The following is a 144,179-nucleotide window of genomic DNA, read 5'->3' as shown; positions in this document are numbered from 1 at the left end:
CTACAATTGTTGATATCTCCATTGATATGATTTCTCTATAATAATTAGGATAAGTGTTGATAAATTCATTGATATATATCGTTGCTTATTTTGATGCTCTTTCCATATCTTATTCTAAAATGTATACATGTGCACCTAGAACAAAGCTGTTATTAATACTTATTCAGATGGTGGGGCTTGATATTTGGAAATAGTTTTATGCATATTCACATCTTAAATTTTATCATCGTACTAGCCATCTATTATAGTGATTGAAATGTATCAAAGAATGGCCAATACTAACTAATACCACTTCTCTCCCTGGTTTCCTTAGACTTCTATCTTTCTACCAAATGTTTAATAGGCATTATGCAACAATTGCAGCACCTTTAACTAATAGTCTAAAGAAATATGTGCTCTTTTGGAATGTCATAGTTGGTAAAAAATTGAATCAACTCAAAGAATTACTCAAGCCCCTATCTTGATTTGCCCTTACTTCTCAAAGGAGTCCACCAATTAATGCGATGTTAGTGAAAGATGCATATGTGCTATCCTACTTCAAGATCATAGGATTATTGCATTTGAAAGTCACAAGTTGGATCAAAAGGAGATATTAGTAAATGTTTATGATCAAGAGATTCTAATTATTCTTCATGCAATCAAGAAGTGGCACCATTACCTTTATGGAAACTAGTTTAGAGTAAAGAGCGATCATCGGGTCCTCATTTAAAAGCCTCAAGTTGAATAAAAGGAGATAGAGATGTATATTTATGATTAATATATGTTGACTATTCTTCATGCAATCAAGAAGTGGTACCATTATCTTTATGGAAATTTGATGAGAGTTGAGAGACTGTGATCATTGTATCCTTAAATACTTCCTTTCACAATACAACATAACTCCTAAGAAAAGAAGATGAGTGGCTATACTCCAAAATTATGATTTTGACATGTATCATACATGGACCAGAGACCATGTGGTGGCTAATTTGTTATCAAGAATGAGGGCAAGCAAGGTATCCTCAATGATGGATTGGATTAAAGAGCTTTAGGAAGCTTATCTCTTAGATGAAGAATTCAACCATGTATTCCAAAAACTATAGTATGGATGCATGGATAAAAAATCCTATTTTTAGCTCAAGAATAGGATTATGTGGCTTCATGGAAAGATAGTCATACCCTACAATTTCCATTTCCAGCGAAGATCATGAAAGAGAAGCATTCTTTTCCCATAACTAGTCCTCTTTTTGTGTTCAAGACCTATGAAAAAATATCAAAGAGCTTCTATTGGAAGGGTCTATGGATGTCAAACATTTTGTTTCAAGATGTATTTCATGTCGGCAAAGTAAAGACATCACCTAAGAGCCTAATGATTTGCTTTAGTCATTGTTCTTTCCTAAGGGAAAATGGATGCACATTACTATGGACTTCATCACAGGCTTCCCTAGTACCAAGAAGGAGTAGAATAATATTGATGTTGTAGTAGATAGACTCACCAAGGAAACTCACATAATTCCCCATAACTACACAATTTATACATCCTAAGTGGCTAACCAAATTATGGAGCATGTGTTCAAGTTGCATGTATTACCTCGAGTCATATTATATGATAGAGATACCAAATCTATGAGTAACTTTTGGCAAGGATTTTTCAACTGTATGGGGACAAAGTTAGCTCTATCTACAACATATCATCCTCAAATTGATGTCCAATTGGAGAAAGTGAATAAGTGGCTTGAGATGCACTTGCAACTTATTTTTATGATTTGCAATATGCTTGGAACTCATGGCTCCACTTGGTTGAGTTTGCATATAATAACACCACATGTTTCAAGTATTGGAGTCTCTCCTTTTGATGCTATGTATGGATACAAGGTGCCCCTTGCAATGGCCATGTTTAATAAGAAGATTAACCCTCAAGGCAAAGAGGATTTGGAGTGAATGCAAGCCCTAGTTTAGCAATGCAATGTGAATCTTAACATGGCACAAGATCAAATGAGAGTACACAATAATGAGAAAAGATAGCCCATGGAGTTTCAAGAAGAAGAGTAAGTACTATCAAGGGTGCAAAAGTTAAGATATACTACTCTCATAGATAGTTCCAACAATAAACTTACACATAGGAGCTATGACCTTATAAGATTATCAAGCATGTGGGTGATTTGGCCTATTGCATGGAACTCACTTTTTCTACAAAAAGTCATAGTGTTTTCCATGTGATCTAGCTTTCAATTTTTTTTGAATCAGTAGTGGAATACTTGGAAGAGCTACCACACACACTACAAGATATAGACCTTATACCGACATTTAAAGCGATGAAAATGCAAAAAACAAAAATTTCCCCCGTCATTGCAAAAAGAGTCGTTATTGACGACGCCATAGAAACATCGCTATTGGCATCGCTATTAGCGTCACTATTGGCATCGCTATATGCGTCGCTATTTGCGTCGCAAATGCGACGCATATAGCGATGCCAATAGCAACGCAACCACTAAATTTGCGACGCACATAGCAACGCCAATAGTGACGTAAGCAATAAATTTGTGACGCAAATTGCGACGGTAACTGGTGCGCAGATCGGTCGCAGATAGCTCACGTGGTGAATCCCGGAAGGTCCCCAAGAACAAAGAACTCTACCTTTTTGCACAAAAAACCATGTAAAAGCATGCACGACAAGAGGCAAGAGACAAATTGGGTTCAATCTCCCCCATGCCTTGTGTGAGCGCTTCACAAAGCATGTATTTAATGTATATTTCCAATCTTCATGCTCAATAATAGCCCAATTTACAAAAATATGACAAGCTTTTAGCTTTTGAGTTTGCTTTCTACAAAAATAGGAAAATAAAGCTAATGGACGGTGCCCATAGAGTCTGGCACGCCCAATCTCAATGTCCAAATAGAAATAACATATCCGGGCGCATAAGCGCATACAAAATAATAATCGATAATCAATGTCTCAATAGACATAACAAAATATAGGCGTGGCGCCTATCAAAATATAGTCCAAATGTCGAATACCCGCTAGACTCCAATGCTTTCCTCCGCCACTGCTGCTATCTCTACACATCAACTGAAGCATTCACAATCGTTAGTAAAATAATACAATTAAACCGACAAAAGTGAATACCTAGCAGTCTTCAGCTACATAAATAAATCAACTAGTTAGAAATAAATCCTAACCTTAATTTATTACGAGTGCGCACTCTAAACTCATAAACGTTTATTAATTTTATATGCATTTTGTGGAATCACCCGCTATGGAATCACCCATGTACACACTAAATTAATGAAACGCCCGAAAAGGACAAGCGTCCCCATCAACTTCTCGCACAAAGAATCCTCTTTGTGTATGAGCCCTGGTCATCTAAGTAAGTTTACGGAATCCACCGTGGAATATGCCTCCTGGCATCATACCCCCGAGGTGGGATAGCAATTGACCTCAATTGCTATTAGCTCAATGTGGAGCTAACAGAGTGGGGAAAGCATTTAAGTCTCTAGCGTGCATCCATTGTGCTTCCTCTACAGGATGGTTCTTAAATTTTACTAAATATCTAGAATACCTTCGGCCAGTTCTAGTGGTCATGTAGTCAGTGTCTATAATGGCTTCTGGTTCAAGTATTTTAGTCTCTTCTTCTAGTAAAGGTGGGTTTTCATAAATAGGGTGGATAGGTAATTGGCCTCTAAATGGTCTCAATAAACTAATGTGAAATGTATTATGAATTTTTCAATGAGATGGCAATTCTAACTTGAAGGCATTGTCATTAATCTTATGAATGATTCTAAATGGTCCATAGAATCTAGGAGCTAACTTGACAACTGGGTGTCTATCTACACTTTGCAGTCTACGCTTTTCTATTCTAAGCCAAACATAATCATCAACTCTGAAATTCATGGCTTGTCTTTTCTTGTTGGCTTGTTTGGTATATGATTGTTGGGCTTTAGCAATCATATCCTTAACCTCATAAAAAATACTATTATGCATAACAGCAATATCATCAGCACTCTGAATTCTATTAGACAAAGATGCAACAGGTGTAGATAATCTATATCCATAAATAACTTCAAAAGGTGCTTTCTTTGTAGATGTGTGCGGTGTATTGTTGTATGCAAACTGTAATAAATGTAAATGAGTGTCCCATGTGTGAGGTTTAGAGATAGTGTATGCACGTAAAAGATCTAAAATAGTGCTATTTGTGGCTTCTGTTTGTCCATTGGTTTTTGGATGAAATGCAGATGAGAAATCAATCTTTGTGCCTAGATTTGCAAACAGAGTGATCCAAAAATTGTTACAAAATCTAGAATCTCGATCTGAAATAATCACTTTTGGCAATCCATGGTTAGTAAAAACAGTTTTCAAAAATAACTGTGCTGCTTGTGATACTGTTAAAGTTTTCTTACATGCAATGAAATATGCTTGTTTACTAAATCTATCTACAATTGTCCAAATCATGTCATGGTTAGATTTAGTATTTGGTAAACCAATAATGAAATCCATAGATATATGTTCCCAAGGTTTAGATGGAATAGACAAAGGCATTAGTAATCCATACTGTTTACCATGATGTCTCTTTATTCTTTGACAAATCAAACATTCAGAAACGAAATTAGATACATCTGCATCCATATGCGGCCAATAAAAATTTTCAGTTAACATGCGTAATGTAGATATGATACCTCTATGACCTTGATATGGGGGACAATGAATTTCATTCAAAACAAAAGATCGGAATGGAATAGTAACACATAGTCTCTTTTCAAAAAACATAAATCCATCATTATATGACAATGAATCAATAGGAATGAACATATTTTGAACTAATTTTTGCCAATCAGAATGAAAAGTAATATCTTGGTGATATGTGTCTTTCATAGCAATCAAAGAATCAAAAGATATGATAGAAATATTATGAATTGCAGGTCTTCTACTCAATGCATCAGCAACTACATTTTCTTTTCCAGGTTGGTATTGAATGATAGGATGAAAACTTTGAATGAAGGAAGCCCATTTGATATGACGGTCAAAAATTTGGGGTTGGCTAAGTAGATGTCTAATGCTTTGCTGGTCGGTCTTTATCATGAATTCTGAACCCATTAAATAATGCTTCCATTGTTTTAATGCTTGTACAACTGCTAATACTTCTTTGTCATAAGTGGAATATTTGAGCTCAGAGGGTTTCAGCTTAGAACTAGAATATGCTATTGGATGGTTGTCTTGCATTAATACGGCTCCTATTCCTGATCCGCTAGCATCGGTCACAACTAGAAAGAATGGTCTGTTAAAGTCAGGCAATTGTAGAACAGGGGCATTAGTTAATGCACGTTGTCGTATTGCTGCGCATTCGAGGTGTGAAAACCACCCAAAAGTTGTGCATGAGATTTGTTACTTTGTACATACTTTGACGTAGACGTTGTGCTTCGCTTTGCTTGAACATTTTTCTTTCAGTTGGTTCATGTTCAATTTTACAGAAGAAACAAGCGTAAGTTCCTTAAAAGGTAAACTGTTCTTCCTCACAACTGAGAATGGAACGGTGGATATCTTGTTTATCCATCTCTTTTTACATTACACACACTTGATGCTCACACAGCAGGTTGTTATTGATTTGCCATTGATCTGACTGGGAGGTACTTTGCAATGGGGAGTGCAGATGCTCTTGTGAGTCTTTGGGGACTTTCTGAGATGCTTTGTGTTCGTACTTTTACCAAGCTTGAAGCAAAGCAAGAGACCTAGAGTTGAAGGGACATGCAATGTGAAGAGGAAAAGACGCTGCTTTTCTATGTGTGTAAGGGAGGAAAGTGTGGCTAAATAAGTGGGCTTTTTCTGGTTCATAAAAAGAAAACAAAAGGGGAAAAGAAAACACTAATGAAGAAAGCTAAAGAGGGATTTTCAAAAGAGCTAAAGAGGGAGGGAAAAAAGAGGCGTATGTGACAGAAAAAGAAGAGTATTACGCTGAATCTGAATTCTGGAGGAGAACAATTGGCAGGAGAACAGTTGACACCCAGAAGAAAAGCAGAAGATCCGCCTATGGAATATTGATGCAATGCCTCAGCTTTGCAAAACCCTGGAGATTCCCACACGCAGATTTTACTGGTTTATGAGCTTCATGAAGGAAATGCTAAATTGGGGGAAAAAGGCGGCTTTTATGATGGCGTATGGGGAAAAAGCCTGAAAAAGAAAACAGGGAGCGGAGGCTGGGAACTGGGACAAAAAGCAAAGGAGGGAAAGGAGAAGTTGATAATCGAAGCAGCGATGACTGATGAAGACGAGACATCAGACTGACGAGCGACTTGAAGCTGGCAAGCTGAGATTGATGAAGAGGAACGAAGTGATGCAGAGAAGACAAACAGACGATAGATGAAGTTAATGAAAGAGTCGAAGTTAAAGAGTCGAACGAAGCTGAGGAGACTAAAGACGCTATTAAAGACTGCAACAAAGACGAAGAAGCATCATCTGAATTCAATTCAGCCTTCTGCGATAACTCAGAGCAGAGGATTGGGCAGAGGGGAACAGGGCTTATGCTTTAAGCTTTCATCTTTTGTGGTGGAAGCATGTGAGACTGTATTTACTGTAGTTGAGAGAGGCAGAGTTGGAAGAACTCTATAATTGTGACACAACAATATCGATTGTCTGATCAGCAATAATAATTTCATCAATTGCAGCAACTTATTCATCATCAACTTTAATTTCCAAGGCAGTAGCATATTCCGGGACTGTATGTTTATTTATAGGTCTTTGGAACTTCCAAGTAGACCTTCACGTTTTCAAAGCAATCATATCAGCTGCAGCACTAGCAATGGTTTGGTGCTCTAACTCGAGCAGCTGGTTCAGTTCCAGAGGTGCTAAAACAGTGTGATGTTAATTTTCAGTGTGCAACGTCTCAACAAGGTAGCTGTGATGATGGTGTACAACAGCGGCTTGTTCTTGAAGCCTCTCAAGGCTTGTCAAAATCGCAAGCATTGTATTAAATGCATCTACGGGCAAGTGAAATGAAACTATTTGTTCAATCACTTCTACCATAAGCAGTACCATGTACATAGCAAGCCAATTGTAGTGTTACTGGCACGCACTTCCCGCAAAGTGCCTGTTCTACAACTAATTGCTGCAGCAAATGTGTCAAGAGACTTACTTTCCAAAGCACAATTATCCAATATTGAGTCTAACAATCAAAAGCATGCAGGGCAACAGAGCAAGTGAAATCCATCTGTTGGAAATTAGACTTCTGTTGGTACCTTGGACAGTGAACCAATAAGCTTGAACAGCATGACACGACCAGTTGGTGCACTGAATGAGTGCCGGCAAAAATGAAGAAGAATACTTGACTGCTGAAGTCGATTGGGGCAGCTGATATCGATACAAAGGGTTAAATCCTCATGCAGACCAGTGTATGCAGATCAGGGATCTTAATGAATCGATGTACATATGCATAGTCAAGAATCTGAGCTTTGATGTGAAGTCTGGCCTTAAATGTATATCCACAGAATTTAGCATTGGATCATGCTTATGCAAGGTTGTTTCCTTTCCCATTTCCCTATGATTAACAGGATCATATCAGAGCTCTTTCAATCATTGATCACTTTGGGTTCTTTTCTTTCCTAAGAGCAGCTGGAAGTAGCCCATACCCATGGGCTGAGCTTCAGTTAGAATAGAACTGTGAGTAGCAGGAGATGAAAGCTTAGCCTTTGTCATCTCACTTGAAGGGCTTGGATTTGATCACTTGCAAGATCATGTTGAGTTTACCCAATAAAATTCTCTTCGTATTATGCAGTTTGCCTTTGAAGATGAAGTTAGCCTATTGATGTTTTGAAAGGCAGAAAATACATTGATGCAAACTTACAAACTTGCATTAGAAGCTCCTCATATTACTAATGTTGTGCATGAATGTACCCTGGTTATTTACAGATTTAGAGACTAAAAATGATGCAGAAATAGAGCTTTCAAATTGACTTTGATATGCTAAATTGACCTTCTATCCTGAAATTATTCAAAGTCCTCTGTGGACACGACTTTGCTTTCAAAATCCTTCGACAACGTTTCAGTAAATCAAAGGATTTCTGCTGAGTTTCAGTCCATTGATAAACAATTCCTTTCTTAAGAAGTTTTGTTAATGGTAAAGCAAGTAATGAGAAATTACGTACAAACTTCCTATAGAAACTAGCAAGACCAAGGAATGAGCGTAATTCATGTACATTCTTAGGAACAGGCCAATGCAATATTGCGTCAATTTTCTTAGGATCAACTTTAATTCCTTCTTTTGATACAATATGACCTAAATATTCTATTTCTGTCTTAAAGAATTCACTCTTGTCAGGATTTGCAAACAATTGATTTTCTTTCAGTAATTGAAAAACTAATGATAAATGCTCATAATGCTCTTTTTCACTTTGACTAAACACCAAAATATCATCAAAGAAAACAATCACACAATATTGATATTTCAGAAAAATACGGTTCATCATTCTACTGAAAGTAGCAGGTGCATTAGTTAATCCGAATGGCATGACTAAGAATTCGTAATGGCCAAACTGTGTCCTGAATGCAGTCTTAAATATGTCGGATCTATCTAGCCTCACCTGATGATATCCAGACTTAAGGTCAATTTTACTAAATATAGAAGATCCTTGCAGTTTGTCCATAAGGTCATCAACTCTAGGTATAGGATACCTATTCTTTACATTGATCTTATTTAATGCTCGGTAGTCAATACACATACGATAGGTATTATTCTTTTTCTTGACTAGGAGTACAGGTGCACCGAATGGGGAACTGTTAGGTCGAATTAAGCCTCTATTTAGTAATTCTTCAACTTGACTCTGGATTTCTTTTTGCTCTATTTGATTGTGCCTATATGGTGCTTTGCAAGGTGGTTGTGTGCCAGGAATTAAATCAATCTTATGGTCTTCTGGACGTGATGGTGGTAAACCTGGTGGTAGGTCTTCTGCAAAACAGTCCTTAAAATATGCAAGAAATTCCTTATGCCTAGGGTGCATATGATTTTCCTTTGCATGCAATTCATTCACCCAAATGAGATATGATTTAGTATTCTTGCGTAGTGCACGTTTTGCTTGAGTATGCGAAAGCAGTGGAAAAATATGAGATGCATGCATACCATATAATGTAATAGATTTTCCTTGAAAATTAATATTCATTGTGTGCGTGGAATAATCTATATTTGGATTATGCTGGTGTCTCCATGGCATTCCTAAAATAATGTCGCTTGACTGTAATGGGACAACTAAGAAATTTCTTCTTTCAATATATGGACCAATTTGAATTTCTAAATCTTGTACTTCTTGTGTGCCATTGTAACTAGTGCCTAAAAATGCAGCTTTTATGCGATAATGCGTAGGTACAGTATGTAATTTTAATTCCTTTACCAATTTTGCTGAAATAAAGTCATGGGTACTACCGTCATCATGCAAGATAGTTCTTTCTTTTCCATGCACCATACATTTCATAGTCAACAATGAATGTGAAGTAGGCATACCTGGTAAAGTGTCGGAAGTAGTAGAAGGATCATCCTCATCTTCAGTGAAATCCGGCATATCCTCATGCTCGTCTTCATCCATAGCTCCAAGGTAGTTGATATGTGCTGATGGCTTCTTTGAATGACAATTTGCTGCGAGATGCCCTGGCTGGTGACACTTGTAGCATACTATTGGCTTGGCTTTGGTCACATTATTTGTAATGGCTGGGAGTCTGGGTACATTTGGATTTGCTTGTGGAATAGGCTTTGGATTTGGATTGACAGTGGATGGTAATGCAGGTGGTTTAGGCCAATTCTTGCGGAAAGATGGTGATGAGAAACGACCTGGATTAAACCTTCTGAAATTGGAATTGAATTGTTTAGATCCATAATTACCGTTGGCTTGGAATTGCTGTGGTCGTCGATCTCTTCCGCGTAACTTATCTTCAGTGTCATGAGCTAAGGAGATGGCGTCTTCAAGGGTAGTAGGCTTGAACATGTTCACTTCAGCGTAGTAATGTCCAAGAAGTCCAGACATATACTTCCGCTTATGTGTCGTCTCTGGTACGTCTTCAAGCATGCGTAGCTGTAGGAGTGCATTCCAAAAACGCTCTGTATACTGTGGAATAGGCTCACGATCTCGCTGTTGAAGTAAATCCCATTGCTTAATGGCCTTCTCATGAAATTGCGGTGGAAGGAAATTCTGCATGAACTTCTTCTTGAAATCTTCCCAAGTAGCAGGACATTCTATGCTCTTGCGGACTACAGTCCACCAAAGTGATGCTCTGTCTATCAGATGATTAGTAACACACTTGATTTTATCTTTTTCGGGATAAGTTTCCTCATGGAAATAGTAATCAAACTGGCTAATGAATGATAAAACAGTCTTTCCTTCTCTTATGCCATTGAAAGTGCGAAACTTGAAACTTCATTTACTTATCTTGGATTCCTTGCGAATGGTTTGTGCTTCAAGAGTGGCGTCGATGGTACGTCGAATCAAATCTTCAGCTTGAGGTTCTTCTTTGTCAGTGGATGCTCTTTGTAGTTTTGTCAATTGCGCTTGCAATGCTTGCCTAGCCCTTCGCTCTTCTTCCAATTGTAGCATGATTAGATCCAGCTTTTGTTCCATGGTAGGCTCAGGTAAGTCGTCTTCAGTCATAGGATCATCCATATGTGGGGTAGTCATCCTGTAAAACTCAACAAACCTTTCTCTCTCAAAATCAGGTTAGCGGGATGAGAGTAGATCAAATTTGGGGTTACAAGGCTATGTATTTTTTTGGGTATTTCTTTGTATATTTTCTGAAAATCTGCAATATTTCTGTATCCGTTTGCTGAAAGTACTTCAACGAACTTGTAGATAGGTAGAACAGCTTGCTGTGAACAACTTTCCAGTTCAGAGTTTTTGCATACGAACAAGTCTTCTAGGAGTTTTGAGCAGTAGTCAGTTCTGATTTAGTCTGACTTGCAAAGTTGCAGACTTAGCAGACTTGCAAAGTTGTTGACTTGCTGAACTTAGGCCGACTTGCAGAACTTGCAGAACTTGATTACCATCAACTTGCAGAACTTAACTTCAGAAGTGCGGGACCCGGAGTTTGCCAACTTGTCTGCCCTGTGTGACTTGCAGTGGCTTAAGCTTAAGTGATTAAGCTTAAGCTTATGAAGCTTAATGAAGGACTAGCAGGCGGCGTCGATTTCGTGAGGGGGGGTCCGTTTTTTCCACCGAAATTCACGGGTTGAAGCCGTTTTCTCCACGATTTTGAATATTAAGCCTTCCTAAGCTTAGGATTAAGCTTTGATAAAGTAATTAACTTGAATTTGAGAAGAGCTTATCTCTGTAACTCCACGACTTAATGATGGAGATGTATGCGTGGTCCTCCGCCCGCAGAGCCTAGTCCTTCGCGATCTGACAGTGGAAACAGGGGTTCTTGATCGCCAGAAGTCTGCCTGTATCGACGGTTCGTGATGAGATTGACTGTAGAGCCCGTTTGTTCCTGGAGCTCCGCCTTCGCCTGAGATTGGTAGTGATTGGAAGCTCTTGATCTCTGCTCCGCTCTGATACCACTGGTGCGCAGATCGGTCATAGGTAGCTCACGTGGTGAATCCCAGAAGGTCCCCAAGAACAAAGAACTCAACCTTTTTGCACAAAAAACCATGTAAAAGCATGCACGACAAGATGCAAGAGACAAATTGGGTTCAATCTCCCCCATGCCTTGTGTGAGTGCTTCACAAAGCATGTATTTAATGTATATTTCCAATCTTCATGCTCAATAATAGCCCAATTTACAAAAATATGACAAGCTTTTAGCTTTTGAGTTTGCTTTCTACAAAAATAGGAAAATAAAGCTAATGGACGGTGCCCATAGAGTCTGGCACGTCCAATCTCAATGTCCAAATAGAAATAACATATCCGAGCGCATAAGCGTATACAAAATAATAATCGATAATCAATGTCTCAATAGACATAACAAAATATAGGCGTGGCGCCTATCAAAATATAGTCCAAATGTCGAATACCCGCTAGACTCCAATGCTTTCCTCCGCCACTGCTGCTATCTCTACACATCAACTGAAGCATTCACAATCGTTAGTAAAATAATACAATTAAACCGACAAAAGTGAATACCTAGCAGTCTTCAGCTACATAAATAAATCAACTGGTTAGAAATAAATCCTAACCTTAATTTATTATGAGTGCGCACTCTAAACTCATAAACGTTTATTAATTTAATATGCATTTTGCGGAATCACCCGCTATGGAATCACCCATGTACACACTAAATTAATGAAATGCCTGAAAAGGACAGGCGTCCCCATCAACTTCTCGCACAAAGAATCCTCTTTTTGTATGAGCCCCGGTCATCTAAGTAAGTTTACGGAATCCACCGTAAAACCTCACGGAATCCACCGTGGAATATGCCTCCTGGCATCAGTAACATGGATTTTTTTTTTTGGTGGCAGGGCAGCAAGCTGCCCTGCCACACATAGCACTGTGTACTGTATGAGAGCCATACAAAATAGTTTTTGCACTACTGTATACAAAGTGCTTGCAAACAAAAAGAATGTATATTGAAATCATAAAACTGATACATGAAATAAATACATGATCGCATAAAAAGCGATTGGTACAATCATGACAGGATATCATTAATACATAGAAAATATCTACATAGATCAGGCGACTAAAAAATAAAGGTGTGTGAGCTCCAAGGATCCAAGGGTAAGCTAGAAATCCTCGTCCCCCGAAAGCTCATCTTGCCGCAAAGGAGCATCGAACGGATTCTATAGAAAAATAAACAACACATCAATCCACCATACAATAATGGATTCAAATATCTCATGGTAACTTTGGACAAGAAAGATGAGTGACTTACAGGGCCGCTGCGTCTATACAATTGGTCGATCAATGCATTGAGACTGTGCCTCTTTGCATATCGAGTCTCAAGGCCTTGCAGCTCGTGATTTATAATGGAGTGCTGCAAAGAAAACAAAATGCTAATTGTTAGAAACATGATTGTCAGTACAAAGAATATCTCAAAAAAACAAACAAGCAAAACAAAAGAGAAACTTACAAAGTCCTCCAAATATGTCCTATGGCCGCCACTCCCAAGATGATGGACCACTCCGGCCTCGAGTCGTGCCCTTGTCGCCTCACGCTGCTAACTCCAATAACCTGGTGAATCTATAGCCTCCTCCCTCAATCGGCGCCAGTCGTTTGCATCTAACCACTCGAGCTTTGCATCCCCACTCTTGATTGCCTTGCGTGCGTCGGATCGTCTATGTGATATGTATGCATGCATGAAATCCATCATCCAGCCCGTAGAGAATCTATCTACTGCGGTTGGCACTGGAAACTTCTCGTGCAAGGATGCTACTATGTAGTCCTTGCTCCCCTCTGGTATGTTCTTCCAATGATCTAGGACGTTGTTCCGAAAAACTTGTTGGCACAACTCTCTCATGTGAGCCATCACCCTCCTCCCCTCATCATTCATGATGATGGCTCTTGACCTACTATCAACCAGATATCCATAACCCCTAGGAGTCTGCCTAAGATGGGTCCTCTCCCATCTCCGTCCATGCTCCTGGGCATATCCAGGAGATCCCTCTACATCTGGTGTACCGACGGGGGTAACCTCTCTCGGAGTGGCACCCAAAGGGGTGCCACTAAAAGAGGTGCCAGCTGTGCTGACGGCTATGCAAAAGCCGGAGTAACTAGGGTAGACGTTCCGACAGGTGTGACAAATCCTAGAGGTGATGCAGCTCCAGTAGAACGATGAGACGGAGACACCATATCTGTGTCTCCACAGCAGCATCCCCCTGATCCCGATGGAGTCCCTCCCTCTGGCCCAAGTCGTGAGCGTCGAGATCCTCTGCTCGAAGCTGAAGCATCTGATCGCGCTGAAGCTGATCTAGCAGAGCGCCCTGACGAAGAACAAGACAGCTCCTGGTTTGCCATCTCTCTGAATCTTGCGAGCTGGTCTGGAGACATGCGTGCGAAGATGTCTTGCAACTCCGCATCGCTCATCCCTCGACTCATCCTGAAAATGTCACCTGCATAGATAAAAAATGGTGTTAGAATAATCAATTTAAATTATATAAATCACAGTAATATAAATCATTTTTAAAAATCCCTCTTAAAATGCATATCTTATGTACCTTTATAAGAGATCTAAACAACGAATTGAGTAAGTGGATGCACCAAGAATGAAGTATTCTATGGTCCCATGTTAATCTCCTAACACAACTCCGCATACACTAGAAGGTCGATAGACATGTCACCACAAAAGAATGAGTCTGCCTCGTTCTCAAAAAATTCTTGGACTCTTGTATTTTCATAATTGTCAGCCGATGCAGGCCCCAAGCTTGCGGCGGCCTCCACCCGTTGTAATATCAACCCCTCTATTTGCATATTATCTTCATCTATGCTCGGAACATCCTTTGATCATATACTCTCGCACTTCGGGGAGTTGAAGGTATAACATACCACCATCAAGGTTGTCGAGGGTTTGGATAGAAGATTACCTATTCACAAACACGTACAAAGCGAGTTCAAACCATTTTGACATAAACCATGTCGTATTATAATTAGCAAGCAAATGACTCTATGCAGCTGTTCATAATGGGCCGGTAACACAAAGGTGTCGCGCAAATCCGTACATTTTTTTTCGGAATCTATTTCGAGAAATCCAGATGGATCTCGTTGAACTATTGCTCCAGCTCCTCCAAGTACCACTTTGAACCACTACACATCGAATAGTATCATGGAGAAGCTACGGTAATCCACCGTAATAATACTTTGCAAGTTCCCAAAATACTCCATCTCATCCACAACCGTGTTCGGATCCGTTGCTCGTTGCCGGCTCTCTTGCTCGAACCTTGCCATGACACCACAGTCCATTGTGGAGCGCATTTTGTCAATACGCTCCATGCGAAAATGCTGTCTGCGCAACCACGCTGCACTATATATTTTGTACCGTACATTGAAACACTCAAATTAGATGTCACATATAAAATTTAGATACGACATATTCTAAACCCCTCATCAGCTTTGGACTACATCCCCACGAGAATTCCCACTCCTCCATTGAGACCTCTATTCCTTCGCTGGATGCTGTGGTCAAGGCTCCATGAAACCATCGTGTTGACATAAACCGCGGCATCTCCTCCATGCCTTCAGGATATTGAATCGGTCGATGGCGCATACTACGTCAGAATTCAGCTCGTGCTTCCTCTTGATCTTGCCTTGCAATCCGGTACTTGCGAGCCACGTCTCCATGGAGGCATGGTGCAACATACAAAAGCGATTCACCTTCTCTTCCATTGAGGCATCCATTCGTTTTTCTACCCCATTTCCAACCAACACATCTCCAGTTAGTCTATCATCGTCCTTCAGCGTCCATAGCATTTCATTGTTTGGTTCCATTGTTGGTAGCGATGGTGAGATATGCACTAACGCCTCTGACACCAACCAACCTTTGGCCATGCTACCTTCTGGCCGAGCTCATTGTCGCACAAAGCCTTTCAGGGCTTTCATGAAGTGCTCCAGGAAGAACATCCATCGTGTATGGACAGGTTCAACAATCTCCACTTCGTCCACAAGATGCACAAGAAGGTGGAATTGTATCGTGAGCATGCTAGTGGGCATGTATTTCTCAAAGAGACAGACCGTCTCCACTGCTCCCTGCCTCGCAGATTCAATAGAGGACATCTTAATCTCTTTTTGTGAGATCCATTGCACCAAAGTCGACAACTTGTAAATGGCCCCGCGAATTTCTGGAGTAAGGCATCCTGTGATTGCGATCGATAGGACAAACTGCCACAAATGAGAAAGCATTATGAATAATGGCCACTTTTCAAATTGCAAAATACCCATGCTAATTACAATCGATTCTATTCACAAACCTGACATATCTTATATCAATCATGGGATTTTAGCCCTGACAATTGGTCATCTTTAGAAAATGCAGACCTGAGAGAACGCATCATACCCATCGGAGTGCGGATAGACTTGATTACTTGCTTCACAATGCGCTCTTCTTTAGTGGAAAAAACCCAAGGAGCACGAGGAAGCTGCACTCCACCATCAGCACTCGACTGCGGCCAAAGAGCCTCCATCTTACCTACATTCTTCAAATCCATTCGTGCCCCTATAGTGTCTCTCTTTCCTGTGATGTGGTCCCATAGCAAGCTGCCCACTTCTTGAAAATATGCATGGGATCCAACGAGTGGTTGACCTATAAGTGGGTCCAATATGGCAACTCGTAGAAAACTGAGAACCGTCGCATTTCATTTGGATGTGATTTCGGGTTGACCATTTTCAGCTCGTACCAGCTTGCGGCGTTCATACGTGTTGGAGGTCGTCCAAGGAAACCTTCCCTGAGTTCATGATCCTCCGGCAAGAAAGCGACGTGTCCTTGATATACCATCTTCTTCATGATTCGTGACCTTCGGGAGTCTAACTGTGGCCCATGTAATGGATATGCATGATAACTTGAGGTAACCAGACCTATAAGGCGAGCCACGACCTAGTAAATACTTGATTGAATGAGATAAAATATAGATATTACCAGTGAGAACGGAGGTCTGCTCACTTGAGCACTCTCCTAATCGCAGAAAGTCATGCATCGTCCATATGAGAATGGCTTGAATGTTGGCTGATCGCCGACCATCGCGCCTACTCATATTTTGCATAGTGACCCCCTCCTCCCACAAAATCTTAAGCTCATCAACTAATGGACGAAGATACACGTCCATATTTTTTACTTTGTAGTGGCGTGGGACGAGCAAGCTAAGGATGAGATGTCATTTCTTCGTAGAAAGCCATGGAGGGATGTTGTAGTTGACAAGCACTATAGGCCACACACTGTAAGAAGTTGAGCGCAGATCGAATGGGTTCACACCATCCATTGCGAGACCGAGTCGAAGATTCCTTGGCTCTTGCGCAAAGCCTGGGAAGGTAGAGTCAATGTGGCTTCATGCACGCGAATCCCCTGATATTCGTTGAACTCCATCCATTGACCTATTCTGCACATGCCACGTTGTCAAGCTTGCTATGCCGGACGTGCGAAACATGTGGTTTATGCGGGGGATGAGCGGAAAGTGTCTGATAACTTTTTGAGGGATGGTTTGTCCTTGCAAGTCTTATCGATACCTGTGAGCACCACACTTTGGACATGTCTCCATAGTCTCATATTCATCTCGAAATAGTATGCAATCGTTGATACATGCATGGATGTTATTGTAGTCCATGCCAAGCTTCTGTAAAACATGTCGTGCATCATCACGAGACTCAGGCATGGTATTTGTAGGTGGTAATATATGATATTTCAATAACCTGAAAAAAATCATAAAACACATTGAAAAAGCACAAATGTTTGTAATAATAGTGTCAAAAAAAAAATCAATGAAGCCTATGTGCAAGGCACCTAAATAACTCCGTCACACTCGTATCGCTCCACTCGTATTTTGCTTGCATACTTAAGAGTGCATGCAATGTCTTAAACTGAGATACTCGGCACCCATCATATAATGGTATGGACGCTTCCTCTCTAAGCGGATCAGATGTCTTGACATCCATGGCAATCAATGAATCGATCATTGCCTCCATCTCAGGCTCCAAGATTGTAGGTAGGTCGGGAAGGTTGTCTGTCTCCTTTGGCATTGACGGTATAGATTGGCCTTGCGAGTGGTGGATTGGCTCTTGCAATCCATCCATCACACGTCCACGAACTCTTCTAATTGGCCGCAAAGGGTGCACTCCCCCTTGGGACGAGACATCACCCCCCTGGATAGAAAATTTGCCAACAAGACCCAATCTTATTGTGTATGGTTTTCAATTAGCTTGTGAGTACAATGCATGATTAATATTAACTTTAAATTACCGTTTGCTAAAAATCCGCAATCGCCTGATCAATGATCTCAGATTGAAACTCACCAAATCGTCGTACGTGTTCTATAGACAATCAGTGTTTTCGTCTAATTGCCAACTTGCATTGAGAGCAAGGACATGGGACACGCTGATTATGATACGCCTCGCGATCTTGAATAATAAGACCTTCTTCGTTTTCCATCTTATCTACATTACAGCAAACGAGGCTCAAATGGATAGCTTTATGGAGATGTATGTCAAGTTGCAAGTTGACCATAAGCTCTTGCATTGTACATAGTAGTTGAGAGATTTATTGATGTTATATCTTGGCCCTATACCATGCTCAAGGATTTGTTTGTCCCGGTAGATAATTATTCGTTATTGTAAAAAAAAAAAGCATTCGTTGATAAGGTTCATGAGTCGAAGACTAAATGTTTGGACTTGACTAAAAGATTGGATAATGGCTTAGATGCTAAAAGGAAAAGTGATGAATATGTTACTTCATCATTGGAACAAAAAGATTGGTCACAAGGATGCTATGATTAATGAAGTTCTTCACAAGTTGAATATAGAGTTGAAGGGGATGAAACACGATTCTTCTTTGGGATTTAATGGTGATAAGTCAATTATTGAGGTGTCTTCTTGTACAACCATTATACCTTATATACCTAGCTACGGTCTCTAGGTTATGTACTTTGAGTATCTTAGAGGGGCTCTACTAGGATTACTTATACAACTGCACTAGAGGGCTTTGAGTATAAGTAATCCATTTATGAGCATCATTCAGGATCTCTTAGTCTAATAATAAATCAGTCTCAACAAAAAGCATCTTAGAAATGTGGTTTTTTTGTCCTAGGATTGCGTATTAAAATTAATGCCATCTATGAAATTTATCAACTACAGCAATAAAATTTATTTCAATCAATTCTACTCATAGTCATAAGACCTGAGAGAAAATATCCTATGCTCAATTTAAGGGATTCTTCTTCTATAACAATATTTTTGGGTTCATTTTGATGAAGTATCGTAATGACCATTAGCTAGGGTATCATTTTCTTTTAGTCCTTCCGTTGACTAGTTGGCATGATTTCTAATTTGTTATGCCTATAAAGTTAATACAAAAACAATGAATTATGCATATCACAATTAGATCCCCTACTTGGACATTATGAAGGACATGACCAATTTTAAGCCATCTTAAAGAGTCACCAATGTACGTGGCCCATGGCAAAGCACATTGCATACCATTATCGATAAGTCTATTATCGTGCATCTTAAATCTCCTAATTAGACTTTATAAAGTGTATGACTAATTTTTAGCCCTCTTAAGGAGTCGATGTAATGGTACCCATAAAAAAAGCAAAGTGGATACCATTACCATAATCATGGATATGCTATCGTTCCAATATATGTTATCTTTCTCTTTCTCTCCCTCTCTCTCCCTCTCCCTCCCTCTCCCTCTCTTTCTCTCGCATTTCCTCTCCCTCTCACAATATATCTTAACACTCTCCAAAAGCAAAAGGGAGAGGGAGAGAGAGAATGCACTCCCTCTCCCTCTCCCTCTCCCTCTCCCTCTCTTTCTCTTTCTCTCCCTCTGTCATTTCCTCCCTCTCCCTCTCCCTCTTCCTCTCCCTCTCCTGGATCCCTCTCTTTCTCTCTTTCTCCCTCTCTCTCCCTCTCCCTCTCCCTCTCTTTCTCTCCTTCTCTCTCATTTCCTCTCCTAAACAAGCAAAAAAGAAAGTGATTTAAACCTTTAATAAGCAAAAGGAAGAGGGAGAGAGAGAATGCACTCTGCCTCCCTCTCCCTCTCTTTCTCTTTCTCTTTCTCTTTCTCTCCCTCTCTCTCCCTCTCCCTCTCTTTCTCTCTTTCTTTCTCATTTCCTCTCCTAAACAAGCAAAACAGAAAGTGATTTAAACATTAAACAAGCAAATGGGAGAGGGAGAGAGAGAATGCACTCTCCCTCCCTCTCCCTCTCCCTCTCTCATTTCCTCCCCCTCCCTCTCCCTCTCCCTCTCTTTCTCTTTATCTCCCTCTTCCTCTCTTTCTCTCTTTCTCTCACATTTCCTCTTCTAAACAAGCAAAAAAGAAAGTGATTTAAACCTTAAACAAGCAAAAGGGAGAGGGAGAGAGAGAATGCACTCTCCCTCCCTCTCCCTCTCCCTCTCTTTCTCTTTCTCTCCCTCTCTCTCCCACTCCCTCTCTTTCTCTCTCATTTCCTCTCCTAAACAAGAAAAAGAGAAAGTGATTTAAACCTTAAACAAGCAAAAGAAAGAGAGAGGGAGACTCACCGATGAGATATGGCGAGTGTGGGGCGGCTCCTCTTTGCGATGAAGGCTCCTTCTCTCCTTCGTGAACAATGGCGGCGGCGGGCGGCAAGTCTTCTTCCTCTCCTTCTCTCATGACGGTCGCTCTCTCCCTCGCTCTCGCTCTCAAAACACAAAATGTGCAAACGCGAAATGAAACCGTGCTCGGTTTCGGCCCGCTTTTTTCCATGTGGAGCGTCGCTATTGGCATCCCTATTTGCGTCGCAAATAGTGATGCCGCTGCCCTCCGTCGCTAATTGCCATCGCTACTACCTCAAATCCTTGTAGTGACAGACAATTGAAGAGGGTTTGATTTAGTATATATATGAGGGTGACATAGGGCACCATGAAAAGAAGCCTAGATTTGGATCAATTTAGGAATATTTGATAAAGTGGCCACACTTCAGGAAACTTCTTGGAGACCATGGAGGAGTTTTCCTATCTTACCTGCAGAATAAGTCGAAATTGGGCTCTATTTCATTGCAGACAATATACAGATAAGTCATTCCTTTAGAATAGCTTGAATTCTAGCCTAATAATAGAGAAAGAAAACTTACACTTGAAAGTGTTCAAAATGAGCTTTCTTTTGAGCAATAACACGCTCAATTTAGCTCAGTGTACAAAAAGTTATAGTTGATTTAGTGCAATAGGGTCTATAGTAGACAAAAATATATCTATATTTTGAAAGTATTCATTTATAAATATTAATTTGTGGTCAAGTTTTCAGCTTGGTTACTCCATATGGATGGGCATATGTCATACTTGTTCTTGGCTCTGAATAGAATCAATTTCTTTCGAGATTTCTTAAGGTTGTTAGATTCTTAGGATGATCAAAATAGAGTACTTTGTCATCTCCACAATAGTTTGGAGCCAAATGATAAAAACTCCTCTTTTTTAGCTATATAAGATGTAAGAGATGTTATCTGTTTATCATCATTCAACATAATTTGAAGTCAGTTTCATCTTCTACCTTCGTGTTCATAACTTCCATGGCTTCCAACAAATTCTCTCTCATGTAATCTTTTCATCCTAGAAGAAACTTATTTTTAAATTAAATAAAGAAATTTATAATGATAATAACACTTAACATATATTTACAAGAAACTCTTTTGTATTTAAAAATATGTTAAAAAAATACATAGATTAGTTAGTGCAATATTAAATAAACTAGAATTTAATACAATTAATAATTTAATATATAATAATATCATGAATATAAGGTCCAAAAAGTTTTATTTTATTATATAAAATTAAAATACATAATATTAGAGTTAATGATTTTAATACTAATGAACTTAACTAATAATAAATATGAAAACTTAAATCATATTATTTTTTAAATATAAAATAAAATTTTAATAATATTATCTAAGTACAAGCTCATATATTAGGATTTGATCATTATTATTAGTTAAAAAATATAATTTTTAAATATAAAAACTAGATATTTAATAATAATATAATAAATTTAAAATGATAAGAAAAAGGATAATAATATAAAATTAATTTATAAATATTACAAAATATAACATATTAAATTAGATAATAAATTTGATATTGATTCTATTATAGAAACACTCACCTCTATAAAATAATAAATACATATAAGAAGGCAAGCAAAAGTCTATACATATGAATACACATATGCACATATATCCCCACATAGACACATGCACATATATAAACAACTTCATGCTTTTCAAATAGCCATATAAATATAAACACTTTAGTCTTATCTATTTAGTTTATAGTAGATAAAGATGACTGAAAGCTAATTAAAACTATATTTAATCATAAATGCTACATTGATAAGTTTTATTATACTAAATAACCATGATCATAATAATTATTTTATTGAATGAAGAAACTAATTCTATTTTAAAGTTATGGACTTAATCTACATTACCTTATTGTAACACAAACTTTTGACTTACTTACAATAAATATGTTGAATTAATTTCCTCCTATATCAAATAAAATTTGAATTGAAACTTATTGTTCTATTCTATAAACTTAGATAATCACAATCATTGTTCAACACCATTAAGTATATTACCATTTAGAAAAGTTGAGATGTATACTACTTTATAGAAAACAAAAATTTAACTCCTTTGTATGCATACTTAACATCTTAGAATTTTATGTAAAACAAATGACGAAAACCTTTTTATTAGTATCAACTCAAGTTTTCTATAAACACTCCTTAGCAATATGATTTTTATGATTAGCTATTTTATATTTCCTTTCATATGTAACATAACAATGTGAAGGTGCAAAAAAAAGGACCCATTATAGATTTGAACATACCTTGGTTCAAATATTTGAGAAGTATACTTGAACTACATTTAATATTGTAAAGTTCTATGAAAGGTGATCTAAAAACACTTTTCCATTCTCATCAATATAAGTTTTTATAATTAGTTATTAGCAAGAAACTAGTTTTGCTTATAATCATTTTGTTGAGCTATTTCAAGTACTCTCCCTTTATATATAAGAAAACAATATGAAGATGCATAACAAGAGACGCAATATGATAGATTTAAATTGGTGAAATTTATGATCACGTGCAAAAGTAATGAAATCATTAACTGATTGTATGTAGTCCAATAATTCAAAACATTATTATATTAGGTTATTTTGTATATTCTTTCTATGTAAGACAATGATATACACATTCATAATAAAACAATTGTAATGGATTTTAAAGAGGTAAAATTCATGCTTGTTTCAAAAGTGATGGAATCACATACTACCTACATATACAATATTAGTTTGAATAAATATCTTTGCTTATTGATTGTATTAAAAATCATATTGATGAAAATATACGTGAGATAGATAATATAATTAGTGTGTTTGGAAATCTAATAACTAGTACTGCTACATTAATCTAATCAACACAAGCTAGTTTAAAGTCTTAACTCAATATTAAGTTGAATATGTATCAATTTAATTTTCATTTCATATATAACCACCACGAATGGTTTACAACTATCCAAAGTATAACCTCTTTTAAACTTTATTTGAAAATTCCTAAATTTTTAACTTTTGTGGTTTTTGCATGCTACTACCTTCAGCCCTTGTATTGGAGAATGCTAAGATGGCTAAGAGGCTGCATGCAAAGGGGCTCGCCAAGTGGATGGATGTTTGGAATGCCTTAGCTCATGGGTTCAAGGATCCGGAATGGATCAAACAATAGTTCGTGCTCTCTGATAGGGAGTAGTAGCATTGGGTGCCAAGCAATGCATGTCGGCTAAAATCGGTGTGGAATATTGCTTATGAAGCTAATACAATCTACCTTGACAGAGCCTTGGAGGGAGCTCATGGCAAGAAGCTATGACATTGTAAGAAAAAGCGAGATATAGTTGGCCCTTCCCCCAAAGTGTTTATGTAGGTATGGGCAAAACGGAAAAGGTGGTTCCCATATGTTAGGATTAGTTAATGGAAGAGATACCTTCATAGGGTCTAGAAGGCAATGCCCTTCACCAAGGTTAATTTCCTATTGTGGAGAATTGCTAGCCTACTACAAGCTCCCAGTTCATAGTCTTTGCTAAATTTCTCAATGTCTCTCCCTTATGTGTGTTTTGCAAAAGAGAAGAGGAAACCTTGACCCATCTACCTGGGGAATGTGATAAAGTTCCATTGGTGTGAAATTTGGTTAAAAGCCCAATGAAAGTTGCTAAGCTTAGGGATAAAATTAGCATGAGGATTGACCTCTTTGGAAACCTTGATGGCCTAGATGATCATATGTTGAAGCTTGTGAATGTTATAAGAGCTCTCATTGTTTAGATTATTTGGGTACCCCGCAATGAATCCTCCCTAGCTAGGAGCATAACATTGTCTATTTTGGATAGGAAACGAGAGCTAAAGGAGTCTATAAGCACTTTCATCGCTAAACTTGGAAAAGTATAGTGGATCTCGAGAATGCTTACAAAGAAAGTGGCTAGTGCCTTATGCATAGTATTACTATGCTTGTAAATACTTTACCTTTTGATAATTAAATATTATTGCTAAACTTGGAAAAGTGTAGTGGATCTTGAGACGGATGACAAAGAAAGTGGCTAGGGCCTTACACATAGTATTGCTAAAAATTTTACCTTTTGATAAATAAATATTATCATTTCACATTAAAAAAGAAACTTTTATGGTGTTTCTTTTTCCAAGTAACAAGAATTCTCTAAATATTTACTTTTATTGTTTTTGTTAGGAAGCGTAATCGAGGGGGTAAGGGCGACTTAACGTTGGGGTTAAGAGGAAGGACATGTACTAAGGTTTGTAAAGGGGGCCATGGGAGTGGTGAGGTGCAGGTGTGAATGGTATATCGATCGATAGATGGGTGGATAGATTGGGGGAAGGAAACGTAAACAATAGTTCAGCAGCAGCTGCTGACGGCGTCTAATTTGATCAGGCGCCGCTCAGCTTTTTGCAGTCCTTCTCGAAGGCCGCTAAAGTCTTGGTAGTAGCCGTATCTCTACGGCGCCCTCGAGGTCTCATGTATAATTAGTAGCTGCTGATGCCAGCAATATCAGCTCAAGGCTGCGCCAGGCGGCAGCTCTGTATGATGGCCTGCATCGCCGCATGATTGCACATATCCTGCTGCTTAATTTACTTGGCCGATGCCGATCATCTATAACTACCTGCGGATTCGATGACGCCCATATCAGCATGGGTCATTATTCATCCTCTCTTCTAATAATCCCTGCGGATTCGATGACGCCCATATCAGCATGGGTCATTATTCATCCTCTCTTCTAATAATCCCTATTCGTCCTCCTCCTCCGCGCTTCTCTTTAGGGAGCATTAATCCCATGGATTAGGCCATAATCAGGTCACGACCAATGGAATGTGTTGGCGTCACATTGCACAACAAACATGCCCTTTTCTTTCCATAGACAATCCAAAACGCGCTTTCCTCCTCCCTTTCTATTCAAGTTATTGAAAATATGCGTCGAATCTTTACACCAAAGCGTCTTTTAGGCAAGTGGTAGGTTTTCGTTTGTAATCATTTCAATTCTACTAGTGGCGAGTTACATTAATCAATTGAGATTTTCCCTTTGCATGCCAAGAATTTGGCATGTGCCATGGACAATGAGGGAACACACTTATCACATGTCTACATTTGCGAGAAGGAAGGGCCCAACACTCATGCTCCTCTTGTCTTGCAAGCTTACGTGCTCTCGCGCTTTAGCAAATAATTCATTTCCTATCATGAATATGAAACATTTCCCATGGAAGAGACCCAAGAAATGTTGGAGCCATTGCTAGCAATAGATGTCACTCATTCCCTATTGTGAATGTGAATGGTTCCCTAATAGACCCAAGAAATGATGCAAGATGATATGGATGTTTTCATGTGGATGATTCACTTCTACGAACTTGCAAAGGACACGAGTTTCCAAACATGCATCAAACAAATAGGCTTGCCTTTCAATGCAACATGTAAAGGCAAAATTGCTATTTAATCCAAATTTTGCATAGAGAGCTTTCTTTGGTATTGAACAACAAATAAAGATGGACTAACTAGATAAAGGTGTGCTAGTATCAAGGCAATAGGTAAATAAAGGTGTGCTAGTATCAAGTCAATATGTAAATAGTAAGTATAGTGGATGTATTATTATGAAATTTTAAGTGGAATGGTGTTAAGCAACATACAAAGATTTACTAACTAGTTGAGGCTATACTAGCAATAAGAATCAATACGTAAATGTTGAGCATTGGTGGATGCATTATTCCCACATTGTGAGTTTGTAAATAGGTTTAATAACAATGCAAACTCTCTCTCTCTCTCTCTCTCTTTCTCTCTCTCTCTCGCAATAGGACTATCTCTCCCAAAAAACACATACATATAACTACAAGGCTTTCCCAATTAATTGTCTCCTTGGAGGTGGCTTAGTTTCTTTTTCACAAATATGGGTTTACTTTATAAGCCTGTGTAATGCATACCTCTATGCTCTTTTATGTGTCCACAATAACTCTCGTCTTCTCATAATTAATCATGGAGAATCTTAAATTAAGTATTTTGCTACTCGTCCTTAACATGTGCACATTTTATCTCGTGCGTACTTGTTAATGCATTTACCATCAATGAGTGATAATAAAACCATAATTATGATGATGATCCATTGTCATCCCTCCTATCATAATAGGGTTAATCACAATCAATTTTATTAAGGTGCCCCAACAAATATATGAGAAAATGAGTTTTTTAGACATGAAGTCTAAGAAACACTCATCCAAATAAAAAATGGAAAGTATAAGCTCCAAAATCTTGAGTATTTGATGTAACTTTGTCTACGAAAATTGAAGACACACTTTAATATGAAAGCCATATTTGATGGTCATGAAATAAAGAGAGTGATATTTAGTTTGGGCACCTTTGTAGATGCCCAACCTTTGTAGTTTTTTTTGTAGATGCATGGAGATTTTACATTTTCCTACATTTCCTTCCTCTATTCTTGAAAGTTGTGATAGTGCCTCGTGAATGCATATTGAGGCTAGGTTAACGAAGATACATAGAGAAAATTTCATATCATATGGATGCTCTTTATGTTATATAGGTTGCATGACCTTCTTTTGAGCTCCAAGAATAGAATTTGGTAATATCTTAGGGGTTGAAAAATCTATATCTAACTTCATCTTCTCAACATGTGATCTAGGTTCTATTGAGTAGAACTTGAGTTTCACTCAAGCTTGATGAGCACCACTTTATTTCTTAAACTGTTTAGTTTTTCCCCTTTATTGGTAAGAGTGAGAGCAATGTTGATTAGATATAGTTCTTTAAGTGTTTTAGAAGTGTATGACATAATAAGAAAAGACAGTCATTTGACAAGGATATTATTGGTAAGTATGATGGTTATAGTTGAAGCCTCATATAACTTAGTGGTTGTGAGCTTTGCAACTATCATAATTGTTCCGATAGTACAATGGTCACAATTGAAGCCTAGAGACTGTGAGCCTACTAGCTACTACCATTCCAACATTTGGGAAGTTTTTCTTAACTCACTATGGCCTAAAAGGTTGTGGTGTGATAGGCTAGCAAATGTTGCAAAGTGTAAATCTCCTAGGGCTATATTAGGCTACACAAACAATTTACATTTTCTAAAGAAGCCAGCCCAATCAGATGTTAAAAAAAAAAGATGTTAATTGTGAAATCAATTGCAACATTTTCAGTTAAACCTTCAAGCTTTTAAAGAAGATGGTTTAAAAGCTAGAACTTCACAAAAGTTTTAGTTGAAAAAATGGCAAACATAGGTAGCTAGTTCGATTCAAAATCCACACTCATCGAGTAATGTTGACGAAAAACATTTTTACAGCAACCTTCAACTCAAAATTTGGAGGGATTTTTAAATTAAATCACATGTATTTCCTATGTTTATAACTAAATGTTTGTGAGCTTGAAGGTTCCTAAACCTTCTTCTCTAGATTTGGAAGGTTTCTTTCCAAAATTTTACATAAGACCTCGGTTTTTTGATTGAATACTGCCGAATCCCGATTCGGCGAAGGCTGGCTTTTGGAGAATAAATGCAAAAGGTTTTGGGCTTGGGGTTTCGAGAAAGCGGAAAGGCTCACGGCCTCTCTTTGTTCCAAGAGAGAGCTTTAGCCGGCTTGAGGCAGCACGATCTGATCTTGTTGCTGGTGCGTAAGCCTTGAGTGTGTTACACATAACATGGGCGCAAGGAGCATCTTCGAAAGGGCAGGAAGTGAGGTTTCCAATACGCACGTATCAACCAAATACACTTAAAAAAAATGGGCATTGAGAAGAATCATACTTTTGTCTGCGGAAGATCTCGTCGTCTTCACTGGCAGTGTCGTCTTCTCCCTCTTGCTCTGCTCTTGTTGATGACTCTGGTGGTTCTTCTTCTTGTGCTTCCTTCTTCGCAAAGTCTCCAACTGCAGCTGCTGTGTGCGTGACTTCGATAAAGCAAAAGAGCGTGGATTAAAGAGAGGAGAGAGAGAGAGAGAGAGAGAGAGAAAATGTCCGATGATGCTGCAGCAGCTGCGCCTGCAGGCTCGACGCATCTTCTCGGCCTGTGCTGGGGCAGCAGCCGCGGCCGATCGCTTCCACCCGATACCCATCATCATCACCACGTGGACGGATCGGATCTCTCCTTGGGAAGGCCGTCCCCGCCTCCTCCCACCAAGGACGCCAACCTCTGCCAGCCACGTGGCCAGGAGCAAGGTCGCAGCAAGCTGGCGTCAGCGGGAGCGAATAATTTCCTAGGGGAAAGCAACGGCAGCAGCTGCAGCAACAGCAGCAGTTTGTTATACGTCTCCGCAGCAGCTACCGTCGATATTCAATCCCATCAGCACCTTCATGATGTCATTCCTGCAGGCCATCATGGTCAGATCAGACGTCTCAGCTCCACTGGCAGCTTAAGATCAGGTATAATTGACCGAGACCCGCCTCATTTCCACCAGCTCGAGCAGTACCTGCAGGCGCTTGAGCATGAGAGACACAAGATCACTACCTCTTTCCCAGTACACCAGCTTCCCATCTGCATCCACCTTCTCAACGAGGGTACGTTCAATGGCTTGAGAGAGAGAGAGAAAGAGAGAGAGAGAGAGAGAGGGAGAGAGGTTGTTTGACCTATATTACGTTGCGTGCAGCCATACGAGCCTTGAAGCATAAGCTAGCTGGACAGATATTGTACGATGGTTTGCATGCAGCAGCATCTCATAATTACAAACATTCCTTCCCTATGCAAGCTTCATCTACGGACAAGGCATCTGATCTCTCTCTCTCTCTTGCGCGCGCGCACTCTCTTCTGTCACACACACACAGACACACAGACACACACGCAAACACAGAGTGTCACACGACACACAGAAGAAGGGCTCTAATTACACTGCATTTGTATGACAGGGATTATACAGGCAATTTGAAGCTCAGCCTCTGATCCACGGTAATGACCCTAAACAAATTTAGCTTATATATATAATGGGTGAATGAGACACAGGAGCATAATAATATACCGAAATGTCGTTAAACTTGACATGGGTAACTCACCTCGTCAGGCGCTTGCCGTGATAACGATCAAGGTTGCAACGATTCACAAGAAGGCGTGAAGCAGCATGTAAGAACTACTAAGTCAGCTAGTAGTGACACCAATATAAGTCATCAGCCAGTGCAACAGCAGCTGCCAGCTCCCCGGAAAGCCAGAAGGTGCTGGTCTCCCGAGCTCCATCAGTGCTTCCTGCACGCCCTCCATCAGCTAGGAGGCCCCAAGCGTGAGCATATTTCTCTTACAATCAGTCGTACTAGTGTTATATTCCCATTGATAGGTTGCCAGTAGTTGAGAGGGATTTGTCCTAGCTAAGCCTTATGTTGCTTGATCTTATGTGCATGTATACAAAAAAACTATGGCCAATCAATTGCATAGGTAATTAGGCCTCCTCATATGCTTGACCTTCATGAAAATGCAGTAGCCACCCCAAAGCAAATACGAGAGCTCATGAACGTTGAAGGCTTGACCAATGATGAAGTGAAGAGCCATCTTCAGGTATGCTTTACAATCTAGAGTAGAATGCTTCTAGAGCAAAAATTGTTTGTACATTGAGAGTTTCTCCAAAACATTGCTACTAGACCTCAATGTTATACCTACTACTAGTCAACTAGACATTTGATAGTTGTAGTTTACATGAATGAGTTAGTTGACCCCAATGTTGTTAGTTAGTTAATAACAATACAATCATGAACAAAATTTTCTCTTTTGTGAGTGCAGAAGTTTAGACTATACACTGCAAGGAATGTCACCAATTCTTTGGCTCACCAAGTACTACCTCTACATCGCCAAGTATTAAGACCACATTTGTTATTGTTCGGAGGCGTTGCACCATCAACCTCCAAAACTTCTAATCCACAACAAGGTCAACCAAGAATTGCACCATCCTCATTTGAGGACATCACGCTCCAACAACTTAACCACAACTATCTTCCTTGCAAAACAAATTATTCAAGGCTTCTTCATCGACAAACTCTAATGCCAGATCAAAAACTAATTCATTCCCAAGATTTCTCAACAATCATCAAGGAGCAAAATGCATCAATTGATGAAGTTATCAACAACCATGATGAAATGATTCATCAACAACAACATAGCAAAGGCCAGAGAGATCTTGAATGTGTACCTTTTTTATGGAGGACTTCTCACGTTAAAGAAAACGACTTCCATTAGATCTTGCGACACAATCGACCTTAAACCAAGGTATGGTTACTCATTGCCACTCTTGTACTCTATTCTTTGATCACATATTAGGTTCATATTAGGATGCTTCAACAAGTCTATGATTACAATACTAGTGAGAATATTGAATCCTTTCATCCTAACTTCTCAGTTGATCCAAACACAATACTTAGGTCAAAATTTACTCGACCCATTGGTATATCCTATAGTTGTGAACCTAGAAGCCCAAGTATAAAACTATTTTCCATTACATTAATCGACAGAATATACATATCTATTCCAATGACACTCAAAGTTACTCCATCTTACATGACACTCTCTTTTAATAACATATCTTTGACAAAGTAGAAGGCCGATCAATCTCATTACAAAGCTTAACAAGGCTTGTAGGGAAGATTTTTTACCCTCTAAAGAGACCTCTTGATTTGAAAAAGGAAAAACTTTCCTGAGGAGTACATATGCTAATCTTTAGCAACATTGTTTGGAGAGATGATGACTTTGACCATTCTTACACACACTTGGTTAAGTGTATTGGAAAAAGAGGTTAACTACTAAATATAGACACCATAAGTAGATAATTGATTTAGCATGTTACCTTATTTATTACATACACATTTGGAAGTTTGAAACATCACACATTATTGTGTTATAAGTTTAAAGGTTTGGTTGCTAAGAAATGTATTTCACCCTCCTTTCTAGGTTTTGAATTTCCCTATTTCTTATGAATCATACGGCTACTTCTTTTCGCACAATTTCAATCTTGATCGATTTTACATCCAACCATGAATTTGTACAAAACTAGTACTACTATCACATAACCTAGTGCAAGTAAAAAGCATGCATGACATATTAGGAGGAAACTCTAGTGCTATTTAGCATATAATTTTCGAAGAATATTATGGTCCTCCAATTTTTGGAAGAGTGGTAGGTCTAGGAAAAGCAACAATAACTTTTAAATAATGGATATGACTAGAAAAAAAGAGACTATTCTTGAATCAATGTTTATAAAATATTCTCTTTGGAATGAGTATGAGTAGCTTATACCAGTATTAGCTTCTTTCATTAATAGAATAATATTAGAAAAGCTAAAAATCGTAAAAAGTGATCTTTAAGCTAACACTTATTGACTATTTTTATTGATGGTTTTGTAAACAATACCAAAATACTCTAAAACACAATAATCTCCATTGTATAGCCATCAAGAGGCATCGAGACATGTTGCACATATATTTTTTATCTTCATTGAAAATATCTCAAAGATAAGAGATTTACCAAAATAGAGAATGCAATACCAAATAAGAAATTGCTCTTACTAAAAAAAAACATGTTCTAATGTGCATGGAATAAAACAATGCAAATAGGGGGACTTCTAATACAAGTGAAAAGAACTTTATATATGATTCCTATTAGAAGTGGTCATATTACAAATTCATGGGCACCTGTAGCTAATTTATGGGCACTCTCTTTACTCTTTATTTGGTGATTGACTAGCCTATTTTGTAGTAGGACAAATCCTTTATTTTTGTCTATAAAAGGATGGATTGTGGCCACAGTCTATTATCATTTAGGTACTTGTAGATTCTTGGCGTGGAGAGAGCTTGTGGAGTGTGGGAGTTGGCACTCAACCATTGTACTCTTGTCACAATGGATTCCTATTCCTGGGTTACATCTTGTGCATTGTCTTTTTCATCGATCTTTTGTCTTTCATTATTCTGGTGTGGGTTTTGTTCATCTAACATGGTATTAGATCTTTAGGCTTGCTTGAAGGAATTCTTATCATTGGCCTAGATGTGGGACTGGTTGTGTGTGTGATTGTTGGTTGCATATGTTGGATTGGTCTAATTGCATTTTGTGATTGGCATGCTGGCTATTATTCTTCATTGCCTTGGCTAGGTGTTGATTTGACTTGCTCACGGTCGTTTAAGTGTTGCATTGGCTAACTCTTAATGTAGGTGGGATTGTTGACATTGACATCTTTGTGCGTGGTGGAAGTGGTGACAGTTTGTTTACCTATACACTTTCTATTTGAATGGATTGATGTGCCATTGACTTATATGTCTACAAATGTGCCTATCCTACTATTACTCCAGTGAGGTGTTGCTTGCCACATTTGACTTGCATTGGCTTCCACCACTAGTGTTGTATAATAGGCTATCTTTGAAGTGTCTAGTGTTGCATTACCAATTTGTCAATAGTGCTGTGAGCTCTATCCCCCAACACCAAGTTCACTTTTGCTTGGGTTTCCCAAGTGCATGATGACCCGTGATCTACTAGTCTATTTTGCTCTTACATTGACTTGCGTTTTCCATACCTAATGATCATGCTTCCACTACCGTGCTACTAATGGCCGCTTGCAATTATGACACATACGCTAAAGGGTTGGATCATGCGCAATCATTTAATGATGTTTAATGGCTAGTCCTTTGCATACTCATGTCTTTTGATACATTTGTAGATCAGTTCGTTCCTATTTTATCAGTTGAGATATTTTCTTTGTTGTTCACACTCATGCTTTTCATATAAGATGTTGGATTGCTCCAGCCTTAGGTAGAATCTCTACTTCCGTCATGATGCAGCAAAGTGGTGGTCATGCACATGAAGATGAAGGGATGGAATTGTGTGGTGTAGCGTCACATTTGAAGAGAAGGAAGATACGAAAGACATGCTGCTACTTCGTGTTGTGGATATCATGGTCGTGCTTGGTAGAACACGAGACCACATGCATGTCCACATAATCTTGGTTTGCTCAAGGCTTACCGATGGTTTGAGTGGATAGTTATCCTTGACTCTAGTAATAGCCTCATAATAGTGCAGGGCCTCACATGCTCCTAACTAGAAGAAGCTAGTGTGAGAGTGGGGACAAGGCTTGCTAATGCTCTTTTGTTATTGGTTGATTTGATGTGTGGTGTCATGTTTCCATCATCTGGCCATCCAAACCTTGGACTGGTGTATCCACTGCAAAGTTCATGCCGAGATGAGTGATATGATGTGTTCAGGTAGTCTCACATGAGGGTATTTGAAGGGCATGTTGATGCTCTAGTGGAGGAATCTTGGTGCCATAGTGAGCTATCCATGGAGCTTGTGTAGTTGCAAGAGGTATAAGGTGGCTAGCTTGACTACTTTGCTTTGAGAGAGGGCTTATAGCATTTGGACTTCTTCTTCAAGGTGCTTTCTTACCAAGGCACATCTAGTGGAGTGCATGCTATTGGAGTATCCATGGTGCATTTTTTGAGGGGTTTTTGTCGAAAGGTCGAATCCACCAGGGATCAGAAGTAGAAGGAAGTAGAGATAGGAGATGGAAGAGAAGATAGAGAATACATGTGGTAAACACTACAAAGACAAGTCACAATGAATTGAATCAATATGTATTGAAAGAACCTGAAATCTTCACACCACTCAGAAACAATCTCTAGGCATTAGATCTCCTGGAGCTTCTTTGTAGAACAAAATGTGCATCAAAATTACAGTTCCTTCTCTGTTACTCGGAACCCAAATCTGATGACTCTGTTGGCTCCAAAAGGGGGGTAAAGTTCCAAGATGCTTGATCACAGATCTCCTAGATTACTTCTTCTTCTTCTTTCAGTTCAATCTACAGTTTTCAGCCTATTTATAGCAATTGCGATGCATGCGATTTCGTCAATCTATCCCTCTTGTGAAAATCCCCTAATTGGTTGAAAAAGAAACTAGCTTCTTGCATGCCATCCTAATCTAGAAGCTTTTTCTAGCTTTTCTGATTTTTACAAAAAAAAAACAAAAATAGGATAAAATTATAAAAAAATCTAGTATTTTTTGGATAATCCATGCAACTCACAAAAGTACTAATGGCTCATATCACATTGACTCTTTAGATCAATAAAGAAATCGGATGATGATGCATTCCATACTTTTTCACACTGTGTCCTCATAATATCACGACATCCACCCCCTCTGAACCTGCACATCCTCCGGTATGTGCCAAAATCCTAGTTGTTACCAGATTCTGAGTCCTCCTCATCCTCTACAACCATATCCTTTGCTTCTTCATCTTCCATATCTTCCTGGCTAGCCCTGTATCATGACCACTATTTTCTTCAAAGTCTGGCAACTCATAGGTAGTAGATTCTTGCCTTTTGAATAATTTGATTCTTTTCCCTGCTACCGAAAGTTTGATGGCTGTCCTATCTAGCTCAATTAATGCATAAGTAGCATTATCAAACACCTGTCTTACAACAAATCATGAGCTTCATTTGCATCCAACTCACTCGTATCCGCTGTAATTTTTCCCACACAGCCATACCGACAAAAGATCTCTTCTAAGAGAAAAGTACACACAACATTTGTTGTCTTAGTATGTAAGCTTTTCCTTCCACTTGATTAGTCAAGTCTTCATGAGCAAGCACAAGATACCTCATTTGCCAAAGACCTGTAGGCATTGTGACCAAATCCACCACCCACTTAAAATGAAGAGACAATGCATATGTGGGTTGCAATCCATCCCGATGTCTCACAGATGAATACATTTGACATGTCGTACATGTTTCCACAAAGTGAGCAACATCCTTATACATATCCTGCCACCAATATCTTTCTTTGATCTTTGTAAAAGTACTCGAAACACCTCTATGACCAGCCCACAAGTTTTCATGAAATTCTTGCATTACTTTTACTTATGAAGCTATGTCACCCAAAACTCGCAATGGCATACCCTATTTAATTTTAGCATGTTTCCATAAGTATCCATCTTTTAAGAAAAATCCATATGCTTTCCTCTTGATTTTCTTAAACCCCTCATTTGACCATTCATCTCTCTTTGTTAATGTATTGAGGTATTGACCAATTCTCAGCCACTCTCCTGTATATTTGTCTTCCACAAACACTTCTACACAAGATACAAAACATCAAAAGTGTCTCCTCTTTGTTGTCCAAGCTTCTGTTAATGCTGTAGCAACACCTTGCATTGCTAAATTCACTCTTGCAACATCATTTTCAGCCATAAGAAAGTCATATTCTTCCTCCTCATCCATCATCCCATCTTCATTCTCATAACATACTAGAGATAACATGCTTGCCACTGGGTTATGTCTTCTTGCAATATGCTGAAATTCAGGATTCAAAGATTTGATGCATGCAATCCACCGGAGCATAGCAATGTCTGGAGTAGCACAACTAGTAATCATACCCAATACCGGCAAACAATCGGTCTCAATGACTACATGAGCACCCATAAAATACTTTTTGTCACATTTAAGGGCTATCACAATTTCCCATAATTCTCTTTTAACATGTGGATACCTTCTCTATCGTTCAGTCAATACTTTAGCACCAAAGCGAATTGCATATCTTTGCCCTTCCTCATCATCTTTCCCAATTGCCCATCCAATCCCGATTGGGCTTGTATCAATAGTAATAATGATAGTCTTTCCATGTGAATATTTAGTCTTTCTCAATGTAGGAGCAGATTTTAAGAGTTTCTTCAATTTCTTCATTGCTTTCTGATACTTTGTTTCCCAATGAAATTTCTGACCTTTCCTTAGAAGCTGATAAAGAGCATCGGCTACATGTGCAAAGTGAGGAATCCATATCAAATAAAATACACATGCACCCAACAATCTATGCACCTCTGATACATTCATACATACATCTTGCATTTTATCAATCCCATCTATTTTTGCTAGTGATGGCCTTCGCCCATAAGGCCCACACATATGCCCAACAATCTAAACCTCTTCAACTCCAAAGAGAGACTTTTGTCCAGAAAGAGTCAAATGTACCTCTTCTAGACATGTCAAAATCCTCTCACAATCCACAACATGGTCTGCAACAAACTGTTTGCATCCATGTGCATCCATCTCTTTATTCTTTTCATCCATTGCACACGCTTTGATTGGAACGTCATCCAAGAAGGGCATAGTGAATTGCGATATAAAATCCATGAGTACCCTATTCATAGCATTTGTCATGTGTGCCATTGAGTTTGTTACTCCCTATGGGAGAGTACACATCTGTACTAATCCCAAGGGAGTCTTCATGGTTGTGATATCCCTGCTTTCAATTGAAAGCTAAAATTGGTCATAACCCAAGTAAAGATCACCCAAAGAATAGATTGCTCTATCTGAAAAAGCCTCTACAAATTCATCAACCATAGGACCTACACCTAGATTTCATATGGTTACTTTATTGACCGGCTGCATGTCTTGAATAAATCTCAAAGCCCCATTCTTTTTGGGCACAATAAATCAACGATTTGAGTACGGGGCTAAAGAAGGCTCCAAGATCTTCATGCAAATCTTTTCATTTAGTAAATCCATCAGCTTTGGCAAGTAAGCTTTAGGCATTGGAATAGGCCTCAAGTTCCATGGTACATGTGGCACCGTAAATATGACCATAGGAGAGACAATATTTGGATCCACACAACCTATATTCACTTGGCTGAAATGCAAATGCCTTTCCATGTCTAGCCAACATCTGCATAAAATAGTCTCTCTCATAGGCAAAAGAAACCCTTCTCCACAAACTTTCAATTCGTGTAATGTTTCAGATGTAAATTGATGACCTATATCATTAGGATCCCGTAAGCTTGGCTTCCTTGACAGTTTTTCATACATACCCTCACTCTCTAGTGGAAGTGGCAAAGAAATTGGTTTCGCCTTTTTATCAACTGTCTTATACTTTGTCTCCACAAGTGCTTCAACCCATTGTAATCCTTCCTATTGAGCAAACAATGCTATAATATCATACATGTCCAAAGAACATACTGACAACACTCTATTTTCAGCCTCATTTTTTGCGTGTATACTTGCCGAAATTTCAACCATAGTGTTATTAATATTCAGCCCATAAAACATGCTTGAAATGCCTTTATTTTCAACTAACAGTCCCAATATTCTCAGTTCCTTAGTAGCCTGTTTCATATATATGCGTTCAGCCCTGCACATAGCTTCCATAGGCTTAAACCAACATGAACTATTTGTTGTAAACTGAGAATTACCAATAGTAAATACATGCTTCATTTCATCAAGAGGCGAGTACACCCTCTGAACATCACTACTGTAGCCCCATATTACAGTAGTGCTTAATGAAAATCTAGGTCTTTGAATTCCCTTGCATTTGGAACCAAAGGAGACTCTTGAAGCGTATCCCAATTTCTAGGATGATTAACATAAATAGTAAGAAATTGGACTGCTTTTCTCCCATCCTTGCTTCTGACTCTTGCATAAGAAGAACCATCATCAAACACCTTTGTTTCCATACGCACACTTGTAATATAGGGCTGTCCCAAAATCACTGCATATGAGGAATTATCTTGCACAAAGAAGTGTTGCTCTTCCTATACATCACCAACCATCACTTTTACATTAGGACATGCAACATAGAGCTCCCTTGAAGAATTATTTGCAGCCCTCATTTGCCAACCATGATCAGTGTCTACATGCCATGCACCATTTTCATACAATCCACACTCAATGACATTTGCCTCAGACCCATGATCAAGTAAAGAAACACAAGGAGTTTCATGCTCCCCTATTTTCACTACCATTTCAGTGGTAGCTCTAGCCCAATGATTTCTTGTGTAGTGACTTCGAGGAATAAATCCTAGAGTCTTTTCTCCATATTGTTGCATTTGCCTTACTCCACCATGCATATTGCTACAAGACAATGCATTTTTAGCCACTTTCTTCTCTTTTCCACATGCTGTCCATTGATTAGTAGCATCCTACATAGACAATCATGTACTTACTTCATGCTCATATTCAGCTTGAATAAGCAACGAACCGGTTTTCTCTTTAAATTGCAGCAATGCACTAGTGGTATCACCAAGAAAGTGACATTTCCTGTTAATTATGTCAATGATTTCATCATAAAATTCTCGATTGGCAATGCCAAGCACCTCTCCCAAGGTAAATTCCACCCAACTGTTTAAGATCCATTCTTCAAGAACCTTCTTAAGATCTGTTGGCTGTCTCAATGATAGATTGCAACTTATATCTTGGTTGCTTGCCCTTCTTTTTGCCCTCTTGTTTGTTATCCTATTTTTACTCCTCAGTGACCTCTTCCATAACATGCTCGGGAGGTGGCTGATTTGCAGCTTTAGGCTGATCCACACTTCTTCTTGTCATTCTTTTAGATGTCCCTACAATATCTTCATCTCTTTTTCATTTTTCTTCCACAAGTACATCCGTGTTTTGAACCTTTGCTAAATATGCATACACTAAATATGCATCTACCGGTGATTCCCAACTAGTTATGCCATGAATATCTTGCCTTGCATCAGACATTTCACTATCAGTGACCTTTATCTTTTCAGCTACATGTAAAGCATGTGTTCATATTTTAGCGTTTGGACCAACCATCACTTGGCCATGCATTCTATCCAATTTTAGACCAAAAGTAGAAGGATGTACTGCTGCATAAGCATTTCAGACAGCCAAGTCTTCCAACAACTTTTGCATACCTCCCTTTCCAAAATTCAAAGCAAGAGGCAATCCTGTTTCTTGTACATGGATCTTTCCATCTTTCCAAAAGATGAGCTGTCATGCCAAGGTCTCTTGATAGGCAACACAATCCTTTCTCTCGTGTTGCAAACTATCACACCACATACATCTTTTTCCAGGATTAGGGGCTGTTGTCCATTGTCGAAGGGTTTGTGAAAGCAATGTCGCATCCACAGAGGACCTTGATTAATTTCAAGATAGAAGATCAATTAAGTGAATAAGCAAGATGAGAAAATGATGTCAAGTTTCTATTTTTATTTCTACCAATGAGACTGAAGACAAATAGAAATCCAAATTAGCTTGTAGTGGCAACTTCGGGTGAAGATGTAATTACATATGTGGCTCCAATCCGCTTAGCATATAAACCAAGGTTCTTACTATAGGATTGCGAAATAAACAACTCCATCCCACGAGCAGCAAATCGTCTTACGGAACTGGCATCATCATCAAGACTGCCACTTGCAAAGCCCTGTAGGAGCAGCCTAATATCGGATATCATCCCATCAAAATCTAGACCAACTGTCTTTGGATCATAGTATCTCAGCTTCGATAATCAGAGACATAAAATCATCTCCCATCCATGAGAATGCTGAACCATAATGAACACTTCCGCTCCATCAGGGTAGACGGATCATCATATTGCTGATTTAAACAAAGTTGTTTGGTGGGCATCTTCGCTCTAGAGCTTTTCAGATTTTTTTTTTTTCTGTTACAGAGAAAAAGCTACAAAGTGGAGTTCTGTGATTTTTCATTTCAATATTGATGAATCGATGCTGATATGATGGTCATTCACGTAAAATCTGCTATTGAAAAAGAGAGCTAAAAGGTGGAGTCGTGCAATGGTTGGATTGATTGTTACTGGCAGAGGATTTATGAGCAGTAGAAGCGGCAGAAAACGGAGGACATGTTCATACTCCGGATGGGTCTACCACCGTGGACGCCGCCTGTGCACTGCGCTGCGACTGTCAGTCCATAGGCTTTTTTAGATTTGGAAGAAGAAGGGGAGTCTTTGCGATAGTTCTCCTCAACTTGGCGGGCCATGCCGAGGGCTGATTCGTAGAGCTTGGTGATGTTGGGACGTTGTAGTTCTGGGCCATGTACATCCCGACCCCTTCTCTAGTCGACGAGCATAGTAAATTTTCTTAATTCTTTGGAGAGCACAGATGGAAATTCTCCTGCAACGCCCTTATTGCGGCAACCAAACATGCCTGCTCCGATACAATTTAGATGAACTCTAGTGACAATCTACGTAATGAGCATCAGGCAAGGACGAACAGCAAAAAGCTCAAGTCCAAGATGTTGCTCCACTACAGGTAAGGTAAACTCTAGATGTCGACTCAGTGATAAGCATGAGGCAGTATGATATTGTTCGATGATCACAGAAAGCTATCGAGGTCACATCATCCTCGGTGATGGAGCCTTCGCATTAGGAACTTCATATCGGCACCTGGGGGCTTGAGATAAGCACGCTACAGCCTCATTCGACTGTGATTCTTTTTCTTTCTTCATCGATCGTGCCAGCGATAGCACCCCCCGGTCCTCTGTCCTCTGTCATAAATTGTGTGAGGGGGGAAGAGCACAATTGTGCTGAGTGTGGAGGAGGAGGGCGATCGCGAAATTCAAAACTGACTACGATTGGGCGATCAAAGCAAATCTGTGTCCTCCTTTTCTTTCCCCCTTCCAATACTCTGTTTCTCCCTCCTTCCCAGATTGCAGAGAATTCCTAAATTCGCCTTCCGCTCAGAAAAGCGACCTCTATTTTTAAAAAAAAAACCCAGAAAAGCAGCCCTTTTCTTCTATCAGAAAAGCGACCCTTCTCACAATACCCCCATTTCATTACTTCACAGTCCAGCCATTGAACCATGTACTCGAGGTGCTGTAGCAAGTACAGTAAGAGCTTAGTTGATTTTCGTCACGAACTTCCATTATCAATCTTCGCCAACGAAAATGTTGCTAAAGCAGCAGCAACAGCAAGCACAGCAATTAGAGAAAAAACTATGACAGACCAGAAAGTGTTCTCATAAGTTGACAAGATCCAAATTTCTGCATTCGCATCCTCAACATATCCTGATAATGCTTCACCCGATTCTCTAGTCACAAACACAGCATATATATGAATGCCTTGGGAACTTCCAGCCAATGAACAGAAAATTATCAACATGATGTCCATTATGTCTTCAGCATTTATCTAACTTGGATCTTCCTGACTGAGTGACTGGTCATACAGAGCAGGCAATTCCAGAGACAAAGCACTTGTCTCCTTACAAAACACACGAAGTTCATTTACACAAATGTCCAAGTAAAGCTTTCTGGTCTTCTGAATATCAGTATCAAACTTGATAAATGCATATGGTCTTGCATCTGTGTCAACAATGGTCCCCTGTTTGATCTCCCAAACATTCCTGTAAACTGCTTTCAAATCATCACGAATCTGCTGAACTTTCTGTATAGAGCCATCTTCAACTCTAAGTTCCAAAGTCCCATGTCAGTCAGATCATTCAGAAGATGCTTGTTCACAACCACAAATTCGCCACTGAGTACTCTTCGGCTGTATATATTTGAGGTATATGATTCAAAACACTCATTATTGTCAAGTATCTGACTTGAAAACACATCCCAGAAATCATCACAACTAATAATCATAAACTTGTCTTCTTGATCCTGTTCAACATAGACTGAAAGCAATCCTTCATACTCGCTACTATACTCATACGCAGAAAAATATGTACAAAGTACCAAATCCCATGCACAACTTTTGGGTGGTTTACACACCTCGAATGCGCAGCAATACGACATCCACCCCCTCTAATCCTGCGCATCCTCCGGATGGGCCAACTACCCATGATCATTATCATCAAGATCCACAAACAAATCAATCTCTTCGTTTTGCATTTCCGGTAGATCAACAAGATTTTCAGTCATATCATCTGTCCCTTCCAATTCTGTCAGCTCATATGTTGCATTATCAAAGACATGTCTGACTATGTACGGCCCAAACCATCTTTTCATCATCTTCCAAAAAATCTGCAATAACTTCCTCATTTTCCGCATGGTTCTAGTGTGGCTCTCATCCCAAAATAGTTTCTGCCCCTTTCGAAACAGCTGATAAAAACAATCTGCTATGTGTGCAAAATGAGGTATCCAAATCATATAAAACACACAAGCTCCAATGAATCTCTGTATCTCTGAAGTGGTAGAACAATACTCCATAATCTTGCCTATAAAATCCACCTTCTTATCCACAGTCTTGTATTTCGTGTCAACCCTGGCTTCATTATGCTCTTCTGCATTACATAAACCTTGCTGTAAATCAGCAATTCTGCACTCCAATGGCTGAATATTCTCAGCCCTCTGCTCTATGGACTGCATAGGAACAGCCTCAAACTCTGAATGCTGAAATATTTCAGCAGTAAACTCTGTTGGCTGAAAATTTTCAGCCCTCTGTCTCTCTGAAAGCTGATCATAACCAGCTAGAAACTCTGTTTGCTGAATTTCTTCAGCACTCAACACTCTTTGCTGAGTTTCCTCAGCCTCTGACTCAATCTGTGACACAAAATCTGCAATTTCATGAAACATGTCCAGGGATTGCACTAATACATTACCATGACAATTCAGCATTTCAGTTTTCAGCATATCTCCCATCTCTGTCATCGTATCTGCACAAATCACACTGTCATACATACCATCTATGTGCTTATCATCCTCCAAAATTCCTGCATTTTTCAAATTTTTCTCCTTCCTGCATATATACTGCCTGGCAGCTCTAGACATTCTAGAAGTCTTCTGATAACTCATTGAACTGTTTGCTGAAATCCCAACATAATCGGAGGAGAAAACACTGCTGCTGCCAGGAGGCGAGAACTCCAATCTCCTCTCCTCTGTACCACCGTCGTCTCGCGAAACGGCGGTACCTAATGAAAACCCGAATCCCTTACAGTGGGTAAGGGTGCATCTCTGAGAGTATCCCTGTTTCTAACATGGTTCACACATACAGTCATAAACTGAACTGCTCTCATACCATCTTTACTGCGAATCCGTGCATAAGCAGACCCATCATCCATGACCTTTGTCTCCATGCGCATCTCTGTAATGAATGGCTGTCCAAGAATTATGGGATACGAGCATGAATCCTGCACAAAGAAATGAAAATCCTCCTCTACATCACCAATAGAAACCCTGACACTAGGGCAAGCAGCATATAAATCACCTGCAGTGTTATTGGCGGCTCTCATACGCCACCCATGCTCTACATCCATAGGCCATCTGTTACTCTCATAAACTCCACGAACAATGAGATTAATCTCTGAACCATGATCAACCAATGCAACATAAGGCACCTGTTTTTCTCCAACCTTTACCATCGTCTCTGTAGTTGCCCTAGCCCAATGGCTCCGCGAAAAGTGACTACGCGGTATCAAAACAGGCTCATCAATTTCAGCATAATGCATAGGCTGAACCCTCTTCTCTACCTGCGGCAAAACAGAAGCATTAACAACCATAACCTCATCATCATCCTCGTCCAACTCTCCAATCAAAACTCCCTGTGCATCAGTGGTAGACAATGCATGTCTTTTCCTCTTCAGGACCTCCTGAAACTGATCCTGAAACTCTCTTTTTGAGATACCCAAAATCTCAGAAATAGTGAAAGTCACCTCACTGCCAAGTATCTTATCATTAAAGATATTCTTCATGTCCGTAGATGTCTCAATATCGGACATCAATCTGAATCCTGGCTGCTTTCTCTCTCTAGGCTCTTGCCTCTTTTCCCTCTTTTGAGCATCCTCCATCTGTCGATCTGGCCCTGATCTTGAAGACGGTCCTGCAGTAGGTGGAGTAACAAACTCACCCCCTCTAGTCTTCTTAGCTGCACTTGGATTTTCTTCATCCCTCTTACGCTTCTCCTCAACAAATACATCTGCACCATGAGATTTAGCCAAATAAGCATAAATAGAATACCTGTCAACAGGCGAGTCCCATCCTGTCTCTGATCTGATGCTAGAGCCTACGCTAGTCAAAACAGTTTGCTGAATTTTTCCCTTGTTTGCAGCCTCCATAGCATAAGTCCATAGTGCGGACTGAGTCTCCGATCCCTTCTCAATCTGTACTCCATATGCAGAAGCATCACCTCTAGCCGTCACATAAGAAGTACGCGCAGCCATGTCCTCCACTAACTTCTTCATTCCACCTTTACCAAAGTTGGTAGCAAGTGGAGCTCCTGTCTCAGTCAACCAAATCTTACCATCTTGCCCCCAATATACCAAATTCTGCCTCCTTGCATCCTGGAAAGAGTCACAATCCCTGCAATGCTGATGCTCCGTACTATCACACCAAATACATCTCCAATCTCTCCTAGGTGCACTAGGAGCACTAGAAGAAGTAGCAGGCGCAGTCGAAGCAAACTGCTCCTTCAACTTACCCACCAACTCCGCTTTGACTGACTCAAGTGTCAAATCTGTGATACCTTTGATTATGTCATCAAGAGAAGTAGGCACGGATGGAGCGGATGGTTTTGGAGCAGAAGGTGTAGGCATCGGTCGTGGAACAGGAGGAATAGGTGGAGTAGAAACAGTAGGCACTGGCATAGGCCAAGAAACTGGCTGAGGAGGAGAAGAAATAACAGGAATAGAAGTAGGCATAGGAGCTGATGATGGTGTAGGTGTCATGGAACCATTCTGTAGACGAGTCTTCCATATCCTCCTCTTGGTCAAAGTCGAAACTGCATCCTGAGCATCCTGCCAATCAGTTTTAAGACCCATAGGCTTCGTGCGATCTTCAAGAAGCTCACCCAATTCTTCTTGAAGAGCAGGATCTGTAGCTTGCAAGAAAAGCTCAACTTTTTCAACATCCAATGCTCTTTGCTCAATGGCATCAAGCTGACTATATCTCTCTTCGAATTCTCGAATCAACTCTGAAGCAGCAAGACCTTTGTTTGGCATGTAGACCCACTCTCGGAATGACCGTCGAGTAGCCATACCAAAGTCCTCAAGAAAATATTCTTCTTTAAGAGCCTTCTTAAAATCTTGCCAATGTGTATTTTGAATAAACAAATCAGTCACTTTTGTTCTCAAAGCAGGTGTGACAAGACGAAGGAAGTACTTACTCATAAGTCCAGCAGGAACTCCAAAAAATCCCATCTTGATCTCATATGTCTTCAAATATGCTGAAACATTACGCCCGTCAAATAGCTTCATCTCACTCTCAACTGCTTCAATAGCCTTAGTCGCGCTGTTTGCATTCTCCTGCTCCGAATAGAGTTGCCTTTGTTGAGATAACTGTTGTTGATGCAATTGTTGTTGCTGCTGCATATACATTTGTGTTTGCTGATTTTGGAGCTGCATATATATAGACATATTCTGCAAAATCTGTTTTAGATCCTCCGTTGAAGTATTTGACGCAGCAGTCATTGATGGAGCTGAAGTAGAGGCAGCTGGAGTTGTAGAGGAAGCTGAAATAGAGGCTGAAGTGTCTCCCATCCTGAAATTTCTGCGACGCTTTCACGTCGGGTTCACCAAAGATGTCGAAGGGTTTGTGAAAGCAATGTCGCATCCACAGAGGACCTTGATTAATTTCAAGATAGAAGATCAATTAAGTGAATAAGCAAGATGAGAAAATGATGTCAAGTTTCTATTTTTATTTCTACCAATGAGACTGAAGACAAATAGAAATCCAAATTAGCTTGTAGTGGCAACTTCGGGTGAAGATGTAATTACATATGTGGCTCCAATCCGCTTAGCATATAAACCAAGGTTCTTACTATAGGATTGCGAAATAAACAACTCCATCCCACGAGCAGCAAATCGTCTTACGGAACTGGCATCATCATCAAGACTGCCACTTGCAAAGCCCTGTAGGAGCAGCCTAATATCGGATATCATCCCATCAAAATCTAGACCAACTGTCTTTGGATCATAGTATCTCAGCTTCGATAATCAGAGACATAAAATCATCTCCCATCCATGAGAATGCTGAACCATAATGAACACTTCCGCTCCATCAGGGTAGACGGATCATCATATTGCTGATTTAAACAAAGTTGTTTGGTGGGCATCTTCGCTCTAGAGCTTTTCAGATTTTTTTTTTTTCTGTTACAGAGAAAAAGCTACAAAGTGGAGTTCTGTGATTTTTCATTTCAATATTGATGAATCGATGCTGATATGATGGTCATTCACGTAAAATCTGCTATTGAAAAAGAGAGCTAAAAGGTGGAGTCGTGCAATGGTTGGATTGATTGTTACTGGCAGAGGATTTATGAGCAGTAGAAGCGGCAAAAAACGGAGGACATGTTCATACTCCGGATGGGTCTACCACCGTGGACGCCGCCTGTGCACTGCGCTGCGACTGTCAGTCCATAGGCTTTTTTAGATTTGGAAGAAGAAGGGGAGTCTTTGCGATAGTTCTCCTCAACTTGGCGGGCCATGCCGAGGGCTGATTCGTAGAGCTTGGTGATGTTGGGACGTTGTAGTTCTGGGCCATGTACATCCCGACCCCTTCTCTAGTCGACGAGCATAGTAAATTTTCTTAATTCTTTGGAGAGCACAGATGGAAATTCTCCTGCAACGCCCTTATTGCGGCAACCAAACATGCCTGCTCCGATACAATTTAGATGAACTCTAGTGACAATCTACGTAATGAGCATCAGGCAAGGACGAACAACAAAAAGCTCAAGTCCAAGATGTTGCTCCACTACAGGTAAGGTAAACTCTAGATGTCGACTCAGTGATAAGCATGAGGCAGTATGATATTGTTCGATGATCACAGAAAGCTATCGAGGTCACATCATCCTCGGTGATGGAGCCTTCGCATTAGGAACTTCATATCGGCACCTGGGGGCTTGAGATAAGCACGCTACAGCCTCATTCGACTGTGATTCTTTTTCTTTCTTCATCGATCGTGCCAGCGATAGCACCCCCCGGTCCTCTGTCCTCTGTCATAAATTGTGTGAGGGGGGAAGAGCACAATTGTGCTGAGTGTGGAGGAGGAGGGCGATCGCGAAATTCAAAACTGACTACGATTGGGCGATCAAAGCAAATCTGTGTCCTCCTTTTCTTTCCCCCTTCCAATACTCTGTTTCTCCCTCCTTCCCAGATTGCAGAGAATTCCTAAATTCGCCTTCCGCTCAGAAAAGCGACCTCTATTTTTAAAAAAAAAACCCAGAAAAGCAGCCCTTTTCTTCTATCAGAAAAGCGACCCTTCTCACAATACCCCCATTTCATTACTTCACAGTCCAGCCATTGAACCATGTACTCGAGGTGCTGTAGCAAGTACAGTAAGAGCTTAGTTGATTTTCGTCACGAACTTCCATTATCAATCTTCGCCAACGAAAATGTTGCTAAAGCAGCAGCAACAGCAAGCACAGCAATTAGAGAAAAAACTATGACAGACCAGAAAGTGTTCTCATAAGTTGACAAGATCCAAATTTCTGCATTCGCATCCTCAACATATCCTGATAATGCTTCACCCGATTCTCTAGTCACAAACACAGCATATATATGAATGCCTTGGGAACTTCTAGCCAATGAACAGAAAATTATCAACATGATGTCCATTATGTCTTCAGCATTTATCTAACTTGGATCTTCCTGACTGAGTGACTGGTCATACAGAGCAGGCAATTCCAGAGACAAAGCACTTGTCTCCTTACAAAACACACGAAGTTCATTTACACAAATGTCCAAGTAAAGCTTTCTGGTCTTCTGAATATCAGTATCAAACTTGATAAATGCATATGGTCTTGCATCTGTGTCAACAATGGTCCCCTGTTTGATCTCCCAAACATTCCTGTAAACTGCTTTCAAATCATCACGAATCTGCTGAACTTTCTGTATAGAGCCATCTTCAACTCTAAGTTCCAAAGTCCCATGTCAGTCAGATCATTCAGAAGATGCTTGTTCACAACCACAAATTCGCCACTGAGTACTCTTCGGCTGTATATATTTGAGGTATATGATTCAAAACACTCATTATTGTCAAGTATCTGACTTGAAAACACATCCCAGAAATCATCACAACTAATAATCATAAACTTGTCTTCTTGATCCTGTTCAACATAGACTGAAAGCAATCCTTCATACTCGCTACTATACTCATACGCAGAAAAATATGTACAAAGTACCAAATCCCATGCACAACTTTTGGGTGGTTTACACACCTCGAATGCGCAGCAATACGACACCGTCCCCTTTCCTCTTGTCCTTTTTCATCCAAATTTGCAACCTTCAATTGAAGATTCCGCATGCCTTTGACCAATTCATCTAAGACATCTTCCTTGACAGAGGGAACAATAGCAGGTACAACCATATGGTTAGCCACATAAGTAGGTAGCTTACTGGATACATCAACTGTCTTGCTGTAACAGTGGGCAAGCTAGACATGCAATCTTTCTCTTCTTCTATGCTTCTTCACAAGTGTAGTAATAGCTTCCTTGACATGTCTCCACTCTGTTCTTAAACTTGTCTCTATAGTTTGATCCTCTAGCAAATCATCAAGCTTCTCCTGAAGCTCAGGATTAGCTGTGTGTAGAAACAATTCAATTTTTTGGATTGCAAGAGCTTGCTGTTCTACAAGATTCAACTGCTCAAATCGGCTTTCAAATTCTCTTAACAATTCTATAGCCACAAGACTCTTATTGAGTTGTAAAACCCACTCTTGAAAAGTCTTTTGAGTAATCAAACCAGTGTCCTCAATGTAAAATTCTTTCCTGAGTGCCTTCTTGAAGGGTACCCAGTTAGCATCCTGCAAGTATAATTCAGTAATCTGTGCTTTCAGTTCATGAATAGTAACACGTACAAAATACCGACTCCATGTAGATTGAGCCACGCTAAAGAATTCCATCTTCTGAGCATAGGTATGTACATATGCAAATACATTTCTGCCATTGAATAACTTCACCTCATGCTCAGCTGCTTGCAAAGCATTCATCACAACACTTTTTGTTTGAGCTCAAGCTTGCATCACCTGTTGTTGTTGTTGTACCTGCATAAGCATATTCATATTTTGCACCAACTGTTGCAAAACATCATTGGAGATTGTATTCGAAGATTCTCCCATATTGTCTTTCCTTCTTCTAACGACCTTTCACGTCGGGTTCACCAATGTCGGAGGGGTTTTTGTCAAAAGGTCGAATCCTTTGGGGATCAGAAGTAGAAGGAAGTAGAGATAAGAGATGGAAGATAAGATAGAGAATACACAAGTGGTAAACACTACAAAGAAAAAGCACAATGGATTGAATCAATATGTATTGAAAGAACCTGGAATCTTTGCACTACTCAGAAGCAATCTCTAGGCATTAGATCTCTTGGAGCTTCTTTGTAGAACAAAATGTGTATAAAATTTATAGCTCCTTCTCTGCTGTTGGGAACCCAAATTTGATGGCTTCGTTGGCTCCGAAAGGGGGTAAAACTGCAAGACACTTGCTCACGGATCTCCCATATCACTTATTCTTTCAGTCCAATCTGGAGTTTTTAGCGTATTTATGGTGATCGTGACCCGTGCGATTTTGTCAATCTGTCCCTCTTGTGAAAATCCCCTAATTGGCTAAAGAAGCAACTAGATTTTTGCATGCCATCCTAACCTAGAAGCTTTTTAAAACTTTTTCGAATTTTTATAATAAATAATATAAAAAAGGCTAAAATTATCCAAAAATCTAGTGTTTTTGGATAATCCAAGAAACTCACACTAGTACTAATAGCTCAGATCACATTGACTCTATAGATCAATAAAGAAGTTGGATGATGATGCATTCCATACTTTTTCACACTGTGTCCTCATAAGATCACGACAGTGTCCTAGGTATTTTGGCTCATTGCTTGTTCACTTGTGCTCTCAGAGAGATTGTTAGAAGTGGTCATATCATAGGTTCACGTGGCCAGCCTATGTTGTAGGTTTTGTCTATAAAAGAAGGGAGTATGGGCACATTCTATTATCATGTACTTGCTGATTCTTGGTGCAGAGTGAGGGAGCTTGTAGAGTGTGTGAGTTGGCACTTAACCATTGTACGCTTGTCATAGTGCATTCCTATTCTTGCATCTTGTGCATCGTCTCTTTCATCGATATTATGTCTTTCATTATTTCACTATAGGTTTTGCTCTTCTAATGATTCCAAGTTAAATGTTTGATTGTGTGCCATGGTTCAAGGTATGGTGTACATGGATGCCATGTGAGGCATGAGAAATATGATGATGTGAGTAAAAAAGAAAGACCTATCGAAACATACCCTAGATTCTATTCATCTTGTAGTATACCGATGGACGGAAATCATGAAGAAATAAAACAAAAACCCAATGATACCATGTGTTCTTGCTCCTCTAACTTTGTAATGCTAGAGACTAAGTTCTCTATAGAAGGATTTTTTGCCAACCAAATGCATGCAATATTTTTTAGCTAACAAATCAAGTTGAAGCCTAGGATTTCTTTGAAACTTAGTTGGAGATCTTCAATTATAAATTATAAGCCCAAATCTATCCACCCTTGTTGTCATTAGGTAAGGGAATTCGGGTTTTCATTAGGTACCGCCGTTTCGCAATCACAAAAAAAATCATAAAAGCTCTGAGATAAGGGAATGTTGTCACATGGATAAGTGTCCACTATAAGAAAACATAAGGAGAGTTAGCTCTAAGGCAATAATGATAAGTCACATGATTATGAGTTCTTTAAGGATTGTTGGCAAGAATAAAGAGTTAGAATTCTTGCATTAGTCGGGTTTTGATGTTGTCTTTTCTTTTCCCAATAATGTGGCCGCTTCATCACCTAGAAGAATATATGCTTTTGCAAAATCAGCAGCAATGTAGATGATAACAAACACGTGAACATCTTTGCACCCCAATGACATTGGAGGAGGAAATTAATGGATGGGAACGTGGCTGTCTTTGAGATTTAGCGTGGTGAGTCTAATAGGAACTATATCTATGTACCTATTGTCTTATGCATATTAGTAGCATTGTGGCATGGATAGAGGCTACTATGGCTATTTTGGCCTTGTGAGGCTATTCTTGGTTGGAAGGGGAAGATACACAAGAGAAGAAGGTGAAGAGTGGGGAGAGGAGCCTTAGCTTTTAGAAAAGAGAAGAAAAGGGAAATATATGTGATTTTTGTGGAGAGGAGGGCATGCATGGCATGCTTTATGGGATCACCAACTTTGGGATTGCATGGGGAAAGTTGGAGAGCGCAGAAAGAAAGAAAGGATGCTTTTGTGATTGTAATGTAACCTGGGCAGGTGCCTGATTGGAAGGGCATGAGAACTAAAAGCTGAGCTTGCGTTTATTAGGGGAGAACTTTTCCCTTGCTGCTAGCATATTCTAGAGCCGGGTATTTTTCGGGACAACAGTGCTAGTGCTGAGCCTGCAGGATGAGGGTTGTTCATCGTATCAGAGAGGCGGCCAAGTTCTGCATAATATGCTTCCCAACAAGGCTTCACGTCTTGCTAGGGAATTGCAACTTCGCTGATCTGCTTCTCCTGATCATATCTTCAAGGCTTGCTCTAGCTAGTCATCAACTTGTCTGGCCGTTATGTTTCGTGGTACAGTCTACCATCCAATTGATTGGAATACTTCTATTACTATTTGCACCACCCAGATAGCCTCTCGCATGGAGGACTTATGTTTTGGTGATCCGAAATCAAGAAGCCGTGATTGCAATCGATATGTGCCAGAGCTTGCTGCAGTTTGAGCAAGATGCTTAAGTGCTGTCGATTAATCGTGGAGTCTACAATAGGTGTGCTGCTTAACGTTGCCATGCAGGTGGCGGCAATTTTGAGAAGGAATGCCTGCAGTATTGCATGACTTTGAGGTATCGTGTAGAAGAAGGGATGCTGAAACACACACACAGATCAGGATCTGCTGGCACGAATGGAGCCATGGACAGAGCACCTTTCAGCACGTCACCATGCTCATAAACTAGGAGAGGTCGTCATTTAAAGAGAGCGGTGGAAAAGCTGATCAGGAAGGAGCACAGACCATCGCTCAGCAAGGAAGACGCTATCGAGCCGTCTTGAGGGTGATCCGTAACTCTGAAGGAGCTCTCAGCGGACCAGCTTCATCAAATCAGAGTCACACACACCGGAAAGAAAACTGCCAGATCTGGAAATCGCGCTGCGGTCAAAATTGGATGTCATCTGCATATTGGAAACTTGACTTTAACTCTCATGTTGTGAACATCTGTTTGTCTCTCTTGCTGCGATCTTATGCTGGAACAAGCAGTGGCATGTGAGCAATATCATGAGCAATTTCCTTCTCCTACTAAAATTGAGCCTTGTCCTTCATGCATTCCTTAGAAGGAAAGAGCCTTGCACATAGTATTCTTCACCTCAAATAACTTCGACATTCTTAGTGGATTATGGAAAGACCTATGTCATCTTAGGCAAATAATGGTTTCCGATTGAGAGTTTCTTGGGTTTTGATAGTGTTTTTATATCACGAGTTTGGCATCTTCTTTGTACATCCACAAGAGTAGCTGGGTGAAATCCTTACAAGAGTTAGGTTCATGTTTTTGTCTTGAATTAGAGTTAGTGAATTTCAGGAAGAGTATAGGAGTTACAGAGATTGTACTTAGTCTTTAGTAGCGATTACATTGGATTTTTATTTTCTGTCTAGATTGATCAAGTCTACATTGACCATGGAGCTTAAGTATGTGCTAGATTTTATGAGACAGCTTAGACTTAGACCTACATATCTTTCTATTTTGGGTATGTGCTAGATGCTATATTAAGACATATTAGACTTAAACATACATGACATTTTATGTTTAGTATCCATATGGCTAACAATGTCAAGGCTAAGTGTACTAGTGTAGTAGAGGGTTTGAAAATATAGGTCCTTAGCCAAATATCAATCATGCACTTACATACTAAAAATTAGGGGAGCTTTCTTTGTCATTTTTGGATGGCCATGGCTTATTGCTATATGGGCCAAACAAGAGTGGTACCAAGGATAGTTGGATCTCTTTGTTAACAAACTAGTTTCTCAAAGATGATGATACAATATCAAGGCATAAAAATGGGTAGCAATGTGGGCCACCCTTTCTAGGCTAGTTCCCATCACTCTCACTCTCACATCGGTCCTTCTCGGCTAGTTCCAATCACTCTCACACAAATTATCATTCTAATGAGCTTGCTATATTTCAACACCCCCCCTCAAGCTCATGTGTTTATCCACATATTGTTAAAGTAAAATTTCAACACTCACCCTCAAGGTCACGGATTTACCCACACTTGTTTTAAGGTTATTTTTCTTGGTTATTCTTCATTATGATACAATTTAAGTGCTACTTTTCAAAGAAAACAGCTTTGTTATGGTAATTTTGTATTACTTTTGGATAGTTTTTTCTAGATAGATAAGGGCATATACAACCCTCCTTTCCCTCCTACATACCTATTCAAATCACTTATATATTTTCAACAAAAAACATATATTGGTGGTACGTCCTCTACAATTAATGGATTCTAGTTTGTAATATCATCAATGGAAAGTTAAAATTAATGGCTTGCTCTAAGATTTTCCCAAAATCTATCTTGGTGTTATTGTTTTCCTTTCAAGAGTCTAGTTAAAAATACAAATATTTAAATTCAACTCCTCACTCAAATGCCAAAAGAAACATCTATGTTGGTGTTATCATTCCTTCACTCAAGAGTCTAGTTAAAACTACAAAGAATTAAATTCAAATCCTCACTCAAATGCCAAAAGAGACATATATCTTGGTGTTATTCTCCTTTACTCAAGAGTGTAGTTAGGAATACAAAGAATTAGAGCATTTCCAAAATCTATCTTGGTGTTATTATCCTTCATTCAAGAACCAACTTCAGAATAAAAAGGATTACATTCAACTTCTCACTAAAATGCCAAAATAAAGTCATGTATGTCACAAGTATAATTGGGTTTGAGGAGTGGTGCATAAGAGTTTCTTGTGGCCACAGTTAAGTTCAAGGGCATATATCTATGCCCTTGAACTTAGGCGTGCCTTTTCATAAATTTCTTTAAGTGATTTACACCTTGAAGATTGATCCCTTACATCCTCATTTGTTTCTTATTTGGTAACATGTACAAAATCTATAATTTGTTGAATTTCAAAGTCATGATAAGTTCTCGATAAGTTCAAGGTATTGACATAGAGTATTTTGAACTCATTCACTATTTGTAAGCACTTTCACAAATATATACTTGCTCAACATTGTATTTTTAGATGGTGTGCCATTTGAGCTATGAAATTCCTTCCGCTTTAAAGGATTTTAATCTTATTGGTTATGTCTTCTTTGTTAACAAAACTAGTTTCAAGTCTTTTATCAAAGTAGCATGAATAAGTAAACAAGAAGATAATAAGTTTACATGGTTTATATTATATTACCACCCATTTCATAGAAGTGACACTACCTCACGGATTCCAAAGAGATTTTAGGGTGGATCATACATTAGTTAGGGAAATGTATATATCTAGACTGCAACACTCTAATTTAAATTAAAGTGTGTTGGGAGTTTATGATCAACCATACTAATATACTATCCTTGCAAATTTCAATGGATAAGATCTATCATCACTTCTAAAATATCCATGATTTTTTGTCAAAACACTCAAATAATTTTCTTTCTCAAATGCATGCACTTGCACTCCCCCAAAATTTTGGAGAATAGAGAGTACTCAAATATTTATCACTCATAATAGGGGTGATACAAATACCAACTATGAGGGTGGATCAATTAGGAGTTTGAGATCTCAAAACATCAAAGACTCACTTTTACTTTCTAGAATCCAGGGTTTGCATACATTTCTTGCACTCCCTTTTAGGATCTATGGTTTCTATATATTTTATTTGGATATTTATGCCTTTATTTATTTTTCTTGAATGATTTAGATCCACATTATTATTTGTTATTTAGGGTTATTAATCTATATTATTCTATTTCTGTGTAAGAAGGTCACATGTGCAAACAATAGTAAGCACATTGATAAACATGAGCTTATATCATTGCTTAAACATGTTATTTAAGGGCTATCAAAATGTTTTTTAACATGTGAATTTAGATGTTCTATGAGGCCTATATACAAACATTGATTTAATAGCATGATGGATGGTTTGTTGTTAAACTGTATAGCAAGCTCTTTTTTATCTAGTGTGTAGGTGCTTGGGTGTAGATAATAGTTGGATGGGTGACCTCCTAGGAAGTTTTGTCTTCAAAACGAATGCTTCTACCTCGTATGCAATAATGGTGCCAATGAAGCTCATGTAGCCTCATTGCCAAGTATGCCAAGGTCTATGCCTTGATTGTCACCTTGGACATAAGCCACGAATGCCCTATAGAGTTTGGTGCAACAAACATAGATGTTAGGAAAAATTTGGTTAAACTCCAACCATTCAAGATGATGGCCTCTTTTAGATACTAGTGCCTTTGTTCTATCGGTCCATGTAACATTGTGCCGTAATGTAGACTATCTCGTGACCCCTTAACCTCGTTAACACCTTAGCATAGTTATCAATTAAATACTATTAGCACTATGATCAAGATGTCCTTTGGACTATGCTTGCTTAGAACCCTTGTCCTGCCATATACGCTCTATATCATGTGTTAAAGGTTTATTTATAAATACCCTCATTTTTGAAGATTCTAGGAATAAAACAAAGCCCTTTTCTATTCTAGAAACAACCCATTTATATACCACCCTTTTGTATGTAAGAAATGTATAAAAATGATATTTGAAAAATCCCTTATATTGAACCCATATGATGGGCATGTATATTTATGAGTGCTTCTCTCTCCCTTGTCTTGAGGTGGAAATAAATAAAGAAGGCGTTTGATATATTCTTAGATTTATAATAGCATTAACGAGGGTCTATGACACGTCAAGAAACAAATTTGATTTGATACTAATGTTTCTCATCATAAGCTATATACTTGTCACAAAATTGAATCCTGTTAACCATTTAGCACTCCTTTAGCAATGCTATCAAATAAACAAATGTTAGACTTTAATAATGATGCCACAATGATAGCTATGAGCTAGAAAGTTTATTGGCTATTTGAAGCAACAAATAATCATGGCATAAGAGAGAAAGTGTAAAGAAGAAGTAGGCAAAGCACATTGATTTGTAGTAAGACATGATGGAAGTCATAGGTTGACATTTTAATTAATTAGTAATGCTTATGAAAAATCTAGAAACATAGTTTAGAGCCTTGAAAGCCAACCCATAATGAGAAAGATATTTCTATATGTGTACAAGGTGATGCCAACACATCTATATAAAGGAATCCTAAGGTAGAATGAGATCCAATAGTAGAGACATAATTACAGTAAAATGATAGAGTAATGATAGAAACACATATCTTTTATTGATGGGTTAAAATGATGTCAAAGTGAGATCTCTTTGTAAAGAAAGGTCCCTTGGTAAAGAATATTTTTATGAAGTATTTCTTTTTATCACAGGGTTTTTATGCATTGTAAGCATACTAAGAAAAGTGTAGTAGTTCACAATAATGGTAAATGATTGCTTCTTTTAGAATGTCACTTTCTAGATTTGGGGATACAATGAGCACAAAATTGTATACAAGTCTCTTTCTAGGTTTGGGAAAACAATGAACAAAAAATATTATGTAATACATTGCTTTTATAATTAGTTAGTTGGGTACTTGTAATTATGAGCAAGATGAACTAAGCAAATATAGGATTCCTAGAGCATGAGAATGCAAACTAAATTGATGTTTTGGACATTTGTGATGCATTACTAAAATTTTCATGTGAAAATGATGCGGAAGAATTTGAGTAATTAAAAATAATATGTTATTTTTGAGAAAATGAAAAAGTAACTTGATTTATAATGAAGAATTAGATAGAGAGATGCAAGATGCCAATGCACTTGAAAAAGCATTATGTCGGAAGGAAAACACAGCATCTAAACTTGAAAAAGAAGTGATTATATTTGTCGAATGTGTAATGCCCATGGAAGCTAGTTTGGAAGAAAAGAAATGGGAACACCAAGAGCAAGAACTAATTGAGACAACTAGAACTAGTTGATGCCAAAGAAGAAAAAGTGGACGCATTCTACAAATGCTTGAAGATAAATCAAAATGAGCTTGAAAGTCAAGTGGATGCTATCCATAAAAAGAATAAAAGTGAAAGAGAACTCAAAAAGCAACCATTAACTTCCCAAAGAGAAGAAAAGTATAGTAAGGATCGAATTGGAAGCATATTACAAAGCATACATATAACCATTAAGGATAAAAAATCAATTTTTGTAGACGTCACAATCAAGGATGTTAATAGAAATGCAAGGTCATATTCATCTATATATATATATATATATATATATATTGGAAAGATCAAAGAGTGGTCACATATTGATATTGCAAAAAGCCAAGACATCATTGAAAATAGTAGTATACTTAATGTTATAGGTTATAATACTATGATAAACCATGAGGATATTATGCACATCATAATCTCACCATATAGCAACAAAATGTGAATTGTAGATTACATTGAAAGATTTCTCATCAAGGGGGTTACAAATGAGTTACAAATATACACGTGTAGGAAACCAAACCTATAAGATGATTGCCAAAAAGACAATGAGACCATGTGTATTCTATAACCCAATTAATGTATTCAAATCATGACTTTAAGGGGGAGTGTTAAAACTCAATGCATATGGTGGCAAAGGGACAAGATAAACTGAAACATGGAGAAACATGATGCACATAATTGGTGGGGCCATAAAGAAACTTTATTGCATTTTATTGGAATTCAAAGACACTTCCCTCTTTTGGCATGTGGCTACATGACCTCCCATATGCATTAGGGGTTAAGAGAGCTAGTCATGAACCTAACACTTAGAACTCAAGCATGATACAATAGAAGTGAGATCAAGCAATGCGTATCAACTTTAGAGGTTGGAGCTATGCAACTCAAAACCATCAATGAAGCCATTTAGCTCAATGAAAGATATAGCCAATAATATAGCCTAGATTTGCCTACTTTTCAGCCTAAAATGGTAGGACCTTCTCAATCAAATGAATCCACTAGAATAAGAAAATATTTTAGTCAATTTCAAGAGTCATGCAATCATGCAAGAAAATGGGGATTCCAATACCTACGATAAAGTGTTTATTTTCCCATTGCATATTCTTCAAAATAGTGGATCAATTATATATCTAATGCGGATGCAAAATCTAAGTTTAGAAGGGACAAAGTGGGTGCAAAACCTTCATCAAATAGTACCAATAGCAAGCTCCTACCAAGTGATAAGCTAAGAGATATGCATGGGAAAGGTGTTTCTTTTGCATTCATGTGGTATCTTACATGTTTTATAAGGTGCACTTCCTTGCATTAGTACTTGCTCTTAAGCACCATTTGAAAGCTCCCTAATCTTTGCCATTGTTGTAATATATAACACACGTGTTGTATACATATTTGGGACAGTTTGTCCATAGGGTTTGGAGCTCATTTATGCTCTTAAACTATTGATATCTATTCAGTACACCCAAATCATTCATGGATATCATGAGGATGCATTAAGATGTTTATTGGTTTCATTTGAGCTTATGTAGCTTAGTTTATGTAGGGTTTTACTACTATACACTATTTGGGAAGCAAGCATTTAACTCAGAAAGACTTATGCACTAAAGGCTTACATGATTCTTGGGTATAGCATATGCTTATCTGAATGCTTGGCATTGATGTATAGGCTTGGACATGCCTAGGGTGACATTTGAGGCTCTGATTTGAGCTACCTTTACTAATTGATATTATGGTTTTAAAGACTTGGATGAGTTTTATGCCCATGTAATTCACTATATTTATACCCTCTATATCATGTGCATTTAAGGCCTTTTTATAAATATCCTGATCTCTAATTTTTTCCTTAATAAAACATGCCCCCTTTTCTATTCAATTTGTAAGCAACCCCTTTATATGGGACCCTTTTGTATGTAAGAAATGTGTAAAAATGGTATTTTAAGAATCCGTTATGTTGAACCCACATGATACATACGTATATTTATGATTGACCTCCTTGGGGTTTCATGCTCTTGGATCTATTAGCTAATGCCTATGGGCATTGGGATGCCATACACTTGATGCATTGAGTCTTGCATTGCTCTTTCACACTCTAGATATACTTCAATGGATAAACTTATGAGATATTTGTATTTACTTAGATGCATTCCATAAGAGTTTTGGGTTTTCTACATAGTTGAGCTTGGTTTATGGAGACATTGGGACTCTTGCCTTATGTACATACTTTCTTGAATATTCTTGGATACAGTTACATCTAGTAGTGGGCTGATTTGACTTACATGCTTTGGTCTTTGACATTTACCTTTGTCAGCAAGATTTAGTGACATATACATACTTCTTGGTTGTGTATTGAGCTTCATTACTCTTTGCTTAGTCACTTGTATATTTGATGGATCTTTGCATTTTATATTGAGATATCTCACACACACAAAGTCTATGCCTATGGGATGTTTTGGTTACTAACTCCCTTGAGTTTATGATAGATTTGAGTATCTATTGTATGCCTTTTCACTCTACTAGTTTCTCTTATGTATCCTAGTTGTTACCCAAGTATTCCTGGAAGTGGGAGCTTGGTATTCTTTGATTATTCAACATTTTTTTGGAGATCAAACATTGTACTTTGGTAGTCTATTGCTTTTATTTAGTGGAACTCTACTTTGTTACTCCCTCATATTTTTCCCTTGGTTTGGTTAAGCTACATGGTTGTTTTGTAGTCATTAATAGCAGTGCCTTCTCTTGATTTTGCATTGATATACTATCATTATGGCTAGATCTTTGAATGGTAGTACTATCTTGATGGTACTAATTTCACCTATTGAAAGATGTAGATATGGTAGGGATGAGTTGGATGACCTATTTCTTGAGCCATATAAATCCACTCTTATACTATTATTGTCTAAATATGTTTAGTTCATATTATGGCACTTGAGGATAATTCTTGGAAGTTATGGGAAAGGATGTACAATCTTTATGACAAGCAAAGTTCTACCTCACAAATGTATTGGTTTAAACAACTCATGGACATTCGATGAAGGAAGGGACTAGTGTGTCCACACATTTGAATGAATTTCATTGGATTTTTCATTCAGTTGACTTTACAAGCCATTGATTTTAAGGATACCTATCTCTCTTGTTCTTACTTTTGACACTTTTTGAGTCATGGAACATTTTCTATATAGCCATATATACTAATATGCCTACGAATGGCTTGAAACTCTAGGTTGTTGAGGGTCCTTTACTAATAGAGAATAGAAATAAAAAGAATATGGATGTAGAATATACAACTCCTACATTGAATATAGGGGCATGCATGATGGTAAGAGTAGGAATGACCACCATGGTAGAGACTAATAAAGGTCTCAGTGTCATAGGTAGTCTCATAGTGAGTCCCATGGTCATAAGTCCTCTCTTAAATATCATTACTGTAGGAAGTAGGGTCATATTTAGTCATAGAGCCATGAGAAAGGAAAGGGAAAAGTGTAGGAAAATTTTGATGATCACTACATTATCCCTAGTAAGTCCAGTGTAAAGATTGAAGAGATAAATATAATGCAACCTAAGTTAGATGTGATGACTATATCTTAGTAGCTTCCTCTCTCAATACTTCTCAGTTGACATATGCTTTGTCTATATATTCTCAGTATTGACTACTTGTTTTGGGGACTTCTTTTCATATTATCCCACATAGGGATTGGTTTCAATGTTATCCTAGCATGACATGTTATGTTAGATTGGGAAATGGCTTGGTTTCTTTTAGAAAGCTTTTTTACTCTACATAATGTACATCATGTATCAACTTTGACAAAAATCCTTTATTGGGCAATTGGATGATGCAGGCTATTATGTATCTTTCAATGATTTCACATGAAATATTACCTCGTGGAAGTTAAGTTACTATATATATATATCCTCTTCATCACGTGCGTTCAAGGCATATCTATAGATATCCTTATCTGTGAATTTTTCTCGAATAAAACATAACCCTTTTGTATTCAATCTATGAATAATCCCTTTATATTACACCCTTCTGTATGTAGAAAATGTATGAAAATGGTATTTTAAAAATATCTTATTTTGAACCCATGTGATGCACACATATATTCATGAATAACTTACCCGAGAATATTACCCATGGGATTCTTGTTTTTGCTTGAGGTGCCAAGGCTTGCATCCTCTATCCTTTATTTCTATTTGGATCCCTTGACCATGTTTTGGCAATGGGCCTAAGACACTACATGTATCTTTATGGCATCATTGCCTTGGGCACGTCCTTAAGGGGAATGAAAATACTTGTTTCACTATCTTCCATCTTTTTTATTCTTGTTACCATTGTCTTTATGGCAAGAAAACATGCAGTTCTCATAAGAAGTCTAACATTTTGCACATGGATGAGCCTCTAGCTCTTGGGCATTCTGATGTATGTGGTTCCATGCCTTATTAATCATTAGGTGGTGTGAAGTACTTTGTTACATTAATTGATGATTATCATATAATATTTCAGCATATCCTATTAAGCAAAAATTAAATGTCCTATCTACCTTTTAGTACTGGCTTGCTCTTGTTGACAACTAGTCATGGTATATGCTAAAATTCCTAAGATATGATAATGGGGCTAAACATATTTCTAAATCAATTGAGTATTTTGGTGATGAGAGGGGTTTTAAGTGTCAGTTGGCTACCCCATACACCCACCCTAGAATGGTGTTAGAAAGTGCATGAATATGACCATTCAAGAAAGAGTCCAAAGTATGCTTACTTGGGAAAGTATGCTTAGTTAGGAAGTTTTATCGCAATATTTTTTGGTTGAGATAGTTACTACTACCATATGTTTGATAAATGGATCCCCATGCATTGGTATTGGTTATCAACTTGTAGAGGAGGTATGGTTTAGAAAACCTTTCTTATATGTGCATCTTAGAGTTTTAGTATGTGAGGCTTTCCGCATGTTCCCAAAGAGAAATGCAATTAGGTCAATCCTAAGTTAGTGAAATGCATCTTTGTTGGTTATGGAGATGGAGGTTAGATGGGCTATTACCTACATGATCTAAAGCTTAAAAGGTTATCTATGTTAGATATGCTCAATGCCCTATCCTCGTAAGGTGCCACCAATGATCCATGGTGCTTAAAGTTGTAAGGCTCCCATTATGAGGAGAATCCATGTGTGAGCTTAGACATTGATGGGTCCTAACTTGTATGTCATATGAGGTCTATGTGACTAGCTAGATGGTCAAAATGTGACTGTTAGGGGCCTAGCCTTTGGGTTAGATAGAGTAGTTAAAGCTAGTAGCAACTCGAGCACACTGCATCAAGTTGTAGGGTAAGGAAGTTATTAGGAACCCCTATTTTGGGTCAAAGGGCCACAGAAGTAGCCCTTGGATAGGGGTAGGAAATATTCATTGGAATATTCCCTAGCCAATTAGTGGAGGTGCACATGGAAGGTCAACAAAGATATGTGCATATGGAAGATCAATAGACATATGTGTACATGGAAGGTCAACAGACACGTGCACATGGAAGGTCAATAGACACATATGCATATGGAAGGTCATCATGACCCCCTTTACACACTATAAAAGGTAGACCCCCTTCACAACTTTCATGATCCATTCTTTCACCCAATCAGAGTTATTTTAGCTAGCCTTAAAGCTCTTCATCTATCTTTTGTTTAGATCACCATCATAGCTTCACATTCGAAGTGCATGTGTGGCCAGAGAAATGGCTTGCATTGGGATACAAAAGACTAGCAATGAGCTATCTCAGGGGTGTCTTTGAATATGCCTACCAAAGTTTAATGGATTGATAACTACCCTTAATACTTAGATGAGACCTCAAGCTTTGACTTTTCAGGAGTTTTGTGCATTAGTAATGGAGGAGGAATTGAGGATGAAAGCCTGAGAAGGATGTAGTAGTGGAGATGTTGCATTCTTTGCCGATGTAAAATACAATTTTGATGCAAAAGGCGAAGGTTGCTCCTACACTAAAAATGATAGTGATAAGAAGAAAAACGGTGGTAAGAATAAATTTCAAGGAGAGTGTTTATACTGTAAGAATTAAGGACATGCAATTGTAGATTTTTGTGTCATGAAGGTAGATGAAAATAATGGTACCCTTAAAAGTAAGAGAAATGAGACAGCCAACATGACTGAAGTAGAGCTAGAGTTATTCATGGCAATTATCAAGGAAATGTGTTCTTCAACACAAAAAAAATCTACCATCAATTCATGGGTGTTGGACAGTGGTGCATCTTGTCATATGACCAACAAGAAAGCTCTATCTAGTTCTATGTACTCTCTACAAGAATCCATGACCGTGATGGTTGAAAATGATGCAAAATGCCCTGCTACAAGCACAGGTACTATTTCCTTTTTCTACAAATGGTGAAGTAAAAAATATTTCAAATGTGTTGTATGTTCTAAAAATAAGGAGAAATCTATTAATTGATCTTGGTCATGAAGTGAGATTCAACAAGCCATGTGTAGAAATTCTTGATAGTGCTAGCAAAGTCGTTGGCAAAGGAGAAAGGATGAACAACATGTGTAGGGCTAAGTGCTCTAACAGCCACTATTGAAGTGGGCACAAGTAAGCTATGGCATAAAAGGTTTGGATACATTAGATTTGTAGTTTTGAAGGAGATGCATAAGCAAGGTATGGTTGCTCATCTACTTGTAGTTATACTGAATTGAAGGATCCATGTGAAGCTTGTATGATGGGCAAGTGACAGAGAAAGGAATTTCCACAAGAAAGTTAGAATAGAGAAAATGCTCCTCTAGAGTTGGTACATGCTGAATTATGTGGTATGATGCCTATACAAGCGCCCTTGAGAGGATCTTCTTATTTCATATTGATAGTCAATGACTACAATATGAAGATGTGGGTGTACTTCCTTTGAGATAAGGCTCAAGCTTTTGGTAAGTTTAAAGAATGGTTAAAACTAGTTGAGAATGAAATAGGGAAAAGTGTGAAGAAATTTAGAACAGATGGTGGTGGTGGTGAGTTCAACTCAAAGGAGTTTGAAAACTTTTGCAAGAGCAAAGGGATCAAGAATCAATTGATGATGCCTCATACACCTCAATAGAATGGTGTTGTGGAACATTGTACGAATAACACCATTTTTGGGCTAAAGGTGCAAATAATGTAGTCTATATTCTCAATCAGAGAGCTACACAAAGGCGCACAAGGGAAAAACACCTCATGAGTCTTACATTGGTAAGAAACCAGTTGTCTCACATTTCAAAACTTTTGGATGTGATTGCTATGCACATGTTCGTGATGAGAAAAGAAACAAGTTGAAACCAAAAAGCAAAAAATGTATATTCTTGGGTTATAGTGATGAGCAATTGGCCTAAAATTATATGGCCAAGAGGCAAAGAAGATTATATTGAGTGGTGATGTGGTGTTCAAGGAGCAGGCACATACAATGGAGGAGGAGAAGCCAAGTTCTCCCACTTTATCATCGAGCAAAGAAGTATCCCACTATCAACCTGTTCCAAGAGGTACCCCTATCCTTAAGGAGGAGAAAGAATCATCTTTGGATGTTGAAGAGAAAGTTTACCAACTTGACATCACACCACCAAAAAAGCCATTTCCGCTATGGGTGAACTAGCTCTATGACTAAAATAATCCTATGCCCACACCTATTGAGGAGAAGGCAGATGGACCAAGGAGGTCTCAAAGAATAGAGGAGCAAAAAAGGGCTTCTACTCACATAGTCAATATGGACTTGATAGCTAAGATTATGAGAGAAGTAAAGGAGCCAGTTGACTTGGAAGAAGCACTTGCAGATCCAACATAGAAGGTAGCTATACAAGGTGAGTATGACAACATAATGAAGAATGACACTTGGAAGCTATTGGATTTGCCACCAAAGAGAAAGATTATTGGTACCAATTAGGTATGGAAGGTTAAGTACAAGGATGATGGAACCTTAGAATAGTACAAATTTAGATTGGTTGCACATGGATTTTCATAGATTTAAGGGTTTGATTTTCAAGTTTCATTTTCTCCAATTCCCAAAATGACTACTATTCACATAGTACTTGTAGTGGCCACCCACAATACTTGAAAATCTTATTAAATGGATGTTAAATCAACATTCTTGAATGGTTACCTCAAGGAGGAGATCTATGTGGTTTAGCCACCAGGGGTTGAGGCCCCCATTTTGAGAACAAAGTGTGTAAGCTAAAGAAGGTATTGTATGGGTTGAAATAAGACTCTAGAGCATGGTGCCAGTATAGATAAGTTCTTTTTAAGCTTGAACTTCAAAATATGTACCTCAGATGCTAACTTGTATGTTTAAGGGATGGTGAAAAGTCAGTAGTTATTTCCTATATGTGGATGACCTTCTTATCATAGGTGACTATGAAGTTATAATTAACCAAACTCGAAAGGCTTTGAGCTTCGAGTTTGAAATGAGAGACTTGGGCTTATTGCACTATTGTTTGGGGATTCAAGCCTAGCAAGAGCTAGGAAAGATCTTCATCTCTTAGAAGAAGTATGCATGGTAGATCTTAAAAGATTTTGGTATGGTTGAGTGCAAGGAGATAACTACACCTATGGAGGTCAATGCAAAGTTATTTGTTGAGGATATATCACCACTAGCAGACATTGGTAGGTACACGAGGTTGGTGGGTAGTTGATCTACTTGTGCAACACTAAGCTATATATTAGTTTTACTATTAGAGTTTTGAGCATGTTCTCAAACAAACCCTATGAGAGTCATTAGAAGGTTGGGATATGAGTGCTCATATACTTGAAGGAAACTCTTGACTATGGTATCACATATAGTTTCAGTACTTTTCTTGTGGGGTATTATGACTCATATATTGGTTAGGAGACTATGATTCCAGAAATTCTATTTTTGGTTATTATTTTTCTTTAGGTTTAGGAATTTTCTCTTGGATCAGTAAGAAGCAACCAACAATAACATTTGTCTTCTATCAAAGCATAGTACAAGGCATCATGTTTTGCTACATGTGAAGCAGTATGGTCAATGGGGATCTTATGGCATATGTGGGTGTAGGATGAAGATCCGACTGTACTAACGTGTGAATTAGAGTTGCATCACCATTGCCAACAATCTAGTGTTTCATGCATGCACAAAACATATACAGATCCAGTATCATTATGTGCATGATTTGATCGAGGATGGGATAGTGGAGCTAGTCTAGTGTCCAACAGAGGAGAATGGAGAAAATATCTTCACCAAAGCACTCTCAAAATATTTGATTCAAATTCATCTTCAAAGAATTGGCATTGGGCCAATGAGTTAATTCACTTGCAGATGGACATTGAGGGGGGGTGTTAGATATGCTCAATGCCCTACCCTCGTAAGGTGCCACCAATGATCCATGGTGCTCAAAGTTTTAAGGCTCCCATTATGAGAAGAAGCCATATGTGATCCTAAACATTGGTGGGTCACCCTAACCTGTATGTCAAATGTGGTCGATGTGGTCGGATGGCCAAAAGGTGACCATTGTGGGTCTAGCCTTTGGGTTAGATAGAGTAGTTAAAGATGGTAGCAACTCAAGGCATACTACATCGAGTTTTGGAATACAGAAGTTATCAAGGGCTCCTGTTTTGGGTTCGAGGGCTGCGCAAGTAGCCCTTGGGTAGGCATAATAAATATTCATTGGCCAACTAGTGGAGGTGCACATGGAAGGTCAACAGACACATGTGCATATCAACATGCACATATGCACATGGAAGGCCATCGATCATTACCCCCTTCATAGGCGATAAAAGGTAGACCCCTTCATAGCTTTCATGATCCATCCTTTCATCCAATCAGAGTTTTTCCAACTAGCCTTAAGCTCTTCACCCATCTTTTATCTAGATCACCCTCTAAGATTTATATTGGAAGTGCACGGGTGGATAGAGACATCTTTATATTAGCTTTTTTAGAGTTAAATATATTTTTTGTTCTCCTCTTATTTGAGTCTTATTTGCTATGTACTCTCATTGTCTATCCCTTGCTCAAATTCTATTCCTTATGTTGTGTAATTTTTACAATGTGTAACCATGATATTATTTTCCATGAGGAGAAGATGCACAAGTAGCTTGAGCAAGTAGTTAAGGTACACAAGGTGATTTTTCAATAGAAACCTCCTATCACCATAGAACCAACAAGACAACCTGCAAAACATTTTGATGCTCTAGTTAAAGGGAGGAGCCCTGAGTGGAAGCACATGAGCAGAAGCAAGAGCTATGGTGAAGTAATAGAGCAAGAGTAAGAGATACAAGATGTGGGAACTCCAAAGTAGTTATAATGTGTGATCTACCCTTCCCTTATTCAAATGTCACAGAAAAAATAAATAATAAAGTAACTATGATGGGCACCTACAATCTGTAGTACATATGTGTTTAGATACTATCAATGTAATGAATACATAAGTTGTTATGCACAGGTGTCTTTACCCCCAACAACGTCCTACTTAAAGGCAAATACATCCCTAGTGAGGATAAAATAAGAAAAAAGTGACAAAGTATAAATGTATATAAAGTATAAGAAGATGAGGAAATATGCCATCTCATCTAATGCCTATCAGCTTCCTACTAAGAAAGGAAAAATTCTCCCTTGAGAGACTTTTATTGAGAAGATCTGCAAGATTTTGGTCAATTGAGATCTTGACAAGCTTGATGGATTGCTCTTAATGACCTATTTGATAAAGTCATAACACACCTTAATGTGGTTAATCTTGTATGAAAGACCCGATTCTTAGCCAATTGAATAGCACTCATAGAATTTGAATGTAGTGTAGATACCACATTAGTAATATCAAGGTCTGTAACGAGATGGCCTAACCAAAGAGCCTCATTGTAAGCCTTATTGGTTACAATATACTCTGTCTTGGTAGTGGATAGGGTTGTGCATTTCTACACCCTAGATATCCAAGAAATAATACCTCCAGCAAAGGTGAAGACATAGCCAGATGTGGACTTCCTATTGTCTCCATATCTTGCATAATCAAAGTCAATGTAATCCATGACTCTTGTATCTTGGACACCATAATATATATAGATATCTCCAATGCCCTTAAGGTATCTCATGATACCCTTCATGGCATCCCAATGCTGCTTGTTAAGTGTAGCCATATAGTGTGCCATAATTCCCATTACAAATGCCATTGTAGGATGAGTGGCTATTATGGTGTATATCAAACTATCCATTGCGGATGCATAAGGGATCTTGGCCACCTTGGCCTTCTACTTAATACTCTTCTTCTTACAAAACTGCTCAAAGGCTTTAGATACATACTCTCCCCCATTGTTAGATCATAGGCATCTCAACCTATGCCTAGAATGGTTCTCAATAAGAAAAAGCCAATGTTGAAATGTATCTAAGACTTTGGATTTCTACTTTATGGGGTATGCCCAAACCTTATGCAAGTAATCATCGATGAAAGAAATGAAATACTTCATGCTACCTAAAGAGTTGCATGATATATGTCTAGAAAAATCAGAATAAATAAGAGACAGAGGCTCACTCATCTACATAAAGGTAGAAGTCTTATGCAAACTATGGGTTTGCTTGCCATAAATACAATGATCACAAGAATCAAAACACTTATAGTTAAGGGATGGAAGATACTACAAACAAGTAAGTATATTCATTTCATTTAATGACATGTGTCCAAGGTAATAATGCCATAACGATACATGTGTTACTGCAACCATTGTTAAAACATGGTTTATAGACCAATATATAAGTAAGTGATAAAGAGTGACAAACTTGGTACCTCATACTAGGACAAGATTCCCACATGTAAACTTTTATGAGGAATTACCAAAAGATATAACATATCATGCACCATCCAATTTTCCAATCGAAAGCAGGCTCTTAGTGAAAGCTAAAACATAGCATATATCATGCAAAGTAAACATTAAAAAATACAACTAGATATCTCCAATACCAACAATATCTAATGCCAAGTCATTACCTAATTTGACAAATCCTATCATGTTGCAATAGGAGTGGAACCACTCTTGATGAGGGGCGATATGCAATCAAGCCCTTGAATCAATTAGCCAATATTGAGTATAGGTAGAGGAGGCATAAGCCAACTGCAAAACATTAAGAGGATAATCTATTTAGTCTTGTTGTTGGACCTACTAAGGACAATGGTACAATCATCATTATTTTCCTGCACTTTACCCTTTTCCTTTTCCTTACACTTGTCATCATGCATTTTATGGCAATGTGTGGCTGAATACGACCCTGCTTTTGACAAAAGTGACAAGTCAATGTACACTTATGGTAATGTGACTTATTACAAGATTATCCATGTGACTAAGAATGAGACTTCTAAGAGTTTCTCCCATAATAGTCATTACCATTCCTACTATTATTGCCTCTGAGTGTGAATGCATGAGAGGTGTGAAAAGAATCTACATTCTTTTTGTTAAACTCTTCATTCAGAAGTGCACCCTCTAAATCTTGCAATTTCATCCCATGAGTAGGTATATTTTCATACATAGTAGTATGAAATATATGCCATGACTCAAGCACTGTAACCAACAAGAACAAGGAATGAAGATTATCCTTATATTTAATCCCTTGGAAAGATATGTTTTGTTGAAAATAGAATGAAACTCATTTAAATGGGTAGACATGGAGGTCCCCTCATTCATAGAAAGGTCCATGAGTTTTTTAGCCAATATATTTGAGAGATAGGGCTCTGCTTATCATAGACATTATGAATTTTATCCCATAACTACCATGCAGTTGTCCATTAGAGACTAAATTGTAGTAGACTTGCTTACAGATTGATAAAATAATTGTGGATTTACATAACTCATCAAGTTCAGCCCAATCCTCTGTATCAAAGCATTCTAGCTTTACATCCATATGTCTCAATAGCTTAATTTGTACTTTTTGCATGAGAACTTGCCAAATTTGTGCCTTTTAATAGTTATACTTGGTACCAATCATAATGCAAGAAATGAAAACACAATCCAACACAAATAAGCTATTATAAATGACAATAAAATAGTCCAAAAGCACCATCAAGATAGTGTCTAATAGGGAGGAGGAGGAGGAAGAAGAAGAAGAAGAAAAGGAAGGGGAAGGAGAGGGTAAGGGGCAAGGGAAATGGAAATTGCACGTAGGTAGAGGGGGAGAAATAAAGAGGGAGAGGGAGAGGGAGAGGGGAGGATGAAGGCGTGAGGGAGAGAGAGAGGGGGGAGAAGAGGGAAAGAAGAAAAAAATAAGAAAAAGAAGAAGAAAAAGAGAAAGAAAAAAAGAGAGAGGGAGAAAGAAGAGGAGAGTGGGGGTGGTTATAGAGGGAAGGAATGGGAGGGATTTTTAAATTGTTTCCTCTTTTTTTAAGTTCTTGATTGTTTTTCTTGATAGTAATTAAAAGATTAAGGAAGGTTTAAAAATTTTAAGAAAAGAAAAAATAGGTATCCCTCCTCCCATGTCCCAAAAATTTTCGGCATGAGTAGGGTAAAAAAAAGCACCAATGGAGGTGAAAATACGATCGCAGGTTGACAATGAGGCATTAGAAGAAACAGAATGCAAATCAGGATAAAAATGTAGATTATCATGCATGAACATAGGGAGATGAAATACAAAGAATAATTCAAACATTAATAACTAAAATAAAAAAAGATGAAGAATAAGGAAAAAAAGGGCAATTCAACAAGGGAAAGTGAAGTGAATTACAAATGGGAATTTTAACCCTGAAAGAAAAATATATATGGAAATACAATAAAAAATTAATGATGGAATTAAAATCCAACCATTGAAATGGGGTGTGAGAAATAAGACAAACATCCTAAGAAAAACCTTGAACAAAATGATGCGATAAGAATAACGTTTCGATGACAAATAAAGTGGTGTGCATAGAAAAATGGTTAAAAAAATACTAAGAATATAAAAAAACACATAAAAATTTAATAAAAAACAATCCATGCATTAGAGTGATAGGCAATGAAAAGGAAAGATAGACCATCACATGGGATGTGAGGCTTGTAAGCTCAATTCACAATTTTGATGTGACAAATAGACAATCACATGGAAACATATCAAAATCACAAAATTTTTGTTAAAAATTAATATCAAACAAACTGTAACTTAAAACAAGGGGCTAGAAAAGGGTAAATCATCCAGTTTGAAGGATGAAAAGGATATGATATTCGATTGTAGTTTGGGTGAAGCAAGAATGTGTTCACACCATATATGATATTTTAAAACCATAACTTTCTAGTGTAGCCAACCATCACTATTAATTTGGAGATAGATTTGGATGAGAGAGAAAATTTTTAAGAATCCAATGGCCACTCTTCACTTTGAAATGATTGTTGTATATATAATGATTCCACTTTTTAATGTCATAAAGAATTGCAAGTATTTCTTGATTATACACATGGAATTGACATTCCTTATCATGGAGTTTCCTACTCTTGTAAAAAATAACTCCATGATAGTGTTGATATAAAATGGTCTCAATTGAAGGAGAAGCCCAAGTAGAAGTATGAGCAAGTGAAAGTAAGAGAGATGTGAGCTATGGAGGATGAAGCAAGAGATTAAGAGAGAGAGACACCGGATGTGGGAGCTTCAACATTCATAATGTGTGACTAACCTTCCCTTATTCAATAATCACTAAAGAAATAAAGAATAAAGAAGAAGTGATGGGTGTCACCACCTACAGGGGGTACCCGGTGAGGTCAGTCATAAATATATGTATGTATCACATGGGTTCAACATAAGGGATTTTTAAAATACCATTTTTACATAGAGAAGGATCCTATATAAATGGGTTACTTACAGATTAAATAGAAAAGGGTTATGTTTTATTAAGAAAAATTTTACAAATAAGGATATTTATAAATAGGCCTTGGACACACGTGACATAGAGGTTATACATATAGTGAACTACCCAGGAGTGGGTAGGTGTATAGTTACAGTGTGTGAAGTAAATATAGGGTGATGTAGGCACATGAGCGTTTACCCCCAACAAGCTCCCACTTGAAGGAAAAAGTGCCTCTAGTGAGGAGAGAATAAGAAAGAAGAGACAATTTAGTATAAATGTACATAAAATACAATAAGATGAGGAATAGACATCATCTCATCCTATGGAAGCAAAATTTATCCAATGAGAGATGTTTAGTGAGCAGATCTACATGATTCTCATTAGTCGAAAGCTCAATAGACTTGTTCTCTACCACCTTCATAACGATATAATAGCATACATCAATATGCTTTTTCTTCACATAGAAGACTGGATTATTAGCCAATTGAATAGCACTCATAAAATTTGCATGCAATGTATGAGTAGCAATAATACAAAGGTTTGCAAGGCCTAACCATAGGGCCTCCTTGCTAGCCTTAGTGGCTACAATATAATTTGCCTCAATAGTAAATAATGTTTTGCATTTTTGCATGCTAGACATCGAAGAAACATCACCTCTAGCAAAAATGAAGACATATCTAGAGGTGGACTTTCTACTATTATCTACATGTCTTGCATACTCAAAGCCATTGTAATCCACGACTGTAGTACCTTCTCCACCATATACAATGCTTATATCTACAATGTCTTTTAGGTACCTCATGATACCCTTAATCGAGTTCCAATGTCATTAGCTAGTTGTAGCCATATACCATGCCACAACTTGCACTCTAAATGCTATGTCAAGGTGAGTAGCTATCATGGTATGTATCAAACTAATCACTATGGATGCATAAGGGATATTGACCATCTCAGACTTCTAGTCATCTAGTTGAGGACAATTAGCTTGACTAACCTTCACATGGGAAGATAAATGATATCCAATAGGCTTAACATTTTGCATATAAAATTACTCAAGCACCTTCTGTATGTACATCTATTGTGATAGGTAAATGATTCCCTTAGAGTAATCACACATGATGTGAATATCAAGAATATGTGAGGTATATACCATGTCCTTCATCTCAGAGATGCTCTTAAGTTGAGTCTTGAAAGCATCTTGCTCATCAAGAGCTCTCCTAGCAATCAATAGTCATTAGATAAAGTACCAAGATAATAAGACTATCATTACAAGCCTTCTTTGTATAAATGTATGGATTCATATTACTACAAGTATAACCTCGTGAATGCATGAAAGTATCAAACTTATAGAATCTTTCCCTTGGTGCCTACTTATCGCCATAAAGGCTATTTCTTAACTTACATGCCAGTTGTTTTCTACTCTTTCTCATAAATCCCTTAGACTACTGCATATAAATATTCTCATGTAGGTCCCCATGTAGAAAAGTCATTTTCACATCCACCTAATAAAGGTCTAGATGTAACTATACAACAACTGACAAAACCAATCACAATATAGTCATCTTAACTACAGGAGAATAGACTTCATTAAAGTCAATAGCATGCTCCTACTTATAATCCTTAGCTACTAATTTGGCCTTATATGCAGGCTTGGGGTGACCAAGGGCACTGTTCAAATTGTATATTTACTTGTGTGGTCCCCTCATAAGTAAGAGGCTCACCAAAATAAAAAATAATAACATAATCCATGGAGGGTTCAAATTGATTGAGTGATGTCTATTGCTAGTAAATTGTCTCAAAAAAAAGTTTTGGGCATATACATATTGTCTAACATCATGATCATGGGCCACTGGTGTTGGGGGTAAAGGCATTTCTATCTAACTACCCGTGTCTTCATTACACTGACATTACTCATACACGTGTACTCTGTAGGTAGCACGTGCCCATCACTATCCCTTCATTATTTATTCCTTTAGAGACATTTGAATAAGGGAAGGTTGGGTCACACATTGTGACTATTTTGGAGTTCCCACATCCTATGTCTCTTGCTCTTACTCTCTTGTTTATTTTACCATAGCTCTTGCTTTCATTCACATGCTTCTAGGGCTTCTCTCTTCAACTTGTATTAGATCCATTGCACTTGGGAGCTTCCTTGTCATTCTTTTTAGATCGTGGCAATATCTATAGAAGTTCATTTTTAGGGCAACCCCATGGCTTCTTCCATTCAAGGTAACCATTTAATTTTAGCTTGCTCCAAGGGTGTTTAAGCTTACTTCAGGGCCTTCCAATGGATTTCTTGAGAACTAATAAGTGCTTCCTACCCCCTACAAATAACAACGCATGTGGGTAGTCTACTTGATCATTGGCATTCATTGGGCACTCTTGGACACTTGAAAAATCTTTAGCACACTCCTCAACATTGGCCACTTGAATTTTAGAGCTCTCAACCTCTATCACTTGTTGTAATATATAGTAGACCTACTATAACGTATATTTGAATAGGGTTATTTCAATCATTGGAGCTCACTCCTATCACCACTTATGCTCGTCTACATATGCATTGATCTTGGTATATTTGATACATTTCTCGAGGTGCTAGTGGATTGGATTTGATCTTGCATTGGCTTAGTTTTAGTAGATATTTCACTACTATAATACAGTACGCAAAAAGCTTTTATCAATGAAAAATAAATGTATATTACTCTTGGATGTCATTTGGGTGCTTCATATAAATGTATTGATATTGAGCATTGGTTTATGTACTTGAATATGCTATGGGATGATCTTGAGCCTCGATTTTGAGCTTGGTGGTATTCATATTGGTTGTGGTTACATGCCTTGGCTGCTTCAGTGAGTTACACAACTACAAGCTTGAAGATTCTATTGGTTTTTATGCTCCCAACTCTACGCTTGATGTATCTAGGATCATGGATAGTGATGTACTTGGTGTGTTGAGCTTGCATTGCTAATTTAGCATTTAGTTTTGTTCTAGTGGGAGCCACTTGCGCTACTTGGATACTTTCCATTTGAGCAAAGCTTTGGGTTTATGCAGTTGAGATTACTTCAATGAAACCATGGGATTCAATTGAGTTATATATTTTCTCTCTATATTCTCTTTCGATGTATTTGTTGCTTAGTGGCCTAATTTTATTCATTCTTTGAGTGAAAACCTATCTTTGTTAGGTTACTATCAATTATGTAATCATATTTCTTGGCTATGTATTGAGCTTCTTTACACTTGCTTAGTGAGTTGTTATTAGAGGGAAAACTACCTAGAGTAGGACTATCCCTAATTATCAAAGAATGACCGTCAAATCAAGGCATCTATCCTCATAAATGATGCATAAACTTGTAGTTACAACAAGCTGAAAAATTATGATAGCAATAAAACCCAAAGTGAAGTGTAAGTAATCAATTGATAAAATCCAATATGCAACTGTCAGGTTTATCCTGCAAGAAGTGGGATATGTACAAACCACTAACACTCTCATGGAGCATGCAATTGGTATCAAGAACTGTCAAACTCAATTTGTTAGAGAGGGACACATCCAATAGGCATAAATGCCATGTATGATAGGTCTCAAAGATAGCAAAATAAAATTATTAGAGGACAATATTGTGACGAGGGTAAAAGTTAGGGGTGAACTTTAGCCTAAAGGCTATTTTTTGGAGGTTTTCTTGATCCACTGACTAAATTATTTGGCTTGAAAATAGCTCAAAATAGGTTTATACTTTTAACATAACTCTAACAGAGGGAGTATTCAAACATTTAGGTGACTAGCACCTCATGTCATGTACATAAAGAGTTCCTTTCCATAGTAGAGTGCTATGGCTCTTACAACGCTCCTAGACCCTGGGGATTGGCCCCAAGATGCACTGTCTTAACATAGAACACAATCGTAACATTGTCCACTCTTTTGATAAAGTGTTTCAAGAGAGAATTTTGTTTCCTCACATAAGAGGCCCCAAAGAAAATTATTCCATCCTACAACTCGGGAATTCTCACACACTCATAATTGGTCAATCATTTAAACAATCAATTGCAATGCATCCAGGATATTTTCTCTTAATACCATGTTTAAACGTAGATGCAATGTGCAATGCCATATAGTGCGCAAATATATTAGCCACAAAAATAGCCAATGTGTCGTGTGCAAAACATTCTTTCACAATGATTTTACTTCCTAACATAGTGTTGCATTGCTTGAAAACAATGCCACACTAATCCATGTTATTGTCCCTTTTATGATATTGAAAAAACCCTATATGCTTTATTTCAATGCATAAACACTTGTATTTCAATGTAGAGTTCTTAATATTTTAGTTTCTCTATGTGTTTATTTATTACGTAGGGAATAGCATCTCACGATATTTTTCCTATAAAGAACACCAACGATCATTGCAACACATAAATGGATGTAGATTGAGGCCAATCTCATGACCTATAGCCATTATATACTCATGGACCTTTCCCTAAATTTTGGTAATTTTCTCACCCTTAAACTAAAATTTTTCATTTTTCTCTATCCCAAAACTCAATTTCTTGGTATTTTTTATTTTATCTATGTAAAATTCTATATTTTTTATTTTTTAACTCTAGAAAATTCATTTGGACTATGGTTCCTCATCACATTCAATATCATTCCATATGAATATTTTTTTATCACTTGAAAAGAAAAAAAATCATTTTTTCACATAAAATATGCATTTTAGATTTAATTAATCAATTAATAACACATGATTGCGAACATGGGTTCTACATTTTACAATTTGCAACTATCAAATACATCACAATCAAGCTTCAAAATTTTTTTCACCACATATGACATAATTTATACCATGAAATGACAAAATATATTCAGATTTCAATTTGATAAAAAGAACTATTACCATTTTGCATGTTTTGGGTCTCAAGAATTGAATACACGGACCATGATTAGACCCGCCATTATTCTCCAAATATTGCTAGATATCACTTCTCAGCGTCAACATCATTCATTGTCTATGCCGGGACCATTGGTCTCCATCTTGATTTCTCTTAAGAATTGTTGTGTGAACCACTTGTAGGAGGAGAGAGAAAGAATGATTTTTTATCTCTCTAAGCAGTCATTCACAAAGCCAAAGGTAGCAATGGGAAGAGAGATATTATTAGAGAAGGTTGGTGTATTCCTTCTCTAATTTTATTGATGCATTGTTTTGTGGTGTCCTGACCTTCCTTCCTCACCAGGACAACCAAAATATGAACTCCTATAAGGTGAGGACTCGTATAGCCTGGTCTTTTGAAAATCAAATATTTTTCTTCAATATTTTCTATTTTACTAGATTTTTTTTCTTTATTACTTTATATTCAACCATGTAAAGAGGAGGGAGTTGAGCATATTGTAACCCAAGGAGAATGGGACATCGACCTTAGGTCTTGTCTCATTACCAAAGAACCTACCAAGCACTCACAAGGTGGCACTAAATCCTTTTTATTCTACTCACTTTTATTTTTGCTCCAACCATCCTTATTTATTTTTCAGCTAAATGTCACCCTAAGAAGATAAGGCATCGGCCTTGGATCAGACTAATTCCCAAGAACTTACCGAGTCTTTACAAGGAAATGATCATCTACTCTTGGAAATTTTCTTTCTTTATTTTCACTTTTGAGGGGTTAGAACCCCTTTTTACACACGTTCCTATCTTATATATTTCTGATATATTCATTTTTTTTCTCTTTTATTTGGGAGGATTCCCTAGCTACCTCACAACTAACAAGGGTTCTTAGAAATAGTTGCCTAGTAGGCTAGCAGAATAGGGTCACTAGGAATATCCTCAAGAATAGCTCTTAGAGTGCCTGCCAATGTCTTTACAAGAGGCCAGACAACTGCTCAAATCTCCCCAAACACCTAACCTGACCTTGGAACTTCATGCCTTGAATGCCAATCCCCAATAAAAGCAAAATACCCCACATACATATACCCATATAACATAAAGGAAAAGAACTCCGAAAGGAAGGATATCACCTAGTTGTAGCCACGAGAAGCCTCCATGTGTAACAAGAGGCTCCCTCTAAGTGCTCCATCAAATTTGTTTAGTGCAGCACTAAAACAAAAATCCATTAGCCACACTTGCACAAAGCTTACAAATGGGCCTCTTCACCTAATGAAATCCAATATTTTACTACAAAATAAACCACCCTCTTGGCCTAAAAAAATGTAACCATAGAGCACACTATTCAACAACCTATTGCTGAAAACAAATCCTTGGTCAGGTTCATGAAGCTATGGTGCAAAGACATAGATGGAGGAGATTCTTGACAAATCAGCATCAATACTGGTCATTACAAGATTAGGTGCACAATATGTAGTTGAACCTGTTATATCCCATAAGGAGATGAAGCACCCTCAGTATTGTTGAGATATTTGCAATCACACCTACTTCAGTCCCTTTGTGAGGAGCGGTGAGGGCTTAGGACCAGAATCCCATAGGCGCAGTAGGCGAAAGTACCACCACTCAAATCCTATAAAGCATTGTACTTGCACTCTTTTTCTAATGCAATTATAGTACTCTTTTCTTTCCAATAAAGTGTCATGTCACTTTCAATACACAAGATTGTGTTTATGATTTGTGGTCACACCTACTATAGTCCCTTTGTGAGGAGCAGCGAGGGCTCATGACCAGAATCCCATATGCACAATAGGAGAAAGTACCACCACCCAAATCCTATAAAGCATTGTACTTTCACTCTTTTTCTAATGCAATTATAGTACTCTTTTCTTTCCAATAAAGTTTCATGTCACTTTCAATACACAAGATTGTGTTTATGAGTCCAAGTCTCAATCTTGGAACCTAATTCACTTATGTAACAATTTGTCCTAGTCAAGGTCAATGTCTTCCTGAGTTTTGTTTTCCTTTCAACCTCCTTAGCTTCTGCATCTACCATGCTCTAGATCTCACATATTTCATAAGTATTGGGAGAATCAAAGATAGGTCAGACATGGGTGTTTGAAGGAAATTCAAAAGAGTCAGAAAATTGACTATGGTAATTAGAAATTGCAGCAGCAAATACTTGATATACTATTAAGTATTCAGGAGGAGATTCAGTATCAAGAGATAAGGGAGGCACAATTGACAGCTAAAGTTTTGAGGAATACCACAGTTACAATGGATCAGATTTTAAGTTTGGTTTCTGAATTTAAAAGACAAGTACTCATAAATTTGAGTGAGGAGGAAGAATAGGTGGATGAACCTGAAGCATGTCAGATTGAAGCTAAAGATGTGGATTACAAAGTGCCCAAAATCTCTGTTAATTTTCAAGAACAAGAAATTCAGGGAGCATTGTTGGATGAAAATTCAGGTGTGAATAATCTACTTGAATTCCTATATACCAGATTGAAGTTGCCTGAGCTAGAAGAAGCTCCTTTTCAACTAAATATAATAGATCAGAGGAGGATTCAGCCTCTAGGAATTCTCCGAAATCAGTAGCTTACTGTTTCAGGACTTACCTTTCCACTGAATTTTGTGGTTCTGAAAATGGATGAAGGAGACAACCCTTATCCAATTTTGTTGGGAAGGCCTTGGTTTAAACAAGAAAAGGTCAAACAGGATTGGGGAGCTGCTAAAATTACAATTGGGAAGGTAAAGAAGAAAGCTCACAAGAATATGGTACCTAGTGCAACCTTGCCCAGAGAAGCCAGAGCCTTGTATGCATAGGGTATTAACATGGTGAAGGAAGTTGATGATAATGAGGAACATGCTTTACTTAAAGTTGATGAATTAGTTGTACATGTTTTTGATATAGATGTGATTAAAATTTTGGAACATTATAAGGAGAAGAAGAAACCTGAAACTTCACAATAACAGAATGAGAGTAAACATGAAGATCCTGCAGAAGAGGACATAAACAGGAAGTTGCTTGAATAGGAAGAAAATATGCATATTCAGCCAATCATTCAGGCTAAAAAGGCTTTTGAGGGGTAGATGACTAAAATAGCAAGAGTCCAAGAAGATGATTCACATGATCTTATAAATTTAGGTTTTGAAAAGAATCCTCAAATGGTCAAATTCAGTGTTCATGTGGAAGGCTAGTTCAAAACAGATTTGAGTCAGCTATTATAGGAATTTAAAGATATTTTTGCATGGACTTACACTGATATGAAGGGAGTGGATCCTAGATTTTGTATGCACAGGATTAACCTAAAAAAAGATGCAGTCCCTGTTATTTCACAGAGATATAGGATGAACCCAAACTATGCAAAGGCTATTAAGAAGGAGTTGGATAAATTCTGAAAGTGGGATTTATTTATCCTTTGGAGAAGGTGAAAAGGTTATCACCTATAGTGGTGGTGCCAAAGAAGAATGGAAAACTCAGAATCTATGTTGACTACAGGAAACTAAATTCAACCACTATAACTATCCTTTTCCATTACCATTTTAGGATACTTTGTTGGATGTAGTTGCAAGTCATCAGATGTATAGTTTCTTGGATGGATTTAGTGGTTACAATAAGATATTGATGGCAAAAGAAGATAGAGAGAAGATTGCTTTTGTTACAGAGTGTGGTGAGTATATGCAAGAAATGTAATGGTATTTGGCTTGAAAAATGCTCCATCTACATTTGAGAAATGGGTACAAGAAGTCTTTGCTCCATACTTGACAACACTCATGAGAGTCTTTCTAGATGATTTTAGTGTGTTTGGGAAGGATGTGGATCACCTTAATAAACTCAGATTATGCTTTGAAAGGTGCAGAATGGCTAGGTTGAGTCTTAATCCAGCCAAATGTGCTTTTGCTGTTAAAAGAGGAATTTTACTGGGGCATATCATTTCAGAAGAAGGAATGCAGGTTGATCCCAAGAAAGTGGCAGCTATTCAAAAGGTCAAGGAACCAGCAAACTTGAATGAATTGAGTAGATTTTTTGGATAGATTAAGTGGCATAATAGATTTTTGAAATATTTATCTCATGTTTGTGTTCCATTGACCAAGTTTACCAAGAAGGATATGAAGTATGTCTGGACAAAAGAATAGGAAAAAGCATTCAGATTATTGAAGAAGATGTTACAAGTAGCACCAATAATGTAGCCTTGTGATTGGAGTTTACCATTTCATGTGTTTGGAGATGCCTCTGATACTGTAGTGGGAGCTATGTTAATGCAAGAAAAACAAAAAGGCTGGTTTAGACCAATTTATTATGCAAGCAAGGTCATGATAGGAGCAGAAAGAAATTATTTTATTTACTGAAAGGGAGTGCCTAGGAGTTATCTTTGCACTGAAAAAGTTCAGATATTATTTGTTGGGCAGTTCAATCATAATTCATGTGGATCATCAGGCATTGATCTATTTGGTCAACAAACCACAACCAATAGGAAGATTGGCTAGATGGATTTTGTTATTACAGGAATTTGATTATTCAATGGCAGAGACTTGGAAGAGAACACTTGATTACTAATTATTTAAGCATATTGGAGTTAGGAGAACCTGTTGAAGGGATACTAGATGATTTACCTAGTGCAGATTTTGTAATATTTTTCCTTTATTTAACATATTTATTTTTAAAAAAAAGTTAAACAAGAATAAATGCCCCCCCCACACCGCCAACAGATGTACGTGGATGTGGGGGAGTTCCATATGTCAACGGAGGGAGGAGGGGGGCTAGCATGTATCAACGGGGCAAGGGGCTGTCGTGTGCCAATGGGGGGCTACCACTAATGATGTGCAACAGGGGGGAGCTCCAGAATGATGTGGCTAGGGGGGTAACAAATATTCTCTCTTCCCGCCCCCCATTCTCTACATGGCCATGACCATCCATCTGGCCGCCCTGTTGGGAGTAGAGGGGGGGCCTCCATACCTTACCAAAAATTCCCCCCATCTATAAAAGGACCTTGGGTGTTGAAGAGTAGGAGGGAGGATCGTTGCTACCGGACTGGTGATGAGAGAGTGAGAGAAAAGGGAGAGAGAGAGTGTGTGAGAGAGAAAAGAGAGAGCAGGACGGAGGATCGCCGCTGGCCGATTTGGTGATGAGAGAGTAAGAGAAAAGGAGAGAGAGTGTATGAGAGAAAAAAGAGAGCGCAAGGGAGGATCATTGCTTCCCAACTGGTGATGAGAGAGTAAGAGAAAAATGAGAGAGAGAATGTGAGAGAGAAAAGAGAGAGCAAGAGAGAGTAAGAGAAAAGATAGAGAGAGGGAAATTTTCCCCTTTTAAGGTCTCCAAGATTACCCTTCTTTTTTCCCCATCTGAGAGGAATCCCAATCTTAGTACTACGAGAAAAAATGTAACAAGTTGGTAAACTAAAAAAGGGTCCCTAAGAAAACCAACAATATGAAAGAGACTTACATTCACTCCATCTATCTTGAGTATCTTTGAATCTATTGTCCTGCATGTTGAGATATCGATCTCCACTTGTGATACGCCAGGGTGACCGTTGTGTATTTATGTCACCGACTTGTCAGTGGGCAGACGCGGTTAGTACACCGCCCATGAATAATAGCTAGATGATAGCTATCCTTATCTACTCTAGTTCGTGGCCCAGTTAGTATGCCACCTTAGTTAGTTGAGTTTGGTTTGAGACCCATATATAGGGTTCTTCTATTTCTTTGTATGAGAGTTCTTTTTGGCTTACACAACTAAGAAGAGGAAAACTGTTTTCAGCCTCCACCTCTGTGTGTATTCCCCCATTGTGAAAGCAAGAAAGCTACAAGTGAGACTCCTTCCTTCTCTCCCACAATCTTGAAATGGTATGAGAGCCTTGTTCGTGGTAAGGAGCTCAAGAAAGCAAGCCAAGCTCGCGGTGTTCTAGTAAGAGGTGCAGTGTTGCTTTCATTTTCTGTTTTGGGAGTAGATCTCTGCAAGTAGCACAGCCGGAAAGTGCAGGAGTGCATTGTCTCAGGTTGAGACACCCTTCGCGGTGAAGCAAGATGGCAGTATATGCTGCGGGCGAGGGCTTTAGCCCTCGGCGACCTTGTTTTTTTGATTTGAGGCCATTTCGGGGCCTGTTTTGGAGGCGGAAGTTTTCTGCACACACTCAAGAAAAGGCCCAGTTTTATGCTGTGCAGCCACTGTTCTACAGGTCGGTGAAAAGTTACTGTAGAAATTGCATCGTATGCTTGTGTGCAGAGACATTGGGAGTTACAGAATCATCCCTGTTGCCTGTTGAAGCAAAATCGTCACTAGGAAGTGACTGTGTGGTCAAATACCACTTTCGCCAGTTTTGCAGATTTTCCCTTGTAAGGGTGAAGCTGTGTTTTTTGCAGTGACAGAATTTTTTACAATGTTCTGTAGTGGCATCTGATTCTCTTCCACAGATTGTCACTGAAAAGCTTGACAAGAACAACTTCCAAGCATGGAAGTTTAGAATGACGAATTTCCTTATGGGAAAAGAATATTGGGAATTTGTTGCAGGAAATGAAGAAGAACCAGTTCTTCTTGATGTTCCCAATCAACAGCAAATGCAGGCATTTAAAGCATGGCATGAGAGAGCCAGGAAAGTTATGTACTGGTTGTCTATCAGCATTTCAGACTCTATGATTGTGCATATTCAAGATGCAAGTACGCCAAAGGAGGCATGGGATACTTTGTCAAAAATGTATAGCACAAATACGCAAGCCAGGAAAATGCAGCTCAAGCAAGAGTTGCACAATGTGCAAAGATAAAGTATGAGCATCAATGACTACCACATGAAGGTGAAGAAGATTGCAGATGCACTTGCTTCCATTGGGTCGCCAGTGGAAGATGATGATTTAGTCTCAGTGACCTTGAATGGTCTAGGAAAGGATTATGCACAGTTCCGAACGTCCATTTCCGTCTGTGAAAGATTTCCTGATTTTGAGGAGTTGATTGCTCTTCTAATTTTTGAGGAGAGAGAAATGGTGGTGCATCTTCTTCAGGAGGAACTTCAAAAGAAGCTGTCTTCTACTCAAATACTGGAAGAGGTAGAGGCAGAGGTAGAGGAGGCCGATTTGGAGGCCGTGGCAGAAATCAGAATATGCAGAAAACTCAAGAAAACCAGTCCTATGGAGGAGGACGTGGTAACTCTAGAGGCAGGGGGAGCCAAAGAGGTCGTGGTGGATGGCAAAGAGGCCAAAATGCAAACAGTAATGTTGAATGCTACTACTATGGTAAAATGGGTCATATGGCTAAAGATTGCTATAAAAAGCAAAATGACATCATGAATGGAAAACTGCAACAAGGGAATTATGCATCTTCTAGTAGACAGGGTGATGACAGAAATGAGCACTTGTTTATGGTGCATCACATGAACAATTCTGTGACAAGTGCAGAAGAAAGCAATGATGTATGGTATGTTGACTCAGGTGCATCAAACCACATGACAGGTCATGCAGAATGGATGGAGGATGCAAGAAAAATGGAAAAACCAGGATTTGTGAAGACTGGTGATGATACTGTACATCCTATTGTGCAGATTGGAAAAATTCATTTGTCTATGCAGGATGGGAAAAAGAAATACATGTCCGATGTATTTCATGTCCCGAATATCACCAAGAATCTAGTTTCTGTTGGTCAAATGGTTGAGCAGGGCTTGCAGGTCAGATTTAATCCTCATGGATGCTTTGTTGAGGATATGAAAAATAAAGGTCGCTTGATAGCAAAAGGAAAGAAGAAGGGCAGAATGTTTACATTGGATGTAGACATGTCTGAATTGAGTGCAACAATGTTTGCACATGGGACCGGTGTAGTTGCAGATATTGATATATGGCATAAACACATTGGTCATGTTAATGTACAGTGACTTAAATCAATGCAGGCCCAAAATATTGTTGCAGGATTGCCCAAATTCAAGGTTGCAGAAATGCATAAGGTATGTGAAGCCTGTCAGTTTGGAAAACAGGCAAGGAAACCATTTCCTAGACATGTTCAAGAGAGTGAGAAGCCATTGGAATTAATCCATTCTGATGTGTGGACTACTAAAGCTGCATCTCTTGGAGGCTGTCATTATTTTGTCACTTTTATTGATGACTATAGTAGAAAAGTTTGGGTGTATTTTATGAAAAAGAAAAGTGAAGTTTTTGGGCATTTCAAAACTCTTAAAGCTATGGTTGAAAAAGAAACAGGCCTGCAGATAACATGCCTAAGGTCAGATGGAGGGGGAGAGTACCTCTCAAATGAGTTTGCAAAGTTCTTGCAGGAGCATGGCATAAAGCAGCAATATTCATGCAGTCATACCCCACAACAAAATGGAATTGCAGAAAGGAAAAATAGGCATATTGGAGAGGTATCTCGTGCCATCCTCAATGAAAAAGACTTGCCAGATTTTTATTGGGCTGGAGCAGTTGCTACAGCAGTCTACATAATGAACACGACTCCCACTGCAGCAATACATGGAATGACTCCAGAGGAGAGGTATACTGGTAGGAAACTATATATTTCTCATTTGAAAATTTTTGGTTGCATTGCCTATGTACATGTGCCAGATGAGTTGAGATCCAAGTTGGATCCAAAAGCTGAGAAGTGCATCTTTATTGGTTACTCTCTGCAGCAAAAAGGGTATAGATGCTATAACCCTTCTACTCGTAAGTTTATAGTGAGCAGAGATGTTTTTGATGAGATGAGTAGCTGGTATAAACCAGTAAATGTGATTGATGATGTAGATGCACAAAATGGTAATGCTGCACATAATTCACAGCACCAGTCACAAAATATTAGTGGACCTGGAGCGTCCTCTAGCAGTGGTTCACATTCTTCGCCATGGACAGGCAGATTGAGATCAGGAGAATCTTCTCAAAGCAATGCAGATAGTGGTATGCAGGTATCATGAAAAGGAAAAGAGAAGGTTGATCGGCCCATGTTTGATGTGAATGCAGGTCACTCTTATGTGGATGGTGAATCCAGTGGCTCAGAACAGAGCATTGATGATGAGTTGGGTATTCCTTCTATTGCTACACCTGGAGTAAGGAAGACCAGGGATGTTTTGAGAGCACCTGGGAGTGAACCTACTTTGTGCAAGTCTACGAGAGCTAGGTATCCTGTGGATAGGCTGAAATATGATGGATTTACAGCCATTCACTATGCATATATGGTCAAAGTAATACAGGAACCAGAACCCACTACTTTTGAGCAAGCCATGGGAAAAGAAGAATGGGAGAAAGCCATGGATGAAGAAATGCATGCCTTGGAAGCAAATGCTACATGGGAATTGGTATCTTTGCCTAAAGGTAAAAATGCAATTGGCTGTAAGTGGGTTTATAAGGTGAAGCACAATGCAGATGGTTCTGTGAACAGATATAAGGCAAGATTAGTAGTCAAGCGGCATGCACAAACATATGGCATTGACTATGAAGAAACGTTCAGTCCGGTTGCAAGGATGGAAACCGTAAGAGCAATCATTACTATGGCTACATCAAAGGGATGGTCTTTACATCAGATGGATGTAAAGAATGCCTTCTTGCATGGTGATTTGCAAGAAGAGGTCTATATGGAGCAGCCACCAGGTTATGTGCATGCTGTTCATCCTGAGTTTGTTTGCAGGTTGAAGAAAGCCTTGTATGGCTTGAAGCAAGCACCTAGAGCATGGTCTGACAAGATAGGACAGTATCTTGTCACTATTGGTTTTCAGATTTCCAAGGCAGATTTCTCACTTTATGTGAGAAAAACAGAGAAATGTATTATGCTACTTGTCATTTATGTTGATGATTTGATTATGACAGGTGACAGTGATGAAGATATCCTTCATGTGAAAATGCTATTGAAGCAGAAATTTGAGATGAAGGATTTGGGAGAACTGCGTTATTTCTTGGGCATTGAGGTGATTAGATCACCAAGTGGGATACAGCTCTTGCAGAGGCAGTATGGATTGGACATGCTGTCCAAATATGGGATGACAGGCTGTAAGCCTATTTCAGTTCCTTTGGAGCAGAATGTGAAGCTGAGCGCAGATGCAGGTGAGCTTCTGGAAGACCCTACTATGTACAGACGCATAGTAGGAAGTTTGATTTATATGACTATTACCAGGCCAGATTTGAGCTATGTTGTTGGATTGGTAAGTCAGTTTATGCAGGCTCCAAGGAAACTGCATTTGGATGCGGCTAGACGCATACTCAGGTATGTGAAGTCCACATTGCAGTATGGACTATTTTATGAGAGTGGGGTTCAGATACAGTTGCATGGATACACTGATGCTAATTGGGCTGGTAGTATTTCTGATAGATGATCTACCAGTGGATATGTGTTCTCTTTTGGGAGTGTTGCAGTCACTTGGAGCAGCAAGAAACAGCCTACAATTGCCTTGTTGAGCACAGAGACTGAGTACAGGGGTGCAGCAATGGCTGCATGTGAGGTAGCTTGGTTGCATAAGCTACTTTATGATATGCATCAGTCTACAGATGGGCCAATTGTCATTTATTGTGACAACATGAGTAGTATACACTTGGCAAATAACCCAGTCTATCATGCTAGAACAAAGCACATTGAGGTGCATTATCACTATGTGCGAGAGAGGGTTTTACTAGGTCTTATTGATCTAGTTTATGTCAGCATAGAGGATCAGGTAGCTAACATATTCACGAAGGCATTGGGCGCAGAGAAGCTGCGTAAGCTCAAAGACCTGCTTGGTGTGCAAGAATTGGGATTGAGCTTGAGGGGGAGTGTTGAGATATCGAGCTCCACTCGTGATACGCCAGGGTGACCGTTGTGTATTTATGTCACCGACTTGTCAGTGGCAGATGCGGTTAGTACACCGCCCATGAATAATAGCTAGATGACAGCTATCCTTATCTACTCTAGTTCGTGGCCCAGTTAGTATGCCACCTTAGTTAGTTGAGTTTGGTTTGAGACCCATATATAGGGTTCTTCTATTTCTTTGTATGAGAGTTCTTTTTGGCTTACACAACTAAGAAGAGGAAAATTGTTTTCAGCCTCCACCTCTGTGTGTATTTCCCCATTGTGCAAGCAAGAAAGCTACAAGTGAGACTCCTTCCTTCTCTCCCACAATCTTGACACTGCAGACATTTGAAAAGCACTCTCTTTCCATAAGTATATGTATGACTTTGTGACTTTGCATTGGTACTTCTTGTTAGAGAGAGTTATATAGTTTTCTAGGATCAACAATATCCTCATATGTGGTGTCCAAGAAGGTAGTCACAAGCCTGCCAGCACTGCAAATGGAAACATGTAACTAAAATAGACAATAAAATAAAATAAATAATTAACCAAAAAGCAAGCAGTATTCCATTCAACCCACATTCTTCCTTGGCCATGGATACCACTTAGAGAGTTCATGAGGATAATTTCTCTGGTGAGTGTATCCGATGTAATTAAAAAAAATATGGTAGTTGTGATGGTATCAAAAGCTTTGAAAGATATTGCTATATTTGAACCAAATCTCGAAAAAAATTCCATTGATAACAGTGGATCAACAAATACACATAGTTTTAGAGATTTATTGGCTAAGAAATGCAATCAATGTCCTAAAGCTAATAGCAAAAATAAAGGCGTGTTATTTGCAATCAATAGCACAATTATTCTACATACTAAAAAATTTTAGAGTTAAAATGCCTTACCTTATGCAATAATAAACTACAGAATCTAACAATTAAATATCTTTTTTACAACTAGCATGGACTTGTCCTCATGAGATATGCTAAGATAGTCCTCTTCCTCACAAGTGCAAGAAACATTGATAACCATTTTCCCATACACCTCGCCCATTCTCTTATAATTAGCAGGTCCAAGTACATCAATTTTTCTCTTGCAAACATCATCCTCGGTACCTTATTATGCTAATCATATTAAAATCTTTGTTCATTAGGGTGATCTTATGAGCATGAGCAGCAACAATGTAAGGATAATTCATAAAGTCAATAACAAAGTTTTCAACTGCCTCCTAAAGAGAAAGAATCGCTGCAAGCTACCATTTCTTTTGCAAGCTGGTTTTAGTCAACATTCTTGAAAATCTATGAAAAATATCCTTGATTTGTTGGCTAATCAAGTACTCTAGGGGAGATTGGAACCTTGGCAGTTGTTTGCTTTGTCCTTCTTATTACTACTGCCTGAGAAAATGATAGGAAGAGTAATAAAGAACATGAACTATCTTGAGCAGAAGAGGATCTAGATTGATTTGTTGGTTGATCAAGCACTCTAGGGGAGATTGAAACCTTGATAATTGTCTGCTTTGTCATTGTAATCATTGTTGCGTCTAAGAATATGATAGGAAGAGTTAAAAAAAACTATTTGCTGGTATGTTTGATACGACATGGAGAGGATAAGTTGATATGACGTGAGAGCAACAAAGCCAAATTTTCGCAGGGTCCTATTCGCGCTATATCGGCGAGCAGCTCATACGGCGCGAGCGTCGCAAAGCATAATGTTTGGTACTATACTTCTCACTCCATATCGTGGATGATCTGATATGGCGCGAGAGTGACACAACAAAATCTCCATAAGAGGAGTCCTTGCTCCGTATCGTGGAGGAGTAAACATGCGCGTGCAAAGTACAATTCCTCTATAATGACTTATTTTTTGTGAGACCTTAAATCCATCATAAAAATTCCATAAGTTTATTAGGCTTTGAAACTTTTTTAGATATTTTTAAAGATTTTTTTGAGATAGCATCCCATTTTTGCGCCGTATCAGATATGCTATTTTTGGGTGATTTTTTTCCTGATTTTTTGGTCATTTTAAGCTCTTTTTTGCTTTAAAAATAGTTTTAAAATAGCAAATGAGCTCAAAAAAATCTTAAAAATTTTCTAAATTTTTTTTAGAGCCTAATCAACTTATGGAAAATTTTTGGAAAATTTTTGATGGATTTAAGATCTCACAAAAAATAAGTCATTACAAGGGGATGTACTTTGCACGCACATGTTTACTCATTCACGATACGGAGCGAGGAGGACCCCTATGGAGATTTTGTTGTGCCACTCTTATGCCATATCAAGTCATCTATGATACGGAGCAAGAAGTACATGACCAAACATTATGCTTTTCCACGCTCATGCCGTATGAGCTGCTCCACGATATAGGGCGAATATGACCCTGCAAAAATTTGGCTTTGTTACTCTCATGTCATATCAACTTATCCTCTCCATGTCGTATCGACCATACCAGCGAATAGTTTTTTTTTACTCTTCCTTTCATATTCTCAAGCGCAACAATGATGACAAGGACAAAGCAAACAATTGTCAAGGTTCCAATCTCCCCTAGAGTACTTGATCAACCAAAAAATCAATTTAGATTCTCTTCTGCTCAAGGAAGTTCATATTATTTATTTATCTAACTTCATTGACTTGTCAAAAGTTCATGTTATTTCATGTAGAGAACTTTGTATAACATCATATAATACTCTTTAAACTAATTTTTAAAAATAAATAAGATCATGAATGCTATAGATAAAAGAGATTTATAATCACAAAGATTATTTTGATGGTCATTTTTTATGTGAAATTGAGATATATTACATTTGAAAAAAGATATACAAGGATAAAGCATCAATAATGTAGTGATGCTTTCAATTATAAAATCAGTCTACATTAGAATCAAAGTTTCGAGAGAAAGAAATAGAGTCAAGTCCTTTCTATTTCTTCTTACAAATCAAGGGAAGAGATCTTAAGAGATTTGCTAGGATATGAAAGCATGAGTAGTATCATCCCATGACATCAAGCCACCATTTAGTCATTGAAATCTGATAGTGCTAATAAGAATCACAATTGAGGATATTGAAACTTGAAACCCCATAGTGCTAATCATAGTTGAGGGTATGATGAGAAAAAGACTCCCAAGAGCTAATATCAAGTAAGAAGTTGTAACCTTCATATTCTTCGAAGCATCCTGCACACATAAAATCGTCTTAGTCCTAAAGTTGATATGATACACAATATCACTAATACTTCTATCTATTACTTGTTTAATGTTATTTATATTTTAAGAGACAAAATTGAATAATAAAAAAATTTAATCTATTACTAGGTAAATATTTTTATCTCCCAGAAATCAAAGTACTTCCTTTCTTCTAATTATAATATATTAACCTTGTCTTATCCATTATGCTTGCAAAAAAGTTGATATTACAACACTGTATAATGAAGATATTCTATTTTCAAGTGCCAAGATCAAGGTGAACATTTTCACTTTCTATTTTATTAGCTTAAGGATTATCCTTAGTATATCTATCCCTACCAATTTGTATCAACACCATGGGACTCTTTTACCCATTTTCTTATGAATCAAATTGAAGAGATTGAAGAAAAAGCTTGGATTTAGTTGAAACAAAATCTTACAGAATGGATGTCTTAGGGGTCGAAGTAAAGATGCGGCTTGGATGTCCCAACCTAGTTGGGTCTGCTGAAAACTAACGAGATGATCTCATCTCAGGTCCATGGAGGACCATATCTCTATAGCTCAATCGGCAAGTAAGTGGTATTGATCCTCTGTGTAGAGACTCTTTTGATTGTTGATCACCTTCTCAAGATTTTGTGAAAGGAGACGACCAATGCACGCTGCTGGTAAGAACCAGACGTGATTTTGGTGAGAAATTTTATGATAGAGTAAAATATGCTTTAAGAACTAAGAAACAAAGTGAAGAGGAGAGAACGATGATTCAAATGAATGCATATGAAAAAGAAGCGTGATTTTGGTGGGAAACGTGATAGTAGAATATTCAAAAAGAAATAATAATGGCCGAAAAGTGACCTCTGATATGAGTTAACGTCCTTAGGCATTTAATGGCTAACATCTTAAATGAATAATAAATTCTCTCATTAATCACGTTTAAATGGCCAAATTTGGAGGGTTCATTATTTTAAAACCTCAACTAATTAGTAACTTAATCATTTTCTTACAAGTGCCATTTTTGAAACGTTTTTGGCCCTAATGCTTGACCCTACACATTGGACTCCAGCAAGTAGATTAAAACCGCTACATCTATGAAGAGGTGGTTAAAGTTTTATCAATGGACAAAATTAAAGTAATGGGGCGAAATGAATGTCGTGACTATCAAAAACAAGGATTTCTTGAACTTTTCATGACTTATCGCTTCCTGAGAATTCATTTCCCCAATCCATACTACTATTCTATCCCTGTAGCTGAATCTAATAGGGAATTATTAACCTGGCATTAATGTAACCCCTGAAAAGAAAATCATCTTAGCCAAATCCTATCTATCCTCGAATAATTGTACCCAAGGCTTATGCTTCCCTGTGATTAAATAAAAATTTTATCTTCATTTGAATGGTTGCATAGTAGCAATGGAGAATATGTGTGCATTGATTTAATTTTTATAGGGATGTGTAAATGTAATCCTAACATGGAAAGTTTGAATTGGCAACCAGATACAACCCCAAGAGCAGTCCTAGAATCCTGTTTCTGCGCTAAGCCCAACAAAGGCACAAGAGAAGAAGTTTATTCTCAAACAAACTAAACCACCAGAATTCGACAAAAAAGGGAAGATTATTGAAGATAATGCCGAAATATAGATTGAATCCATGGAGGAATATTTTAGTGCAGTCGGGATAGCACCTATGAACCAAGCCATGATTGCCAAGCTAAAGCTCACCGGACGAAGTTAGGTTGTGGTGGGAGCAATGGTGTAAAGACCAAGGGGTTACTGAAAGCACAATAACTTGGGAAAAATTAAAAGAAACACTGCAAGGAAGGTATATGCCACCTGTGTATAGAACTCAGAAGATGAATGAGTTCTTTAAGTTGAGGCAGTTGTTTCCTTGTTGAAATATGCCTCGACAATGAGTATCCCCCAACAAGTCTTGAAGTTTTGTGATGGGCTGAATCCACCAATAAACACTCGGTTGGAATTAATGAGTCCTTAAAATTTTCAAGATGCATTGATAAGAGCAATACCTATTGCCCAAGAAGTCAGCCAAAGTCCAGACCTTAGGCTTACAAAGACTAGAATCCAGGGATGTCGAAGGCTCAAATTAAAAGGGCGCAAGGAAAGAGTCAAGGCCAACGGAAGAAGCCAAGAGAAAATGCAATCAATGACTTTGTCCCCACTCAAAGAAGTGATCAAAGCCTGCATTTTTTTCACTGCAATGAACTTGGGTACTTCAAAAGGGGATGTCCCAAACTTGACGGGGACCGCCGTCAAGGGAAATTCGGAGGCCAAGCCAGGACTACCCGTGGCCATGATCATGCAGCATTGGGAAGGGCAAAAAATTCCAATATTACCATTAAAGGATTAGATGAAGAAGAAGATCCATGCATGGAAGCCGAGATTGAGAGGGCAACCATTCATGCCTCTCCATAAGAAGGGGTCAAACCACCAATTCTCAGTGATTCAAACACCATCAGACTACCAGGGTAAGGAGTTTAAAACCCTGATTAACTATGGTAGTACTAATTCTTTCATTTCACCAACCTGTGCAAGAAGGTTAGGGGTAGCCAGTGTAGCTGCACCCACTTTCCTTGTTGAACTAGCAAATGGACGAGAAATCACTTGCACTAGACAAACTGCTAAGGTGGAATTCCTACTCCAAAACGAGCCCACAACTCTCAAGTTCAGGATAATGAATTTTGGAGTCCATGAATGCCTACTCGGGATGGATTGGGTAATCCCCAATGATGCTTACATTCATTGTGGAAAGGGTCAAGTCTCCTTTTGAAATCCTAGGAGGGAGCTAATTACAACACAAGGTGAAGCAAGTAAACAAAAGATCCACCTAGCTAAGGCAACATGAATAGTTCAAGGAATAAGGAAGGGATTTTACCCGTCTACCTGATCAAGCTAAACAAACTAGATCAGGTAGAGGACACTAATGAAGAACCATCATGGCTAAAGAAATATGTGGATGTGTTCCCAAAGGAATTGACTGAATTACCACTTCCTAGGGAAGTAGATCATGAGATTAAGCTAATCCTAGGAGTAGCACCAATTGCAAAAAGGCCCTACAAGATGTCCATTCCAAAAGCTATTGAGTTAAAGGAACAACTCAAACAGCTAGTGGACCAAGGGTACATACGCCCCAATAATTCTTGTGGGGGAGCTCTAGTCTTATTTCAAAAGAAGAAAGATGGTACATTTCGACTTTGCATCGATTATAGAGACCTCAACCAAGTAACCATAAAAAATAAGTACCCCATTCCAAGGATAGACGAGTTACTCGATCGATTGCAGGGAGTAAAAATCTTCTCCAAGATTGATTTGAGGTTAGGGTATTATCAGATCCGTGTGAAGGATGAGGATATTCCAAAGACGGCATTCAATATCAGATATGGTCATTTTGAATTCATAGTAATGTCTTTTGGATTGACTAATGCCCCTGCCACCTTTAACATGTGAATGTAGGACATTTTTAGACCATACCTTGATGATTTCATACTCGTCTTCATTGATGACACCTTGATTTATTCCAAGGAAGAGGCAGATCATGAATCCCAAGTTTGTATCATCCTTGAGACCATGAGGACTCATAAGCTCTACGCTAAGAAGAAAAAGTGTGCATTCCTAAAAAGGAAGATTGAATATCTTGGTTTTATTGTGTCAAGTGAAGGAATCTCTGTAGACCCTACCAAGGTTAAGGATGTCCAAGAGTGGTCCCCACCGGCCTATTAAAGAAGTGCGTAGCTTTCTTGGATTAACAAGTTGGTACAAGATCTTCATTAAGGACTATGCTTTAATCGCAGCAGCCCTCACAAATTTGCTAAAAAAGCAAGCTGCCATAGTGTGAATGCCCTTTAAACAAGCAAGTTTTGATCAACTCAAGCATAGCTTGGTGATAGCACCAATTTTGAAGCTCCCTAAGCAAGGAATTTGAAGTTGTCACAGATGCTAGCGCACTTGCACTAGGCTGTGTACTATTGCAAGAAGGTCATCCCATAGCCTATTCCTCGTGAAAGCTAAAACCCATGAGAGGAATTATGCCACCCATGACCAGGAACTGCTAGCAATGATCCATGCCCTCAAACTTTGGCGACATTACTTGCTTGGTAACAAGTTTTCTTTGGTCACGGACCATAAGAGCCCTAAATGGATCTTCACCCAGACGGATCTCAACATGAGGCAATGTCGTTGGATAGAAGTTCTACAGGAATATAATTTTGAGATCAAGTATCGACCGGGAAAAGAGAATGTGGTCATTGATGCCCTAAGTCACAAGGCGTCCCTCAACTCCCTTATCATGGAGGAACCCTCAATGGACGAATCATTGGCAACTATGGTCTCAATGCCTAGCAACCTTATCCTTGAACTAGCCAAGGAAGAAGCTAGCCATGATCCAGAATATCTAGAGATGATAAAGGGAATTTTGGAAAAGGACCAAAACCCCAAACTCAAGGTCAAATATCAAGAAATCTCCGTCAATGAGGGACTTGTCTATTTTAGAACAAGATTATGTATACCCTCAAGCAAGAAACTCAAATAGGGAATACCTTGGGAAGCACATGACTCGTTTTCAGGCCATCCCGGATATGTCAAGACCCTCAACACGGTTAGAAAGAGCTACCATTGGGGAAGGATTAAGGGAGACGTGCTCAAATATGTCATGGAATGTTTTTCTTGCCAGTGCATTAAGGCAAAATATGTGTAGATTCTTGGGAAGCTGCAACCTCTCGACATTCCCAAATGAAGTGGGAATTTATCAGCATGGATGCAAGGAGGTTACAACTCAATTATGGTTATAGTAGACATGCTCACCAAGGTTGCACACCTCATTCAAGTCAAGAAAAATTATAAAGCTTCGGATATTGCCAAATTGTTCATGAAGGAGATATTCAGGCTCCATGGGTTGCTTAGAAGGATCATTAGTGTCACGACTCCCTCTTCACATCTCACTTCTGCAGAGTGATATTCGGGGCCATTGGGACTCAACTCTGTTTTAGCATGGCCTATCACCCTCAAATTGACGGCCAAACAGAGAGGGTCAACCAAGTCATTGGAGATATCCTTAGAGCTTATTGATGTGGAGAACCTAGGAAATGGATTCAATATCTACCATTAGTAGAGTTCGCCTATAATGCTTCCTACCAACAAAGCATTCAAATGACACATTTTCAAGCATTGTATGGGCATGATTGCCATACCCCATTGAACTTTTCAGATCCTACTTTAATGATAGAAGCTTCTAGGGAAATACTCGAGAAAATGGATAACTAGGTTAAGGCCATCATACAAGATATTAGAGCCACCAAAGATAGGTAGAAAGCCTATGCAGATCTAAATAGACAAGAGCAACTCTTCAATGAGGGAGACATGGTTTTTATTCATGTACGGCCCAAGAGGAGTTCCTTATCATAGGGGAAATTTAAAAAACTAAGTCCAAGGTATTGCAGACCCTACAAGATCCTCAAATGCCTAGGGCCCAATGCCTACAAACTCCAACTCCTTGAGAACGTAAAGGTTCACAATATATTCCATATTAGCCTACTAAAGAAATATGTATCCAATCCTAGCCATGTACTCAATGATCAACAAGTTTTAATGCCAAGCCAAGGAGTTCTTGAGCTCTGACCAACAAGAATCCTAGACATTATTTGAGAAAAGATATTGAGGAGTAGAATCCTCAAGGAGTAACTCATCTAGTGGAAGGACTTTCTAGAAGAAGATGCCACATGGATTGACGAGAGTACTCTCAACCAACAATACCCCCAATTCCTTTTGCGATGAGGACATCTCGATTCCTTAAGGGGGGAAGGATGTAATATTACCCCTTTATTTAACAGATAAAAAGAAGAAAAAAAGAATCAACACTCCCCCACGTTGCTAGTAGACGTACGTGGGCGTGGGGGAGTTCCAAGTGTCAATGCGGCAGGGAGTTGCCGTGTGCCAACGGGGGGCTGCCATTGATGACATGTGGCCTCCAGGAAGTTACTATATGTATATTCTGTACATCACGTGCATTCAAGACCTATTTATAAATATCCTTATTTGTGATTTTTTCTTGAATAAAACATAACCCTTCTCTATTCGATATGTAAATAACACCTTTATATTAAACCCTTCTCTATGTAAAAAATGTATAAAAATGGTATTTAAAAAATATATTATTTTGAACCCACATGATGCACACATATATTCATGAGTAACTTACCCGAGTGTGCGCCATGGGGGAGCTCTTGGATGATGTGGCCAGGGGGGTAATGAATAATCCCTCTTCCCCTCCCCCATTCTCTACATGGTGGCGGCCATCCATCTACCGCCCTGTTGGGAATAGAGGGGGGGGGGGGGGGCTCCATACCTTACCAAAACTTCCCCCCTCTATAAAAGGGCATTGGGCGTTGAAGGGCAGGAGGGAGGATCGTTACTACTCGACTCGTGATGAGAGAGTAAGAGAAAAGGGAGAGAGAGTGTGTGTGACAAAAGAGAGAGAGTGTGTGAGAGAGAAAAGAGAGAGTAGGAGGGAGGATCATTGTTGCCCAACTGGTGATGAGAGAGTAAGAGAAAAGGGAGAGATAGTGTGTGTGAGAGAAAAGAGAGAGCGGGAGGTAGGATCATTGCTGCCCAACTGGTGATGAGAGAGTAAGAGAAAAACGAGAGAGAGTGTGTGTGAGAGAAAAGAGAGAGCAGGAGAGAGTAAGAGAAAAGATAGAGAGAGAGGGAAAATTTTCCCTTTTAAGGTCTCCAAGATTACCCTTGTTTTTTCCCCATTTGAGAGGAACCCCATGGACAATTTCCTCTTGCAAGGAATCAACTCTCTTGAAGTGTGGGTGCATACCTGCGAAGAAAAAGCCAAATTATACAATGCCTCCCAAGCAAAGTAAGGTCCAATTGAGTGCAAATCGTGCTTCAACCGATGGAGTTGTGGGTCAAGAAATCGCGACGCTTGGTGACCAGGTGTGTCCCATAAATCCTACCTTGATGGGAGCCCTTAAGAACCAAACCGACTTCATTGGGAAGGGAGACCTGTTCGGCAAAAGTCTATGATAACTAACCTCCACTTAGGTTGCATCATTCTATCATGTTGAAAATTGTATTTTATTGCACTTTGGCATGTTTTGAACGAATAAATTGCACGAAAGATTTTGCATTCATGCACATCAAAAAAATCAAGGACCTTATTCATTGTGTTCGTAGTGCTTTAGATTATGCACTAGCATTGGCATGCTTGAAGGTACTAAAAAATGGGTTGCTAGGACGCTTACGCATATTCATCATTAGGCAAAAATCATACTTTTTTTGCATTGCAAAATTTATGAAATTGGAAATGTAGTAGTAAAGGCTTGAAATAAGTAAGCGAGGATCGTGAGTTGCTATGATAACGGTTAAGTATATTTTGGTTATTGCAATACTAAGCCGGGTATTAGGCTCTTATAAACCTTCAAAGGGAAGTGGCTAGATTTTTCATTAGGCCTAATAACTTCATGTTCCCCACTCAAAAGAAAAATACAAGTCTCTATTTATGTTTTGCATAAGCACGTCAAAATGAATTCCCAAAAGCAAAAGCCTTGCACTGCATCATCGTCTTGGGGAAGACACACATCTAGATTGTGTGGCATCATGGTTAGTTTCACTTATGCTGTTAGGGATTCATCTTAAAGATAACCATAAGTCACGCATGTGAAATGCTAAAATGGCTCAGGGCCACTCAACAAAATGAACCCTATATACACAAGGATAGAGCTTAACTCGACTTATTAGGGGTTTAAAAGTAAGTGAACCAAACTACTAGGAGGAGCATGAGACAAGTAAAACACTCATTGGTATATATTCAAAATCTGGCCTCGATAAAGCTGAAACAACCTTGAAGATATCACCTTTAACCATGATGCAATCTGTCGTTAATACAAGAGAGTTTGAGTGTCATTTCTTCCAAAGACAAGAACCTTGGATTAAAGACTAGCAATTTAGGACAACTACCATCCAAGAACTATCAGATATAGATCCAATTGCATAATTTCTTGCTTCTATCACACAAGAGCGAGGTCAGAAAAAAGGTATTCCCTGTTCCCTGGGGGATAATAGGAATCGCCACAAAGGCAAGAAGGACCAATGACAAGCGTCAAAGATAGGGACCCCACCTTAGAAGATGTCCCAAGCACTAGCGTGCACCATTGTTTGTGCTTGTAAGTTTAGGAACAGCGCTTGTAAAATATTATATAACCCTCGGGGAAGCTACTATATATATATCCTCTACATCACGTGCATTCAAGGCCTATTTATAAATATCCTTATATGTGAGTTTTTCTTGAATAAAACATAACCCTTTTCTATTCAATCTGTAAATAACACCTTTACATTACACCCTCCTATGTGTAAAAAATGAATACAAATGGTATTTTAAAAATACATTTTTTTGAACCCACGTGATGCACACATATATTCATGAGTAACTTACTCGAGATATAACCCCATACTCATAAAAGAAATGGTAATAATGAATCAGGTTGAACTTTTGGAGGGTGCGCCAAACCACCCCCAACTGGCCACCAACCCTAGCCAAGGGGGTTCTAAATAGCCGTGACGAGAATGTGGACCGAACCTGCCATGAGAGGTCTCTCCGCAGGTTGGTTTGAATGTAGGAGGACGATTGGATGCCAGGGGGGCTCTGGTTGTAAATTACCTGCCTTCGGGTCGTACTCAAACGATCAGCGTGACTCGAGATAGACTCTTGAGGGCCATTGTTACTAGTGCAAGGTGGAAACTTGGTGGAATTAAAGTGCATCCTTACAGATTGTGGATATCATTCCTTCTGAACAAGACTTGTATCTCTAATAAATTTCTAATATTAAGTTTACTTCTAGGGAACCTTTTTGAGTTTGTTTCGTGTTAGTGCCATAAGGTTACGTGAACAAACCCTGTCCTTTAAGAGGCTTAATTAAGGAAGCTTCTTTTACATGTCACACCTAAATGTGATAGGGCTAATGAGATAACTAAAGTACGCCTATTGAGGGAAGTAGGTGGGCGGAACCCCGATGGGTCTATCCTATGGTAGGGTGGTCCTAGAGAACTGGGAGGCTTCTCACAAGACTTTACCATTGTTCGACCTTTAGGCAGCGTGGGTTAATACACGAGTTCTTACCGATTTTGGGAACCATAATGGGGTTATGCCCTACGGGCAGAGAGGTGGAGCGATGCATCCATCTCATTTCTACTTCTTCTTGAACCAAGTGGGGTATGGACTTGCTTCGGATTGGGAAACTCCGCATTAAGTGGAATAATCGGGAACCCTAGACCACTAGGGACTCAAGATTTAGGTCAATCCTACTAGGTTCAACCATGAACATTCTATTGCGAGGTGGACTCAGGAAATCCTAGGCGATAAACCCTATGACATTTTGTGGGAGTGTTGGGCGGCGATGCTTAGATTCATTTCTCAATGAACTGCCAGAAACATGTTGGGACATCTAATGGATGGGCATATAGTAGATTTATTTTAGATTCAAGCAACCAAGCCACATGATTGGTATGAACAGATGCTTCTGGAGGTCATTTTTTAGGTGACATAACCAATAGAAAAATATTTCAGAGTGGTTAATGGTGGCCAACAGTAATAAAAGATTCATATCAGTATGCAAAGACATGTGATAAATGTTAAAGGGATGGATATCCAATTAATCAGGATAGAATGAGGCAGCATCGAGTTTTGCCATTGGGGCCTTTTGAGAAGTGGGGAATGGATTTTATGGGTCCATTCAAGCCAACAACAAAAAATTTAGGAAACATATATATTTTGGTTGCTACAGATTATTGTACTAAATGGGTAGAAGCTGTTGCATTAAAGGATAATAAGGCAAGGAGTGTGGCCTATTTTGTGTAACATAGTGACCAGATTTGGCTACCCAATGGAACTTGTATTAGATCAGGGAGTCCATTTTCTTAACTGCAAGGTTATTAAAGTTTTGATTGAAAGTCATATGATTAGCCATAAAATGTCCTTAGTATATCATCCACAGGCCAATGGACTAGCTGAGAGCAATGAAAATTTTCAAGTTTGGTTAAAATGATTAAAATGACTGTTTCAAAAAACAGGTTGGATTGGGATCTGAAATTGAATTTAGCACTATGCACCCTTTAAGGTCAGTACATGACTCACACCATTTAGATTGGTCTTTGGCATGGAAACCGCGGTGCCAATGGAGTTCATAGTACCATCTTTGAGGGTGGCAGTCTCAAATAGACTAATAGAGGAGGATTCACTTAAATAGAGATTAGAGTAGTTGATTCTTTGGATGAAGACAGATTTCATATTGCTTATGTGGCTATTGTGATTTAGAATACAAGATCTACATGGCTGAATCAGTACTTGAAGAAGAAGAAATTCAAACAGGGAAATTTGGTCCTAATGTATAACTAAGCATCCTGGCATATTAAAACTCAGGTATGTGGGACCATATAGAAATTTTAAGGACTTAGGGAAAGGAACATTTTAGTTGGCTGATTTGGAGGGTAAATTGTTGGCTAAATCTTTGAATGGTTTTAGACTAAAGTTTTTTTTGCTCAATAAGTTCCAAGATGCTGATTTGAATTTGGTGGAAGTGGACACAAATTCATTTTCAGCAACCCAAATTGATGAAGTTGTTCCAAAAGGTGAGGAGGAAACCAAAAATGATGCTGAGATTGATAAATCAATTCAATCAATTTTAACTGATATTCAGGCAAAGCAGAATTGATAGTTAGGAATGCAAGAATGAAATTCTCAGGAATAAAATGAAAAAAAGGGATTTGTGGGTTCAGGTCCACTATTTTGGGAAAATAGTAACACTGGGTGTGTGAGTGTTAAAGGCAAGGTATGGGCATAACCTAGGGGTCTATTAAGTAGTCTTTAAGTGTAGTTTTGAGCCTTTGTAATTGTTCAAATGTGAAAAGTCATGAGTAGATTATGAGTCTCTTTGGGGAAATTAGAAGGAGGAGTCGTGAGATTTCTGTATGTCTATTCACGTCAGAAAAACATATGAGCCTAAAAATGGTGTTATGATTATGAAAAGAACAAAACAGATTCCTATTCCCGTGTTTCAATCGGTATTCAAAATTGTTATCTATTTTGTATAATCGATTATCTAAATTATGAAATGGAAAGTTGGTCTGTATGTTGAAGTGATGTTCAATGGTGTGTTCTAACAAAGACAAAAAGGCCAATATTTGTCGCAATTTGAATTTGTTTCATATAAGAGAGATGTCAGTTTTGGGTTAATTTAGGGGAGGCTTTTTAACCCCTAACAATCCCTCTATCCAAAATAGATGCAACAAATATTGAACTTAAAAAAACAAGCATACTCACATGCAATGAAAACACATTGTGTACATTTATAATTACTCATTTTCATCGAGGGTTGTGCTTATAAGAAATCATTCATATTACATGCATTCAAACGGTATTAAAAATAGAATTTCCTTATCTATCATAAGGCAATAAAACAACCCTTTTTCTTAAGAAAATTACAGCCTTTTGTCAAATTCTAATTAAAAGACCCCTTTGGTTTAATGCAATCATATAAAGTTTATATTGATTGTATGTGGTATACTAATACTTTTTGAGGTGAACCCCCCATCCCACAAGAATTTATTATGTCTTATACTATCATCCTAGAATCAAATTTTAACAATAAAATATTTTAACAATAATATATAAGAAGCCCCAAGTCTAGAGCTATGGAAAGGAGCATAAGCTTAGAAAATATAGAATAGGAGAGTAACCTCAAGGTGGAGAAGAAACATGTGATAATTGATGATGACTTTATAGTGTGGTGACCTTGTCCTTATATAGGCATATCCATAAAATAGTGTGTTTTGATCTCATTCAAAAACTCCTTGCTTTGATTCTTTCATGTCCACAAATTTAAGTGGGCAGCTTACAGCTTTAGCGAGAGGATTGAGAGAAAAAGACAGTTTGTGATCAGCTTCCATCACCATTGTGGATAGTCCAACTCCTTTTCATGCTGACTTTATTATGCCAAAACACTACTTGACCAAGCCATGGTAAGAATCCATGCAACACATATACATGATCAAGATACATTTCTAGGCATATTTGTCTATTCATGCATGCTTCCATTATAATGTAGCAATAATTTAGAGTGATCAAAACAACAAACATTTCAAAGCATACATGTGATGGGAGAAATTATAGAAAGATATTGGGAGTTCCTAAAGACTCCTATCATTGGAAAAACATTGGTTCTTGTAGAAAAAATCCCAAAACTATCTCCTAGAGAACATAATTTCTCAATTCTAAAATTGTACTAAATTGAACCTGCTCCAAGACACAAAACTTGATTTAGATATTTAGTTTCACATAAAATCCATGATCATTGGACAAAAATATTATAATAGCTTATACATCCCTTGGATTGAAGAAATATAGTCTCTATGTCTATATTTGATCAAGATCAACTAGCCATGGATCGTCTTGGGTCAAATGAGAACAGAGTTTGTGACCATAACACATTATCATCAACTTTTAAATCTCTAGGATCATAAACACACAAAAAAACTTATACCTATAATACTTTTACTTACTATCACTAGGGAAAGTTTGAACACAATCAAAACTAAAGAGTAGTCTAGTGGATTTCAAGCAATACAGAGGGGCTCTTTGCTTTTGTAATAAACTTTCATAACACAACTAAAATGGTATTCAGTGAACCAAATAGGGTTTTGTCAAGAGATTGTGATTTTTTTGTTAGTTAGTATGATGTTTGGTTGATAGATGCTACCTTTTACCATAGGCTTTGAATCATTAAAACATGAATATTTGAGCCCCTCTATTAGCACAAAGCCTATGTATAGCATTGAATGGATCAGTGTCAAGAAATTAGTTATTCTATTGACTTGGAGTGTTTGGCCAATTGTTCTCTCAAGGGTTTATAGTATTACTTGTAGTGCATGCATTGATCTTGAATAGATGTACATGTCATTAATTTAAGGGCTTTGATTTGTCTTCATACAGTACAATGTGTTTGAATTTTGGAATTTTGTAACCGGTTATTCTTCTTAATCTTTTCTATCTTTAATCTTTGCGATCTGTCTCACCTAAACCCCTGTCATTAAGGCCTTCTACCTTATATGCTGTCAAAGAGATGTGTGAAGCGAGGTCTCTCAACGGCATAATAGGTTGTGTGTGTATGTGAGAGAGAGAGAGAGAGAGAGAGAGAGAGAGAGAGAGAGAGAGAGAGAGTGTGTGTGTGTGTGTGTGTGTGTGTGTGTGTGAGTTTTGTTGAAACTCAAGAAGAAAAGCTAGGCAAATTCTAGAAATCTCATATGAAATACTCCTGGCTGATAGCCCTCAAGTCAACTTTGAACAAACACACATCAATTCATCAAGCATAATTGTTGAAATCCGGTGTCTTACATTGCTTTCACTTCACAATGCACCGAAGCACATTTGAGTGTCATTGTGATCCATACATCTTGTAGTCTTGATTTCAAGAAGAGCCACAAGATTGCAATTTGAAGTCCCCATCAAGGAAACAATTACATGATAGGACAATCACATCACATAAGAGAAGTCTAGGTTAAAGGATGTTAAAGCATATAAGCACACATACAATCCAATCCATGCATATTCGGTATTACTTCCATCCCTCCCAACTCATATTCAGACTCCATGATGACAAAGACTCTATGGGAAGGTGTTATGAAATATACAAGTTCTCATGCACGGGACTTTGTGTTTGCAGTCACCATCCTCTTAATCTATTGCCGCTCAATGAAACCTTGTTGTTTTCAATCGTAAAGCTGAAAAGAAAAATGTTAGTTTTGATTAATGCAAGCTGAAACATTCTTGAACAGCTCATATAGGCCCCCACCTCGCTGACACCGACATATGATGCACAGAAGGGTATATGCATAAGCCTACTATTTAGCCTTTGGAAAGGCTATGGGTATTAATGTTCAGCTCTGAAGTTGACGCTACTGTTCGGTTTCCACAGATTTATCAGCTTGTCACAACTATGCGCTTAATTCGCTTCATCTTTATAGCCACCAGCTTGCAGCTTGACAGCATGCAATCTCTTTAGGATGAAGAAGCAATTAGGATCAGTAGTTCTTGGATCTGAGCCCACGGTTGCTTCTGCAGTATGCAATTAACCGTCTTCAGTTCCGTCTTTTTCTTCATCAAGACTGCGTTCCTATGATTCAAACTTCTGCTGCACTTCGAAGTTAATTAGAGAAGCTTGATCAGCAGGCGTCGAACATCTTTCGCCTTTTGGTCACACTGGTCTGTATGTTCAACTATAGTCGACAAAACTGATCCTTTCTTTCAGATCGATTTTCTGTACACGATATTTCATGGAAATCAATTGTCAAACAACAGAATTGTCGCCTCATCAAACGTGCTTTTAGAATCACTTCATTAGCAATCAGGCCGTGTAGCAATCTTATCAAGTTGCCTATTAGCCAGAGATGCCTCAAAGTTGGCCTTCTCTCAAAAAGCATGCACCCTCTAGCAAAAAGCATGTTTGCTTTTTCTCTTACAAGAAAATTTGGGTCCATAGTCATAGACATTGAGTGGGCTAGAAGAGTCCTCGTCTAATAGGTCTATTGAGAGACCATGGCGTGGTAGGTTGCATGTTTTCTAATAGGTCTACTGAGAGGAAAATTAGTTGAGTCACTTGGAATGCTAGATGTTTTTGTAAGCTATTCACATATAGATGGTGAGTTTGATGGCATTGATTAGAGGATGAATGAAGACTTTGCTATTCCCATTACTCATACATCTAGTGTAAGAAAAACCATGGTTGATGTAAAGGGATTGCAAAATGCTCCATAAATATGCATGTCAATTAGAGTAAGGTATCTTGTAATAGATTGATATATAATAGTTGTGTTCCTTACCATTATACATGTATGATGAACATTATACAATGAGCTGAGTCCACTTCCTTCAAGGATGCTATTGGTCATCTGCATTGGAAGAAAGCGATAGATGAAAAAATGGTTTCATTTGATGCAAACCAAACTTGGGATCTAGTACCACTACCTAAGGGAAATAAAACTATAGGCTACACGTGGATGGAAGTGTGATCAAGTATAAAGCAAGATTGGTTACCAAAGATTATATACAAACTTATGGGATTGATTACAAGGAGACATTTACTCTAATGGCAATAATGAAAACTGTAAGAGCTATTATTTTAGTTGCTACAACAAAAGGTTTGGTCTTGCATAAGATGGATATAAAGAATGCATTCTTTCATGGTGAGTTATAAGAAGAAGTATACATGAAGCAGCCATAGGGTTATGAGAGCATGGTTCACCTTGATTATATGTGTAGGCTACACAAAGTCTTGTATGGGTTGAAAAAATACTCAAAGATGGCATGGCAAGATAGCATAGTATCTTGTTTCTATTGGTTTTCATATTGGAAATGCACATCATTTGCTTTATGGGCATTAGAGTGATGGAGGCATTGTTGTGATTACCTTGTACCTGGATTATTTGATTACCTTGTATCTTGTTGGGATGATTACCTTGTACCTAGAGCATATGAAGAGTTTTTTCAATAAAAATTTTGACATGAAAGATTTGGGAGAGCTAAAGTACTTTGTTGGCATTGAGGTGATGAGAACTTTTGAGGGAATATTGCTCTCACAAAGGTAATATATCTTGGATATGTTAACGAAGTACGATATGGTTGATTGTAAGGAAATCTTACACTACAACAAAAAGGGTTCATAGACGCGCTTGTAGATGCAATATTTGAATTGTGAAACAAAATATTGGGCGCGTTTATTAACGCGTCTATTTGCGCGTCTACAAAATCGCGTCTAAAAGCGCGCTTATGATCAGAGTTACACGCACGCCTATAGACGCACATATAAACACACTACGTAACTATATAATCATATTTATAAAAAAGTGGACATATTCATATTGTGCGTCTATACAAGCGTGTATCTACGTGTCTAAAACCGTGTTTACTCTAAAAGTTTTTGACGAGAATAGGCGCGCATTTATCTTGCAATTTAGACGCGCTGATAGACGCGTAAAATAGATATATGAAAAAAAAAACCAGAGAGCATGTGGCTTTGCAAGCCACATGCGCTTTGGTTTTTTTTCCCCCATCAACATCAAATTGTATGCTTAGGGAAAACAGAGAAATATTATTTCGAAGATTGGATACTGAAAACAAAACAATGTATGTAGCACACGAAATTTCATATATATAGATGAAACATTTTTACATTATGAGTTCTAGTGCTTGTGACGGCATGGTCGCAAGAATTAGCTGAAAGTAATACATATCAAAAATGAAAATTACAAGCCAAGGGGAGGCATGCATGCACGGGGCTCCTCTATATCTCCTCAGAACAGGCATCATCATCGCTACCACCACCGCTGCCTGTGCCGCTGCCGTTACTGCCACCGCTACTGCTAGTCCCCCCTTCACTATCCTCAACTGCATCAGGGTTCGCCTACACAAAGGATTAAGGTATATAAATACTATTACAAACAGTAAATTAGAGTTATCTATACTTTTCATGTAAAAAATAAAGCATACCTCTTTTGGTGGTGGAATCCTCATGGCGTGATTATAGTGCTCCTTCGTGATGAGTCCCTCCTCTTAGAAATGCTGCCAAGTGGACGCCCGGTTATGACCTCGATGGTAGCCTACCTCTCTATGAGTAGGCATCCTACTAACAATATGATACTACAGAACAATTTGAACATACAACGTATTAAAACACACTACATAATGAAGTGAAACAAATTACAAAATTTAATTTAAAAAAAGAAATCAAATAATACTTACAAACTCAGCCTCCCATGACTCCCTGCCACCCGATCCATAATGCGACAATCCCATGGTTGCCATCTAGATACATCGCACCTCTGCATGCTAGCAACTTGTCATTTTCTCCGCTGCTCTCTTCTTGGCCTCTTTCCACTCCTTGCGGTGGCAATTGGGTGGTTGGCCATATCCAGGGCGCCCCTGCTCTTGTCTCCGCAATGACTCCTTGGTGCGCGTCATAAGGTAAGACCTCTTGTTATGAAGCGCGTCTCTCACCTTTGACCGTCCCCAATCATTTGAGAATCGTGAATTCTCGGGATTAGGGTACCTTTTATGTACTGCCCACAGCACCTCTTGCCACAAACCATTTTTTTGGTGCTTAAAGAGAATCATGTAATCTTTGTATGTGGCATGCACGACACTCCTCAAGTAGGCTATCACTTCCCTCCCCTCAAAATCATGCAAGATACCACCAACATCAGTGATAGAGTAGTACATTTGTGGAGGCTCACCTATCTCATTTTCCGGTGAGGGTGATCGAGAGCCACCACCTAGGCAACCCCCACAAAGCCCTCGACCTCCTCATCCTCGACATTGTAACGTGTCCCCTAGTATCATCCAGGACACGTCTTAGCAGTCCATCGGAAAGGATGTCTAGGAAGCTCCACCCGACACTCCCATGGAATGTTACGGGTTTTGCGATCTAGTTCTTCCCGCGTCTGCCACGTAGCGGAGGTATCCTGGCCGTTTCCACTTAGGATCGACCGGAATTTGGGTTTTCCTAATGGTTCACTAGTTAACAGCAACTAGCGTCAGACCCGAGCGAACTACTTTACGCAGAAACGCCAGGTCCGAAGCGGATTCACGTTGCACTTGGTTCAAGGAGAATGGGAAACGAGAGGGATGCAAGGCTCAACCTCTCTACCATAAGGCATAGTCCCATTCCGTTCCCCTAAAACAACGTCAATCGGGTAAGACATAACTCTAGGTCATCGTTCTTGTTATTCTTTTTTATGATGATGATCACTCTGCTGTCTTTCGAGATTTATGAGAAAAGTTCCCGGCTAACCGGGACCACCCAACCGTAGGACGGACCCATGGTCCATCCTCCGCACTTTCCTCAGTTTGTTTTAGTTATGTAATTATCTAACACATTAGTTTGACATATAACAATCAGCTTCTTTAATTAATATTGTTTAAGCACTGGTTCCTTCACGTAATTTTATCACGTGACATATAAAAACAATATCAAGCAAGTACTTCCAACATCTCATCATTTTATCTTTGAATTACAATAAGTTCCGCCCGTAGGCTTATACATAATCTGCCCGGAGGCTAACAAGTAATCTCCAGGGATCACTATTCCAAGCTTCCACCCGTCAACTAGTATACGGGCTCCGGGATCCAATCCCGAGTCGCGTTAGTCCCTTGTGCAGGGCCCGGAAGGCGAGGGATTTACGGCCAGAGCCCCCCCTGGCACCCAAGCGTCCTCCTGCTCCAAGTAGAACTCAACAAAGAGACCTCTCACGGCGGGTTCGGTCCACGTTCCCGGCACGGTCAACAACCCCCTTGGTTAGGGTCAGGCTGGCAGTCGGGGGTACCTGAAGCTGCCTCTCCCTTCAGGTTTTTAACCTGAAGTATAGATACTTATTTAATTTGTAATTCATAAATCAAACATAGCTCTAAAATCTCTAGCAAGCACAAACATTTCCATTAACCAACCCATTTGTATGGCAAACTACTAAAGAAGTGTTCTTTCCTTTTTGAGTGTATCGGCAGTCGTTCTTAAGATATCTTGTAACTTTGGCAAGGATCCTTACATTCGGATGTAGGGTATACCTAGTTTGGCTTACCCTAAAGTACCTTAGATATGCTAGTTTCTATTTTACAACTTTTCTTATTTTGAAGGATATCCAAAAATGACGTCTTTTTGCAAGATAACTTGTGTAAGGATCTGCCGTCGTCGAAAAGGATGATCTCATATATGTTGCGCAAGTCAGATGATGGAATAGTCTGTTTAGACTCCATAATCTGACGTATATCAGGCCTAGGGTTTCTTTATTTGAGAGCCTTAGGGACGACCCTAATTTCTTATTTTTATGAGTTTATTGTCCTTGCGGTAAGATAAGTAGTCTAGTGTTTTAGGGTATGAATGTTTCTATGTTTAGATTGGTCCGGTTATCTTTTGGAAAGATTGGTTTTGTCAACTTTAGGAGGGTAATCTTACTCATCTTGTCACGGTTTTTACTATCTTTGATTACCTTCTCAATCAATACAGTCTGATTTGGCATATAGCATAAAGAAAGGTGACGATACTCCTAAATATCTAGCTAAGGAATTGGTGAATACACACTTTACTTGTTCCAAGTCCTCTATTTGGAGGGGAAAAAGTGTTAATAAAGTCTCATCCAGCAATTTCCCATTACATTTTCTTTCCAAATGATTTCGTATGTCTAATTTTTATACTTGTTAAATTCTAACTTTTGACTTCCGTTTTCTTTAAGATAAACTCACGCCAATTAACAACAGTTGCCTTGCAACTAGCAAAGATAACTCTCTAATAATTTGAGCATTTGAAGGAAACTTTTCATGAATTTAGCCGTTTTGCCATGATCCGTTGAGAAAAGAATAAGACTAATGGAGCAGGATATAATTTCTTCATTTTTGGACTATAATACTATAGTAACGGATAGTATTGCCTATTATTTTACAATGCTTGATGCAATTTGATGGAAGCTAATTTGAATATATTGTCATTCATAAGCTCACTCCTTCGTTAGAATTGATTCGAACATATATATATTTCCTTAATTTTTCTTTGCATGATTGACTAAAACCCAAATTAATATCAAGAAGAAAACCTGGCTTTGAGGTGAGATATCCACATGGATACCGGGAGATGACCCTCCCGCGGTTACGCCTTTGACTTTCTTAGGAGGCATCGCAAGTGTGGTCCGTTGAACGTGGAAGCAGCTTTATAACTTCTCCTTAGAATTCCACCGTCGCTCCTTGCACCGTTCGTCAAAAGTAGTTTTCGCAGGTTCCCTCCTTGAATTCGGGAATTGAAAAGGGTGTTTTAGAAACTTTTACCACTAAGATGCATTAAAGCCATGGGACAAGCTTAATGGCCTTAGTAAGCTTGCACAAACGGGAATATCAAGGTGTGGAAAAAGACGCAAGGTATAGGAGAGCTTTAAGGGAAATTAATAGCCGTAAAGATTATAAGTAAAGGTCTAAGGACTTTTAGGCAATTAGGCTCATGCGGGTTTTCACACGAAAAAGGGGGGAATGATTCGGAACCCAAGGGGGAAGAGTATATAATGCTTTAAATCACTAGGGAAAGGGTCTTAATGGGGAAAGGCCTTAAATTGTGACGGAGAAAGGGTGTAGGACAAGTTTAGGAAAGGCCTAACTCCGGGGAAGGGGAATTTAAAACCATAGAAAGAGCTAAGAGGGTTTAAAAAAAAAAAACCTCGGTTAAGAATCCCTTTGTTAAGATCGCAAGGGGGAAAAGGCTTTATACAATCCTAAGGGAAAAACCCTAGGGGGAAAAAAAAGACCCTAAGGGGAGGCCTTAGGGAGGAGTTTAAAAGGGAAAATAAGGTAGCCTTAAAGGCTATTAGTAAGAGGCCTAAGGGCCTTTAGGGTAAAAATTTTTTGGGAAGGATAGGGTAGTTTCAAAGTCCACACGAAGGGGGCTTAGGAAACCCCCCCCCCCCCCCCCCCTTGGAAGTTTCCCAAGGCTTCCAAGAAGCCACGTGGGATAAAAGAAGGACCAAGGAGTACGTGGCAGTCAGGCATCTGATGGCGGCTGAAGGCGAGGATGGCGGCTGATTGTCGACTGCTGGCTGGCGGCGTTTGCTCCACGGCAGCCCCCTCGCCTCTCTCCTCGCTGCTGAGTCGTTCAGTTATAATGGCTTCCTCCCTATACGACTACCACACGGCCTCCGTCAGCACATCAATGCTTCAACTCTTCCTTCCTCACGAATGTGGCGATCCGTAGCTTCCTGCAGCATCCTCCCTTCTCAAACAGCTCCTGGCTTCGACAGGGTGAAGGGCGTTGTCTCTCCCTCTTTCCTCCTTCCTCAGGTTTTATATAGGAGGGGGGGAAGAGGTACCTTCCCTGCCCACGTGGATCGTGCATGGATTCCCTCCTCTCCACGACTACTCCATCTTAGTTAGGCATCATTATCTTCCCTCAGCCACGCTTCGGTTGAGGAAAAAAAAAAAGAAATTTACCTAAATTCCCATTATTATCCCTTGTCCTCCTCCCAAGAGGAGGTTCTTATGGGAAATACACGGTTTCAAAAAGCCGTGACTTGTATGGACTCAGTGGAGGTGTGTTAGTTTAGACTATCCCGTCTGAAACTTCACTGTAACCTTATTATTTTCCCGAAACTTCGCATGGCCGGAAGTATTACATTCTCTCCCCCTTAGAAGAATCGAGATGTCCTCATCTCGAGTTAAATTGGGGATATTGTTGGTTGAAGGTGCCTTCGTCTATCCAAGTAGCATCTTCCTCGGGATAATCCTTCCACTGGACGACATATTCTCTCAAGGTTCGGGATCTTAACTGTCTCTCCCTAACATCTAGAAGTCTATCCGGCCTTAGCTCAAGGACTCCTTGACTAGGCATTACAATTTGTTGGTCATCAAGTACATGGTTAGGGTTGGGTACATATTTTTTCAATAGGTTGATATGGAATACATTGTGAACTTTTAGGTTCTCAGGGAGTTGCAATCTATAAGCATTGGGTCCTAGGCATTTGAGGATTTCATATGGTCCACAATACCTTGGACTTAGCTTCTTGCATTTTCCCAGGGATAGAGAACTCTTTTTAGGGCGTACCCGAATGAAGACCATGTCTCCTTCTCCGAAGACCCTCTCTTGACGTTTCAAATCCGCATATGCCTTTTGTCTATCCTTGGCTGCTTGTATGTCTTGTCTTATTGACCTTATTTGGTCATCCATGTCCTCCAACATTTGTCTTGAAGCTTCAACTCTTAGGGTTGGATCAGAAAAGTTTAGGGGACTTCGACAATCATGACCATACAATGCCTGGAAAGGGGTCATTTGAATGCTCTGTTGATAAGAAGCATTGTAGGCAAATTCCACTAATGGCAAGTATTGAATCCACCTCTTCAGCTCTCGACAGTAGTATGCCCTAAGCATATCCTCAATGATTTGATTCACTCGCTCTGTTTGTCCATCCGTTTGGGGATGGTAGGCGGTGCTAAAACAGAGTTGAGTCCCAATAGCTTCAAAGATAGCTCTCCAGAAGTGTGATGTGAAGAGAGAATCTCGATCACTAATGATTCTTTTAGGTAACCCATGTAGCTTGAATATTTCCTTGATAAACAGTCTTGCAATGTCAGAGGCTTTAAAGTTTGTCTTTACTGGAATCAGGTGTGCAACCTTGGTAAGCATGTCAACCACGACCATAATGGAATTGTATCCTCCTTGGACTTGGGGTAAGCCCACAACAAAATCCATACTGATGAATTTCCATTTCATTTGGGGAATGTCCAGTGGTTGCAATTTTCCTGGCATCATGACATGTTCAGCCTTGATACGTTGGCAAGACAAACATTCAGTGACATATTTAAGAACGTCACCTTTGAGCCTCTCCCAATGGTAGCTCTTCCTAACTGCATTAAGAGTTTTTGCATAGCCAGGATGTCCTGCGAAAGGGGAATCATGAGCTTCCCATAATATCTTCTGCTTAAGTGGCTGGCTTGTTGGTATACATAGCCTTGTTCTGTAGTAGACAAGTCCATTATCAATGGAAAATTCCCGATACTTAGCTTGTGACTTCAGATTCTGCTCCTTGGTAGATATTTCTTTTATCATTGTTTGGTAGGCCAAATCATGGCTTGCTTCCTCTCTAGCTAGTTCCAGTATAGGGTTGCTTGGCATGGATACCTTTGTAGCCAAAGATCTGGCCGTTGATGGATTTTGTAAGATTAGGGAATTTAGGAATGCCTTGCGACTGAGTGCATCGGCTACTACATTCACTTTCCCTGGTCGGTACTTGATTTCAAAATCATACTCCTCCAATACTTCAATCCACCGACGTTGCCTCATGTTGAGCTCGTTCTGGGTAAAAATCCACTTGAGACTCTTATGATCGGTTACTAGAGTAAACTTGTTACCCAACAGGTAATGTCTCCAAAGCTTTAGAGCATGGATGACAGCTAATAATTCCAGATCATGCGTGGCATAATTCTTTTCATGACTCTTCAATTTCCTTGAAGAATATGCTACTGGATGACCTTCCTGCATAAGTACACACCCCAAGGCAAGAATGCTGGCATCAGTTACTACCTCGAACTCCTTATTGAGGTCAGGAAGTTTTAGAATAGGTGCTGATACCAAACATTGCTTCAATTGGTTGAAGCTATTTTGTTCGGGAGTTGACCATGTAATAGAAGTCTGCTTCTTTAGTAAGTCGGTAAGAGGTGCTGCAATCAAAGCATAGTTTTTGATAAAGACCCTATACCATCCTGTCAAGCCAAGAAAGCTACGTATTTCTTTGACGGATACTGGTATTGGCCATTCAAGCACATCTCTGACTTTGGCTGGGTCTACTGATATTCCTTCTGACGATACTATGTATCCTAGATATTCAATCTGGCGCTTGAAGAATGCACACTTCTTCATTTTTGCATATAGCTTATGAGACCTCATTGTCTCAAGGACAATCCAAAGTTGAGGTTCATGATCTTCTTCCTGTTTAGAATAAACTAAAGTGTCATCGAAGAAGACAAGCACGAAATCATCAAGATATGGTCTAAAAATATCCTGCATTAATCTATTGAAGGTGGCAGGTGCATTTGTAAGCCCGAACGACATAACCAAGAACTCAAAGTGCCCATATCTTGTATTGAAGGCCGTTTTGGAATATCTTCATCCTTGATCCTTATTTGATAGTAACCTGACCTGAGATCAATTTGGGAGAAGATCTTTGCACCTTGAAGGCGATCAAGAAGCTCATCTATTCTAGGAATAGGATACTTGTTCTTGACTGTTGATTGATTCAACCCACGGTAATCAATACATAGTCGAAGTGTCCCATCTTTCTTTTTCTGGAATAGTACTGGAGCTCCCCATGGTGAGTTGCTAGGCCGAATGTAACCCTGATCTAACAGTTGCTTGAGTTGTTCCTTCAACTCAATAGCTTCCAGTATGGACATTCTATAAGGTCTTTTTGCGATTGGCGCAGCTCCAGGCACTAGCCTTATTTCATGATCAACTTCTCTTGGAGGCGGAAGTTCAGTCAATTCCTCAGGGAATACGTCAGCGTATTCTTTTAGCCAAGAACGTCCTTCATGAGACTCTTGTTTTTTATCTAACTTGTTGAGTTTGATCAGGTAAACGGGTAATCCTTTTCTGACTCCTTTTATGATCCGCGATACTTTGGCTAATTGGATTTTTGGCACTCCTGCCTCACCTTGAGTTGTGACAATCTCCTTTTCAGAGTTTCGAAAGGAAACTTGACCCTTTCCACAGTGGATGTGGGCGTCATTAGGCTTAAGCCAATCCATCCCGAGTAAACACTCATGGATACCTAAATTCATGACTCTGAATTTGACTGAGGTTTTCTTTCCTCCCAGAAAGAATTCTTCCATAGCAGTTTGCCTAGTACAAGCTACCTCACGACCGTTTGCCAATTCCACAAGTAGGGTAGGTGCTTCTACTGTGGCTATTCCTAATCTTTTTGCACACGCTGGTGATTTAAAGGAATGTGTACTGGCACAATCAATCAAGGTTTTGAAACTTTTACCTTGATAGTCTGACGGTGTTTGAATCACCGAAAACTGGCGATTCGGTCCCTTCTTGTGTAAAGCGGCATGGACTGTCGCTCTTTCGAATTCTGCTTCCATAGTCGGATCTTCCTCTTTTTCTGCTTCGCATCTTTGCCTATTGGTAATGCAGGCAGTTCTTCCTCTTCCACGGGTGGCGGCTCCTTGACCGCGGCCTGCACCTTGATGATGTCCCTCGCTGAGCTTGGGACATTGCCTTTTGAAGTGACCGAGTTCGTTGCAGTGGAAACATCGAAGGTTTCGGCCATTACTGTGAGTAGGAACAAGGTTGTTGACGTTATTTGTCCTTGCTTTCTTCCTTTGTCCCTGATTGTGACTTTGAACTCTCTTAACTTGGGGTCTGAATGCTCCTCTGTTCGGGTCACTATAAGACCAATTTTTGTTACTCCTTGGTGTAGCTTGCACTTCCTGAATTATTGGTGCCGCTCGAATGAGTGCATCCTGAAGATCTGACAGACGCATAGATTCGAGACGGGTATTTACAGGTGGATTTAAGCCTGCACAAAATTTGGACACCTGCTGCGTCGTGTCCATCTGTGGCGCATACTTTAAGAGTGAGACAAATTTAGAGTAGTATGCGTCAAGGGTGAGTCCTAGCTGTTTTAGCTCATAGAACTCATTCATTTTCTGTGTACGATATGCAGGTGGCAAATATCTCCCCTGCACGGCTTTCTTTAACTTCTCCTAGGTAACGGACCCCTCTGAAGTCCCTTGATCCCTGCACCATTGTTTCCACCATAGTCTAGCTTCACCGGTGAGTTTTAATTTGGCGAGCATGGCCTGATTGGTAGGTGCTGTACCAGCTGCCTCAAAGTAATCCTCCATAGATTCAATCCAAATTTCAGCATCAGACTGGACGAATCTGCCTCTCCCGTCAAACTCGGGTGGCTTTATCTGTTTGAGGAGGAACTTCTTCTCCTGGATCACAGCAGTACTTGATGTAGGGGGCGAATTTGGAACCTGTACCTGGGGTTGTACCTGGATAAAAGTTTTCTTAACGTTATTGTATGATAATTGACATTAGCTTATCTTTAGTTCAGCTATCTCGTAAATCATGAAGCTACTTAACTTTTTTTAACAACTCTGATGCACAGTCGGATAATGATAAAAGAAGTCCTTATTTATATTTACGTGGGCGTAGCCTTATACAACATCTCGTGTGATGATAATCCAATCATTACATTCAGTTTGGGGAGAACAACGTTGTATTGCATTTGTCTACAGGAACTGTGTAATAGTAGGGTTTTGGGTCATGGATCTTTAGGAATCGATAAATCATTGGAAGTTCAAGATATCCTTTCCGCTGGAATCCATACTTCTCATGGCGGCCCAACACCTTAATCCTGTCGGCTGGGATTACACGGGTTACTTTCTCATATACATATGAGTTCAATTCAACCCTCCGACCTTGAATATGCAAAGTCGAATTTACGTGAGCTTCCACAAAAATGAACAGCTTCACGACTTTCAAGTCTTCCAACCACTTGATCCTTTTCAGGTTGGTCTGTAGATAAGCGAACCGGTGGGTAGCTATGTAGTAGATTCCTGAAGACCCAGTCCATCTTCGTTCTATATATAAAGGTGATGGATTATAAATCTGCTCCAGGATGTTTATCATTTCAACTCTTTGTCTATAATGCGGAGAATGCATTGCAGTCATAAACATGACCCGGAACACCAAAAACTTGTTCCACGCTTCATAGTTCTGCAAGACAGTATTGATGATGAGGAAATGTTTGGACAACAATAATTTCTTTACTTCATTTTGTTGAGATCTCATAAAAACAATTCCGTTGTTGGTCGGCTCTGATACCAACTGTAACGTGTCCCCTAGTATCATCCAGGACACATCTTAGCAGTCCATTGGAAAGGATGTCTAGGAAGCTCCACCCGATACTCCCATGGAATGTTACGGGTTTTGCGATCTAGTTCTTCCCGCGTCTGCCACGTAGCGGAGGTATCCTGGCCGTTTCCACTTAGGATCGACCGGAATTTGGGTTTTCCTAATGGTTCACTAGTTAACAGCAACTAGCGTCAGACCTGAGCGAACTACTTTACGCAGAAACGCCAGGTCCGAAGCGGATTCACGCTGCACTTGGTTCAAGGAGAATGGGAAACGAGAGGGATGCAAGGCTCAACCTCTCTGCCATAAGGCATAGTCCCATTCCGTTCCCCTAAAACAACGTCAATCGGGTAAGACGTAACTCTAGGTCATCGTTCTTGTTATTCTTTTTTATGATGATGATCACTCTGCTGTCTTTCGAGATTTATGAGAAAAGTTCCCGGCTAACCGGTACCACCCAACCGTAGGACGGACCCATGGTCCATCCTCCGCACTTTCCTCAGTTTGTTTTAGTTATGTAATTATCTAACACATTAGTTTGACATATAACAATCAGCTTCTTTAATTAATATTGTTTAAGCACTGGTTCCTTCACGTAATTTTATCACGTGACATATAAAAACAATATCAATCAAGTACTTCCAACATCTCATCATTTTATCTTTGAATTACAATAAGTTCCGCCCGTAGGCTTATACATAATTTGCCCGGAGGCTAACAAGTAATCTCCAGGGATCACTATTCCAAGCTTCCACCCATCAACTAGTATACGGGCTCTGGGATCCAATCCCGAGTCGCGTTAGTCCCTTGTGCAAGGCCCGGAAGGCAAGGGATTTACGGCCAGAGCCCCCCCTGGTTGTAATATTTCCGCACACTGCGTATCGTAAATATTGACTTCCCGCACATCGTATAAATCCTGTGCAAGGTTATCCCCTACATCGTATTATTGGTAGCTTAATCCATACCATGCACGCTCAAAAATGAGGCCTCCACAGTGTAAATTAGAGGCTGGGGTTGAAGACCGCAAAAGCCGCGAGGAAACACCCTTTTTTGAAGGGGCAATTGGATAAATTTTAGGCAAATTTTTTTATCCCTTCCCCCAGCCGATGCATGGCTGGAGGAGAGGGAGTGTGGGGAGGAATGGCCAAGGAAGAGTGAATCGGGAAAGCATGAGGAGGGAATGGCATGAGTCCTCCACGTGGTGGGGCTTCCCTTCCCTCCCCCCTTGCCTATATGAACTCCCGTTAGGGAGAGAAGAAAAAAGAAGAGAGGACGGGCTGTGAGAGGAAGGAGAGGACCCTACTGCTGCTGTTCGGGGAAAGAAGGAGACCAGGCTGCCGTCGTCGCTACGCAGAGGGAGGCCGCCGCGCTGCCGCCCCAGTCCGCCAGGCGCCAGGCGCCATAGCTGCCGCCACGGCCGCCAGACTGCCACGGTCCGCCATCCCCGCCCTCTTCACGACAAACCCCCCCCCCCCCCCCCCCCCCCCGACGTTGCTGCAGGCCAGAAGCTTCTTAAGAAGCTTCTAAGGATTAAGGCCATAGGCCTTGATCCTACGCGACTTCGCGGTTTTGAATCCGGTTAGGGAAATACCTATTCCCACGCAAGGAGAAGATAGCGATCCCCTAGCCGTCTCGAAAAGCGAGGGTGAAGGAGTCCGTAACCACGACTACAATGGCTCCCAAGAAGTTGCAAGGCGCGACTGCGGGAGGTTCATCTCCGAGCATACAAGTGGACACGTTACAGTTGGTATCAGAGCCGACCAACAATGGAATTGTTTTCATGAGATTTCATTAAAAATGAAGTAAAGAAATTGTTCCTGTCCAAACATTTCCTCATCTTCAATACTGTCTTGCAGAATTATGAGGCGTGGAACAAGTTTTTGGTGTTCCAGATCATGTTTATGACTGCAATGCATTCTCCGCATTATAGGCGGAGAATTGAAATGATGAACATCCTGGAGCAGATTTATAATCCATCACCTGTATATATAGAACGAAGATGGACTGGGTCTTCAGGAATCTACTACATAGCTGCCCACCGGTTCGCTTATCTACAGACCAACCTGAAGAGGATCAAGTGGTTGGAAGATTTGAAAATCGTGAAGCTGTTCATTTTTGTGGAAGCTCACGTAAATTCGACTTTGCATATTCGAGGTCGGAGAGTTGAATTGAACTCATATGTATATGAGGAAGTAACCCGTGTAATTCCAGCTGATAGGATTAAGGTATTGGGCCGCCATGGGAAGTATGGATTCCAGCGGAAAGGATATCCTGAACTTCCGATGAATTATCGATTCCTAAAGATTCATGACCCAAAACCCTACTATTACACAGTTCCTGTAGACAAATCCAATACAATGTTGTTCTCCCCAAACTAAATGTAATGATTGGATTATCATCACACGAGATGTTGTATAAGGCTACGCCATATAAATATAAATAAGGACTTCTTTTATCAATATCCGATTGTGTATCAGGGTTGTTGCAAAAAGTTAAGTAGCTTCATGATTTACGAGATAGCTGAACTAAAGATAAGCTAATGTCAATTATCAGATAATAATGTTAAGAAAACTTTTACTCAGGCACAACCCCAGGTACAGGTTCCAAATTCGCCCCCTACATCAAGCACTACTGTGATCCAGGAAAAGAAGTTCCTCCTCAAACAGATAAAGCCACCCGAGTTTGACGGGAGAGGCAGATTCGTCCAGTCGGATGCTGAAATTTGGATTGAATCTATGGAGGATTACTTCGAAGCAGCTGGTACAGCACCTACCAATCAGGCCATGCTCGCCAAATTAAAACTCACCGGTGAAGCCAGACTATGGTGGAAACAATGGTGCAGGGATCAAGGGGTTTCAGAGGGGTCCGTTACCTGGGAGAAGTTAAAGCAAGCCGTGCAAGGGAGATATTTGCCGCTTGCATATCGTACACAGAAAATGAATGAGTTCTATGAGCTAAAACAATTAGGACTCACTCTTGACGCATACTACTCTAAAATTGTCTCACTCTTAATGTATGCGCCACAAATGGACACGACACAGCAGGTGTCCAAATTTTGCGCGGGCTTAAATCCACCTGTAAATACCCGTCTCGAATCTATGCGTCCATCAGATCTTCAGGATGCACTCATTCGAGCGGCACCTATAATTCAGGAAGTGCAAGCTAAACCAAGGGGTATTAAGAATTGGTCTTATAGCGACCCGAACAGAGGAGCATTCAGACCCCAAGTTAAGAGAGTTCAAGGCCACAATCAGGGACAAAGGAAGAAAGCAAGGACAAATAACGTCAACAACTTTGTTCCTACTCACAGTAATGGCCGAAACCTCCGATGTTTCCACTGCAATGAACTCGGTCACTTCAAAAAGCAATGCCCCAAGCTCAGCGAGGGACACCGTCAAGGTGCTGGCCGCGGTCAGGGAGCCGCCACCCGTGGAAGAGGAAGAGCTTCCTGCATTATCAATAAGCAAAGATGTGATGCAGAAGAAGGGGAAGATCCGACTATGGAAGCAGAATTCGAAAGAGCGACGGTCCATGCCGCTTTACACAAGAAGGCGCCGAATCGCCAGTTCTCGGTGATTCAAACACCGTCGGACTATCAAGGTAAAGGATTCAAAACCTTGATTGATTGTGGCAGTACACATTCCTTTATCTCACCAGCGTGTGCTAAGAGATTAGGAATAGCCACAGTAGAAGCACCTACCCTACTTGTGGAATTGGCAAACGGTCGCGAGGTAACTTGTACCAGGCAAACTGCTAAGGAGGAGTTCTATCTGGGAGGAAAGAAAACCTCAGTCAAATTCAGAGTCATGAACTTAGGTATCGATGAGTGTCTACTCGGGATGGATTGGCTTAAGCCTAATGACGCCCACATCCACTGTGGAAAGGGTCAAGTTTCCTTTCGAAACTCTGAAAGAGAGTTTGTTACAACTCAAGGTGAGGCAGGAGTACCAAGGATCCAGTTAGCCAAAGTATCGCGGATCATAAAAGAACACAATATTAGTGAGTTTGGGAGTCTCCCAATTCCCATTAGTTGAATACTGAAAAGGTGCCACCCGGATAACATGCCCATAAGTTTCTCAAAACAATATGATGTAACCTATCATTGGAAAGCGCTTGAAAAATGGAATCTATTGAGCTATAGAGCGCTCCATTTGGAGTTATAGTGTTCAAGTTATGACAAATCCAAAGATTTGACCACGTGTCCCAAACTTATGGGAAATTCCAATATTCCCCAATATGGTGTTAAAGGGGTTAGGAAAGGATTACCTGTTTACTTGATCAAACTCAACAAGTTAGATCAAAAGCAAGAGTCTCATGAGGGACCCTCTTGGCTAAAAGAATACGCTGACGTATTCCCTGAGGAATTAACTGAACTTCCACCTCCAAGAGAAGTTGATCATGAAATAAGGCTAATACCTGGAGCTGCGCCAATTGCAAAGAGACCTTATAGAATGTCTATTCCGGAAGCTATCGAGTTGAAGGAACAACTCAAGCAACTGTTAGATCAGGGTTACATCCGGCCTAGCAATTCACCATGGGGAGCTCCAGTTCTATTCGAGAAGAAGAAAGATGGGACACTTCGACTATGTATTGATTACCGTGGGTTGAATCAATCAACAGTCAAGAACAAGTATCATATTCCTAGAATAGATGAGCTTCTTGACCGCCTTCAAGGTGCAAAGATCTTCTCCAAAATTGATCTCAGGTCAGGTTATTACCAAATCAGGATCAAGGATGAAGATATTCCAAAAACGGCCTTCAATACAAGATATGGGCACTTTGAATTCTTGGTTATGTCATTCGGGCTTACAAATGCACCTGCCACCTTCAATAGATTAATGCAGGATATTTTTAGACCATATCTTGATGATTTCGTGCTTGTCTTCTTCGATGATACTTTAGTCTATTCTAAACAGGAAGAAGATCATGAACCGCAACTTCGGATTGTCCTTGAGACAATGAGGTCTCATAAGCTGTATGCAAAAATGAAGAAGTGTGCATTCTTCAAACATCAGATTGAATATCTAGGATTCATAGTATCATCAGAAGGAATATCAGTAGACCCAGCCAAAGTCAGAGATGTGCTTGAATGGCCAATACCAGTATCCGTCAAAGAAATACGCAGTTTTCTTGGCTTGACAGGATGGTATAGGGTCTTTATCAAAAACTATGCTTTGATTGCAGCACCTCTTACCGACTTACTAAAGAAGCAGACTTCTATTACATGGTCAACTCCCGAGCAAAATAGCTTCGACCAATTGAAGCAATGTTTGGTATCAGCACCTATTCTGAAACTTCCCGACCTCAATAAGGAGTTCGAGGTAGTAACTGATGCCAGCAATCTTGCCTTGGGGTGTGTACTCATGCAGGAAGGTCATCCCGTAGCATATTCTTCAAGGAAATTGAAGAGTCATGAAAATAATTATGCCACGCATGATCTGGAGTTATTAGCTGTCATCCATGCTCTAAAGCTTTGGAGACACTACCTGTTGGGTAACAATTTTACTCTAGTAACCGATCATAAGAGTCTCAAATGGATTTTTACCCAGAACGAGCTCAACATGAGGCAACGTCGATGGACTGAAGTATTGGAGGAGTATGATTTTGAAATCAAGTATCGACCGGGGAAAGAGAATGTAGTTGCCGATGCACTCAGTCGCAAGGCATTCCTAAACTCCCTAATCTTGCAGAATCCATCAACAGCCAGATCTCTGGCTACAAAGGTATCTATGCCAAGCAACCCTATACTCGAACTAGCTAGAGAGGAAGCATGCCATGACTTAGCCTACCAAGAAATGATAAAAGAAATATCTACCAAGGAACAGAATCTGAGGTATCAGGCCAAGTATCATGAATTTTCTGTTGACAATGGACTTATTTACTATAGAACAAGGCTATGTATACCAACAAGCCAGTCGCTTAAGCAAAAGATATTATGGGAAGCTCATGATTCCCCTTTCGCAGGACATCCTGGCTATGCAAAAACTCTTAATGCACTTAGGAAGAGCTATCATTGGGAGAGGCTCAAAGGTGACGTCCTCAAATATGTCACTGAATGTTTGTCTTGCCAACGTATCAAGGCTGAACATGTCTTGATGCCAGGAAAATTGCAACCACTTGACATTCCCCAAATGAAATGGGAATTCATTAGTATGGATTTTGTGGTAGGCTTACCCCAAGTCCAAGGAGGATACAACTCCATTATGGTTGTAGTTGACATGCTTACTAAGGTTGCACACCTGATTCCAATAAAGACAAACTATAAAGCCTCCGACATTGCTAGAGTGTTTATCAAAGAAATATTCAAGCTACATGGGTTACCTAGAAGGATCATTAGCGATCAAGATTCTCTTTTCACTTCACACTTTTGGAGAGCTATCTTTGAAGCTATTGGAACTCAACTCTGTTTTAGCACTGCCTACCATCCCCAAATAGATGGACAAACAGAACGAGTAAATCAAATCATTGAGGATATGCTTAGGGCTTACTGCTGTCGGGAGCCGAAGAGGTGGATTCAATACTTGCCGTTAGTAGAATTTGCTTACAATGCTTCTTACCAGCAGAGCATTCAAATGACGCCTTTCCAGGCACTGTATGGTCATGATTGTCGAAGTCCCCTAAACTTTTCTGATCCTACCCTAAGGGTGGAAGCTTCAAGACAAATGTTGGAGGACATGGATGACCAAATAAGGTCAATAAGACAAGACATACAAGCAGCCAAAGATAGACAAAAGGCATATGCGGATTTGAAACGCCAAGAGAGGGTCTTCGGAGAAGGAGACATGGTTTTCATTCGCGTACGCCCAAAAAGGAGTTCTCTATCTCTAGGTGAATGCAAGAAGCTAAGTCCAAGGTATTGTGGTCCGTATAAAATCCTCAAATGCCTGGGACCCAATGCTTATAAATTGCAACTTCCAGATAACCTAAAGGTTCACAATGTATTCCATATTAGTCTCTTAAAAAAATATATACCCAACCCAAATCATGTACTTGATGACCAACAAATTGTAATGCCTAGTCAAGGAGTCCTTGAGCTAAGACCGGAAAGGATTTTAGATGTCAGGGAGAGACAGTTAAGATCTAGAACCTTGAAAAAATGCCTCGTCCAATGGAAAGATTATCCCAAAGAGGATGCTACCTGGATGGATGAAAGCTCTCTCAATCTTCAATATCCCCAGTTTATCTCGAGATGAGGACATCTCGATTCTTCCAAGGGGGAGAGAATGTAATATTTCCGCACACTGCGTACCGTAAATATTGACTTCCCGCACGTCGTATAAATCCTGTGCAAGGTTATCCCCTACATCGTATTATTAGTAGCTTAATCCATACCATGCACGCTCAAAAATGAGGCCTCCACAGTGTAAATTAGAGGCTGGGGTTGAAGACCGCAAAAGCCGCAAGGAAACACCCTTTTTTGAAGAGGCAATTGGATAAATTTTAGGCAAATTTTTTTATCCCTTTCCCCAGCCGATGCATGGCTGGAGGAGAGGGAGTGTGGGGAGGAATGGCCAAGGAAGAATGAATCGGGAATGCATGAGGAGGGAATGGCATGAGTCCTCCACGTGGTGGGGCTTCCCTTCCCTCCCCCCTTGCCTATATGAACTCCCGTTAGGGAGAGAAGAAAAAAGAAGAGAGGACGGACTGTGAGAGGAAGGAGAGGACCCTGCTGCTGCCGTTTGGGGAAAGGAGGAGACCAGGCTGCCGTCGTCGCCACGCAGAGGGAGGCCGCCGCGCTGCCGCCCCAGTCCGCCAGCCGCCACGGCCGCCAGACTGCCACGGTCCGCCATCCCCGCCCTCTTCACGACGAACCCCCCCCCCCCCCCCCCCCCCCCCCCCCCCGACGTTGCTGCAGGCTAGAAGCTTCTTAGAAGCTTCTTAAGAAGCTTCTAAGGATTAAGGCCATAGGCCTTGATCCTACGCGACTTCGTGGTTTTGAATCCGGTTAGGGAAATACCTATTCCCACGCAAGGAGAAGATAGCGATCCCCTAGCCGTCTCAAAAAGCGAGGGTGAAGGAGTCCGTAACCACGACTACAATGGCTCCCAAGAAGTTGCAAGGCGCGACTGCGGGAGGTTCATCTCCGAGCATACAAGTGGACACGTTACACTGGCACCCAAGCGTCCTCCTACTCCAAGTAGAACTCAACGGAGAGACCTCTCGCGGCGGGTTCGGTCCACGTTCCCAGCACGTTCAACAACCCCCTTGGTTAGGGTCAAGCAAGCAGTCGGGGGTAACTGAAGCTGCCTCTCCCTTCAGGTTTTTAACCTGAAGTATAGATACTTATTTAATTTGTAATTCATAAATCAAACATAGCTCTAAAATCTCTAGCAAGCAGAAACATTTCCATTAACCAACCCATTTGTATGGCAAACTGCTAAAGAAGTGTTCTTTCCTTTTTGAGTGTATCGGCAGTCGTTCTTAAGATATCTTGTAACTTTGGCAAGGATCCTTACATTCGGATGTAGGGTATACCTAGTTTGGCTTACCCTAAAGTACCTTAGATATGCTAGTTTCTATTTTACAACTTTTCTTATTTTGAAGGATATCCAAAAATGACATCTTTTTGCAAGATAACTTGTGTAAGGATCTGCCGTCGTCGAAAAGGATGATCTCATATATGTTGCGCAAGTCAGATGATGGAATAGTCTGTTTAGACTCCATAATCTGACGTATATCAGGCCTAGGGTTTCTTTATTTGAGAGCCTTAGGGACGACCCTAATTTCTTATTTTTATGAGTTTATTGTCCTTGCGGTAAGATAAGTAGTCTAGTGTTTTAGGGTATGAATGTTTCTATGTTTAGATTGGTCCGGTTATCTTTTGGAAAGATTGGTTTTGTCAACTTTAGGAGGGTAATCTTACTCATCTTGTCACGGTTTTTACTATCTTTGATTACCTTCTCAATCAATACAGTCTGATTTGGCATATAGCATAAAGAAAGGTGACGATACTCCTAAATATCTAGCTAAGGAATTGGTGAATACACACTTTACTTGTTCCAAGTCCTCTATTTGGAGGGGAAAAAGTGTTAATAAAGTCTCATCCAGCAATTTCCCATTACATTTTCTTTCCAAATGATTTCGTATGTCTAATTTTTATACTTGTTAAATTCTAACTTTTGACTTCCGTTTTCTTTAAGATAAACTCACGCCAATTAACAACAGTTGCCTTGCAACTAGCAAAGATAACTCTCTAATAATTTGAGCATTTGAAGGAAACTTTTCATGAATTTAGCCGTTTTGCCATGATCCGTTGAGAAAAGAATAAGACTAATGGAGCAGGATATAATTTCTTCATTTTTGGACTATAATACTATAGTAACGGATAGTATTGCCTATTATTTTACAATGCTTGATGCAATTTGATGGAAGCTAATTTGAATATATTGTCATTCATAAGCTCACTCCTTCGTTAGAATTGATTCGAACATATATATATTTCCTTAATTTTTCTTTGCATGATTGACTAAAACCCAAATTAATATCAAGAAGAAAACCTGGCTTTGAGGTGAGATATCCACATGGATACCGGGAGATGACCCTCCCGCGGTTACGCCTTGGACTTTCTTAGGAGGCATCGCAAGTGTGGTCCGTTGAACGTGGAAGCAGCTTTATAACTTCTCCTTAGAATTCCACCGTTGCTCCTTGCACCGTTCGTCAAAAGTAGTTTTCGTAGGTTCCCTCCTTGAATTCGGGAATTGAAAAGGGTGTTTTAGAAACTTTTACCACTAAGACGCATTAAAGCCATGGGACAAGCTTAATGGCCTTAGTAAGCTTGCACGAACGAGAATATCAAGGTGTGGAAAAAGACGCAAGGTATAGGAGGGCTTTAAGGGAAATTAATAGCCGTAAAGATTATAAGTAAAGGTCTAAGGACTTTTAGGCAATTAGGCTCATGCGGGTTTTCACACGAAAAAGGAGGGAATGATTCGGAACCCAAGGGGGAAGAGTATATAATGCTTTAAATCACTAGGGAAAGGGTCTTAATGGGGAAAGGCCTTAAATTGTGACGGAAAAAGGGTGTAGGACAAGTTTAGGAAAGGCCTAACTCCGGGGAAGGGGAATTTAAAACCATAGAAAGAGCTAAGAGGGTTTTTAAAAAAAAAACCGAGGTTAAGAATTCCTTTGTTAAGATCGCAAGGGGGAAAAGGCTTTATACAGTCCTAAGGGAAAAACCCTAGGGGGAAAAAAAAGACCCTAAGGGGAGGCCTTAGGGAGGAGTTTAAAAGGGAAAATAAGGTAGCCTTAAAGGCTATTAGTAAGAGGCCTAAGGGCCTTTAGGGTAAAAAAAATTTGGGAAGGATAGGGTAGTTTCAAAGTCCACACGAAGGGGGCTTAGGAAACCCCCCCCCCCCCCCCCCTTGGAAGTTTCCCAAGGCTTCCAAGAAGCCACGTGGGATAAAAGAAGGACCAAGGAGTACGTTGCAGTCAGGCGTCCGATGGCGGCTGAAGGCGAGGATGGCGGCTGATCGTCGACTGTTGGCTGGCGGCGTTTGCTCCACGGTAGCCCCCTCGCCTCTCTCCTCGCTGCTGAGTCCTTCAGTTATAATGGCTTCCTCCCTATACGACTACCACACGGCCTCCGTCAGTACATCAATGCTTCAACTCTTCCTTCCTCACGAATGTGGCGATCCGTAGCTTCCTGCAGCATCCTCCCTTCTCAAACAGCTCCTGGCTTCGACAGGGTGAAGGGCGTCGTCTCTCCCTCTTTTCTCCTTCCTCAGGTTTTATATAGGAGGGGGGGAAGAGGTACCTTCCCTCCCCACGTGGATCGTGCATGGATTTCCTCCTCTCCACGACTACTCCATCTTAGTTAGGCATCATTATCTTCCCTCAGCCACGCTTCGGCTGAGGAAAAAAAAAGAAATTTACCTAAATTCCAATTATTATCCCTTGTCCTCCTCCCAAGAGGAGGTTCTTATGGGAAATACACGGTTTCGAAAAGCCGTGACTTGTATGGACTCAGTGGAGGTGTGTTAGTTTAGACTATCCCGTCCGAAACTTCACTCTAACCTTATTATTTTCCCGAAACTTCACATGGCCGGAAATATTACACACATGCACTACTCTCCCTCCTCCCTTGACATGCACTACCCTCTATCTCACTCGATACACGTGCTTCAGCCAATCCATGTACCTTAGCTGATCCCGGTGTAGGCAAAGATGTGATAGGTGTCCCAGACATCACACTGAAAACCTCATCTGCAATGGGAGGGAGACCAAGATAATTGGTCATCTCCCCCATGAATTGCTCCTTGTTGAATGGGGTGCTGGAGAATCCAGGATTTCACATCTACACAAGAAAAATCATATTACCCTGTGTAGATAAAACATATTACATACATCATCTATACCTGCGTCACTGTGCTCGTCTACACTTGCGTCTCTGTGAGCGCCTATCAGCGCGTCTCTCTGGGCGTCTGTCAGTGCATCTATTTCCGCGTCTATAGCTGCGTCTACACTGTCATCTGGACGCACTGACAGACGCGCACAGTCGCACCATTTCTTCTCAAACTTGTTTAAAAAACAAAGCTAAAAAACCTCAATAGATGACAAGATCCAGCATGTGAAGAGAGAGAAGAGAGAGACAAACAAATAGAGAAAGCAAACAAGATTGAGAGAGAGAAGAAGAACTCACCTTCTTTGCTTGTTCCAACGGGTGGCAGCGGCTAGGTTGCAAGCTCCTTGTCCTCCTTCTCCCTTCCCTTGGTAAGTTGCTTCAATCTTGTTCTCTTTCTTGCTGTTTGGCTCTTGTTCTTTACTCTTTGGCTCTTCTTTCCTCCTGTCCTCTTTTTACTCTTATTTCCTTGCCTCATTGTCTTCATGAAGTGATAGATAGACAGAGTAGTGATGTCGAGCTCGAATTGTAGAAAATCCAAAAAAAAAGCAGGAAAGCACAGGTTTGAAAAGAAAGCCACAACTTTTTTTAAATTTTTATATACTTAGGTGGCGCGTCCGTCAGCGCGTGTAATGGCGCGTGTATATGCACAGATAATTCCTGTTACACGTGCTTACAGACGCGCAGGAACAATTTAAGGAATCAATGCATGCATTTAGGGAATCAATTGACCTATGTGGTGACATAGATAACAAATCTTGAGGATAAGAGATAACACATTGGCAAGTCAATTGGCACATATATATGTAGTGACTTAGTAGACCATCCCACTTACAATTGCATATTATCCCACTTACGTATCAATAGGTAGATAAAGCACGAATGGTTTTTAGCTAGAGAAAGATAATGCAATGAAGGTGTACACGAAAGAGATAGAGAAAGGCATATTATCCATCAATCAATCAAAGATATGTACATGAAGTGACTTGATATAGTAATTAAAGTATCATCATTTTTAGGATGCTCCATTGACTTCTGCAAGTTCCTATAACCTTGAAGTAGAATATAGCCAACCACACTATCCATGGAAGGAAAACTTGGCCTCATCAAATTAACCAAGTTAATTTACTTATATATTTCATAGATAAGAGATTTGTAGTTGGCTTGTTGGTATTAGTCACCAACAAGTGGACACACTGGCTAAAGATGATGAAAAGAGGACATGTGCACATTGGTTACATGTGCTCCACCTTATCTAAAATTATATGTGAGCTATAAGTGCACCTTGACATGATTGGAATAACTTGCATATGCACAAGCCAACTGATTTACATCAATCTACTCATGCTATGAATTGGCATGCATGGCTAGGTTAAGTACACAACATTAAATGAGACATGTGAGTGTATTGATCAGTTCTCTCTCTCTCTCTCTCTCTTATATATATATATATATATATATGTATATATATATATATGTATATATATATATATGTATATATATATATATGTATATATATATATATGTATATATATATATATGTATATATATATATATGTATATATATATATATATATATATATATATTGGAAACGCACAACTGAACCTTTGATTTATATATACATCCAATCATCATGCCCTATCCAATCACATTTGTATAGGGCATGATTGGATGAATATAGGGCATGAAAACACATATATGTAATTAGCTTTGAGTGATTGGAGGTATATTTGTAATACTCAGAAAGAAGTAAAGTTGGTAATGTATATCATGTCCTATGCATGTATATGCCCTATACATGTATATCATGTCGTATATACATGTATATCATGTCCTAGCGTATGATCCAGGTGTAATTATGTCATATATACATCCAATCATGCCCTATTCAAAAAAATACTAGCTGTTAAGAGGTTTGCTCATATTCAGGTAACCTCTTGCTTGCATGATATGTTTTAAACTACTCAGAATCTTGGGAAATTTAAAGAAAAGATAGGATTCTTTGCCACCCAAGCCTGCCCTGCTTACTCTATTGTTGCCTGAGAGATTGTTGCAGGGCTTCCCCCAATTATGAGGTCAATCTTTCCCGTTGCATCCACAATCTCAGCCAACTTATGATCAATAAGATCTCTAACATCATCCTCCATTTGAAATTGGCCTTTTTGTAAGGTTTTGTTCCACTAGCTTGCTATTATGTTTTTACATTTATCATTGATCTCCACAATAACAACAGCCTTCAAAATTATACCCAATTTCTGCAATGCCACTTCTTTCCCACCAAGGCTCGAGAATAATGACAGAACTGTTAAACCTTGTGGATATAATTCTTTCAGTGGTAAAAGACTATACGCAATAGTATTGACCTGAAATGAGTTGCCCGATGCATCATACCGATCTGAAAGGGTAGAGGAGCCTCAAGTGTGGTCATGATCATATCCAAGCACCAACTCAATCTCATGGGGTTCAAGTGGGGCAGCTTGGCCTGGGCTGACCCAAACCAAGTTCCATATTTGCATACCAAGATATTCTCATGTTGAAGATAAGAAGGTATCTTGCTTTCTTTGTGGGAAGAAAACATTTTTTTGATCAATCCACATATAGTGCTAGGGGCACCCCGTTTTTTTATGCAATTTAGCTTCGCTCTCGGATCCCATGGGGGCCAATACTTCTTTGTTTTCGGAAGCACCTCAAAGATTGTCATGGGAGCAGGGGGGAGGATCAACCTTCTTCCATCTACTGGAAGGTTATAAACATAACCTCCTCAGCCTAAAGCATGCTAAAAAATATCTAGAGTCTGTGAACTATGGATCTATGCCATTAAAATGCTGTTTGATGGTCTCCCACTCTGAATTGGGAACGTTCTCAACATTTTCAAAATAGAAAAAGGGAGGGCCTTCCATCAAACTATTCAATGGTTTTGGCTTGCCTTTAAAAAAGCCACGAATTCCAAACCCCATGCTCTTTTTGAACTTGAAGGGTGGGATAGAACCTAGATGTGGAGGTGATGTTTTTCCATTCATAGATTGAGTCTCGAGCCATAAAACACTCGAGTCTTCACTGGCACTTTTATCCAAGTCTAGAGTAGGAGTAATGTAGATCTTTGTTTTAAGGCCCAAGTAAGTGTACCATAGCTTAAGGGCTCTTTCATCTACCCAGTATATTTTGCTACAGACACCTCATGAGGGTCCAGCATGTCTAGTTATTTGAATACCTCGTGAGGGTCCAACATGTCTAGTTTGATCTTTTATCTTTTATGACTAGTGCACATTATTCAATGCACTTTGGTGTGAGGGTAAACATACTCGAACTCAACGTATAGATGAAAAGAGAAATACCCAAGATTGTGGTGTCCTTGCTCACTTCGAGGATGCCAATGGTACTTCGAGTAATTATTAACTCTATTTTTTTAATTCAATGATTCAATGTGTATTCTTAATTCTATGGTTTTTATCATGCGCACACGTGCATGCTCAAGAATCAATTTCAGGTGGTTAAATAATTATTAACTTTGGTTTTTTAATTATGTGAATTGCAATTTTAGGTGGTTAAATAATTGTGCGTCTTCTAGCACGTCTATATTAGCGTCTATTTGCGCGGATATATAGACACACAATTCGCGTCTATTTACACGCACGTTTACACGCACTTATAGACGCTATGATAGACGCGCCCGACTTTGCGTGTCTAACATGCGCGTCTATGCCTTGTTTCTATTGTAGTGTTAGTGTCATTGGATCATAATGTGAAGCTAAGTGTTGACATGGATGAGATATTGGAGGATTCCATAATGTAGAGGAAGATGGTAGGAAGTTTGATCTTCACTACTATCACCACGCTAGATTGCAACTGCACAATTGTCTTGGAGAGTGAATTTATACAAGTGCCTCATAAGCCTCATTTAGAAAGTGTGAGACACACCTTACAATATCTTAAAGCCACATTGGATTATGATATACTTTATGAGGTTGAATTGGTGGTACAATTATTTGGATAAATTGCTGCAAATTAGGCAAGCACTTTATCTAACAAAGAAGTCCATGTGTGGGCTATGCATTTTTCTTTGGGACTTGGACTATCACTTGAGCAGTAAAAATAAAACCCATTGTTGCATTATCAATTTGAGAGGTTGAGTATACAATTGTTGTTATGGTAGCATGCGATAGGTAGCTTGGTGGGTGTGAAAGCTAGTTGATGATTTGGGGATATAGATACATAGGAGGGTTGTCATTCATTCTAACAACATGAGTAGCATATAATTGGTGAGGAACCTTAGAGGTGCACCTATAAGAAATTATCTATATAACATGTGTTCAAAGGTTATTAAGAAATACCCTTTCTTTACATACTATAAGGCCATAAAAAGACCTCTTTTACTTTACTAGACTTAGAGTTTTTTTCTAACTTTTAAATTAAAAAATACATTTTATAAACATAATCCTATAATTTTTACTAAATAAAATAACCCTTCTTTTGAACTCATGTGGAACCCAATGTTTCAAGTATATATGAAACACATTGAGGTCCATTATGATTTCATTAGAGAGGGGTTCTTCATAAGTAACATTGATCTCATATTTGTGAGTAGAGAGCAACAGGTTGTAGATATCTTCACCAAGGCCCTAGGACTATAAAAATTTCAAAGATTTCAAAGCTTAAAGTACATGTCATAAAATTGAGCTTGAGAGGGTGTTGAGATGTCACTCTCAACATGAGTTAACACTCATGTACCTAGATGACTATTTTTGTAGCCATATCACTCGCATGGTTGGTACTTGCAGTGGCATATCATTCTAGTGATACTTTACAACTGGATATCAGTTAGTCCACCTACCAAAGCTAGGTATATCTATCTAGTTATCTTTCTAGTTAGACTACTCATATATTATGCATGTCGTACTCTCTTTGTTCTTGGTAGACTATTATAGTGAAGAAGAAGTAAAAGAAAAAGTAGGGTTTTGAGCTTCCTATCTTGTATCCATTATCTTGTGTTGTGTGCATTGCAATCTCTCTCTCTCTCTCTCTCTCTCTCTCTCTCTCTCTCTCTCTCCATGCAACTTTTCACAAATATCTTTCTAGTGACTCAATATACCCTCTAAAGAATGGTCAAGACTTAACTAATTGAGATGGGTTTTGCTACATGTATTAAGTTGTATGAATGGACTAGAGATGATATAGCTAAAATATGTGATTAAGAGCTTCATTAGAAAGTCCATTTGAATTAGACTTTCAATAAATACATTTCCATTTCAAGGTAATGGATTGATTACCTTGAATGGATTTCTAAGGTGGTTTTGGAGTGTTAACCAAGGTGTCTTAACTAGACTCGTTTTTCATGATCTAAATACCCTATATGGAGTATTAAATATGGTGGGTCAACGCAGATGATGGATTACCTAGATCAAGTGATCTAATGCAATCGAGGTCATATAGTCAACATGACAATCACCTTGAGTGGAAGCAATACAATGTAGACAAAGTGAGTTCTACTTCATGTTGATGCAATTAGGGTAAAGGTCCATCTTGAGTGGAGATGGTATTAGTTCACCTCAATTGGAATGGATTTAATCAAGGTAATGTATAGTAGAGGTTGTGTCTACCTTGATCAAAGGGTCATGGACAACATTGATTGAAATGATGAGTTGGCAATCAAGGTAAAAATGACACAAGGCTATGACTACCTTGAGTGAAGGTGATGGATAGTACATAGTGTGAAAGCAATAAGTGTGACGACAACCTTGAGTGGAATGCTTTAGTTAAAGGTGAAGGATCAACTTCACTTGTTTGTGAAATGAGTAGAGGTGCTCTATCACTTTGATTATATGCACTTAGTCAAGGTGATGTCTAGTCAAGTTGATGACCATCTTGAATGGTTTTTGCTAGTCAAGGTGGTGGCTCTTCAATGGTCTTCTCTAATCAAGGTGGTGGATCATGTTGAGTGTGGTGTGGAGTATGCAACTATTCTATGACGTGTAATGTAGGTGATGAGTCACAATGAAGGTGGAGAGTTACTCAAGGTGAAGGAAAATCAAGGTGATGCCAAAAGGCAATCAAGGTAATCTATTGCAAGGACTAGACGTATTAACTTTTTCTCAAACAACCTTCATTTGACTTATAGTTTCTAGAAAATGTTCCCAATCAAAAATGTATTAGAAATAAGATCAAAGTTAGCAAGCTTTCTAGCCTCAATTGTAAAAATCAAAGTGATAATCTCCTATAGTCAAGGTGGTTAGTTCTATACTTTGTATGTAGACAATCATATACCTAGTGCTTCACATGGTGTCCCACACCTAGTTTATACTACATAAATGCACAGAGGGGTGCACTTATAAGAAATCATCTATATAGTGTGCATTCAGAGCATAGTAAGAAATATATTTTCTTTACTATCTATATGGCTATAAAATGACCCCTTTTACTTTACTAAATTTAAAGTTCTTTTCAAACTATAATGAACAAACCCCTTTTGTAAATATAATATTGTAAATTCTATTAGATAAAATACCATACCCTTTCTGTAGAACTTAGGTAGTATCTTTCATATTCTATAAGGTGCACCCCTCTGGCCCAAATGGTACTTGATGCCTTTGCAACCTTTATCAATAGTAAAATAGGTGATTTTCATTTCCATGAGTATCCAATCCATATGAGTGGAGCCAAGGTGTCACCAAGTCTGACCTTTAAACTGATGTAAAATAATGTTTGGTGACCATCTCAACTAGGCTGTTTGGGTGTTCTTGACTTCTTAGATGGGGAGACTAATGAAAGGTAGTTGACTAGTATTGCTAAATTAGTACACTAATGGTTTTAGATATCCAAGCATAGAATGTGATGGTTTGGACATGTTTTGAAGCATGAAAATTCCACTTCAAGAATAAAGTATAACATTTAAGGTGAAGGAAGATGCAATTTATATGATGCTAATAAACAAGATCTTTAGATACCCTATTCAAACCCTAGATAGTCCATTAGGATACCCAATATTTATGCTTGATGCCTAGAAGTAGAGAAGTGATTTGCACGTGGAAAACTGCTCCCAAAATAACATCTTTGATGTTAAGAAACCATACTAAATGTGACATACCATGCAATTGAGATGATGGATTAGTACTTTGGTGAGTGTAAAGACAATATGCAAGGCTCCTCTTTAAGCAAAAAAACAAGTTGAAACCACACTCCACCACATGTATTCATCATCTCTTGCCTGATTCCTACTATAAATGAGTTTAGGAGTCATGAAAACAATGACAATAAAATATGATTACAAGGTAAATATTTTGTATGCTTTTGATAAATGCTCTATAAGCAAGACATGAGTTCAAGTGTTTCAATCCATGCAAGCATGTAGTGCAATGGATGCATTCAAAAATTTAAACTCACACTAGATTGAGAAAAGAAAATGTATTTTTCTTGAAGAAAATGGACATACATATTTTGGTAGGTGATATGTGTGTGAATACAGGCTAAGGACTGTCCAAGCACTTTCTCCCTTCACTAGTAGATTTTTGTCCCTTCACTTTATATGTGTGCCCATTCAATTTAGGGAAGGATTAGTCCTATAGATATTCAATATTAATAGTTCTCATATACTTTTTGTTATGTGCTCTTGAACTTTTGCTTTTCCACGGTGTGAATATGTGTGTGTACATTCCTATAATCCTGAAATCCAACCTTTAGTATTAGTGTAGGTTATGACTTAGACTTGGACAAAGTCCTCAAGACCCTTTATTTCATCTCCTTCAATTATTGGAAGGTGATTTCATAAGCATGTATTAGTCAATTAATAATATGAAGTGGCCCATAGGTCTTGGTAAAGTCTGATCTTTATTTGGGTTCATTTCAAGCTACATTTGCACTATTGCCAATATTGAACAAATTAATTTGTCCTTTTGTGTAGAATTTTCAACAATATTCATTTTTATTGGTAAGACCTTTAACAATCTAATTTGTATCGTGCTACATAGCACGAGCTATTTTTGGTACAGATTTTCCAATATACAAGGAAGTTTTGCATCAAGTCCGTTATTTAATAGCCATGGCGAGCAACAATGATTTATTCAATATGTTGGTCATTAAGGAAAGGTTGGATGGAGCCAACCATATGATTTGGTCTTAAATAATGCATAATGTATTAGCTATAAAAGGATCAAACATTATGCAGGGAATTGATGTCATGTTATTGTGGAGTAAGCACAAATGTGGTAGAAATGTGTAATATTGAGGATGTTGCGAGTTTCAATCCCAATGTAATTTATGCCAAAGTGCCCTATTAAGAAGATTCATTGGGATGGTAAAGTTATAGAGACTCATGTCTTGGTTGGATGGTGTGTTAAATATACCATGTTAGAACACATTTGCTCATGTAAACTAGCTAATGGGGCTTGGGGTATAGTTGCACACTTGTATCAAGCAATAAAAAGGTTTGTACAACTCATCTATATAAGAAATTGGAGAGTTAACACATGGATGAAGCTTACTCTATGAAAATTCTTGTGACAAATTTTAGTTGTCATAGATGAGATTTTACAAGACAAATCACTTTTATAGGCTATTCTTAATGTTCTTCTTGATTCTTATCAAAGTTTTGCATCCATTCTCCATTTGATTATACAATGCAATTCTAATGCTTTATCATTTAAGTGGTTAGTTTTAATTTTATAATTGCAAGAAGATAAATCTTAGCATGTAGACTAAGTTGTTGTGGCTAGTTAGAAAGGAAAGGAAAACCTTACCTATACATTATAGATCAAGCTTCTAAGGTTAGTAAAAAAGGTGAAGAAAAAATGCATTTTCTACTAGTAAAAAAATATGTAAATATAGTTTGCTAGACAAAGAAGACCAAGAAGGATGAGAAAGAAAATCAGAGTAAAATATTTTGCAACTAGTATTGCAAGAGGCAAAAGATCATGTCATTTATGATTGACCTAAATGGGTTGTGCAAGAGGCTAAGAATAAAGAAGCTATTCAAGAGCCTAAAAAGAAAGAGGCTAGTATGGCCATTGCATACATCTCCCCTTGTAATTAAGAATCTACAAATGTTGTGCAAGATTAAAGTTGGGTGTTTAGTGTGTAATGTTATTATGACCCTTTGGTACACGATTCTTATATATCTATTGTGGATTCAAATATGCGGTACTTTAACAATGGTGCTACTAAGCATTTTACTTCACAACTCCTTTGTTAAGTTCTCTTATTTCTACCCCTAAACACAACATTGTCACATGTGCCAATAACTCCTCTTATCCTATTTAAGGAGTCAGAAAAAATTCGTTAAATGCTACTAGTGGTAGCGCTTTCATAATTCTAGATGCTTTATGTGTAGTAGATAGCAACGATAATTTTTGGTCAATTTGTGCACTTGGTAAGGTTGGTTTGATTGTCAAATTTGTGTACGACACATGTAGTATTCACGATCTCTAATGTAGTGATACAAAAGAATGATGGGATAGTCACTAAAGAGCATGGTATATGCATTCAAACGATTAGGCGATAAAAACCTTAGCTTTTAGGAAGCTAAGGCTGATTTTAGATGAAAAAGAAGTCGATGCTTTGGGGAGACGCTGCATGCGTGAAATGGGGGGGAGTGGTGCGCAAATATAGCAAAGGAGAAGAGGGAGGAAGATGACAGTTTTTTCCCATGTTGTGGAGAAGCCCTTTGTGCGCTAATCAGAGGGCAGTGTTCACCACAATACTCATAGGGAGGTTATACTACGACACATATGATGTCGTTGAGTAGCCTTTGACTGCGGCGGCAAAGGTGATATCATTAAAATTTGGCGAGCACTATATTGGGAGGTTTAGCGGAGGCGGAATCCTTGGCATATCATCAACATAAAAAGGAGTTAATCCATAAGCAGTTGCGGGCAACACTATCACATTGATGTCTAATGTATCAACGTAGGTAGCAATTTCATTAGAGAAGTTGGCAGCACCGACGTAACTGAGACGTCGTCGTGAGCAAGTTGCAGTTTCAGTGAGGCAGATTCCTGCACGAGTTTATTGATTGGCTACGTGCCTTACGGTTGTGGGTAGCACTGTGATCATCGGAAACAGTTGGATAGGCGCTTGTAGAAGTTGAGGAAGGGACAAAGATTCATTGACCATTCCTTTCTGCTTACGTCCTTAGAAGCAATCAGTTTTGAGGTGATAAACCTAATTCACGAGACGGCAACACTTTGCTGGTCAGATTAGAATTCACTGTGTCTGTCCCTTCCATGGGGAGCCGCGAATCTGAAAGAGGAGCATGCACATGTGATTTGCCTTGGCCACATGTGCAGGGTTAAGGTGCTGCCTGCATAGCTGAGAGTGTCGGATGTACTCTCAGCTGTGCAGCCACTGCTTGCATAGCTGAGAGTACATCCGATATCCTGAAATTTGCAGATGCTAGACTTTCTGAAGATACTAGAGATGATGGTCTTAACCTATCACATGTTTCAGCATTCTACATAACACTTCAAGCTTGGAAGCACAATAAACATTGTACAGAGATTTTTGGAAAGGCGCATGTTTTGAAGAGACAACCATGTGTTCATCATTGTTCGATAGGCGAAGTTGGCTATGTGACAATAACAAAAGGAATGAGCATCACAATATTTTTTGAGCATGCTAAGGAGGCATGATTTTATGCAGTCAACATGAACATGTATATTCAACAATACCAGTAGGAGCATCAATAGGAATTACAACAAACATTGTGTTGCCACATTAACAACAATAATTTGTTGTAGCATATGCAATTGTAGGCTAATGCACAGAATGAGAATGTACCAACTAAAGCTATGGAAGTTGTGGTTAATGAAAGAAAGTTGTTTGAATGTGGCACAAATGTCTCTAGTTACTTGAAATTGTATGAGACACTGATGATTTCTTTGGGGTCCCTACATGGTTGATGAGTCTGTTTTTGTTCATCTTGCGACTTCTTCAATGAAAATGCGCATAAATGAGCTTTGTGGGTAGGATGCTACATGGAATGTATTCAAGAAAGCACTAAAACAGGAGTATTTCTTAGAGGACATAGGGTTGAATACCTGAAGGACATTTCGAGAGTGGGTTTATGAGCCTAATAAATGGATGATTCTATAAGAGTTTCTCCAAACTTAATTTGAAGAGAAAATATGTCATTTGGATGTTGCAAAGCAGGCAACTTGGCAATTCAAAAAAGTTGAACTATTTTCACAGGCTCCTAATACACCATTGCAAGTGGAAGTAGGGAAACTTTTGGAGGATATAACTAAGCACATGGGGCTTAAAAGAGATTATAGGATGCTAAGGATGTAATCTCCATGTTGATTAAGAGAAAAATGTAGAAATCCATACTGTAGAATGGCTCTATTACTCATACGACTTCTCTTGCTTCTACTTTTGTTGCTATTCATTTACAGTTTGAGCTTTTACCTAGGCCATATCCTTTGGTATCAACACTGTTTCAAGAAAGGATGATGTTATAGAGAAACTAGTAAAGACTATAGAGGATATGCAAATTAAAATAGATCAGTGGTGAGCTGGCCCTTCTTAAGTTGTGCCTAGAAATACTTTTGTAAGAAGATGTATATGGTGTGATAGTCTTGATCACAAGCATAGAGACTATGAGTCATTCAAGGATGTTGTACAAAACAAGTTGTTTTTTTGGGAACCTAGAAAGATATGTGCATCCATGATGGGCAAGCCTATTGCTACTGTAAACTTTGAGAAGGGTGGGATGAGAAATATTTTTGAGGATATATCTGCTTATACATATTGTGTAGCCACAAGTGATGTTTTAGCTTATGGTGTTCACATTGGAAAAAAACTAGAAAGTAAGTTAGAGTTATGGTCTTTTTCTTTATAGGCAAAAAATAAGGGCAAAGTGTAGCTAGTGCAAGAAAGAGCATTACATCAGAGAAGACTAGATGGGAATTTCTAGTTGAGACATATTCTGTTTATGCTTATTTAGCAAAAACACAGGGCATAAAGGTGATTGTTGAGGAGAAATGAAAGAGGGACAATAGTGCTCCTAGCACTTCCAAGAAGACTAGAGGGGGTGAACCTGCCACACTGCCTTCTAGAACGTGGCCTAATCAAAGTAAAGAGGACACTACAACACAAACGAGGCATAGACGCGCATGTTAGATGTGCAAAGTCGAGCGCGTCTATCAGAGCGTCTATAAGTGCGTGTAAATAGACGTGAATTTTGCGTCTATATATCCACGCAAATAGACACTAATATAGACGTACCAGCAGATGCACAATTATTTAACCACCTAAAATTAGCAATTCACATAATTAAAAAACCAAAGTTAATAATTATTTAACCACCTGAAATTGATTCTTGAGCATGCATATGCGCGCATGATAAAAACCATAGAATTAAGAATACACATTGAATCATTGAATTAAAAAAATAGAGTTAATAATTACTTTTTCATTGCTCTCTAATGAATGGTAGTTCCTCCAGTTGACAAGCCTGATATAAGTAATTAGCAGCAAGCGACATAAACCTTACAATTAGTAGCAAGCATTGCAATATGTATCTCGTAATTTCTCTACGTACTTGAAGATGATAAAAGATACTTCCTTTTTATTATGAAAAATTCAATTTAGCTTTAAAATTGACTATTGATTCTTGAGTATGCACGTGTGCGCATGATAAAAAGCATAGAATTAGGAATACACATTGAATCAATAAGCAAATTAAGTATGTTATAGTGAATGATCCATCTCATCTTCAATGAGATTAGCCCTTGCTAAACTATCTACTTCTAGGTCTATGTTACCAAGAGGTAACGAAAAAAATAAGTCTATCCCACTATCAAATGTGTTGCTATATTGCTCAATAACTTCATCAATAACTTCATCAATAACTTCATCAATATCATCGACAATCACATTATTGTCTTCTTCTGCGTTTCCTTGAACATCCTTGCGAGGTTCATCTTGTACTATATCATGCATATCATCCATTATGGTGTTATCATGCACATCATCATTAATTGTTGGATTGTGATCATCTGCTATCTCCATGTCGGTAATATTACCATATATTGGTTTTGAACGATTAGATATAGGGATGACATACCACCATCGGTTATTGTTTACCATTGGATGATACACAACTATATTTGAAAAACAAAAGCAAAAAACTTAAGTACTTATTATATTGTGTATATGTATCACATGTGTACATATAAAAAAATTAGCCTTTGCATATATACCTACTCGCATTGTTGAGGTAGTACTAATATGTCATTCTTGTTTTGGTGAAATTTTGTAGAGTCAATGATTACAAAACCACTTGGATGACGTCTGATTGTGCAATGCTCACCATTTCTTACCACTTCTTTAAACCACTTCACATCTAGTACATATATAAAGAATCTTCTGAAGTCAAGCTTCAGAATATCTTGGATCAAGCCACAATAACCTTCCATGGTATCATTGGCATCCTCGAAGTGATCAAGGACACCACAATCTTGGGTATTTCTCTTTTCATCTATACGTTGAGTTCGAAGATGTTTACCCTCACACCAAAGTGCATTGAATAATGTGCACTAGTAGTAAAAGATAAAAGATCAAACATGCCAATTATTTATATAAAATAAAACTTATAGAAACAAATTAATTGATAGTATGTCTCACCTTTGATCAGCAACCTTGTGCGTATTCCCGCTCTTCTTGAAATATATTAATTTCCTCCTCTTTTTCCATTCTCTCCATTTCCTCATGTAACCAATGTATATCAATATGACGTGGGAGCGCATTTAGATTATCTGAAAATGAGACATTACGTCCATATCTAGTGCAAAATTCTTGTCTTTCGCTTTTTCTTCTTGCCCTTGCTTCATTATATAGTGTCACCCATTTGCTCATTACATCACTATTGAGCACACAAAAACTATGTAAGAAGCTGGGAATACTTAGAATGTTAATAATATGCCATGTCACACTGACACTGGTATATAAGGAGAGAAGTTGTAATTTTTCACATCTTTTTGACATATCAATACAATTACAATCTTTCTCTCCCTTCTTGCTCCAAGCTTCCATGGCTTCTTCATCTTTCCTGTCTTACTCTCTCCAATTCTAGTCTTTCTCTCTCCTCGTCACTCTATTTCTCTCTCTTCCTGCAGTCTTTCTCTCTCCTCTGCAGTCTTTCTCTCTCCTCTTTCTCTCTCCCTAGTTCTCTCTCTGACAAGTGGTATCAGAGCTTCAGTCTTTGATCCATTATTTTCTTCCATTTTCACTCTCATTTTCCTATTTCAAAACCAATTTCAGACAAAAATGGTACAAGACAGTGACTAATGGAGTGCTGCAGGACAACTACAGTTAGCAATGACTACATCTGGAGATATTCAAGGTCAGATATGGCGGGTAAAGGCTTAAATGGCTGGACGTCATCAAATTTTATGCAAAAATGGAGGTAACTAGGGTAAAGGATGGTTAACCGGGCTTAGTTTGAGAACAAACTGTGGTTACTTTCAAAAGAGGGGTTTCTCTTTCCCCTTTCCTGGAGTTTCCTGCAGGTTTCATGGAAGATCAGCCCTAAAGATCACTTCATCTCTCTCAAACCCCTGAGTTTCTTGGCCAACCATTACTTGGAATAGCTTCCCCAGATCAAGACCTTCAGAATGAGCACAAGGTTGCTCAGTGTTGCCTCAGCCATGGAGCAGGAAACAGCCCCGAAAATTGCGACGCAATTTTCGGGCTGATTCCAGCCTGCATCCTGCTCAGGTTGCTTCCTCATCAGCCCTTGGCACTCTCCCTGATCCCTTGGCAAGTAAAATTTTCAGCAAACTAAGGAGGATTCAGCTCCCTTTCATGATTCTTCAGCATCTCTTGAACTTTACATGAACAGTCCATGGGCAGCCATGAAAGCTTCAGCTCAAGCTTCCATTTCTTGACAATTTCTTGAAGATTCTTCATCCTTTTGGCCCGTGGAATCATTTCAGCAAGGATTCTTCAACAAATTGCAAGGATTAAGCACGGGATGGCTTAAGATTGAAGATCAAGAGCTTCCATGGAGCAAAAATTTGGGGGAAACGGGTTTAATGCTTCAATTTCAAGCATTTGAAGCTTCAAGATTCGTCTCTACCATCAGATAAGCAAGCTTCTTGGATTATTTTGCTAACATTGGACAACCGGGAGCCCTATCAAGCATTTGGCAAGTTATTTCCAGCCATGTCAAGGTATTTCTCTTCAATTTTTAATCTCTCTCATTAATCCAATTGCTGAGCTTAAGCCATTTGACTGAGAGATTAAAGAATTGAACATTTTCATCAAATTCTCAGCCAACCTTTGCTTGAATTCATCTATTCATGAATGCAATGCTTGCTTAATGCATATTAGCTTCAATCAGTGAATGAAGGGCCTTAATTTGAGATTTCAGCATAACATTTGAATCCTATGGACTGAATACATTGATTGATTCCTTTGCTTACCCTAATCCAATTGATTGGTTGATTCTCTTTTGCCTAAATTGGAAAATTGTAAAGGGTAAGTACTAGCAATCAGTGAGTCACTGAATTGCATAGGTAAAACCCTTCTCCCATCTCAAGTTCTTTTATCTCAATCAATTGTATCTCATGAAAGGCTGAATGAATATTTTCCAAATGCATATCATGCTGATTGCTTAGTACACTAGCCTCTGCCATGTTGATATTCCCACCGAGGAAAAAGGTGGATGCCGGGGGAGATAGTGGGACAAAAGAGAGGTGACCCTCCCTCACTATCGAAGATCCCGAAGGGGTGCAACCAACCGACCCGGGGGGAACTTTGCCCACCTCCCGGTGATTCGGAGCCCGTGTAGGGAGCCCGTCCTGCCGTTTTATCCCTCACACAGGTACAGCGAGTGGAGAATTGAAGATTGAAGACTTTCCAACGACTCAAGTACCTATTGGAGTAAAACAGGGTAAAACAGGGCATTTTCAGGTTACCCACAGGGTATTTACAGGTGGATACAGGTACACCCTTTGATACTGAAGTACAGGTGCAGGTACTACAGGGTACTCACAGGTCCTATATACCCCTTTGCAGGGTTTGGTAGCCTTTGGAGGTTACTTTCTTGCATTACAGGGTCAAAACAGGGCACTTACAGGTCTAAACAGGGTGCAGGACTGGACAGTTCAGACTCTGAAAGTCAGCTACAGAAT

At 39.0% G+C, this 144,179-nt stretch overlaps 1 protein-coding gene across 3 annotated transcripts; it reads left to right on the top strand.

Moving 5' to 3' along the window:
* The first annotated feature begins 27,678 nt into the window (after nt 1–27,678).
* On the top strand, nt 27,679–136,518 carry LOC148032500 (uncharacterized). 3 transcript variants are annotated; one of them, XM_087684111.1, is made up of 7 exons: nt 27,679–28,627; nt 28,717–28,832; nt 28,973–29,012; nt 29,125–29,337; nt 29,533–29,609; nt 29,832–30,314; nt 136,041–136,518. In XM_087684111.1, exons 1-6 carry the CDS (start codon nt 28,084–28,086, stop codon nt 30,282–30,284), a joined length of 1,443 nt encoding a protein of 480 aa, XP_087540237.1. In that variant the 5' UTR covers nt 27,679–28,083; the 3' UTR covers nt 30,285–30,314; nt 136,041–136,518. The 3 variants fall into 3 exon arrangements, with proteins under 3 accessions (XP_087540237.1, XP_087540238.1, XP_087540236.1); XM_087684112.1 differs by lacking the exon at nt 136,041–136,518 and adding an exon at nt 51,499–52,051; XM_087684110.1 differs by having other exon boundaries at nt 27,680–28,627; nt 136,020–136,518.
* The last annotated feature ends 7,661 nt before the right edge of the window (nt 136,519–144,179 follow it).

This window comes from Lygodium microphyllum, chromosome 8, assembly GCF_053477565.2.
Source record: "Lygodium microphyllum isolate KBCC chromosome 8, Lygodium_microphyllum_v1.1.10, whole genome shotgun sequence".
NCBI classification, from domain to species: domain Eukaryota; kingdom Viridiplantae; phylum Streptophyta; class Polypodiopsida; order Schizaeales; family Lygodiaceae; genus Lygodium; species Lygodium microphyllum.
The sequence above is the reverse complement of the archived record's forward strand: the minus strand, read 5'-3'. Positions and strand labels throughout refer to the sequence as shown.

Excerpts from the sequence above, each read along its gene's own strand:
- LOC148032500 (XM_087684111.1), top strand. The coding sequence starts at position 28,084 with ATGTCCGATGATGCTGCAGCAGCTGCGCCTGCAGGCTCGACGCATCTT. Across the intron at positions 28,833-28,972 it reads AAGCTTCATCTACGGACAAG|GGATTATACAGGCAATTTGA; the intron begins GCATCTGATCTC and ends TTTGTATGACAG. Across the intron at positions 29,610-29,831 it reads AAGTGAAGAGCCATCTTCAG|AAGTTTAGACTATACACTGC; the intron begins GTATGCTTTACA and ends TTGTGAGTGCAG.